At 53.9% G+C, this 113986-nt stretch overlaps 1 protein-coding gene and 1 long non-coding RNA gene across 4 annotated transcripts; both read left to right on the top strand.

Moving 5' to 3' along the window:
- The first annotated feature begins 10259 nt into the window (after positions 1-10259).
- On the top strand, positions 10260-13842 carry LOC147372470 (uncharacterized). Its single transcript, XR_015164877.1, has 3 exons — positions 10260-10361; positions 10452-10542; positions 13640-13842. It is a non-coding gene; the product is annotated as an uncharacterized LOC147372470 (long non-coding RNA).
- A 13375-nt stretch (positions 13843-27217) lies between these two features.
- ELFN2 (extracellular leucine rich repeat and fibronectin type III domain containing 2) lies at positions 27218-99451 on the top strand. Of its 3 annotated transcripts, none has more exons than XM_086404030.1 (4): positions 27218-27662; positions 36366-36513; positions 63317-67960; positions 76425-99451. In XM_086404030.1, exon 4 carries the CDS (start codon positions 76884-76886, stop codon positions 79356-79358), a length of 2475 nt encoding a protein of 824 aa, XP_086260156.1. In that variant the 5' UTR covers positions 27218-27662; positions 36366-36513; positions 63317-67960; positions 76425-76883; the 3' UTR covers positions 79359-99451. The 3 variants fall into 3 exon arrangements, with proteins under 3 accessions (XP_086260156.1, XP_086260157.1, XP_086260158.1); XM_086404031.1 differs by lacking the exon at positions 63317-67960 and adding an exon at positions 38390-38508; XM_086404032.1 differs by lacking the exon at positions 63317-67960.
- Positions 99452-113986: the final 14535 nt, after the last annotated feature.

Raw genomic sequence — 113986 nt, 5'->3', positions numbered from 1 at the left:
GGCTGACCTGGATATGTGCATTTACAACAAGACCAAGATGCTCTGCTCCTAAATTGCTTCTCCTCCTAGGGGTTCTCTGGTGCTAATGGTGGCATTTCAGTCAGTGTCAGAGGGGAGATGGCTTGGGATGTAGGGCGCTTCCTGGTGCTGCCTTGGTGACATGGGACAAATTGAGATTCTTGACCTTGTGTTTGACAAATGAATTGCGTATAATCACCAGTTAGTTTTACCTGTGTAAACCTAAGGAAGAGGAAAAGCTTTGGGTTGCTCCTCCTGGTGCCAGGAGACTCTACACAAGATTAATTATGATCAGAAGCAGCAAGTGTGAAGTCCACTGATGAAATGTTCCAAAACTGGTGAGTAAATTCAGTTTCCCATAACAAACACGTGATAAAGAAAGAGAGTTCTCAGCAGAAACATGTCAACAGTGGCTAATACTTAATATCTCCTCCTACATATCAGGCACCAAGCTCTTCCCAGGTCAGCTCTTGAAACCCTCAAAGCCACCGATTTTATTTTTTGGTTGTGCGGCATGGCATGTGGAATCTTAGTTCCCCAACTAGGGATCGAACCCTGACTCCCTGCATTGGAAGCATGGAGTCTTATCCATTGGACTTCCAGGGTGCCCATTTTAGAGATGAAGAAACTAAGGTACAAAGAGGGTAAAGAATTTGCCTTGAGATCACACAGTTCATGGAGCAGGAATTTGAACCCAGGCTGGCTGGTACCCTTGCCTACTACCCAGCCACAAGGTTATGAGTTGTAGGACAGCCCTATAGGGTGGGCTCAGTGTGGGTTTAATGCTATTCCTTCCTGCATGGTGGTTCAGATGGTAAAGAATCTGAATGCAATGCGGGAGACCTGGGTTCGATCCCTGGGTCAGGAAGATCCACTGGAGTAGGAAATGGCAACCCACTCCAAAATTCTTGCCTGGAGAATTCTGTGGACAGAAGAGCTTGATGGGCTACAGTCCATGGGATCGCAAGGAGTCAGACAAGACTGAGCTACTAACACTTTCTTTCCTCTTGCAGGAGACCCACAAACCTCAGTTTTCACATGGCAAAAACAGGGGAAGACGAGTCTGAAAGAGGCTTTTACCCCACGTGGCTAGTATTCGTTTCGTGTATTTTCTCTTTGTGGTATGCAAATATTCTCCAGCTTTTCCTTTATTTCTGCAACAGGTATGACGTTCAGCCTGGCACCTTGCTGTCTCACCTGTACTTGTGTCAACAGCTCCAGCCGCCTTGATCAGCGTGGAGCACCACTGACAGTGGTTGGTGAGGCCCCCTTCAGTTCAGGCCAAGGCTGATTCACAGCATCTGGGAGCTGGGATTTGAGTGCTGGTGTCTTAGAAAATCTGACAGGAGGCTGGGGGTGCACCTGGAAAATGGGGGTGCAAGAGGTGGAGGTTGCACCGTAAAATCTACCTCATAAGGCCTTTGTGTTTTGGTTAGGGATTGCTTCATATTGCCAATCACAGAGACTGGAAATGACAGTGGCTTATACCAGATTGAGGCTTATCTCTTTTATATAAAGGATGTCAGGAGATAGGCATCCAGGACTGTGGGGGGTGGGGAGGCTCAATTGTGTCTTGAAAGCACCAAGTCCTAATTTCCTCATTTATTTTAACTTAAGAGAAAATTGAGGTATGATTTACATACAGGAAAGGAAATTAAATGCATGGATTCTAAATGTATAGTTTGACGGATATACATATGTGTATCAAACATGCCCAGCATCCCAGAAGGCTCCCTCATGCTGTTCTCTCCCAGTCAGCAACACTTTCTCCCCCAAGGCAATCACTACCTTGACCTCTGTCACTAGAGACTGGTTTTGCCTGTTTTTACCCTTCATTTGAACAGGGTCCTAGAGCATGTTTTCTTGCTTTTGGTCTCTTGGACTTAGTGTAATGCCTGTGAGATTCATCCAAGTCGTGGCACATTTATCAGCAGCCGATTCTTTATTGCTAAGTGATGTTCTATGGTGGGGAAACACACCACCATTTGCTTATTCTCTCACTTGTTGATGGACATTTGTGCTGTTTTCTGTTCACAGTATAATGAATAAAGCTGCAATGAGAATTTATGTCAAGTCTCTGTGTGGACATGTGCTTTCTCTTCTCTTGGGTAAATCCCTTGGAGTGGAATGGCTGGGTAATAGAATGAGTGCAGCCTTGTGAGAAACTGCCGAAGTTTTTCAAACAGGGTGAACCACTGACAGTCCCATTGGCTATGTGGGAGAGTTGATCCTCATCCTTCTGTGCAATATTTGATACTATCAGTCTTTCACATTTTGACCATTCTTTTGGGTGTGGTAGTTTATTGTGGTTTCCTTCTGCATATATCTCTGATAGCTGCTAATGTAGAGTATCTTTTTGTGCATATTGGTCATTTTGATGTTCCCTTTTGTGAACTGCCTCTTCATATCTTTGCCTACTAAAAAAATGATTTTTTTCTTATTGATTTGTAGAAGTTCTTTATATGTGCTGGATACTAGTCCTTTGTCAGATATAGGTATTGAATTATCTTCTCTGCATCTGTGTATTGGCTTTTCTTTCTCTTAATGGTGTCTTTGGCTGAATACAAATTCTTAATTATTACAAAGCCCAATTTACACATTTTTCCTTTATGGTTAATGTTTTTGTGTTATGTTTAAAAACACTTTTCCTCCCCAAGGAGTCTTTCTTTTTAATTTATTTTTTTATTGAAGGATAATTGCTTTACAAAATTTTGTTGTTTTCTGTCAAACCTCAACATGAATCAGCCATAGGCATACATATATCCCCTCCCTTTTGAACCTCCCTCCCATCTCCCTCCCCATCCCACCCCTCTAGGTTGATACAGAGCCCCTGTTTGAGTTTCCTGAGCCATACAGCAAATTCCCATTTGTTATCTATTTTACATATGGTAATGTAAGTTTCCATGTTACTCTTTCCATACACCTTACCCTCTCCTCCCCTCTCCCTATGTCCATAAGTCTATTCTCTATGTCTGCTTCTCCATTGATGCCCTATAAATAAGTTCTTCAGTATCATTCTAGATTCTGTATATATGTGTTAGAATATGATATTTCTCTTTCTCTTTCTGACACATTTCACTCTGTATAATAGGTTCTAAGTTCAACCACCTCATTAGAATGTGTTCCTTTTTAAGGCTGAGTAATATTCCATTGTGTTTATGTACCACAACTTCTTTATCCATTCATCTGTTGATGGATATCTAGGTTGCTTCCATGTTCTAGCTGTTGCAAATAGTGCTGCAGTGAACAGTGGGATACATGTGTCTTTTTCAACTTTGGTTTCCTCAGGGTATATGCCTAGGAGTGGGATTGCTGGGTCATATGGTGGTTTTATTCCTACTTTTTAAAGAAATCTCCATACTGTCTTCCATATGTCTGTATCAATTTACATTCCCACCAACAGTGCAAGAGTGTTCCTTTTCTCCACACCCTGTCCAGCATTTATTGTTTGTAGACTTCTTGATGAGGGCCATTCTGACCAGTGTGAGGTGATATATCATTGTAGTTTTGATTTGCATTTCTCTAAAAATGAGTGATGTTGAGCGTTTTTTCATGTGTTTGTTAGCCACCTGTACGTCTTCTTTGGAGAAATGTCTGTTTAGGTCTTTTCCCCACTTTTTGATTGGGTTGTTTGTTTTTCTGGCATTGAGTTGTATGAGCTGCTTGTATATTTGGAAATTAACCCTTTTTCAGTAGTTTTATTTGCTATTATTTTCTCCCATTCTGAGGGTTGTCTTTTCACCTTTAGTTTCCTTTGCTGAGCAAAAGCTTTTAAGTTTAATCAGGTCCCACTTGTTTACTTTTGTTTTTATTTCCATTACTCTAGGAGGTGGGTCATAGAGGATCTTGCTTTGATTTATGTCATCGAGTGTTCTGCCTATGTTTTCTTCTAAGAGTTTTATAGTTTCTGGTCTTACATTTAGGTCTTTAATCCATTTTAAGTTTACCTTTGTGTATGGTGTTAGGAAGTGTTCTAATTTCATTCTTTTACATGTAGCTGTCCAGTTTTCCCACACCATTATGGAAGAGGCGTCTTTGCCCCATTGTATATTCTTGCCTCCTTTGACAAAAATAAGGTACTCATGGGTGCATGGGTTTATTTCTGGACTTTCTATCTTGTTCCATTTGTCTATATTTCTGTTCTTGTGCCAGAACCATACTGTCTTGATGACTGTAGCTTTGTAGTATAATCTGAAGTCAGGAAGGTTGATTCCTCCAGCTCCATTCTTCTTTCTCAAGAATGCTTTGGCTATTCGGCTTTTCCTCCCCAAGGAGTCTTTTAACACATGACTCCATCTGGCCTCACCCCACCTGCTCTCTGCTCTCTCTGCCTCCCCATCCTCTATTAGAAGTGCCTCCCAGGAGCAAGGGGTGAGGAAGGCAGAGATGGGATGGCAGATCTGTGGGGAAGAGCAGGGTTAAAGCCTCCCTAGAATATGAGATCTGTGTCCCCCACCCCCTTCCTTCCCTGTGCGGATTTGGGTTTATGCTGGGCTGCAAGATTAAAGCCAAAGAGATTAAAAGATTACCTCTGACAGGGAAGGCAAATTCTGCCTCTTTGCTCCTAGAGCCATGAGGGGGAGGGGTGAGAGTGTTACTGGGGTGCAGGTGGGGGGGGGGATGGTAGTGATGGAGCCATCTCCACTACCAGGGCCCTCCCCTTCCTGCTGAGAACTCTGCCTCCTGGAAGGCTGAAGCCTGGGCCACTAGCTCATCTCTCTGAACCTCTGATCCCAAGTTATAAAGGGCATGGGGGGGCTAAGCTGGATACTGAGCACCAACGTAGGCTTTAGTGGTTCCTCAAAGTATAACCCCCAGACCAGGGGTCCCCGCATCAGAAATACAAACTTCAGGCCCCTTCCCACACCTATTGAGGCAGAAACTTGGGGGATGGAGTGGGGAGAGCAATCTATGTTTTAAAAGCCCTCCAGGGGATTCTGATGCGCATGAATATCTGAGCACCAGTGTCTTTAATTATGGTAACAATTGCTAATTTTTAAAGTATTTAACTGTGCTCACCAGTGACTCTTCTAAAGAGTGTGCACCCACTCACTTATGGTGCTATTACTCACCTTACTTTACACATGAGGAACTGAGACGCAGAGAGGTGAAGCATTTGCTCAGGGTCACACAGCTACTAGATGACTGAGCCCAGACTTGGACTCCAGGGGGCTGGCTCTAGAGGCTGAGTCACTAACCACTGCTCGAAACTGTTTTGAATTCCCAGTGCTGTGCATCCTGGCCTTCTCAGAAGCCCACAGCTTTTGTCAGCGGCTCCAGGGAGTGGTGACTCCAAGAGGCTGACTGCTTCCAGGGGCCCCTGGCTTGCAAGGTCCTTTCCCAGCTTCCTCAAGGATCGCTGACCACACGTCTTCCTGCTTCCTTTCCCTGCCTCCTGGGGCAGCTGGGAGGCCCCTTGGCTAAGGCTGAGGGAAGCGGATGCTGAGAGCTGACCTCAGCTGCACAGTAAGCCAGAACCACAGACAGAGACCCGCCGCTCCATGTCTCAGAAATTCATTTATGTCTCAGTTCATTCCCTCATTTCAGTGTTTAGTGATCAGAGCAAAATAGAGGCCAGCAGAAAGCCAGAGGCAGAGAGAAGGAAGGGGGAAGAGGAAACCTGTCGGTTAATTTTCCAATTCTCCCTGCTAGTTCCCTCCGGTCACTAGGGATGCTGAAAAAGCCCAACCCCCGAAGCTGGAAAGTGATCAAGAAACAGTCAAGGCCGAGATGAGGAGGCTGATTTATGGGGCCAGTGCTGGGGAGCGGGAGTGAGGGCACCAGCTGCGGGAGAGAGCAATTCATCACAGCTCCCAGGAAGAGCAGAGGGCCTTCACAGATCTAGCCCCGACTGGGCTCCCTGGCCTCCCCTGCTCTCAGGAGGACGGAACTTATCTTTGGGGCTCCCAGTACCTCTCACTTCTCTCCCCCAGTTCTCCTGGGTCTGTAGTCTCTTTGAACCTTTGAGTTGGGGGTGGGATGGGGAGGGACAAAGAATACAGCCCCAGGCAAGTCCCTTCTCTGAGCTTTAGTTTCCCCATCTGTAAAACCAGAGCCTTAGCCCAGCTGGTCAGCCTTACAGGGAGGCTGTGGAGGAAAAAGGCTATGGCCATGAGTTGCAAAGCCCTGTTCCCACCCAAGAGATGACAAGTGTGAGGTGGGAGTGAGGACCTTGCCTCCTACTGCTGTGGTCCTGGGTTCTTCACGTGGAGGTGTGTGCCGGGCACACAGGGCTGCTGCAGCTGAGGTTCTGTCTGTGCAGGTGCGTCCACCTGTGCATAAACACGGTGTGTCCAAAGCCACAGCCGAGTGTACGGAGCATGCGCGAGTATGCATGTGCGTGTGCAGACATGCATGTGTACGTGTGTGCAGCTGCACCAACACCTGTGAACTCCAGCTCTCGTGTAATCTCTCTACCCCCACCAGCCTGGGAGGACTGCTCTGGAGAGGTGGTGGGGGTGTGTCTGGGTGCTTATTCACGGGCCCCATCCAGCTGGTTATTTATTGATTAATTCTGCTGCCAGCTGATAGATGCCAAGCCTGTGCCAGACGCAGGCCCTGGGCTGATTTACATAATTAAAAACCATCAGTAACAGAGCCGGGCCTCACCCGCCAACTGTTTCCTCTAGCATGACAAGCCGAGCCTCTCTCCTCCCCGCCTCCCTGTCCTCTGCACCCTCCCGGCTCCCTCTCCTTCCAGACCCCCTCACCCTCCTGGCCTGCTCTGTGTCAGTATGCTGGCCTGGGCCCCTCCATGACGTCAGCCGCAGCTCAGTCAGTGATGGAGAGCTCGTAGTGTTCTGGGATTCTCCAGTCACTGACTCTGAGATGCTATTAGTGGACAGTTCTAAGGTTCTTCGATGGAAAGCCTCAGATTATAAGATTCAGCTCTGATCCTCGGAGTTGTGATTTTTCAAGAGTCTATTACTCTGTGTGACAATGGGGAAATGATGTTTGCTCTCGGCAGCTCTGCCTGCGCTCAGGGAGGTGGGGCTGCTCTCTGGAGGGCCTGGCTTTCTGTGGAAGCCACCATGGTGGATGGGGTGGGTCAGGCCCTGCTTTCCAGGAGGGAAGAGCATCATGGCAGAGGGCTGGGGTGGGGGCTGGGCACCACAGGAATCTGTCAGAAGGAAGGAGGACCCAGGGATACCCGAGGAGGGCTGGAGGGAGAAATCCTTGCTGATGTCCTAGGCTCCAAGATGGATTTGGAATATATGAGATCCTGTGGAGTGTGTGACATCGGTCCCTTTGCTGGTGTCACCTTCAGTGTCTTCAGAGAAGACTCTGGCATTGAGAGAGACAGTCTGCAGGGAGGAGTGTGGATTATTCTATTTCCCAGCTGTGTGATCATGAGGAAGCTACTTAGCCTTTCTGAGCTTCAGTTACTGTCTCACCTGTGACATGGGGTTTGTTGTAAGGATTAAGTATTAACTTCTGGGGACTTACCTGGTGATCCAGTTGCTAAGACTCTGTGGTCCCAATGCAGGCAGCCCTGGTGCGATTCCTGGTTGGGAAACTAGATCCCACATGCCTTAGCTAAGAGTTCAAACGTCGCAACTAAAGATCTTGCGTGCCTCAACTATAAGACCTGGCACAGCCAAATAGATAAATAAAATAAGTAAAAAATAATTAACTTCTCTAAAGTGCTTGGAATGCAGTTGGTACCTGCTGAACTCCTAATAACTGGTGGCTATAATTGTGTGGGTCCTTGGGGGAGATGAGTAGGAGGCTGGTCAGATATGGTGAAAGTCCAGACACACAGAGGGGTTGGGTTTTCCCATTTTTGCAGGCCAGCTCCCAGTGGGGCTGGTGCTTGGACAATGTTGATTGAATGAATGAGTGATTCTTCTCTCAGCTCTTCCCAAACACAATGCCAGCCCCAGCCAGCTCTCAGCCAACTTAGGCAGGGTATCTGGGTGCATGGCTTCTCTCAGGTGGGTCCCCAGGACTTGCACTCTCCTCCTCCATCTGTCCCATCTCTGCCTCTTTGGCTCCATTCTCACAGCCCAGCTCTGATCCTCAGCAGTAAGGGCTGCCCCTCCCCCAACCACCTCCAAGATTGGTCATAATTTAAAAAATTGAAATAAAGTATGTTTAAAATTAACAATAGAATGTAAGATGGTGCAGCCACTGTGGGACACAGTTTGGCAGGTCTTCAAAAGTTAAACAGAATTACCATATGATCTAGCAATTCCACTCTTATGTATACACCCAGAGGAATTTTAAAGTACACCCTCTGAAAAAGCAAAAGCTCAAACGCTTGTACCCCAGTGTTCATGGTAACATTTTTCACAATAGTCAAAAGATGGAAACAACCCACATGCTTATCTGCAGATGAATGGATAAATAAAGTACAAAACCTTTGCACTTAGTTGCTTCAGTTATGTCTAACTCTTTGTAACCCAATGGACTGTAGCCTGCCAGGTTCATTTGTCCATGGGATTTTCCCAGCAAGAATACTGGAGTGGGCTGCCATGCCCTCCTCCAGGGGATCTTTTGGACCCAAGGATTGAACACTCATCTTCTGTGTCTCCTGCATTGCAGGTGAATGCCTTACCACTGGGCCACTGGGGAAGCCCACAAAACATATATAAAAGTATAAAAAATATAAGTACATAGAATGGAATATTAGTTAGCCTTAACAAAAGAATAAAATTCTGATACATGCCACCACATGGATGAATCTTGAAGACATTATGCTAAGTGAAGAAAACCAGATGCAAAATGACAGATTTGATTTACATACTTTTTTCAATCAAACTTCCAAATCTGATTCCAGTCAAATTCAATTTTCCATATTATACACTCATGGAAGTGTATGATTCCACTTATTTGAGGTACATAGAATAGTCATATTTGTAGAGACAGGAGAAGAGGTTGTCAGGAGCTGGTGGAGGGAGAAATGAGAAGTTAGTGTTTAATGGGTATAGAGTTCCAGTTTGGAAAGATAAAAATATTCAGGGAATGGATAGCGGTGATGAATGTACTTAATATCATGGAGCATACTTTTTAAAATGGTCAACTTTTTAATGTATATTTTAGCACAATAAAAGGCTTCTTTGCAATTGAGGGAGATGATTCTGTTTGTAATCCTTCTTTTTTATTTTTATTTTTTAATGGCCACCATTGATCCTCCAGGCTCCTCTCCTTGTCCCCAGCACATAACAGGACCCCACTCATCCTTTGCTGAATGGATGAACCGGGCCTCCCATCTGGCCCCACGAAGAGCCTCCTTGATCCGCTACTTGGCCAGGCAGCTGGTTCTCTTTTCTCTCTTTATTTCACCAAAACTGACAGCACATGAGCCAGCCACAGGTTGTTTGGGCTGAGGACCAGTGCCTGGTAGTGATTAGGTGGTTCTGGGCTTTGAGGATTAGACACGGCCCCGAGGTGACCAAGAAGCGATTTCTCACGGCCGCCTCTTTTAGCACCCATCAGAAGAAAAGGCACCACCCTCGAGAGCCGGCAAGTGTGGGAACAAACAGCTTGGCCTGGGCTTTGGTTGCATTTCACACTGGAGAGGATTCCTTCTTGTTCAGCATGAGCTCCTGGATGTGGCTTTTAATATGTTCGTTGCTGTGTCATCAATTTCTCCCCATGAGCAAGTGGAGAAAATCGTCAAGAGCTGGGGCAGAGTCAGGCTCTTGGGGATCAAGAAATATGCCCCACATCGGGTCTTACAAAACCCTGGTATCTTTTATCAAATGTGAACATTGTCACATAGTCCCCAGGTGACAGAGTCAGATTATTCAAGGTGCTGACTGTTTAGCCAGGTCATGTTTTTAAAAGCAAAGGAGTAGTTTTTATTGGCATCATCATGTTGTAGAGAAAGACGTTCAATCTTGCCTCTCATTTTAAAAAACTTGATGAGCACCTTTATCCAACAGTTAGTGTTGCTCAGGTTGTGAAAGCAGAGTTTTGCTCGGCCCATCCCTTTTAACTGCTGCTGTAAAGACATCTGCTCAGTGGCCTTGGTGTGATTATGCTTGCTATTTTCTCCATTTCTCTCAACGCTGAATGAAGATCAGGGGGTACATTGTTGCCTGCCAGCTGCTTGGCGAACAAGTGTGAGGGCTGGCATTCCTGAGCTAGTGCCTCCATCCATGGAGCTGTGTCCTTCCCTGCCACCCATAGGGTAGCTGAGTGTCAGTTCTGATCCCTGTGTCCCTTTCTAGTCCACAAAGTTACTTCGTGACTCACAAAGTTACCAGCAACTTAACCAGCAAAGTTCTCTCTTGCAGCATCAATGCTGAGTGATGAACAGGACCCAAATAAATCACAGAGCACATTTCCCTCATATATGTACAATAATCAGGCTGCAGGTGACAGAAGAAAATCCAACTGTAAGTACTTTAATAAATAAGGTGCATTCCTGGAAATATAGGAAAAAACCACAGCTTTTTATTTTATTACCTGTCTTCCTCATCCCACAGGTAGCTTCACTATCTGGTTTAAGATGGTTGCTCCAGCTCCTGCCACTGCATCTGCATTCCAGCCTATGAGAGGTATAGAAAAACAAGAAAGGTATACATACATCTTTCCTTTTGAGGGCATGAGTGGGAAATTGCACAATTCCTCTCTGTTTTCATTTCATTGGCCAGAATCCAGTCACAGGGCCATTGTCACCCTGCTTATTTAACGTATATGCAGAGTACATCCTGAGAAATGCTGGACTGGATGAAACACAAGCTTGAATCAAGATTGCCAGGAGAAGTATCAATAACCTCAGATATGCAGATGACACCACCCTTATGGCAGAAAGTGAAGAAGAACTAAAGAGCCTCTTGATGAAAGTGAAAGAGGAGAGTGAAAAAGTTGGCTTAAAACTCAACATTCAGAAAACTAAGGTCATGGCATCTGGTCCCATCACTTCATGGCAAACATGGGGAGACAGTGAAAACAGTGACAAATTTTATTTTGGGGGGCTCCAAAATCACTGCACATGGTGACTGCAGCCATGAAATTAAAAGACACTTGCTCCTTGGGAAAAAAGTTATGACCAACCTAGATAGCATATTAAAAAGCAGAGACATTACTTTGCCAAAAAAGGTCCATCTAGTCAAAGCTATGATTTTTCCAGTAGTCATGTATGGATGTGAGAGTTCGACCATAAAGAAAGCTGAGCGCTGAAGAATTGATGCTTTTGAACTGTGGTGTTGTAGAAGACTCTTGAGAGTCCCTTGGACAGCAAGGAGATCCAACCAGTCCATCCTAAAGGAGATCAGTCCTGAATATTCATTGGAAGGACTGATGCTGAAACTGAAACTGCAATACTTTGGCCACCGATGGGAAGAACTGACTCATTGGAAAAGACCCTGATGCTGGGTAAGATTGAAGGCAGGAGGAGAAGGGGACGACAGAGGATGAGATGGTTGGATGGCAACACCGACGCGATGGACATGAGTTTGAGTAGGCTCCTGGAGTTGGTGATGGACAGGGAAGCCTGGTGTGTTGCAGTCCATGGGGTTGCAAGGAGTCAGACATGACTGAGCAACTGAAGTGGTTTATTTAAAAAATGAAGAGACCGCTAGTTGTCCCCCAGTATCCCCTCTCCCCTTCTTCTACAGTACTAGTAGAAGTTTTGCTGAATATGACGTACATAGCTGCCCAGATAAAGACTACATTTCCCAGTTTCAGTTAAGTTCAGAGTCTTCTCCAACACCACAGTTCAAAAGCATCAATTCTTCGGCACTCAGATTTCTTTATAGTCCGGCTCTCACATCCATACATGATTACTGGAAAAACCATACCTTTGACTGCTGCTAAGTCACTTCAGTCATGTCCGACTCTGTGCGACCCCATAGACGGCAGCCCACAGGCTCCCCCGTCCCTGGGATTCTCAAGGCAAGAACACTGGAGTGGGTTGCCATTTCCTTCTCCAATGCATGAAAGTGAAAAGTGAAAGTGAAGTCGCTCAGTCGTTTCTGACTCTTTGCGACCCCACGGACTGCAGCCTACCAGGCTCCTCCATCCATGGGATTTTCCAGGCAAGAGTACTGGAGTGGGGTGCCATTGCCTTCTCCAATACCTTTGACTAGACAGACCTTTGTTGGTAAAGTAATGTCTCTACTTTTTAATATGCCGTCTGGGTTGGTCATAGCTTTTCTTCCAAGGAGCAAGCATCTTAGCTATACACTTTAGTCTACTTACTTTATTTTTTTCGGTTGTACTGTGCAGCATAAAAGATGTTAGTTCCCCAACCAGGGATGGAACCCATGCCCTCCATAGTGGAAGTGTGGAGATTTACAGCTGGACCACCAGGGAAGTCCAGGCAGTCTCTTCATTAATTCAGTGAATAGCATTGAGTGCCCATGGGGATGAAGATGGGGCAGTGAACAAAACAGCAAATATTATGTTTCTTCCGGAGCTCACACTAATGTGTGAGAAGAACAACAAGAGAGGGTTTCAAGGAGGGCATGGTCAGCTGTGCCTAAGGTAGCTGATGGGACAAATCAGAGGTGAGGTAAGGACCTGGTGACCTAGACAAGGAGTGGAGAGGAGGGACAGAGACTGACTGAAGAGGCCTCCTGGAGAGGAACTGAACTGGGGTGAGTAAATACAGACAGTTCTTTGGATATTTTTTTCTTTCTGTAAAACAAAAAAAGAGAGAGAAGTGGGAGTGTGAAGTCAAGACATGTTTTTTAAAGATGGAGAAATACAGTATGTGTGTGGTAGTGGGAATGATCTCAGGGGAAAATGAAAAATGAAGATGAAAGAGAAAGATGCGGGAAATGCTGGAGGAAGATCCTTGAGGAGATGAGAGGGATTGGGATGAGGGCACAATGGAACCTTGGTCTTAGAAAGAGGGACATGGGCGTTGGTGGAGTCTCTTCTGATTACTCCTGAATCCTCAGTGAAAAAAGGAAACAAAGTCAACATGTGACAAGAAGCCTCCAGGAGGGACGAGATGGCTGCCACTGTTGTGTCCAGCATCATGCCAGCATTCCAGGTGGGATGAAAGGGGAAGAAAAGTGAAAGAAAAGAGATATCTTTCCTAGAAACTCACCTGCTGCTTTCTGCTTAGATCTTATTGGTCAGAACTGAATCACATGGCTACCCCTAGCTGCAAGGGAGGCTGGGAAATCAGGACCAGGATTCTCAAGACCAGTTGAGAGGGCACACTGCCTCATCAAATGCAGCCAGAGTTCAGCTAAGAGAAGGAAGGGGGCTTGCCTGTCATGCACTCCCATGCCTGTGCCAAGGTCTGCTGTACCCAGCCCGCCAGGGGTTTGTGCATGTCTAAAGAATGCAGAGGCAGCCACTATGCCTGTGTGATCATTACAAGTCTTCTACATCATTGGCCATTAATTTCATGGACCACAGCTCCCAACTCCAATAGTGTTATTTGATAAAAGATAAAATAATTTTGCCAATAGCTTAACCTGTTTGCTCTGACTTGTCACTCACTGTATGGCTGCCTTTATAAGGGTCCTGGTGATAGAGTGGTTTGTACCTGGCTTTCCTATGGGGCCAGCCACTTTGAATAATGCCTCTGTGCTTCTGGTCTCTACTCTGCCGTTAGTGATGGGAGCCATCAATTTTGTACTGGAAAGCTTTATTTTGTGCTTGTTCTAGAAACACTCCAGTAGTTTCCCAGAGTGATACTATGATTGTTTTCTAGGGAAACAGATGTGAAAATTCCAAAGGCTCCTACCGACCACTAGACAACCTGACAGGAGAGACCCCGAACTGGTTGTAGCTATGACACAGATCCACTGGCAGGCACATGGGATTGTACTTTCTATTTTTACTCTTTTGTCTTTGCTGGTGCAAAAATCATACCTCTTCAAACCAGAGCATTCAAATAAAAAATCCTAGTCACTGATTATGGTTATGCCTTATTCTAAATTATAGAATTTTAAAAATATTTTCATCCCTAGTTTCATGTTTCAACAAACCATTTTCCATGATCAATCCATTTTGTTCTTTGAAGATGTAATACGACACAAACATGTTTGAGAGCTTACTATGTGCCAGGCACTATACTAAGTGCTTTATATAGATTGTGGCAGTTTTAATATATGCTTCCTTTTTTTTTTTTTTTTTTGACACTCTTCCTGTGAAGAGCTGGAATTTACATCCCTTTCCTTTTAATCTGAGCTGGACTTACTGATTCGTTTATCACCAGTACTAGGCAGTGAAAGTAACGCTTTCTGATTTCCAAATTCAGGTGCAAAAATGCCACGCAGTTTCTGCCTGGTTCTCCTGGGACACTTGTTCTAGAGGAAGCCAGGCACCAACTCCCCCGATTCTGCCATGCTAGATGTGCGCACCAGCTCCAGCAGAGCTGCCAGACTCCAGTGGGCACCAGATGCCAGCCATGTGAGTGAGCGATCTTGGCCATCCAGGGCAGCCCAGATGATGTATCAGATGATGGCAGCCGCAGCTAGCATCTGACTGCACCTGCGCGAGAACCCCCAGTGAGAACTGCCCAGCTGAGCCCTTCCAGAATTCCTGACCCACAAAAGTGTGAACAGAATAAAATGGTTGCGTGTGCGGTTTTTTTTTTTTTCACCGCTAGAGATTTTCAGCAGCAATAGTAACCAGAAGATTTTTTCAGATAAAGCAATTGAGCCCCAGAGAGATTAAGCAACTTGCATCCGTTTTCATGGCAAAGATAAGAGATGAGTGCAGGCAGCCTGATTCTAACATTCTGCCTCTTGACAATAAGAGAGGGGAGGAAGCAAAATTAACCAATAAGCAGGAATACACAAAATGTTAAAGTGTGCCAGCCAGGCTACAGCACCTGCAAAAAGTCACAATATTCCACTTCAGAATTGCAAAATGGAAGCGAATGACATTCCTCCAACTTTTCCTCTTACATCCGAAGACTCATAACTGCCCAGGGAGGTCAGGGTTTTGAGACCACACAAGGGAGGTCCAGACCCCTCGATTCTTAGTATCAGGCACGGGAGTGCTGGAGCTTCCTGGCAAAAAATATTAGAGCCATAAAATTAAAGGAAATCAAATTGAACTGTTGGAAGCACCCTGGATTTCATCTCATTCAGTATTCCACCCAGAGCAAAGAAAGGAAAGACCATGGGAGAGCAAAGCTCGATACAGTGGCCTGAGTAGCATCAATAGGAGGCTGATGATTAATGTGCAAGGAACTGTAGAGGAAATATGGCAGGGTCAGATCACAGGGTTAGGATGGTCACTGAGGTCTGGGGACTGGGTCAGCTTCAGGGGCATGTAACTTGTGCAGTCACCCTGCACCCCTTGCCTTAAAGGACCCCACATTTCACTGAATGCTTTGCATTGCTGTCTTGAAAGTCTTAATACTTTTTGAAAAGGGGGTTCTGCCTTTTCATTTTTTATTGGGTCTCACAAATTATAGAGTTTGTCCAGGCTGTGGAGGTCTGACAGCTGGCTCAGGAATGAGCATTTCAGCAGGGAGAGTGGGACAGGCAAAGCCTGGGGGCTAAAAAGCCCAGACTCAGCTTGGGAAGCAGTCACTTGCCCATGACCATAGTCAGGAAGAGGCAGACAAGGAACTGGACCTGGTCTCGTCAGACTCCAAGGCTCAGGGTCATAAACACTTTGCTCTTCTATTTCCTTGGACAGACCTGACACCTGAGCTGCCCTCCTGACTATTCCTACAGTGGTAGTCTTCTCTTCCAGGGAGCCTTCCTGGATTGTCTGGCCCATCATCCTTGCCATTCCCCCCTTCCTTCATCCTTCTTACCTGGCTGAATCTGTGCCAATCGCAACAGGGCTTTGTCTTCCAAGAAGCCTTGGGCCCAGTGCTCTTGCTGCAGACTTCATGTAGATTTCATGGTGCAACCTTTCTCACTTTCCCATTCCTAGAGCTGGGCTAAAACTCCAAAGAACTGATAATGGGAGTCAGGTCTGGTTTGCATTCCTCCCACCACTGACTCTGGCACAGGCAGCTTAGCTTCTCCCAGCCTCAGTTTACCAATTTGTTAAGTGGGTGTAGACCTCACATTAACCACTGGTAATGTACCTCCTCACACACCGCCATATCAAGCACATCAAACCTCTGTGCTCTTCTTCCCTGCCCATGGCCCAGACCAATCATGAGAAAACTTCAGGCACACCTGAATTGAGGGACATCCTCCAAAATACCTGAGTGAAAGTGAAAGTGTCAGTTGCTCAGTTGTATCTGACTCTTTGTGATACCAAGGACCGTACCCACCAGGTTCCTCTGGCCATGGGATTCTCCAGGCAAGAATATTGGATTAGTTTGCCATTCCCCTACTCCAGGGGATTTTCTTGATCCAGGGATTGAACCCGAGTCTCCCGCATTGCATGCAGATTCTTTACCATTTGAGCCCCAAATACCTGAGAAATATCCTTTAATTAAAACTGTCAAGGTTTAGAAAGGGAAGGAAAAAATGAGATGCTGTCATAGGCTAGAGGGGACTAAGGAGAAACATGAATGAATGCAATGTGGGATCCTGGATAGGATCCTGGAACATCAGTGGGAAACCGATTGCAATCTGGAGTTTAGCGCTGGGAAAGATTGAAGGCAGGAGGAGGAGGGGATGACAGAGGACAAGATGGTTGGGTGGAATCACCGACTCAATGGACATGAGTTTGAGCAAGCTCTGGGAGATGGTGAAGCACAGGGAAGGAAGCCTGGTGTGCTGCAGTCCACGGGGTCGCAAAGAGCTGGACACAACTGAGCGACTGAACAACAACAGCAATATATCTGTGCTAATTTCGACAAATGTATTGTGGTGATATGAGATGTTACCATCAGGGGAATTTGTGTGAGGGGTATACAGCTATTCTCTGTGCTATATTTGAAGCTTTTTTTAGAAATCTAAAATTGTTCCAAAATAAGATGTTTATATACATAAGAAGAAAAAAACAAACAAACAACCTTAAGGAACCTGTACTGCTTCTCTTCCTTTGTCTGCTCTGAGTCCCTCCCCCTTTCTTCTGCTGACAGGTCCTCCTCTGGCTACAGGGGTGGGGGCACCTGACCCAGCCTGGGCCATTAATCTGCCCTCATCACCCTGGCCACCGTGATTGGGTCAAGGAGTAAACATGTGACCTACAATGGACCAATCGGAGTCCTCCCCTAAAACTGTGCTGCTTGGAATTGACGACCTTCCCATTCTTGCCATGAATCTGTCAGGCTGTTAGCCTGGGGTCTCCTGGTTGCACTGAATGGAGACTGTGGCTCAGAAGAATTAGTTGCCAAGAGAGAGAGACAGGCAGAGAATGTAGATGGCATTCAAGATGGCCTCCTCCTTCTCACTCTTCCTCGGGGAGGCCTTTCCTGCCCTATCCTCTTAGGAGAGCCGGTATATCCTCCTTTGAGTTTGTCAGTTCAAACTGGGCTCGGGTTGGGTTTGTCACTTGCATCCAATGAGTCCTAACATAACATCCTATCCAGTCGTTGTGGAGATTTGATGGGATTTGTATATAATCTGGCTCATGGCAGTCATCCTGTAAATGGCGAGGGATATTTTTTCTTCTCCAGGGAGTCTGGGGCCTGCTGTGAACTTCGGCCTGTTTGGTTACAGCCCTGACACTTGCCTTGCTCCCCTCCTGCCTTGGGCGTACTGCTTAATACCGGCCCAGCTAATACCACACAACTTCTCACCTCTGGCCCTGCTCCTAGCCTTCTCCTCTTGGTGCTGTGAGCTGAGTTTTTTTCTTTTCTTTTTAAATTTTTGGTTATGCTGGGTCTTCATTGCAATATGTGGGCTCTCTGGTGTGGCATGCAGGTTTAGTTGCCCCACTACATATGAGATCTTAGTTCCCCAACCAGGAATTGAACCCACATCTCCTGCATTGAAAGGCAGATTCTCAACCACTGGATCATCAGAGTTCTTGGGAGCTGAGTTTGAAGCTGAGTTTAGGCTCTGCTCTGGGAAGGGTATCAGGGAGGAGGAAATGGAACTTAACCTCTGGCAGCAAATTTCCTCCTCAGAATTGGACGGGGGAAAATCCTAACACTGGCCTGGCCAGACCGAGTGAAATCAAGGTGAAGCTGGGTGTTTGAAAGCCACAGTTTGTCTAGTACTTGTTCTGAGAATGAACTGGAGGAACTGTGGAGACTGGAGTTCCACAGGCCCCAAGTGAGAGGTGGGCGGGGGAGCAGGAGATGTGAGGGCAGGTTTCAGAGAAACCGCAGGCAGAGCAATCAGAAGGATTTGAGTGAGAAAGGGCAGAAGTCGCTCTTTTATCTCAGGTCTGGGCTGTGGGCCAGGAAGGCAGAGACACCACCAGGGAAATCCAGGGCAGAGTGACTGAGGGCACGCAGCCACCTTGCCCTGGAGCTGGGCTGGGAAGGACCTTGCTCAGCCTGAGGAGGGAGGAGGCAAGTCCTGGCTTGCCGTCCTGAGCCTCAGTTGCCCCTAAGTCCTGTCCTGGCCACTTCATGCCTCTGTGGCTTGTTCCTTCCAGGGGCTCTGCCTGCATGCACCTCCCCACCTGTCGGGCTGACAGAGAGAGCATCTCTCTCTCTCTTTTTTGTTTTGCAGTAATTAAAAAATTTTATGCAGTTTAAAATGGTTACTTTCCATTTACAGTTATTACAAAATATTGGCTTTATTCCCCATGTTGAACACATCCTCGAGCCTCTCTTATTCCCGGTAGTTGTACTTCCCACTCTCACGTCTCTATCACTCCCCCCACCCCCCACTGGTAACCGCTAGGCTGTTGTCTATATCTGTGCATCTGCTTCTTTTGTTATAGTCACTAGTTTGTTGTGTTTTTAAGGTCAGAACATCTTTTCTTTTGTGAAGTTTTCTTTTTGACCACCTCCCCGCCACCTCCGGCCCGGTCTCCAGGAAGTGACTTCACTTGCCTTTCTGTTCCCATGCATTTTCTTTCCCTATCTGCTTACCCTTCCTTCCTTCATCTGTTCACTCAGGCATGAGCTTGATCATTTTATTCAACAAACATTTTTGGAGCGCCAGCTGCATGCCAGATACTGAGCAAACCGAGGTAAATAGCGAGGACCCTGCCCTTGCGTCTGTGGCAGCGACGGGAAGAGAAGGGGCTGGATTTAGGTATATTTTGGAGGCAGAGCTGATAGGAGTTGTCGATGTGTCAGTTCTGCAGGGAGCTCAGGAGGCATCAAGGTGGCATCTGGGTTTGGGGCCTGAGTAACATACATCAGCCATTCTGCACAGAGCTTGGGGAACACACAGTTATCCTAACCCTGACCCACCCTCATACCTGGATTCTAGACTGATAGAACACTGGGTATAAAGGCAAGGTGCTAGGAAGAATGAGCTACATGGAAGCTAAGAGTGGAGCTACTAGCCTAGACTATCCTAAGAAACCTGTAGTCACAGCACTGTTCCATCAGCAGGAAAAACTGGATGAGCTGCAGTGTTGCCTCTTGCTTGCTGTGTGATCTTGGTCAAATCGCTCAGCATCTCTGAGCCACACCAGTAAAACAGGAATAACAACATAAATACCTTGTAAGATTGCTGTCATTTTTCACTGAGACTTTAATTCATGGGGAACACTTGGCATCCGACCTGAAAGAGATAGTAAATGCCTCCATTTCAAGCTATTATTATGATTCTAGGTAGAGTGTGGCCAGGTTGCAGAAAACTCCAGATGCCGGTGTAAGGAGCTGGCACTTTACCCCGTGGAGTCAGAGCCTGGACATTTTTGAGCAGAGGAAGAACACAAGGAAAGCAGCCAGTCAGCGCCTCTCCAGTCCCTGCAGCATCCAGAGCCTTGGAGTCGGCCTCAGGCCAGCGGTGACAGCCCAGCCACAAGGCCAGTGACCTCCAGCTCCCAGAGCCCTCCAGCTGCCCCAGTTCTGGACCCAGGCAGTAGAAGCCAGTTTGACCCCAACCCCCAGCATCCCTCTGGGCAGAGCCAGATAGATGGTTTAATAATGCGGCTGCCTGGCTGACCTCGTGGCCGCTGAGCCAGCTGAGATTCATGCCCTGCACCCCCCCTCATAAGGATGCATGTGTGCTAAGTTGTTTCAGTCATGTCTGACTCTTTGTGACCCTGTGAACTGTAGCCTGCCAGGCTCCTCTGTCTTTGGGGTTCTCCAGGCAAGAATATTGCAGTGCGTTGCAATGCCCACCTCCAGGGGAATCTTCCTGACACAGGGGTTGAACCTGTATCTCTGTGGTTCCTGCATTGCAGATGATTCTTTACCATTGAGCCACCCGGGAAACCCCCACATAAGGATGCTTAGCCCCATATGGCAGACATCCCCATGGTGCAGGGCTCATAGGCCTTTGGCTAGTGGGCAGCAGACAGCAGAAAGTTATACAGAGCCCCAAGCATTCCTACCACCCCCTCCAGCTCTCCCTGGTAGGTCTCAGAGGAAACCTCTGGCTCAGAAGACCGGAGGAGGTGGTCTGGCACAGGGCTGCAGTGCCTGTGAACTATGCCTGTGTTGGAGCGGTCTTCTGAGTCTGACCCTTCACCAGTGGATGGGGCCACTTATAAGGACCCTTCCAAGCACACGTTGTATCTTGTGAGGGCCTGGGCACCCAGGGCACAGAACAGGTCAGACATTGCGGGGTCTGGAAGTCGTTCACATTCTGGTGGAGGCATCTGGTGTCTCAACAGGGGTACTCACATTCCTTCCCTGTCCCAGGGTATGCTCCAGGCCTGCTCTACCAATACTGGCAGGGAGGCAGGCTGGCCAAATTCACCCCCCAGCTCCAAGCCGGGCATGCTATCGGCAGCCCTAATGAGGTTCCCTGGGGCCACTCCTATAACTGGATTTCTGGATCAAAAGGTATCTACCTGGACATTTCAAAATATCCTCCAGGGTCCGGTCTTAGCCTCTGGCCCTCACAGACACCCTCTCATGGGGGCCACACACCAAGCCACCCTTCATTCTTGCCTGGCTTCATCAGGAATTTTATGTACATTCTTCAAGCCCCATTGACTTTGAATTGCCCTTGATTCTTGGAGGATGATAGACCCAGACCTAATCTTATGAAATTAGATCCTCCAGCTCCTTTATCCACACCCCCAGTCCTGTTTTCACTCTTGCTAGTCTGAGTGCAGAACATGGAACCTCCTCAATTTTCCTAAATACAATTGATCTACCTCAAGCCCACTGGCCTGCCAAGACGGCTCCTGACGCTACCTTCCTCCTTGAATTCACACCTGGGTCGTCCCCTCCCACAGTGAACAGGGAAGACCTGTGTACACAATAGGAAATGGCCTAAATGACAGTGTGTACCTTCTGGGGATAGGTCATGTGAGAATGATGGCTTCCTCCCTGTTCTCACTCTGAGGGAAGCAGCTGCCATGCTGTGAGGACACTCGAGCGTCCTACTGAGAGGGCCATGTGACTAGGAACTGAGGCCTCTGGCCAACAGTCGGCACAAACTTGCCAGCCAAATGAATGAACCATCTGGGAAACAGGCCCTCCAGGGCAGTCTTCGGATGAGTGCAGCCCCGGCCAGACACCTTGACTGCAATCTTATGAGAGATCTCAGGCCAGAATCATGCATGCATGCTAACTTGCTTCAGTCGTGTCCAACTCTTTGCTACCGCATGGACTGTAGCCCATCAGGCTCCTCTGTCCATGGGATTCTCCAGGCAAGACTACTGCAGTGGGTTGCCATGTCCTCTTCCAGGGGAATCTTCCCAGGCCAGGGATCTAACTCGAGCCTCCTGTGGCTCCTGCATTGCAGGTGGGTTATTTACCACTGAGCCACCAGGAAGCTGAAGCTGAAATCATTCACTCCCAAATTTCTGACCACAGGAATTGTGAAATAATAGTTATTCTTTTGCTATTTGAACCCACTGAGCTTCGAGGTAATCTGTACCACAGCAACAGATGACATATGATAAGCATGTAGACGTTCCTAAAGGAAGTGGTGGGGAGAGGTGGTAGGGGAGGCCGAAGTTGGGGGAGGGGCTTATATTGCTGAAGTGTGTGGGCTCAGTCCCTTAGTCGTGTCTGACTCTTTGCAACCCTATGGACTGTAGCCTGCCAGGCCCCTCTGTCCATGGGTTTTCCCAGGCAAGAATACTGGAATGAGTTGACTCCTCCAGGGGATCTTCCTGACCCAGGTATTGAACCCCTGTCTCCTGTATTGGCAGGTGGATTCTTAACCACTGAACCCCACCGAGAAGTCCTTATATTGCCAACCTTCCCTCAATTCCCAGCTCCAAATCCTCTCATCCTTTTTATGCCCAGCAATATTTGCTCCCTAACCTCTACCTTCACTTCATGGGAAATAGATGGGGAAACAGTGGAAACAGTGTTAGACTTTATTTTGGGGGGCTCCAAAATCATTGCAGATGGTGACTGCAGCCATGAAATTAAAAGATGCTTACTCCTTGGAAGAAAAGTTATGACCAACCTAGACAGCATATTAAAAAGCAGAGACATTACTTTGCCAACAAAGGTCCATCTAGTCAAGGCTATGGTTTTTCCTGTGGTCATGTATGGATGCGAGAGTTGGACTGTGAAGAAAGCCGAGTGCCAAAGAATTGATGCTTTTGAACTGTGGTGTTGGAGAAGACTCTTGAGAGTCCCTTGGACAGCAAGGAGATCCAACCAGTCCATTCTGAAGGAGATCAGCCCTGGGTGTTCTTTGGAAGGAATGATGCTAAAGCTGAAACTCCAGTACTTTGGCCACCTCATGCGAAGAGTTGACTGATTGGAAAAGACTCTGATGCTGGGAGGGATTGGGGGCAGGAGGAAAAGGGGACTACAGAGGATGAGATGGCTGGATGGCATCACCGACTCGATGGACATGAGTTTGAGTGAACTCTGGGAGATGGTGATGGACAGGGAGGCCTGGCGTGCTGCGATTCATGGGGTCGCAGAGTTGGACATGACTGAATGACTGAACTGAACTGAACTGAACCTCTACCTTTAACCTGGCACACCCTTACCTGTCACAGAGCCCAGCAAAACAAAATGCCCTCAGCTAAGTGGCCCCACTTTCCCAAGAAGACAGCCCACATCTGTCTCTCTATATTCAATCTGGGACGGTTCCATGGTGGACAAGAGGCGGGGGTTTTAGTAGGGGAATTTTCATTATTTGTCCTCTGGATTCTGAATCTCATCACTGGTTCCTGTTCTGAATGATCATAGCCCTTGGTTCTAGCATTGGAAGCACAGCAGAAAATCTGATTTTTGGTCTGGATCCAAAATAGGAATATGACACCCCATACATGGTCAGTGTGTGTGTGTTTCTCTGGAACAATCACTTAACCTAATTTTTTTAGCATCAATTCAAAATGCCATGTAGACTGAATGAAAAAAAAGTTACCTAAGTACAAAGGGTAGATCTTGGTATTCACCTTGAACAGCCCATGAAGCTTTTTTAGCAATTTATGGGCTCTTCACACTCTCACTCCTCTTTTCTCTAAGCCTGCAGAAAGTAAGATCTTCCAGAAACAGGTTCTTATGGTGACGTGGCCAAGGCAGTTGCGGTCATTTGGGTGTGAGCCACATCTGGTCAATTTAGGGCTCTTGCAGGTGGGCTGAGAGGGGCAACTCCCAGGCACTATTGGAAGATCCCAGGGTCTGGGGCCAGGCAGCTGGAAATGCCTGCACCTCATCTGGCACTGAGGCTTCTGGGATGGTTCTGCTGTGGCTGCTTTTCCCGTCCATACATCTCTCTAGTCACAACTCAGTTAGCCCAGCTTGGGGCTGGGGGTGGCACCTTGACCCAAATTCCACCAAGACTATACATGGCAGTGGGGAGAGAGGAACTTGGGAGGCTTGTGGGAAGGGGGAGAGGTGCTGGGTTCCCAAAACAAAAAATCTCTAATGTTCATTTTATGACTTTTTTTTTTTTAAACTTTGTGACTTTTTAATGAGAATCATTTCTGTTAAGGGCCCCCTGCACAGCGCCTGGCTCTGAGTGAGCCCCATACAAGCTAGCTACTATGAGAGAGGTGTCAGCGTGAGAAATAATTTGGGGGAGGACACACATGAGAGTGAATAATAGTAGGATGTGATGTGTGCTGTCATTAAGGCCTGCACAGACAGTTCTGGGAGCCAGTGGAGGAAGAAGTACCTTGGTCAGCTCAGCTCACGGGTGGTCAGGGAAGGCTTCACTGAGGAGGCAGACTTTGAGCAGTACCTGATGACAGACTAGAAGTAGACTGGTGGGGAAGGAATAGGAAAGGAGGAAAATCTTCCAAGTTGAGGGAACAGCATGCTCAAAAGCACAAAAGTGTGGAGAGGTGAGAGATTCATGGTATGTTCTGGAAAGGGCAGGCACTGGTATCTGGGATCCAGAGCATGTGTAGGATGATACGAGATGATGCTGGAAAGGTAAATAAGGGCTTGACTGCTGAGAGTCTTATTTGGGCAAGGCAGGAAGTTTGGGTTTTATTCCTTAGCAGGGAGGGTGTACCATTCATCTCTGTGTCTGCACCCAAGGCAGACATCACCAATCGATCATGACACTGCAAAGGAAGCACCCAGGTAGCTGCTGTCAATCACTCAGCATCATCATGAAAAAAGGAATACACTTCATCTCTGCATGGGCTACTGGAGGGTTGAAATAGGTGGGTGATGAGGGAGGTTGTTGCAGGTGTTCAAGTGAGAGATGGTAAGTCCTAACCTAGGACAAGGACCATGGGGATGGATTTGTTGCTGCCTGCGTTTGTCTCAACCTTACCTGTCCAGCTAGAGATTGCAAGCAGTGGATTCATCTCTACCCCCAGGTCCGGTCAGGGAGCTCAGGGTCGTGCGTGTGTGTGTGTGTGCGTGTGTGTGTTATGTATTAGCTCTGTCTGGGCTCCATTGTAGGGAGAAAGGTGCTGTACTTCTGGACCTGTGCTAACTCACAGGGTTGCCACTAGCCACATATGGCCATTTAAATCTAAATTAATAAAATAAAAATTAAAAATGCAGTTCCTGAGTCCCACTAGCCACAATTTCAAGCACTCAATAGCCACATGTGGTTAGTGGTTACTGTATTGGATGATGCAGATATATAATCTTTCCACCACCATAGAATGTTCTATTGGACGGCACTGGTCTAGAGAAAGCTTAGTTGGGTGTCCAGATCATGTGAACCACCATGACCCTAGTTAGCCTAGGTCAATTCCATCTTCTACCTGGTGGCAGTGACTAAGTTAAGAGTCTGAAAGTCTTGCCAATTTATGTCTGCCTGCTAAGGACAAAGCCTCTGAAGGGAGAATCTTAGAATGGATTCAGAGCTTAAAGTAATTTCAGAGCTAATCCACCAGACTTGGAGGTTCCAAGGGGAAGGGAGTGCCCTCGTAGTAAGTCCCAGCACTGTGCTGGAGACAGGGCTGCTTCTGTTATTCTTATATCACAAAGCAGGAAACTGAGGCTCAGAGGGGCTTCCCAGGTGGCGCTAGTGGTAAAGAACCTGCCTGCCATTGCAGGAGACCTAAGAGACACGAGTTCGATCCCTCGGTGGGGAAGATCCTCTGGAGGACGACAAAGCAACCCGTTTCAGTATTCTTGCCTGGAGAATCCCATGGACAGAGGGGCCTGGTGGGCTACAGTCCATAGGCTCGCACAGTCAGACAACGACCGAAGCCATTTAACACACACGGGGGCACGAGTCTCAGAGAGGGGTGTGACTTGTCCTTTGGCAGAGGACTAGGAAAGTCACGCAAACTGAACCAGAACAGACTGTTTTGCTGCCTTGTATTCCTTGGAATCATTGCTGAGGTTCTTGGGCCGGAGCAGAATTGGTTGACCTCCTCCAGCGCCCGCCTCTGGCAGGCCTCTGCACCGCAGAGCCTCAGCCATAGGGGTAGATTGGGGAGCTTTCTGTTGTTGCTCCCTAGATCCACCAGAGGGCGCAGAGGCTGTTGTGCGTCCGCCTGAGGTGGGCGGTGCGGTGCGCGAGTCGTTCCTTCTAGCAAGGACTCTCGGCTGGGACCCTGCTTCTCGCCCGGCCCTGTGCAGGGCCATATGGTCCATATGGTCCATATGGTCCCTGACCTCTAGGAGAGCTCAGTTTAGAGGGCAGAGACAACGTAATGGCTTGTTTGGGTCTGCAGCAAGGGGCCTTGAAGGGTGGATAGGAGTGTGCCAGCCAGCTTGGAGTGCAGTTGTGGAGGGCAGAAGTGGGACACCCAACAGTTTTGCTCCTACTCAAAGAAACCGTGACCTCGGTGGCCTAATTCTCAGAGCTTGTCTGCCCTCCATGCCTGGACCTGCTTTTCGGTTCTCAGTTGACAAAATAGAGGAATTTCTGAACAGATTCTTTATGCTCTAGTAACACCTAAACTCCGAGGAGTTCCTCGCACACACCAGGTGGTCTCATGCCTCTGTGCCCTTACACATGATGTTCCCGCAGTCTGGGACATCCTCCTCCACCTTCTTCAGTTGACCAGCTCCTACTCATCCGTTGATTCAGCTCAGGCAATGGCTTTTTCCAGAGAGTCTCTTCCATTTCTGGCCCGGATGAGATGCTTCTTCTGGGAGTTCCTGCAGCCCATTTTGCTGTGCACGACTTGAGGGCTGGCATTGGCGCATGCGGCCCCATAAAAGTGATTGAGACGCCTAAGGCCTGTCCCTAGCCGGGCTTCAGCCAGTAGGTTTGCGGGCCCCAGGGGCCAAGGAGGGGGCTGTTTCTTTCTGCACGGGAGGGACATAAGCCAAATCTTCTCACTGGGTGCTTGTGTGCCCAAGTGTGTGTGTGTGTGTGTATGTGTGTAGGGTGGGGGGTTATAGGCCCCTCATGCCAGAGATTCCTCCTGCATCTCCTCCCTCTGTGTTTATGTGGGGGACGGTGGGTGGCTAGGGAGAGGCTAGGGCTCCAAAGCCTTAGGAAGCATCTCTGGGCTGCAGCAGAGCACAATGCGCCCCTGGCCATACTTCGCGAGGGCTGGGGAAAGGTAGTGAGCACCGCTCAGAGTCCTGGTTCAAGGACAGACAGACCTGGAGTCTGGTAGTACTGTCTCTGCTACCAAGCTGGCTTCTAACCTTGGGGGACTCCCTGCACTCCTCAAGCCTCAGTTGTCTTGCCTGTAAAATGGGAACACAGCAGCCACACTCCTCCAGTTGCCAGGGGTTGACCACAGGACTAGAGATCGGGGAGCGGGCTGCTGGGGATGGGGTGTGGGGGCGGTGGGTCCACTGCTGGGGAGGGGGAAGTCCAGGGGCTGCAGGCATCTTCGGGCGGGCGCTGGGGGGCGCCGCGCACCTAGGGCGGCTCGCCCCGCCGTAAGTTTGCCTCCAGCTGTTGAATGCGCCGGGGGCCGGCGGTGGGACCGGGTCCCCGCAGGGTCAGCGGGGCCGGGGGCCAGGGCGTGATCGGGACTTGGTCGTCTGCGGGGCCTCGGCTGGCAGCGGCGGAGCCCGGCGCGGCCCCGGCCCAGCGGGCGTGTGTCTGTGAGCGTGCGTGTGTCCGCGGCGGCATCGAGCCTGGAGAGGGGGCGGGAGGGGTCTCGCTGCGGCGAGGCCTGCGGAGGGCGCGGGCGCGGGCGGCGAGGGCGGCGGACAGCCCGCGGCCGCGGCCCCTGACGCACGCTGCGCTCCAACCCCCTCCCGGGCGCGGGCCCCGGCGGGGCAGAGGCGCGAGGCGGGCGGCGGGGTCTGCGCGCACCCGGCGGCGGCTCGCAGACACACCGGCCGCGCCACAGACACACGCCACGCACCAAGCCCGCCGGGCGCCGAGCGCATCGCCCCGCTCTCGCACTCACTCTCGTGCGCAGGCCCCGCAGCCGCCGCGATCGGAGGCGGTGCTCGGCCAGGAGCCCGGCAGGGGCCGGAGGTGAGTGAATTCCTTCGGATCTGAGAGCCCACGGCCGGCCCAGACGGTGGGAGTGGGCGCTGGGACCGGAGGACACCCGCTCCGCCATGGGGGTGGGGCTTGGAGGAGAACTCAGCCGGGGGAGGTTTAGACGGGGAAAGCCACCCCCGGCACCTCCTGGGTCGCGGGATCCCCTTGAGACGCCCCCCTCCCTCCTCGGGGAGGACCACCCTGTGCAGGGCTGGGGATGGTGGACGGAGGCGGGGTGGGAGGACAAGGAGGACGGTCGGTGAGGTGAGCAGTTTCGGGGGGTGGTGCAGAGGTTTGATGGTGGACGGTCGTGCCAGCCAGTACAACAGCGCGCCTCTCTGCCCCCATCTTTGCCATTCGGGGGCCCTCACACCCCTCTTTCAGGGAGTGGTGCGGGTGTCAAGGAATTCATCTTCTAGCTGGTAAGGGGGAGTTGATTGGTGCGGGATGACAGCTGAGGTGGGGGGGTGGGAGCTAGGGTGGGGCTTTACTCCCCTTCCCCGCAGGAGGGCGATGGTTTGGTAAGAGGACCAGAATTGGGGAGTGGGGGCTCCCAAGGGGTGGGGACCTTTGCGAAGGCTTTGCCCCTTCCTCTGATGGCGCTGGTGTGGGGCAAGCAGGGAGGCAGCAGAAATCGGCAGACTGCAGCTCTGGCAGGGCCAAGGCCAATGCTGGTTTGGTGTGTGTGTGTGTGTGTGTGTGTGTGTGTGTGTGTGTGTTCCAACAACTGGCAGAAGAGGGGGGCAACAAGGGGTGGGTGTGTTGGTTGGTAAGATGATGTGTACACGTGGGAAAGGATGTGTGTTCTGTGTGCGCACACAAGGCTGTGTGCAGGGATGGACTCTGCTCTGTCTGTACACACACACACACACACGCACACACACACACGCACGCACACACACACACACACTCTCTCTGTCCGTGGTCCAGCAGAATATTTGGAGGGGAGAAGGCTGTGTGTTTGTCTATGTGTGCACTGGGGGAGCTTGTGTCCAGGACAGAGGTGGCCAGATTGTGGTGTGTCAGGCATGCCCAAGAAGCGAGATGACTGGGATGGTGGTGCTGACCCTTGCTGGGTTCGGCTCCGGAGAAACGTGGTACGTGGTACTTGAAGGCACTTTCTGCAGCTCTGGGCTCCCTGCTGTGTCCCTTCCACCTGGACCCCTCCCACCCCAGTGCCTGCCTTTGGAGGGCGCTTGGATCCCCTTGCCGAGACACAGGTGTTGGACTGGAGAGTGTGTGTGTGTGTGAGTGTGTGTCTGGGCTGCGGCTGTTGCTGTCAGCAGGCCAGGCTGTCGGAGGAGAGAAGGGGGGAGGAGGGGGTGCTGGCAGCACCTGGAGGGATGTGGTGGAAGCTGCAGGCCCCAGGCTACCAGATTTAGTTACGGAGGAGGGACATTTTCATCTGGAGAGCGGCCTGGGGGGAGAGTATTTGCATGTGTCTATGTGTGTGTGCCTGGCTCACACACCTGTTCTCAGAGCCTATGGGCACCTGTGGGACGTGTCATGTCTAGGCCATCAGCAGGGCATGTGCGTCCACATATATGTGTAAACATGTGTCCGGGGAGAGTAAGGTCTGTGCCTGCACACACACACACACACACAGGTGCTGTCTGTAAATGCCTGTCCTGAGTGAGCTGTGTACACCAGCGGGAACTCTGGGCCATTGAACCCAGGGCAGGAAAGAAGCAGAGTAACTGAAGGGGGGTCTCAGGGAGAAGTGTGTTTGTGTGACGTCAGTGAGGATCTCTGGGTGTGACGTCAGCTCCAGGTTGCCAGTGACGTCACTGGGACAGCGGTGTGAGAGGTCACCCCCAAGGACCAGGATGATGTCAGTGGGCAGGTGAGGGAGGTGTCACCGTAAGGGTATGTGGTTCAACGGGGTCACATCCCTGTGTTTTGAGAGGTGAGAAGGGGAGAGGGGTGGAGCTTTGGAGTGAGCAGTCCTTCCCAAGAAGCCCCATTTCCTGAGTGGATGTGGACCCATTTCCACAAGGCCTGCCCCCCCCCAGTGGCACATCTCTGCTGCCTCCGCCTACCCATGTCCCCTCTCGCCCCTCTGCCTGGGACCCTGCCAGTCCCTTTTCTCCACCCCATCCTAGTCAGGCCTCACAGACCCTCAGATGAGTGTGTTCTGGTGGGTGAACATGTGTGTGTGTGTGTGTGTGTGTGTCAGTGCAGATGACAACAGAAAACAGCCACAGTGAGGGAGCCGGAGACCTTTGGCTCTCACTCCATGTTGCCACTCTGTGTTTTGTGATATCGACATTCTTGTCATCTCTCTGGGCCTCCAGTTCTCATCTGTCACCTGGGAGATGGTTAGGGACTTGAGGGGGGAATTACAGGAGGCAGTGGGCTTCTGGGGGGCCAGATGTCCAGCCCATGGTAGAAGTGAGCCCCATCCCTTGGCCTTCTGTGCCCCCCCGCCCCACCTAGAGCAGCTGTTCCCCTGTTTTGCTTTAAGTCGAACTTTGTCAAGAGCTTTCTTTTCTCTCCTTGGATCCTATGGCAGTCCTGTGAGGCTGGCAGGCCGGCTATTATGTGGCCATTTGACAGATGAGCAAACTGAGGTCCAGAGGGCAAAGTAAGCTATTGTTTCATTCCTTAGTAAGAACTCCCCTGCTGGTGGGTGTGGGGAGACCCCCATTTGATTGGCAGGGCACCTGCATTTAACAGAGGGACAGAGAGCTCTCTGCAGTGGGGCGAGGAGTGGGAAGTGTCAGGGTGAGGAGCCCAAGGCCAAGGAGCTCAGTGGCGGCAGTAGACGCCTCCTGACTCCAGTCCAGTGCCTGCTTGTTCTGGGGCCCCAGGAGATTCCGAGGTGGCCCGACTGATAGGAACGGCTGCATCCAGCGCCAAGCCTTTTGTAGTGGGGTCGGCCTGGGGTGCTCATCGGGGGCTCTGAGACTGCTCCCCAGGCTGGTTCCCTGTCCCCTGAGGTCTGGCAAGGTGCCTGCTGTGGACACAGTCCTCGTTCCAGTGACACCTCTGCTCTGTCCTGGCTGTGTGTGACGCAGGGATCAGCCTCCCTGTCTGTCTCCGAGGTGGCGGCTGCTTGCCTCCGAGGCTTACTGCTGAGCAGGAGAGAGTGGCACCTCCCTGGGCAGTCGGGATGGTACCCATCATAGCTACTCTCACCACTTCAGCTCCAGTGCCCCCAAGCCAGGTCCTCCATCCTGCCACCCCACCCCCATGTCCCCCGCTCCAAAACTGCTGTGACAGCGTGCTGTGCAGACCCAACAGCCAGGAAGCAGATTGCCTTGAACCCCAAGTCTCCTTAACAAGTCAGGCCTCTTTAGGGAAAGCTTTAATAGTCCAGGTTAACTCAATCCTCTGCCTCCTGCTGTCTCAGCCCAATCCCCTATTAAATTTACCTTCTCCTGGCTCAATGAGCACCTGGGGCAGAGGCGCTGTCACTAGTACTGGGGATGGTGTCTGGGAGGGTTGGAATAATAGAATCCCCTCCTCCCCGACACCTCCAGCTCTGCAGACAGCCCCCAGAGAGGCCCTAGAGAGCCCCTGAGGACTGGGGAACCACCTGGGAAAGCTTACACCCGGGGTGCCAGGGAAAGGGCGCTGGCTGCACGGTGCTGCTGACAGCAATAATTATAGTGATAATAATAATGATATTAGCTGATATTCATCGAGCCTGTACTGAGAGCCAGCCCTGGTGGGAAGCTCTTTATAGGCGTACTCGTTTAATCCCACCAAGCCTTCTGCAGTACAGTTGTTATTATTCCTTATTTCCCAGACAAGAAACAGAGAGGTTACTGACCAGCTCTGACCACACAGCAGCAGAACCAGGACTGGAAGACCCATGAGTGTACTCTTTGCATTGTTAACCATTAACTGATGAAGCCTTTTGCTAGGGGACCCGGGGCATCTCTGGGTTCCCCTCTCTCTGAGGGACCTCTCAGGGCCTCACTTTGCTTGTCTGGAAATGGGGGCAGTGACCCTACTGCAGGGAAGCAGTGGGTGTGGCTGCAGGGACAGAAGGGCAGTAAGGCTCCTGGGTCTCAGCCCCTGCGCCCCCTCCCTTTGTATTGATCTGTGACATTCTGGAAGGCAGGCCTTGCTCCCAGATTCTCCCACAGTGCCTAGCACAGTGCTGGCTGCACAGTGGGTGCTCCGTAGGGGCTCCCCTAGGTAATGTAGGGGATGACGCTCTAGGATTATCATCTTCCTCAGGCCTGAGGCTGTCAAAGCCTCAGCTGGGGCCCCCCAGACCACTCCTCCTCCCTCTCCCTGTCTGACTTGTCCAAGAGCAGGAACTCAGGGCCCCCGTTCTGCCTCTTTGTCTCCTTGATGTGTGTCCCGGGAAAGAGAATTCACTTCCAGAAGGTTCTGTCTCTCAATGTAAAGTGGGGGTAGTGGTACTGAATTCCTAACTCGGGTTGGTTACATAAGGGAATGACAAGCATGTAGCATTGTGTCTGGCACATAGTAGGTGTCAATTAGATGATTTCCCTCCCCCTTCCCATCTGTCTCCTTTATTCATTCCTGGTTCCCTGGAATGGGGCTTGGGCTATGTGTGTGTGTGTGTGTGTCCATCCTTCTCTCTTTTCAGCCTGTAGTTTCATTCCCTGAAATGCATAGAAATTGTTTTCTAGAGCCAGGCTGGGATAGCCCGAGGAAGTATGAGAAGAACCCGGGAGCAGCATACCTCCCAGTGGAGTGTATAGAGGGGCTGGGAGGGGAGCAGGGCATGTTTTTGTGGGTGTGTCTCTGTGTGTGTGCGTGCACACTGGTCAGCACCTCTCTTGGGCAAGCAGGGAGCCATTCCCAAGGGTCCTGCCTCAAGGCTGACTCAGTTTCCCTTCTTGGCCTGTCTCTATCACCTCTCTTCCCCTACAGTTCTCCTTGGATGTGGGGGGAGACACAGGCTGTGGGGTCAGCCTGCCTGCCACCCTCTCTTCCCCGCCCTTGTCATTACCTGGAGTGGGTTGGGGGGAGGTCTTCTGTTCCCACAGTGTGTCAGCACCAAACAGGCAGAGACTAGCAGGCCCTCAAAAGGTACATGTTGAACAACTTTCTTTCATCTACCAGCTACTGAGAATGGGCTGATGTATTTTGTATTCAGTTCACACACACATACACATACACACACATACATATTACAAGGATGTCTCGCTCAAGTATAACTGCTGTGTGCCTGGGACTCAGACAGGAACTCCCAGAGATGAGTTCCTGTCCTGAGGAGACACGAGACACCCGGATTGTCTGCCAGGCGCCTGGCATGGGGCCTGCACACAGTAGGGCTTGCTTGACGGGCGGTCCCTGTTAGTCTGTGACCCGGCAGACCGTGGACTGGTGCTGAGCCAGCCTTGGAAGCAGAGCTGGAGAGGTGGTGATGGCTTCCGCTTTGGGCACTGCAGAGTCCCCAGGATTGCACACCCACTACGAGCCAGGCTCAGGGCAAAATACTGTCTATTATCTTGTTTAATTTTGGCTGGAGGATTGTGGAAGAGGTCCAGCTGGCCTCTGGGGTGGGGGCATGCCAGGTGGAGACCATGTGAGCTGAGGCCTGGAGGTAGGAAAGCCCGGAGTGGAATTTGGGACAATGAGTCTGGACATGAAGTTTGGAGATCAACCACACAACAACCTAAATAACCCTAAAATCAGAGCTAAGAAATCCAGCATTATCCTTTCTGTCAGAGAGGATCAGAGTCTGTGGGTACTTATTTAGATGCAGATCCTCAGGCCCTGCTGGCAGAGATTTGAATTCAGTAGGGTTGATGGGGAGCCCAGGAACCTGCATTTTTTAGTGCATTTCCAGAAGATGAATTCACCCTGTTTGTGGGGTGGATGGCAGCTGAGGGGGCTGCTGCCTCTTCCAGGGAATCTTCCGGACTCCTCCCACGACAACCTGGTAGGCATCAAAGCCATATCCGATATCCAAAGGGGGCCTGAACACAGAGAAGCTAGGCGCCCTCCCTTGAGTGACACGACATTAAGACCCAGGCCGATACTGACTAACACTGATTAGTAACCTTCGTGTTCACTGACTGCTGTTCTAAGCCTGCTCAAGGAATCCTTCGTCAAACCCTCAGAACGACCCTCGCTGTTGCACAGAGGAGAGATGGAGGCAGAGTGTGGGTCACGGTTCAAGGCCTCACTGCTGGTAAAGAACTGAAGTGCGGTGGGGTGGGGAGGAAGTGAGGCTGGAGAGGGCCTGCCCCAGCATCTTGGAAGGAGCGATGCCCTCCCGTCTCCCTGCCTTTGGTGCGAGGACGCGGGTGGAGCTGAGCCTGCGGCTGTGCCTGTGAGCAGAGGCCAGAGGCGGGGGTGGAGTGCGGAGCTGAGCAGCCGGGAGGAGGAGGGTGGAGAGCCAGGAAGGCGTCCAGGAGGAGGCGGCGACGCAGAGTCGCGTAGCGGCGGCCCGAGGCTGTTCATCCGGTGGGCACGCTGGCCGAGGCAGATCCGGGGCCTGGCGGGCGGCAGGGTGTCTCCGCCCAGGGGGCGAGTCCCAGGCTGGCCCACGCGGTGTACCCGGGCCTCTTACTGGGCACGTGCGCGGCGGCGGGGCCGGAGCCAGAGCCGGAGGGGCGGGGGAGGAGGACGGAGGAGGCAGGAGAGCCCATACGGCCTCCGCCGCCCCGCCGCCAGCGCGGCAGCCGGGACTCCGCGGGGTCCCATCCCGGCCGCCTGCCGCTCTGCGGAGCCCCAGCCCCGCGCTGCCGGCCCGGCCGCGTTGGCCGGGTTTCCACCTTACTTCCCTGTGCTTAGAATTTGCAGCCGCATCTCCCGGCGCTCGAAGCCAATTTCACGGCCTCTGGGCTCGGCGCGGTGTGCGCGATCATAAACCGGCCCGCGCCCACGGAAACAGGGCCGAGGGGGCGGCCGAAATGAGGACCCGCCGATGCCCCGTGTTTTCGATGGGGTGTGTGGGTCAAGTGGGTGTGGGCCGGATGGGGGGCGCCTCTGTGAACTGCCCTGGGAGAGATGGGCGCGGATGCAGGCGTGGCTATGCGTGTGCAGAGTGGCCCCCCAGAGTGAGCCAGCTTGGGGATGCACGTATGTGTTGGCCTGTGTGTGCCTACAGGGGCCCCTGTGGGCTTGTTTGTTTGGGTGTGCATGGGGTATGGTCCGCAGTGAGCAGGGGCCGATGTGTTTCTGTGAGTGTGTTGACCTGTGTCTGTGCAATGTCTCAGGTATGTTGACACATGTGCCAGTCGCCAAGTTAGGGCAGACGCCCCAGTGTCTGGTTCTGTGGGCAGCTGGGTCCAGTACCTCAGGGTCTGTGTGTACACGTGTCTGAGGGAGAGTGAAATTCTGGGGGGTTGGTTGCTGTCTGGGTGTGCCCCATGGGTGCCAGTGTGTGTGTGAGGTTATAGTGTGTAGCCCATCCCTGCAGGGTGCGTCCCATCCCTGCTGGCCACTGGGTGCAGGGTCAAGTGTGAGCCCGGTAGCTAGAGGGAAGAGCGTCCCTCCGGACCTGGAGCTGGAGCTAGCTGGCTGCTTCCTTAGCTGCTCTGGCTGGGGGTGGTGGATTTGAGGCATCGCGGGGAGGGCGAATGGGAGGGGGGTGGCGGAGTGTGTGTTTCTGTTTCATTGCTGCCGCTGGCTGTCAGCACGCGGTGGGTCTACAATATGTTTGTGAATGGCCGTGTCGAGGGGGCCGAGGTGTGAGCCCCTGCCTGCGGGGGAGGGCCAGGAGGACCATCTGGGCTGATGAGGTGTGGGGCCAGGCAGAGAGGGGCCTCCGCGGGACGGGATGAGTGTATGCATGTGCACGTGTGCGCACAGATGGAGGGCAGATTCGGCATGTCTGTCGGGGGTTTGTGAGTCTCTGCAGGTGGAGGTCAGACAGGTACGTTGCTCTAAGGGTGTGTGAGCAGCGGGGCAGAGACACTACACCTGGCAGAGCATAGGTGGGGGGCCACAGGGGTGGGTGCCAGTCCTCGCAAAGTTCTGAACAAGAGATGTGCTGGGGTAGGGGAGGGGTGCTTGTTCCCTGCAGCAGAGAGGAAGAGGCCCAGCTGTAGAAGGGGGCGGGCCCAGTCAGTGTTGGGGTGACTAAGAAGAGGGCGGTGTGGTTGGAGGGGTGTGCGTGGGTACTGGGCATCAGGTCAGTGTGGGGTGCGTGTGGCCATCCCCACTTGGGTGTGTCTGTGATGGGAAGTGAGGTGTGGGGCTGGGACCATGACTTGGGAGGACCCTCCAGGCTGTGGGCCCAGCTAGGAGTGAAGGACATGGGAAGGGATGAGGTGGGTGGGAATGGGGGCCCTTCAGCTCCCAGAAAATCTCTCCATCTGTTGTTTGCACCTCCTGCCCAGGGGCCATGGAGAGATTGGAAGAAGCCTTGTGGCCCCCACCCCTCCCCTCTTCTCACCCCTGCAACTTGTGGGGTAGGGTTGGGAGTCCCCTTCCTCCGTCTGGGTCTCGAGCCCCTTCCCCTCCCTGTCTCTTGCCCCATCATCTTTCTGTCTCCATCTCTCTGCTCTCATCACCCCATCTCTCTGCCTCCATCTCTCTCCATCTCTGCCTCCATCTCCTTCCACTCCTTCCCTCCCTCTTCTCACACTGATATTCATTTGTGGTATATTCGGTTGCCATGGGAAACCTAAGAAAGAAGTGAGTGTACCCTTCAAGACTTCAGCATTTTTCCCTCCTCCCTCCCTCCTGCTGTCCCCCACTCCTCTCCTCTCCCTCCCTCCCCTTTCTCCCCTTGCCTCCTCCTCCTCCTCCTCACAGAAGGAGAGGACTTGGGTGAAAAGCTGCCGCCGCACCTGAGACTCCACTGCTGCCACCGCCGCTGCTGTTACCGTGGGGACCTGCCTGAGACCAGGCCAGGGACAGAGCTTCACTGGTCAGAGGGGCTCCTTCCACCTGCAGAGATCTGGTAAGAACAGGGTCCTTCTCACGGTGTGTGAGTGTGTAGCTGTGTGTGATCACGGCTCACATGACCTGGCCTTGAAAACCCGTGATGTAGCCCGGCCTCTGCCTCCTGTTCCCTCGCCCCTGCCCCCAGCTGCAGGCACCCCCACTCTGCTCCTCCCCAGCTTCCCTTCCACAGGGCCTGTGAGGCAGCTGGCAGAACGGTGGGTCTTTGAGGGGCTGGGCCAGTCCACTGGGGAGGGTGGGGAGGAAGCCCCTGCTGGCTCAGAGATCCCACTCCTGCCCTGTAGCCCAGCTGAGAGCCTGAGCTGGGCCTGGCTGAGCCCCAGCAGGGCCGGGGACATCTGTACCCCAGCTGGGGGTGGAAGGACTGGCTTCCAGGGGATGGCCTGGGAGATCATGGCCTCTTCTGCCTCGGGTGGGGGCCTTTCCATGTAGACAGGGGAAGACTGAGGGGCTGGGAGTGAGCTGGGAGCAGAGAAGTGCCGGCAGCATCAGAACCAGGCCAGATCCAGTGTCATTGAACTTGTAAGGAGGCAGGAGAGCAGTCTCACACTAGGAGGCCACAGGCAGGGAAGCTGGCAAGAGCTGTCCCAGCTGGGGCTGGTGGCGGCCCTTGAGAGGAGAGAGGCCAAGACTGTCACTGTCACTGTGGCTGTGTTGGTGGTGGCCACGAGGAGGGAGTTGTTGTCCAGGTCGGGTGCTGTGGCAAGGGAGCTGCCTTTGTGGCATTGTGGTCTCCATGGAGAGAGGAGGAGACAGAGGGAGGAGGCTGGCTGTCTGGGCTTGGTGTTGGTGGTTGCTAAGGAGAGGGAGATGTTGTCTCTAAGATGCGGTGGTCCCCATGTGGAGGGGCTGTGGCTGGGCCAGGAGTTGGGGTTCCCCAGGGGAGGGCTGGTGTTGGGTGCTCTGGAAGAGGCTTGTGCAGGGAGGGAGTGGGGGTGGTGGCTGCTCCATGGAGGACCAGAGGAGGGGATGATGTGGGAAGGGCTGCTGCTCTGGTCTTGGTGTTGCTGGCACAGGCTGAAGGAGGGTTCTTTGGGGGCGGGAGTGAGGCACCCTGGGCAGGCCTGAGCTGTGCTCCCCGCTCCCATTGCTCGTCCTGTCTTGTCCAGACCAGACTGCGGCCCCTGCTACACCCCTGGCCTCCCTTCTCCCACGGCCTCCTCTTGCCAGGCCTCCTGCCCACCTCGTGGCCCAGTGCTCCTGCCTCTGCTCCTTGAGCCCTCTCCCTCTTCAGGGCCGCACTCATCCCTCATCTGGACACGTCCTCCCTGTGTGTCCCCAGATGACTTTGCCCCTGTCCTTCGTGTTTGCTGAGCTCTGGGAAGCCCAGCACTGATGCTTGCCTTTGAGGTATCAGAGAGGGGAAGAGACTCGCCCAAGGTCACACAGAACAGATGCCCTGGAACTGGGGTTCATCCTGGGTGCCTGCCTCCCCAAAGGCCCAACTTTTCAGGCCTAACTCCTTCCTCCAGAGCCTCTCCACCCCATTCAGAGTTGTCTCTCTTCCCTCAGTCCCCAGATATTCTCCAGAAGCACACATTCCATTTAAATGTCACTAAGAGGCAACACGAAAGAGCACAGAGTTTAAATCCTGACTCTGTTGCTTATAGCTGTTTGAGTCTGTGGCTCAGTTTCCCCTTCTGTAAGATGGAGATGAGGCATGTGCCTCTCAGGGTTGCTGTCACTTGAGATAACTTCTGGGATGCCCTGGTTCCTGGCATGCAGTAGACTCTGAGAAAGTAGTTGCTACCACCATTATCGTAATGCCTTTAAAGAATGACTTTTGAATGGTTTTCTTACTTGCCTGGGGTGGACAGGGTGACTTCTCACCAGAGATCTGGCTCATTTTGTCCTTCTCTGTGCTCCTTGAGCAGCGGAGGTGCTGACCTGACATCAAGGAAGCAGGAGGCGGGGCCTGGTTGTCAAGTCAGGATGGAAGCTGACTCCCTGTCCGGTGCTCCAGGCTGACTCCCTGTCTGGTGCTCCCTGTCAGGTACTCCCTGCCTGCTCGCTCCAGGGGCCTGGGCGTGCACTTTAGTCATGTGGGCCTTGTACCCCTAGCTGTGCCGGGGTACCGCAGCCCCTTGGCTTCCTCCTCAGGGCCCGGGGTTCTGAGCCAGCTCAGCCACCCCTGGCTGGTGGTACCCTGGAAGTATCAGGGGAAAGCTGTCCTGTTAACCTTCTTGGCACCACCAGAGGACAAGCCAGGCAAGGGACTGAAAAAGATATACAAAGAGGGACATCTGAGGGGTCTGGGAAGTGACCAGCAGGATGTCTTTCCAGTGACAGAGATCTGAGTTCAGATCCTGCCTCTGCCACTGTCTAGGTGGGTGGGCCTGGCAACTTTTCTCTGCCTTTCTGGACCTCAATTTCTTCATCTGTGTAATGGGCATAGTGAGAGTCGTTAGATCACCTTGACTATGTGAGGCAGGGGAATGAAGTTAAAACATACAGGGAAGTGTTTCCTGGAGTGGCAGCTGCTCTTTCTAGAACCTGTCAACCTTCTTCACTTTTCAGGCTGAGTTGGGTAAGAGGGGAGAGAGTGGTCCTGGATGGCCCCAAATAACAGAAGTGGGCCCAACCAGGTACAGACCTCTGTTAGTCACAGGAGACTTTGTAACAGTCAGAGCTGTCTTCGGATGGGGTGGAGGAGGAACCGAGTGCTCTAAGTGCAGTGGGACCACAGAAGACTGGCAGGGGCAAGAGCTGAGGGTTACAAGACCCAGGTTCATATCCTAATGTTGCCCTGTATGGGCTGTGGGATCTCAGGAGCCTCAGTTTCCCCACCTGCAAGATGGGAGGAATAATAATGGAACAAGGGTTCTGTTAAATGAGTTCAGATACGTGGAAGATATCTAGAAGTCCCTTGAATCCGCATGGCATCTCATTTTCCAGAAGCAGAAAGAAAGCAAGGTTCAAGAAGCTTAAAGGGTTCATAGCAGTAATACTGACATCTGCTCTCTACCGATTTTCTGCTGTGTGCCAGGCATTTTCCCACATGCTCCAGGTCTCATTGAATTCCCCAGCCTTTGCACTTGCTGTTCCTTCTACAGGAGTGACTGTTCCTTCTCTGCCCATTGCTGCTCCTCAGGCTTCTGGTGTGGCCATCTCCTGTTCTGGCTCATTGTCTACTCCTCAGGGAGCTCCCCCCACCCCCTACTGCTCTGTTCATTGTTCTGGTTCTTTCTCTCTGTTTCCTTATAACCCCTAATGCAGCTTATGCTATTTTGTTTATTTGCTTGTTTATTATCCTTGGGGCTCCTCCAATGGCTCAGCGATAAAGAATCCTCCTGCAGTGCAGGAGACGCAGGAGATGTGAGTTCAATCCCTGGGTCTGGAAGACCCCCTGAAGGAAGGCATGGCAACCCACTCCAGTATTCTTGCTTGAAAAATCCCATGGATAGAGGAGCCTGGCAGGCTACCGTCCAAAGGGTCACAGAGTCTGATATGACTGAGCTACTGAGCACTTACTATCCACCCTCCTACTGTGGCAGAGTATCAGCTCCATGAAGGTGGGAGCTTTTTCTGTCTTGTTCCCTGCTCTGTCCTTAGGGCCTTGAATGGGGCCTGGCACACAGTAGATGTTCAATCAATACATGATGACAGCATGAATGCGTAACCTGCCGGCTACCCTGGAGGGTCCATCTCATCATCCCCATTTTACACATGAGGAAAGTGGCTCTAGGGAAGGTTGGTAGTTGCCCATGGACACACAACCGAAAGTAGGTGGACGACCTGGCACTTGACCCCAGATTGGGCTGATTCCAGGTCAAGTCCTTTTCCTGCTATACCACACCTCCTTGCTGTGGGGAGCTTTGCATTTTTTAGGCTATAGAGTTTAGACTTTACTCCGAACACAGAGGCAGAATCACAGAAAGGCCTTTAAGTAGGGACGTCTCCTGCCGGAAGGAAAATATTTTAGTAGCAGCCAGAATTGTCAAAAGAAATCAGTTCAGCTGCCTGCTAGCTGTGTGGCCTTAGGCAAATTAATCACTCTGTGTCTCAGTTTACTTGTCCATAAAATGGGGATACTATCTTGGCTGATCTCAGCTGGCTTCTGGGAGGCAGTGGGCTTTGAGCTTTGGTTTGCAGACTTGCCTCCACGGTCCCCTCCCTAGGGTGGGAAAACAGCATCTGCTGAATCACTCCAGTCCCCAGAGGCCCCGTTGCCAGCCCTGAGGGGTTTGAGGTTTTGAGTTCCGAACAGAGGACTTTTTCTGTGTTGGGACAGGCCATTTTCTGCCCTAGCAGCCTGGTCTCTCTGGTCCCACTCCACCCCTACTGCCCTCAGAAAATGAGAGAGAAGATCAGAGAGGAGAGAGGTTTTAATTGAGCACCTACTATGCGCCGGGCCATTCCTGTATGTATCCCCTTTACAGTCGCAGCAGCCTCTGCAGAGCAGGTTTGTTATACGCATTTTCCGAATGCCCAGACTCAGGCTTGGGGAAGTCTTCCAGAGGGCAAGAGCAGGGATTTGAACCTAGGCTCGGAGGCTTCTGTCTCCTCTGTGTTGGAGGAGGGGAGAGAGTGATGAAAGTGTCTGGGGTGGGTCTGCTCTGGGGTTCCCTGGGGAGGGCTGTTGGTATCAGCCCTCCAGGATGGGAGCTTAGAGTGGCCCTGATTCCAGAGGCTGGACCTCAAGGGGTTGTGGATGGGCAGACCGCTCCCACCAACCCAACTCCCCCCCACCGAGTGCTGGCAGCCTCACTCACCCCGAGAATAGATCTAGCCTTGTGTGTGGTTATCCCAGTGTCTCACTCAAGACCCCATTTGTTTGGGGAGGAGAAAGGGGGGTCTGTGGTACCCAACAGAGGTGGGATTCATGGACAAGACAGGGGAGGGGGTAGCCTGCCTGGTACGGGCCAGGCCTGAACGAGTGCCAGGAGGGAGTGAGAGGAGGGGGCGTGGGCATGGTCTGAGGTCCTGCTTGGGGCAGAGCCTTGGGCCGGGGGCTCTGTGGATGGAAGTGCAGAAGGAGGGGTTGGGAGTCTCACTCTCATGACTCCTGGTCTGAAGGAAGGAGAGTGTGGTGGCCCTGTCCTCTGGGAGCCTCAGGTCTTAGGGGAGGTGGGGAGAGGCCAAGCCACCAGGATCCTTGTCTGAGGGAGACACAGCCCCAGTCTGAGGGTGGAAGCACTGTGGGTGTTTCTGGAACCATCTGCTTTCTGAGTGCAGGAAGAGAGGACGGTCCAAATGAGTAGAGTCTCCCTGAATTCTGGGAAGACTTCCTGGAAGAGGCGGTCCCTGAGGACTGAGAAGGGGTTGGATTCAAGGCGGGGCCTACAAGAGGGCCTGTTTTGTGGTTGGAAGCAAGACCTGGTGGGTTAGGTCCTGATTCTGAGTGGTCATGTGTGCCTGAGTCTCAGTTTGCTTGTCTGTGAAATGGGGACATTGCCGGGCTCCTGGAGGGGATGGAATGAAATGGGGCTGGAGGGAGAAGCACAGAGTAGGCCCACAGGGCTGTTGGGAGTTGAGTGAAGAGTTCCAGAAGCTGCCAAAAGCCCATTCCCCCACCTTCTGCCTCCACCCGTGGTCACAGCTCTGCTAACCCAGCTTCGATCTTTGCAGGCATAAGAGGGAGGGCAGAGTCTAGGCTGAGCTCTTAGGTGGAGACAGGGCTCCTTCTTGCCTCTGACTTGCTGTGTGACTCTGCCTGGTCCTTCACTCTTTCTGGACCTCGAGGGTAGAGTTGGGGCCAGCCGAGGACCCTAAGCATCCTAGCAGGAGACAGACCACAGAAAAGGGTTGGCAGAACAGAGCAGGTACCCCAGGCCTTGGTGGCTCAGGGCCCCTGGAGCTCAGCAGAGCCTGGGGGAGCAAGGCCTTTCTTGCATTTGCCAGACACTCTGGGGTTCTGGCCTAGGGACAGCAGATCAGAACAGAGAAACTCCTGGGGCTGTAAAGAGGGGTGACACAGTGGTCCTGCATGTGGGTTCAGGTTTTGGGTCTCCCCCGATTCTCCTCATAAGTGCCTCAGTATTCTCACCTATAGAATGGAAATAAATATAGTAACCACCTCATAAGGTTGATGCTATAAAGTGCTTAGCCCTGTGCCTGGCATACAGTGAGTACTCAATAAATGCTAACTCTGCTTCTTGGGTTTCCTGGGAGCAGGCAGGCAAGGGCTTCACGGCCGTTCCAGCCACAACCTTTCAGGCTGTTGAGGACAGGCGGTGGCTTGTGGAATCCCAAAGCCTGGGATGCCAGGGCAGGAAATGTGGGGGTGTCTGCCACTGTAGCTCCTCCCACTCTCCCCAGTGCCTGCGGAGCAAGATGCTGTGGAAAGAGATAATGAGTTTTGGAGTAGGCAGCATGGGTTCCATCCTGGCTCATTCATCCGCTTGCTGGCTGCCTGACTCTGGGTGGATCATTTTCTGAACCTTAGTGTCTCCATCTGTAAAATGGGATCAAAGGCTTTTATGAGGATTAAAAGGCAGCACCCATCCAGTCCTGTGCCGATGCTGTTGATACCTACTGCCTCCCATCCTCCTCCTCCTCCTCTTCTGCTTACTGATTTGGTGCTGAAGTTGCTGGCAGGTGAGGGGCTTTGGAGATGGAACTTCCATCTTGGTTGAGATGGCATCTGACCCAGAAATTCTGTCCTGGACTCAGGAGGGAGCTTAAGGGAGACCATCTGGGTCTCTAAGGCAGCTGCAGATGCTGAGGGCCCTGGGGACAATGGGGAGGTGGGATTTGATGGGAAATCAGGACCCTAGAACTCTGGAGGTTTCCAACTAGAGGATCTGCACGAACACCTGCATCCAAGGGCAGGCTGATGACCACAGAGGTACTGGCCCAGGGTCACCCTGCCCTGAGTGGCCGGGCTTGAAGGTAGAACGTGGTCTGGCAACTTCTAGCTTGGGCACTTTCATTTTCCACGGCACCTCTGGGTCAGGCTGAAATGGCTGCAGGTGGAACAGGGTCACCCAGGGCCTGGGCTGAGCTTTCTTAGCTTGGCCTCTGTCTCCTCTGTCAGCATCTGCCCACCGTCTGGCCTGCACCAACCCCCAACAGCCTGACCTTCCCTGTCTGTTTGGGGCAGCCTTCGTATCCTTCCCTCAGCCACCTGAGAGAGATGGATGCACTAGAGCCGGGCGTGCGTGGGTGTGAGCACATGCACCCGGAGTGTTTTCGTGTGTTTGCAATGTGTTGGAGTGTGTACATGTAAAAGGGCACGTGAGTGTGTGCACCCTCTTTCTAACTAGGGGCCTGACACGTGCTCTGGGACAGCTGCTGCCCCCACATCACTGGGGGCCTTGCCCATATTTCTGGGTACCTATAGATACTTGAACACCAGCGTTTTGCCCATGGGGTTCGACTTGCTGTCTCTACTCAGGAGGCCGTGACTGCGCGCTCCAGGCATCTCCCCTCGGGCACAGCGGGACCCATCCCGATCCACCTTGGCCTGGGGTCCCCTCACACGGCTGTCCATGTTATGGGTGACTGGGTCAATTACAGTTTTTCCACTTTCAGTAATAGTGCATGACTTCAAATCCTCACCTCTCTCACCCAGCCGGCTGCCCTGTGACAGCCGGCTTCCCTATGCCCTCGTTTGTGAGGGTCTGCTGCCAGGGCTGAGTGTGGCTGGCTGTGCTCCACTGTGGGCTGAGGGTTTTAGGCAGGACCCCCATTCTGAATGGGTTTCCTTCCTGCAGGGCCCACCAGAGCCTGGGGAGCAGTGGGGTGTAGGGGTCCCAAGCCAGGAAGTCCCTGGCTGTCCCTAGAGCAGGATGCCCAGATCAAGATGGCTGTAGCCGTGCTGGGGACCAAGCCACCCCTTGCCATCCCCACCTGCTGGGTCCCAGGACCAAGGGAAGCTGCTTTATGACCTGGCTGCCCAGGTCCCCTGAGTAGTCACAAGAGTGCCTGAAGCCTTCTGGAGCTGGGGGAAGGGCAGGTGGGTGAGTCCCAGCCCCCAGGAGGAGGAGATTCAGGAGGTGGGTACAGGGTCTAGAGGCTTGACCCCCAGGCTGCACTCTCACCCCCAGGGACCTGAGTCTGGTCAGTCCCAGAACTTCTTTGTTCTCTTGACTGAGCTGGAGACACCTCAGTGCTGTCAGGAGACAGCTGGGCCCAGGGTTTGAGTGTTGGCTGTACCCCGACCCTCAGTGGGAACCAATTCTCAGGCTGCCCGTGGAATCAAAGCGAGTCATTTATACCTTTTATTTAACAATATCCATATAACATTTGGAGCTTCCCAGGTAGCATTAGTGGTAAATAACTCGTTTGCAGGTTCTTATGCAGGAGACAGAAGAGAAGCAGGTTTGATCCCTGGGTTGGGAAAATCCCCTGGAGGAGGATATGGCAACCCACCCCAGTATTCTTGCCTCAGAAATCTCCTTGACAGAGGGGCTTGGTGGGCTACAGTCCATGGGACTGCAAAGAGTCGGACAGGACTGAGTGAGCACACAGACACACGTATAACATTTACCTTGTGCAGGCACTGTTTGAAGAACTTTATAAAAATTAAAATCTCACAACAATCCAGCAAAATACCATTATCCCCATTTTACAAATGGGGAAATCAAGGCCCCAAGAGGTTAAGGATTCTGCCTATGGTCACACAGGGAGTCAGTGGTGCGACTGGGATTTGAGCCTGGGCCATCTGGCTTCCGGGGCTGTCCCAACCGCTTTGCTGTGTTGCATGCCCTCGGTAGTCTGTAGAGGGCAGTGATTGAACTGGCTCCTAGGCCAGCCTGGTCCCCTGGTCTGAGCATTGACAGTGGTCCAGGAAGGTGGTCTTGGCACCCAGTAGTTGTGGCAGCTTGGAATCAGGCCAGATTTGAGTGTCTGGTGTATCATTTACTGAGTAAGGCACTTGCCCTAGCCGAGCCTCAGTTGCCCCATATGTAAAACAGGGTAACAGTATCTACTTGGCAGGGCTGTTAGAATTTGGTGCAATGCGGTGTGGGGGGTACTCAGCACGTGGTGGCAGCTGTGATGGCGCCTTGACAGGCTGAGAGGGAGGTAGCTTAAGGGGTGCCCTGTGCCAGGAGAGGGGAGTGTGTGCCCTTGGGAGCCTGGGATTAGGAGAGGATGGGTCTGAGGGGATGGACCGCCAGTCCCTGTCATCACTGGGGGCACCTCCCACCTGGTGCAGCCAGCCCGCGGGGGCTGGGACACACACAGACACACCCACCGTGGAGACACAATGGAGCGTCCTCTCCTGTGAGGGCTGGGGTGAACCCTGGACACCCTCTGGTCCTGCTCCCTCGTTGTTGCAAGTGGGAAACTGAGGCCCAGAACAGAGAAGGGATTTGTACTGGGACCCACAGACAGTTCAGATTATCTGAAGTCATTGCTGAGCAGGGCCTTTTCTAAGGAATGCAGCAGCAACCCTTCCTACAGTAGCCCTGTCTTGGCCACACTGGTTCACCTTCTGCAGGGTCTATGCTCTGTAGGGGATTTTTCTCCAGCCTGCACTCTGTGGCTCTTCCCGGCTCGTCCACCACAACGGGAGCCCTGAGCACAGGGACCTTGTAGGTCTGTTCACAGCTGAGCCTGTATCCCTAGCACAGCGGTGCATACGCAGTAGATGCTCAGTAAGCAATGGTTGAGGAATAAGCGACCTTAGGAGTGATCCCTCCAGCACTGTCTCCTGGGAGAGTCTGAATTTCAGCGGGCGGCGGAGAGTTGCCCAGGGCCAAGCTGGTAACTGCAGCCAGGCCTCCTGGCTCCCATCCTGAGCCCTCTGTGCATTCGTAAACAGATGCAACACACACACACACACACACACACACACACTCCAAAATGCACACATACTCTATGCCATGATTCAAAAGCTTCACGCTGATCATTGCTCAATTTTCTAGCTTTTCAGCTTTAAAGTGTCCATCTGTCCATCTCTCTGCCAAGGCCGTGGGCTGGACACCTACTGAGGCACCTGCTCTGGGGCCTCCCCCACAGCCTGAGGCTGTCCCAGGAAGGGGCAGGGGTCCTGGAAGGGGGCCCTGGGAGGGTGTGATCTGTCCAAGTCACAACCCCCGCCCAAGGTACATTCCCTGCTGTGAACCCAGTGAATTCTCTGGGTCCCCTTCTTCCAACCCCACCTTGAAGGCCCACTTGCCCAAGTCTTCTTGTCCCTGCACCCCAACACTGAGCTGTCTTAGGCTTTGGGGGAAGGGGTGTCATTCCTGGGGACCAGACTCCCCCTCTGCCTCCCCCAGGAAGTCTGCCCTAATGCCCGGGAGGATGGTAATTAGTATGAGGCAGGCTGATTAGCTCAGAAATTAAGTCTTTGTTTTCTTCACTCCCCAGTTTCCCTAATTGAGCAGATGCAGAGCGGGGGAGGGGGAGGGACTGCGGGGTTGGTCACGGGGCTGGGTGGGAGCACGCGTGGCTATGTTCTTGCTGCAGGGGTGGCAGGGGTGGGGGTGGGTGTGGCTGGCGGGCACGGTGGACTGGGGTGGCCTGGTGGAGGAATGCCAGGGCAGGTGTGCCTGTGGGTGGGTGCCCAGGCTGCAACCCCCTGGTGGTTGCATGGCCCTGGGAGGGCATCACACCTGGGACCCCCTCTGTCAGAGTTCGTCTATATTCATTCCTTCCTTCAGGTCTTCACATCCAAAAATTAATCATAACTGCTGCTTTTATTGAGCACCTACTGAGTACATTCCCTCGGCTAGATGCCTTTTGTGTATTTCCTTGCTCTATCCTCAGATGACTGTGCAGGTAGGGGACCCTCATTTCTTCAGGCTCAGAATCTAAGGCTCAGGGAGGTGAGGTGACTAATCTAAGGTCACACAGCTCGGAGCAGCCAGGGCAGGGTTCATAGCCAGGCGGTCTCATGTGGCCCTGCCCTGGGCTGGGGGAGAGAGGATCCTCTGACCAGTTGGTGGCTGGTCCAGGTCCTGGACACTATGGTGGGTGAGGCCTTTGTCCTTCTCAGTTAGATGGGGGCCAGTCCATCTACCTTCTTGGGTTGTGGGGAAGAGCAGTAACAGCAGCTGTATTGATGACAACTAAGCTAAGTCGCTTCAGTCGTGTCCGACTCTGTGTGATCCCATAGATGGCAACCCACCAGGCTCCCCCATCCCTGGGATTCTCCAGGCAAGAACACTGGAGTGGGTTGCCATTTCCTTCTCCAATGCAGGAAAGTGAAAAAGTGAAAGTGAAGTCACTCAGTCCTGTCCAACTCTTCGCGACCCCATGGACTGCAGCCTACCAGGCTCCTCCATCCATGGGAGTTTCCAGGCAAGAGTACTGGAATAGGGAGCAATTGCCTTCTCCGATTGATGACAACTAAGTGATGATTTATGTAGTGCTTTCTGGGTGCCAGGCAGGTGACAAATGCTTTACATGTTTTCACATTCCATGCTCACAGTGATCCCAGGAACCATGGCAGACACCCTAATTACCCTATTTCACAGTCTCAAAAGCCAAAGTCCAGGGAGGCGAGGGGCCTCTCCTGGTCCCAGTTAGTAAGTAGGGGACCCAGGATTTAGCCAGGTGCCATCTGACTCCAGGCCCTTCCTCCTTGATTGTGGCTGTGTGTGATCTAAAATCCCTGTTAGGTGCCCTGTGCCTGGCAGGTGCTCAGCAAAGGTCAGTGGTCTCTACCCTCCCTGAAAGGGCTGGTTCCTAGAGAGCCTGTGTCTCTGGGGCTCAGCCTAAGGGTCCAGGGCGATGGCCCTCCTCATAATATCCTATGGGGTAGGTATTACTTTTATTTCCATTTTACAGATGGGGAAGTTGAGGCTCAGAGAGGTGAAATGACTTGCCCAGGCTCTCACAGATGGTGAGGTGAAGGGTCTGGGATTTGAACCTGGTTAGTCTGGGTCCTGGTGCAGCCGTGTGGCAGGCTCCCAAGCATGAGTGTCAGCTCCCACCTGTGTCCATCCCTGAGGGCTGATCCTGCCTGCCTGGTCTCTGGGCGATCCCTCTGCTTCCCTGGTGCCTCTTAACAGCCGTGTACAGGGGATGCCCAGGTCTCATCCTTCTCTGTGCCCTGCCTCTGGCTGTTGGGCAATGGATGTGGCTACCTGCTGACTGGACATGTCTTTTGGGGTGTCCCTCTGGCCCCCAAAGCTCAGCTTGTCCGATGCAGGCTCTTCCTCTCTCCTCCTGCCTTCTGGCCCGTTAGCTCCTTCTCTGAAGTTCCCTATTCCAGTGTGGGCATTGCCAGCATTCAGCCAGCCACTTCAGCTAGCCACCTGGACCTGGAAGTCGTCTCTGAACTTCACCCCTGGCCTCCCAGCCTGTCGGTCACCAAGTCCTGCGCTCCGATTATCCCATTGCCTGTCCTCCCTGCTACCTTTATCTGCATTGAGTCACCATCATGAGTCTAGACTATCACAGCAGCCTCCTCAAAGGCCAACTCTCATTTTCCCCAATTCATCCTGCACTCTTCTGTTGGCCTGGGCTCTCTAGCATGTCACTGGTTTCCTGTTGTCCTGGGCTTAAGTCTAGGTTCCTTAGCCTAGCTTTTGAGACCTGCTGGACTTGGCGCAGCCACAGGGCTCCTGCCTCTGGGCTCCCTCTCCCTCTCCTATCTTGTCTCCTGGCTTCATTCCAGTTTCTCAGAAGTGCTACTGGGTAGCACTTCCTACAAACTGGGTAAGCAATTTGATGGCCAGGATCACCCTCAGAAGAACATTCTCTCCCCTGCACTGGGGACATCCTTCTAATTCTAAGAGCCCTTTGCAGGGAGCAGTGTTGCCCATTTTGCAGATGGGGAAGCTGAGACTCAGAAAGCTAAGCTGGCATCTGAACCCACGTCTCTTGCTGTGGAGCCTGTGTTCTCCCCAATCTGTGTCCGTGTGTGTGTGCACGTGTGTGCATACAGCAGGCACTGCTGTCTGCCCTATGAGCCAGCTGTGTTTGGGCTAGGATGAGCGCTACCTCCCTGGGAGGAGGTCTGAGATTGTCTCTGGAGGCCGGAACCTGTCTCTTCCTGTTGGGGGTGGAGATGCTATATGTGAGCGTTGTGGGGGTGTTAGCCCCTACTAGCTCCCGAGACCACAGCCTCCCAGCTCCTCCCACTTCTCTCCCCTTCCTTCAAAATAAACACCCGCGAGCCCAAACCACCCATCCAGCCAAGGCACAGATGGAACCAGAGTTGGAATTAATTAGTTCTGTTGCCAAGGTAACTGGGATCCAGTCTTCTCTCTCCGGCCTGCCCCTACCTCCTAGGCCCCGCCCCTGGCTCTCTCGGCCCCGCCCCTCAAGGCCCTGGCCCCACCCTCTTCCCCAGCAGCAGCTGGTGGCCTTGTGCCCTTGGAGACTCGAGGAGGGAGAGGATAGGTGTATCGAAGAGCTGGGTTCACGTCCCCACTCGGTCACTCTTGGCTTGGTGGGAGCTTGGGCAAGGTCCTGAATCACTGGGAACCACGCTATGACTCGACCTACCTGGGGAAGGGTACCCTGGAATGGATTTGAGAGACTGGTAAGAAAGGAAGAATGAAAGTGGTCTGAACTGGTGATACCATTGAGACTAGCAGTGGGCATGTGGACTGCAGCAGCAGGTGTCCAGGGTCGGGAGCTGTTAGAGCTACAGCTGGCAGCAGCTATGGGACCCCCTACCCTGGCCACAGGTTCTGACTCAGCTCTGCCTCCTCCATCCCAACCTTCCTGGCATCCTCTAAGCCTGCATCTTGCTGACCGGACACCAACAGCCAGGGGTGTGTTCTCCATCTTTTCTCTGTTGGTCTGTCCACCAGTCTACTCTGCACTGTCTCTTCGTGGGTGACCCTGAGCAAGTTATTTAGCTTCTCTGTGCTTCCACTTGTCTGGAAAATGGGCATAACAGCATCCACCTAGTGAGTATGAAAAGCCCCCAGCATGGTATTAATACCACGCTGTGCTAACCACTTGTTGCTTCTGTGCCTCTGCTGGCTGTGGGCCAGGGGGTGCCCTGTGAGAGGGGTTGTGAGGAACACAGGGGACAGTGGTCCCACCTTCTTCTTGGGGAAGTTGAGGATGGTGATCACGGCCACACTGTTGAGTTATTGAGGCTCCCAGCCTTACCTCTCTGCTCTCTAGGACAGGCTCACTGTGTCCCGTCACACTGCAGATGGGAAAATCAAGGCCAGCAGGGGTAGGGGACAGGGGAGGCAGTTGTAGCTGGTGCCTCAGGGGCTGTCCCTTTCAGTGTTGGCCCTGCTTCCTGGATCTTGCTAGTTGATGCTGGCTGGAGGGTGGGACAAGCCAGGTCTTCAAAAGCCAGGGCTTGAGTCTCCCTCATTGTGACCATAGGGAATGTTCTTCTCCTGCCTGGGTCTCAGTTTTCTCTTCTGCGAAATGGGAGCTTATGGGGCTGTAGCTGGTGGTAACTGATTGGAGCTGGCTGGAGCCATGGCTATTTAGGCTTTGTGCCAGCAGAAGGGGGCCAGTGTGGGCAAAAGAGGTGCACTTCCGTTCCTGGAAGTGCCCAGGAACTTAGATGTTATAGAGGGGACCTGGGAAGAAAGGGCAGCTTTGGCACCCAGGCCCCATCTTTTGGAGGCCCCTGTGCTGGGTTCTGCTAGGCTTGCCATCGTCTGGCTAATAGGCCATTTGCTCTTCCAGGGAAGCCACCAGGGAGGTGGCTCTTAAACTGGCATGGTGAGGCAGTGGCTCTGGAAAGAAAACAGGCCAGGACTGGAGAGGGAACTCTCCTTGGTTCCACAGCCCCTCCCTCAGGGACTGTGGGTAAGTCCCTGCCCATCCGTGAGCCTGTTTCCTCATCTGTGAGTTGGGCCTAATGATGCAATCAATGACCCACTGGAAAAGCTTTTGAGAGGCATAAACTAGGGGTAGCTAACTCAGATGCCCACGGGGGCTTCGTCACAAAATGTGAGCATCCGGGCCGAGGAAGGCAGTAGGGTGTGGTGGGGCCTATGGTAAAGGCTCTGCCTCATAGCATCAAACCCAGATTTGCATCAGCTCTGAGTCCACCAACAAAACCTATCCATGGGCAGCCAGCTGGCCCAGAAGGCAAACTCTACAGATGGATTAACTGGAAGGGAGCTATTTAACTCTTCTTTACATAATAACAAGGTCTGACATTTATTGAGGGCTTGTTCTGCGCCTGGAGCAGACTCAGCACTTCACTAGGATTACCATGTTTGATCCTCACACTGACCCAGAGGCCAGCTGAGGGCAAGCGTGCTTCCTACTTGGTAACTGAGCCAGTTAAACCAGAGAGGTTGAGTCAGAGCCCAAGATCACACAGCTGTGGTGGAGAGAGCAGGGCCCATTCCCGGGACTTGGGTTTCCTATCTGGGGGGCAGAATGGGGGAGGGGGAAGGACAGACCCACTTGGCAGGGAAAGCCCCAAAGATGTGGTTTTTCGTTTCTGTTGGAGAGGAGGCTGGGAGAAGGAAGAAAAACAAAATTAAACAAACGCAGGGTGTTGTGGAGCTGAGGAAGAATAACTTATTTTTTATGAGCTTGTTAGCATTTGTGAAGTTAAGTAAGTAGAAATTTATGCCATTCATTTGCATGCATTCAAGGAAGGGCTCCCTGGGCCCAGTGTGGTACCTGGACCCTCACCAGCCCCGAGGGCAGCTGCCCCTCAGCTCACAGGAAGCAGCTGTTTTCTGGGATTTCTTCAGATCCGTTTCCTGATGGCCCCTGTGTGCCTGGCACCAACAGCTGTGGCTGGAAGCAGCTGACCTGGATGCCATCAGAGTGGCGTGTCCCTTGGTTCAGAGGTTGAATGTTCTAAACATGGTTTCTAGTCTCTCCAGGGGCTTCAGAAGGTGCAGGAGGCCCAGAGACCACCAGCTTGGCTGCCCAAGAGCTGGGGGACCTGAGACATGTGGTTTCAGTTCTCTGGGCCTCAATTTTTCTCACCTGTAAAATGGGGACAGTAGTAGTAGTACATGTTCATCTGAGATGATATTGGCTTGAGGGGCTGGCCTGCCTGTATTCCTAGTTAACCTGGCTGTTTGGGTCCCTTTCTTTCTGGTGGAGCAGGATGATCTGAGAACTCCTGTATTCCTAGTTAACCTGGCTGTTTAGGTCCCTTTCTTTCTGGTGGAGCAGGATGATCTGAGAACTGGCAGACCCCTTTTCTAGGAGGCCTTCCTGGAACCCCTACTGGGCCTCAGCCACTTCGTCTTGAAGCCCCATGGCTCTCTGACCTTCTCCCTGAGATGCCTGGTCTCCTGCACTCCTGCCTTTGAGCTGTGAATGTCCGCAGGGCAGAACCACTGTGTCCAGAGCACTGGGAGGCCCTGCTCCTGGCCCAGGGCTTGAGAAATGGTACTAAATGAATGAGTCTGTGAAGTACCTAACCTCAGCCTCGTTTTCACTGCTTTGGAATGAATAGTCCCTCCCAGGTGTGTAGTGACGTGTGGTTTTACAACACTTTCAGGTGCTGCTGTCATTTGATCTCCACCTTTGATCCCCACATCCCTTGTGCTCCCCTCACCCCCCAGCCTTGGAGAAGGGAGGTCAAGGACTGCAATGAGGAAACAGGCCCAGGCAGCAGCGTCAGGATTTGAGTCCAGCACTCATTCATTTGTTTTTGTTGCTGGGAAAGATTGAGGGCAGGAGGAGAAGGGCATGACAGAAGATGAGATGGTTGGATGGCATCACTGACTCAATGAACATGAGTTTGAGCAAGCTTCGGGAGTTGGTGATGGATAGGGAAGCCTGGAGTGCTGCAGTCCTTGGGGTCGCAGAGAGTCAGACACGACTGAGCGATTAAACAACCAGAGTTTGTTTATTTGGCTGAGTCAGGTCTTAGTTGCAAAACGTGGGATCTTCGTTGTGATGCACAGACTCTCTCGTTGTGGCGTGTGGGCTCCAGGGCGCATGGGCTTCAGGCTTTAGTAGTTGCTGTGCATGGATTTAGTTGCTTGTGGACATGTGGATCTTGTTCCCTGACCAGGGATCGAAACCCAGGCCCCTGAATCACAAGGCAAATTCTTAACCACTGGACCACCAGGGAAGTCCCTCATTTATTTGTTCATGGAAACTTTTGAACTCCTGCTCTGTGCTGGGTATTGGGGATCTTGGGAAGAGTAAGCCATGTCCTGCCCTTCAGAGGCTTAGAGGCTGCACTCAAAAAACAGGCGCAATGAGGGTCGAGGGTTAGGAAGCTGCAAACTCTCATTATTTCATTCACCCAGAGGAGCAAGGTGGCCTTCCCTGGGGCTGGAGCACACGAGTGAGGAGAGAGGTGAAGACAGGAAGTCAGGGAGGGCTGTGGAGGTTCTTCAGGCCTGATGGGAGTCAGTAGGCAGGTGGGGGTGGCGGTAGGGAGGAAGGTGAGGGCCACAGGAGTAGTTCATGTGAGCCATTGGAGGCTGGTGGAGGTGGGGAGAAGTGGGTGGATTTACATTGGTCATGGTTGGCTAATGGAACTTGTTCCCTCTGCCTCCGGGAGCTCAAGGGGGAAGCAGCATGTTTATTCGGCAGACAGTTCTCCAGCGTCTGGTGTGGGCTGAGCATCGTACAGGGCTCTGGGGAATTGGGGGATGAATGAGAACAGTCCCTGCCATTAGGAATCCCACAGCCAAGTGGAAGGCAGATGAGGCTGACTGATGCCTGGGTGGGCTGGAGGACTTCCTGTGGGAGGTGGCTTTGAGTCTGAGGAGTAGCAGGCAGGAGGTGGGAGTGGGACATGCCAGGTTGTGGCCATTTCAAGGGGAAAGGCCAAAAGGTGTTGGGTGAGAAGGGTAAGAAGCTCCCACGTGAGGACTTTGGAGTGGGAAAGGAGGGTGCGGGAGTCTCGGCAGGCCCTGTGAGCCCCAGGCAGGCCAGAGGAGTCCAGAATGTGTAGTCTTCCCCAAGAGGGAGCCCGCCACTGGCTTTGAGAAACAGTATTGCGGATGATGCAGATCAGGACGGAAGGAGTGGGAAGAGCTGAGGAGTTGGGGAGGGGAGTTCCAAGGTGCTCTTCTGGGGTCAGGCTGAGGAGTGGGAGGCTGGTGTGGTAGAGGGGGGCTCAAGGGAGAGTCCCAAGTAGGAGTCAGGCAGGTTGTGGTGGAGGCACGTGTGCACAGGCATGTGTGTGTACAGGCATGTGTGTGCACAGGCATGCGTGTGCACAGGCATGTGTGTGTAGGTGTGTGTGTGTGCAGGCATGTGTGTGTGCAGGCGTGGGTGTGGGAGGCACGTGTGCATAGGTATGTGTGTGCACAAGCATGTGTGTGGGAGGCACGTGTGCATAGGCATGTTTGTGCACAGGCATGTATGTGTGGAGGCATTTGTGTGCAGAGTGGGGTGCCGTTTCTCTGGATAGTAGCCTCATTGCAGGAGGGGTGCTGGAGGGCAGAGTTGCAGAGATGGGACCAAGCCCGATCTTAACTGTGGCGATAAGGGCCTGGGAGGCCCCAGAGGCTTCCGAGCAGAGAGGTGCTCCATGAACCTGCCTATGCTTCAAGAAGTTTCTTCAGGCAGCTGTGCAGGGACTGGGCAGAGGCAGGGTCTTCGAGGTGTCTGTTTGCCGTCCAGGGAACTTTAGCAGGTGGCGATAGAGAGGACAGAGGGTGGTGGAGCTCAGGAAAGGCTCAGGGGAGAAGTGGTGTTTGATCCAGGCCACTGAGGGCGAGAGGGTTCGCTCTGTGAAGGTGGAAGGAGGACCCAGCAGGTGGTTCCAGTGGAGATGGGAGAGGCCAGCTTATTCTGGATGTCTTTGAAGGATTAAAGGGAAGGTCTGAGCTGGAAAGGAATATCATTAGTGAGGACCCATCCCATGCTGATCATTCTCTGCCCAGCGCTGCATGCCCAGCTCCACACTTATAGCTGCAAGGCTTTGGAAAGATCCTTTGTGCCTTCATTTTGTTGTCTGTAAAATGGGGATATTGTAAGAATTTGCCTCTTGTGGGGCCACTTGAGGGAGTTAACCTACCTGTAGCCCAGCCTGGGAGATTCTCTGTAGTTATTGGCTGTGGTCATTTCTGTCTCCTTTAGCACTCAGGGCAGGCCTGCAGGGCAGCCTCCCATCCTCAGGGACAGATGAGGAATCGGCTCAGAGAAGCTGTTCAGGCTCCCTGAGACCACACAGCTGGCAGGGGTGTGTCTGAATTCAGCAAGTGTCTGAATTGAGGGTGTGCAGGACCCCAGTCTTAGCGCTCTGTCCTCAGTGCCTGTGGCCTCCTGGAATGCCTGGACTCGGGGTGAACAAGTCCCCTCCTTTGATTTTGAAAGCTACAGGATCTAGTGCAAGGAGAGTGGGCAGGAGTCTGGTGGGCAGGTTCGAATCCCTGGCTTGGCCCTCACTGGCCATGAGGCTCCAGATTAGCTGCTTGCCCTTGGTCAGAGCCTCAGTCTCCTCATCTGTAAACAGAAGCCCTGCGTGCCCAGATAAGAGCTGCTGGGTCTTCTTCAAGGTCAGCTACGTCAGCCCCCTGGCCCAGGTGAGGCTCCCAGCAGGGGCTCTGTCCACCTTCTCCCCATTCCTCTGTTCCTCTGTCCCTGCCTGACCATGCTGCCCCAAGCAGGCTGGGACCACGGTGGACACGGGAGCTGTAGCACTGGTTGAGGCCTGAGTGGTCATAATAATAATGTTAAGGAGCTGGGAGGCCATGTTGTCATCAGTAGTAAAAGCAGGTCCACTCAGCGAGTGGGGAGGTGGGCAGGTGGATAGAGACAGAGGCCAGCTGGGAAGGACATGCCTGGGGGCCATGTAGTTCTTGTGCTTTTTCAGTTCCCATGCCCCACTTCCTCCATGCCAGGCCCCTTGATGGCACTGAAGGGACACGCTGTGTTGCCTTGGCTCTCAGGAAGGGAAATGGCGACTGTCCGGGGGGATACCACTTGGAGCTTGTGAGCCCAGGGATGCTGTGGAATGGTGAGGCCAGGCTTAGGGTTCAGGGCAGGCTTCCTGGAGGAGGTGGTGCCTGACCTGAAGCTGGTAGGGGTTCACAGTACTGGGGGCAAGTGGCAGGGACAGGAAAGGGCCTTTGTCAGTCAGGGAGCTGGGCCAGGAAAGTGAGTAGGGGCTGGGGCAGGAGGTGAGGAAGGTATGGATTCCCCTCATGGAAGCTTCACATGCCAGGAAGGAACTTGGCCCCTGTCCTCGGGGCTGCAGGGAACTCCCAGAAAGATTCTGAGGAAGAGAGACAGTGTCAGGGCTGCCCTGTGCAAGACTCCCCCTGGCTGCCATGAGGGAGGGGCTGGAGAAAAACGGGGCCATGATGGGCAAGGGGGCGAGTGATGATGGCGGCAGGCCCTGGTGAGGTGGGGAGCAGAGGACACATGGGGGAGATGTTTCAAGGATGAAGCTGGTGGCTGGTCTCACTATTCTTTTCTGGCAGGGGCAGGAGGAGTTTGTGATGGTGGGATCTGTGGTCTGAGCAGGCAGGCAGGGTGGTGGTGACCTTGACCAAGAGGAAACGTGTGCAGAAGTGGCTTGGGTGAAAAGATGACCTGGGCTGAGCCTGGGGCCTTTCAGGGCACCTGGGGAGACATCCGACAAGCTAAAGTCTAGGATCTGGGGGACCAAAGGCATACCTGAGGTCACCCTAGAGTGGGGGGCACACATAGGTGGGTGGAGACAGAGCCTGGAGGGGCAGCAGCCTTTGGGGAGCTGAGGCAGGAAGCAGGGGCCTGAAGGAGAAAGGATGTGGCTGCCAGTCTTGGGCAAGACTCTCACCCACTCTGGACTCAGTTCCCTCACCTGTTACATGTCAGGAGCCCAGATGTGCTGAGGGGGCTGCCAGCTCTGACCTTCTCTCAAGTACCCCAGAGGGCCTGAAAGTGGATGAGGGAGGTGACCGGGGTCAGGGGGGTTCCCCACACACAGTAGTTTTGATACAGGGCCCTGGAAATGATGCACTAACAGTTTGGCCAGAATTACTGAGCATCTTTTGTGTGCCAAACCCCCAAGTTGCAGCCTGGGGCAGAAAGGGGACCTGTCTATGGTCCCCACCCTCAGCACTCACAGTGGGAGTACAGTGAGGAAGTACCCAGAAATCCACTGATGTTACCCCACTTTTAGCAACTCCAATCTGTGAAAATTCAGATTCTCTCTTAAGAGAAATTAGAGGCTGGTTTGCTTCCTGGAGGTTCAGATGGTAAAGCATCTGACTACAATGCAGAAGACCCGGGTTTGATCCCTGGGTTGGGAAGATCCCCTGGAGAAAGGAATGGCAAACCTACTCCAGTATCCTTGCCTGCAGAATAACATAGAGAAGCCTGGTGGGCTACAGTCCGTGGGGTCACAGAGTTGGACATGACTGAGCGACTAACACTTTCTCTATTGTACAAATGGAAATAGAAAACCATAATGGAAAACCCTGAATGAACATTTTGGCCAACCCAATAACCCGCAGGAGGGTTTTCTTAAATAGCCAAGATCCCAGGGCCTGAGTGCTGGTTCTCCTCTTGCCCGAATTCCCTCCTGGCCAGAGATTTCCTTGCCCATCTTTGTTTCCTCTGCCCTAGTCCAGCCCCGCAGCAGGGGCTCATTAGCTGTGGACTGTCTAGTTGGCAGGGTGCAGTCCCTTCTGGGGATGCCTGGCCCCCTTGGGTCCTGGGCGGCAGGTCTTCAGACCTGCCAAGGCCCCCAGTTAACCATCATCTTCTCTTCTGTCCTCCTGTTGGCTTCATGTTGCTCTTGATGACAGCAGGCAGGCACCTGAACCCTGTTGCTCCCAAACCCTGAATGAGACCCCTGCCCCTTCCCACCCAGGGTCCCTCACCCCCTGGTGATCCCCTGTGGACCAGAGACTTGTTTTGCCAGTCTGGGGCCTAGTGTGTTGTAGGCTTTAGGTGTGGGGATCATATACTGCTGGTGAAGGGCTCCTGGTCGGCCTGTTACCCTCTTCCAGATGATGGATCCGGGGGCTCAAAAGGAAGGACGTGGCTCCAGTCCTTGCTGCCATGGAGCTGGGGCTGGTGAGGGAGCCACAATGGAGATGCTTCTCACCCAGGGCAGCCCTGGCAGCAGAGGCCTGGGGAGACTTGAGCAGAGCTGGGAGGACAGACTAGCTCCACGGCTACAGCTCGGTGTATTGTCCCAGACTATTTCACCTCTTCACTGTGTGCCCTTGGATGAGTGGCTTCACTGCTCTGGGCCTGTTTCTTTATCTCTCAAATGAGTGGAATAATTGTGTCCATCTCCCAGGGCTATGGAGAGGCTTGAATGAGTTAATGTAAAACCTCACTGAGGTCTGGCATGTAGTTAGTGCTCGGTGCCTGGAGCCCAGGCAGTAAGGCTTGGTCCCAGCCCCACCACTGACTAGTGGCGACGTGGGAGCCCACTTTATCTTTCTGAACCTCTCACTTGAGAAATAGGTCCGATGACCTTTACCTTGTCACCCTGTTGACAAAGTAACAGGGGGACTGTGTAACTGGGGGCTGTGTCTGCATGCAGATGAAGAATGGCAAGGCCTTCACAGGGTCTGCTGGGTTCCTTGTTGGCACAATGCAGCCCTGTGGGTTTGCTCTCTGGACTTGACAGAGGCATTGGTTCAGGCCACAGCACTGCCAGACTGACTGTGCCAGGGGCTGGAGCTGCAGTGGAGAACACCCTGTGCTCGATGGCTGGGCGATGTGGGAGGGACAGATGCCATCAGGGGGTCAGACAAGAGCCAGGAGAGTCTCCATGGGAGAGGAGAGAGCTGCCTTGATGGAGGATGCAGGAGAGGGGTCTGGAGTGGGTGGTTGGGCCAGGCCTCATAGGGCCTTGACCTTCAGAAGGACTTCTAGCTTCAGCCTGGAGCCAAAGAAGATTCTAGAAGGGCTTTAAGAGAGGAGTCCTCAGCGGGTACACAATAAACAGGCTATTTTGAGAGGCTCTCTGGCATCTGAGCTAAGGGTTTAGGGGAGGCACCCAGGGGACACCTGGAGTTGCTAGGAGCCAGTGCTCCCTTCCTGACAAGGGCCATCAGTGACTTGAACACTCAGGTGTGTGGCCTGGGCAGGTGTCAGGATGGATTGGCGATGAGGGATGAGGCAGGCGGTGGAGTCAGGTGTGATTCAGATAATGCGGCCGAGGCACAGAGAGGTTTGGTAATGGGCCCATAGTCACACAGCCAGAGAATGAAGCCTCGGGCCCAGCACCGGTATGAGGCGGCAGCCTGGCCCTTCTGCTGTTGGCAGCCCAGCAGCCCTGTGAGCAGCCCCACACAGAGCTGCCCGAGGAGCGGAGCGGGAGGGCAGTGGAGCCAGCAGGGGTGACATAGGGAGCAGCATCCTCACGCTTTGTTCATGGGCTCTGCTCTGTGCCAGACATAAGGGGATCGATCAGGGAGTGGGGGCCCATTCTGTGTTGCCTGAAACCCCCCATTAGGTAGGGTCGGTGTACAGAGGACCCAGTCAGGAAAGGATGGAGCCAGGGCAGGGTGCTGACCGAGGGTCCCACCTCCAACCGAAGTGTGTGATGGTGATGAGCTGGGGATCCCAAGTGAGATGGGGAAATGGCCTTGACCTCACTGGGCTTGGTTTCCCCATCTGTAAAGTGGACGTGGTTCTGAGAAGGCTGAGACAGTGCAGGACTTTGCCTAAGGCCTGGGGCCTGGTATGTGCTCAGGAAATGCTGGGCGCACTTGTGATTATTATTGTTGTCATCATCGTTGTTGTTGTGTGGCAGACGGAGTCCACCCTTGCTGGCCACGGGAGGCAGTTGGCCTCTGTGATCTGGGATATGTTCTGGTCTGCCAAGCCAGCTTAGCTCAGGATACATGATGCTGGCTGCAAAGCCCAGGCTCAGGCCCAGATGTGAATGGAGGCCACTGGTGGGAGAGGATCAGGAAAACAGCAGGGACAACTGGCTCCTGTTTTATGGAGAACAAAGGGTCGTGTGAGCCCAGGAAAGCCTTGTAAGTGCAGGAAAGGGTTGAAGGAGCCTGCGGAAGGATGGGACAGGGCCAGTCTCGACAAGCCCAGGCAGTGTTTAGAGACTGTCCTTTGCCTCATTTTATCAGGTAAACATTCGGGAGGCCCAGAGAAGGTGAGGGCCTGGCTCAAGGTCACACAGCAGCTGGTGCAGACCTACTAGCTTGGGGGCCTGGGCGCTGCCCCACTCTGTGAAGGACGGATGTGATCATTTATCAGAGGAGTTTAATAATGAATGAAGTCGAAGTATCTTTAATGCAGGCAGCAGGCCCGAAGTAATAAGGGGCCCTGTATTAATTCGTAAGTTAATGAATATGCAGGTGTGTCTGAATGATTAATGGGGCTCCCGAAGGCCTCAGAGAAGGGTGCGTGAGCTGCTGCTGATGGAAATATGAATATTGCATACATCTGGGAAGTTGGATAAACCAGGGAACAGGTGGGCATTAATGAACTGGAGGACTCTAGTGGCCCCAAAGGGCTGAATATACAGATACTTGAAAGCAGATATACAGGGTCATGGCTAAGTGCTCTCATTTCTTGCTGTGTGATCTTGAGAAAGTCACATCACTTCTCTGAACCTCCATGTCCTCATCTGCAGAATGGGCATAAAAATAGTAAATGATCCCTACGATCCTTGGGATGAAATTCATGACAACCCCTTAGCACCAGAGGTAGGCGTAGTGCGGGCATCTGATAGAAACTGTCATAGCCTTGTTAGTAAGAAGAGCAGAGGAGTGGTTGAGGAAGGAAAGTATAACAGTAGTGATTAAATTCCCTTCAATATCACTAGCACTTTACAGTTTGTAAGGGGGTTGATCTTTCCTCTGTGGCTTACCAGGTGGCACTAGTGGTAAAGAACCTGCTTTCTAATGCAGGAAATACAAGAGATGAGGGTTCGATCCCTGGGTCGGGAAGATCCCCTGGAGGAGGGCATGGCAATTCACTCCAGTATTCTTGCCTGGAGAATCCCATGGACAGAGGAGCCTGGCAGGTACAGTTTACAGGGTCGCAAAGAGTCGGAGACGACTGAAGTGACTGATCGTCCACGCATGCTCTTTCCTCTGCTCCTTGAAGCAGCTGCGTGGGGCAGAGGAGATGGCTCTTGGGAAAGCTGAGGCTCAAAGAGGGCTGGTCCCTGCCCGAGTCACCCAGTCGGCAGAGGCAGATTCAGGCCCGGGCCCAGGTCTGCACCCCGTGCTGGTGAATTTCAGAGGGGATGGAGGTGGAACCGCCAGTCAGCAGGAGAGTCCCACTGAGGTACTGACCAAGAAGGGCCTGGGGGTGGGGAATCCTACACCCTCTCCCAGAGCCCCGGTTTTTCTGTCTGTGGTATGAGGGTCTATCTGCCACCCAGAGCTGTTTTGAGGCTTTGGCGAGAAGATGGGATACTGCACCCTCACCTGTACTCAGCGTTTCAAGGAGTCTCAGACCTGCAAACATTACCCCTCTGATGCCTGAAGCAGCTGTACCTGGAATTTATATGTACCAGCCTATCTTATATCTGGGGAGCTGCGGGTCCTGCGCCATTCTTGTAGCTTTGAGGTCCTTGGGCACATCCCCTAGCCTCTTTCAGTCTCAGTTTCTCCATCCTTCAAGTGGGCAAATTGTGTATTAATTGTGTGGGCTCCTTCCTGCTCCCCCACCCCGCCCCTGCCATGCCATGGCCTTGTATATGGGCGCCCTTTCTTTTAAGCTCCAAGACATTTTTTCATTCTTCGGTCCTTTTGTGAATATTAATGGAGTGCTTCCTGGTGCCGGGTTGGGCTCTGGGTTTACAACAGGAGCGAGATTGCCCTCCCCATCCTTGGCCTTGACGAGGTACTGGTCCGGACACACGCAGGTGTGAATCTAGTGTCAGGTGATGCAGTCTGGGATGGGGCACGGAGCCTGAGGTCGGCCTCTGCACTGCCGTGCTTGTTTGTCTTGCTGTCTTCCTCACTGGAGCATCTACCTGAGGCCGTGCCTTTTGGCAATGAATCCTCGGCTCCCCCAGCAGGAGATCCTCAGAGAATGGCTGTTGGAATGAATGAGAAAGTGAAGGAGTGAATGGCTGGCATCCTAGGCCCCTTTCCCTGCCTCTCCCGGGCTCCAGGCCAGGGAGCAGAGGCCCAGCCAAGCCCTCCCTTGGTTGTCCCAGGTAGACCAGGGCAGCCTCTCTTGCATCCTTTTTAATTCCTCCTGGGACTCTAGCCTGGGCCCTGAGGTCCCCCTGCCAGCCTGACTGGGTCAGGGAACTCTAGGTTGTTGGATAAAGAACCTGTCATGATCGTGTTGTAGCCTGCTCTTGACAGATAGGGAACGGAGGCCCAAGGAGGAGGGGGCCAGGGTTCGAGCCCCTGCTGGGCTGCTCCATGGGCTTGGCCCTGCAATACCTGGCCTGGCCAAGTATTTATAGTCTCTGCTGATCTATATTAACATCAGGGCCTGCCCAGGCCTTTGCAGCCTCTGGATCTGAAAGGCTTTAAACCTTCACAGCCATGGGGCTCATGCTGGGCCCTGTGCCTGGAGTTCTTTCTTCAGCCCAGGCCTGGGCTCCAGCCACCTTTTGGTGGGTTCAGCGTCTTTGGGTTTTTTTTTTGTTTTTTTTTATGCCTTGCTTTCCTCCCTTCTCTGCAGGGAGACTGTGTGTACAGCATGGGATCAAGCACGCGGGCTGTGCGGCCTGAGGGGAGAAGCCTCCCCGCCTCCCTGAGCCTCAGTCTCCTCGTCTGTAGAATGGGCCATCATTTCCACCTGACTTGATATTTCAGGCACTGAGGGCTCAGTGTGAGCGGGAGTCACTGTTTACCCTCCTCACATCTCTTCTGGTCCTCATCACAAGCCGTCCTCACAGCCCCTAGGGACTGGAGTGTCCTCTCCAATGGCCAGAGGAGGCCACTGAGGCTCCAGGGGCGGTATGACTTGTCAGGGCTGTGCTGCCTGTTGGAGCAGAATTTCAGACTCCTCTAAGTCTGAATGTTCCAGCTTCCCAGACCCTCTCCTTTCCAGGGCCCTCGGGGTCCTTGGGGCAGGCTGCCCTCCCACCCCACCAGCTTGGTTCCCACCCCCGTCGCCATGGGAACGGCTCCACTAACTCTATGCTTCTCTTACAGAGCAGAGACGACTGGCCGCCCTGAGCGCAATTCAATTCAACAGACATTTACTGAGTGCCTACTATGCGCCAGGCCTTAGGCTAGGCACTGGGGTGGGGGCGCAGAGAGGAAGATGGAGTCCCATCCTCAGGTAGCTCTGAGCTGGGGGGTGAGGAGAAGACAAGCAAGGTCTGAACAAGGACATCTCAGCTCCAGGAGAGAAGCTGCCTGTAGGCTTGGTAGCAGCAGATACCTGGGTACAAGCACATCCCTGGAGAGCTGCTGTCCCTTGCCTGTGCCTCAGTTTCCCCATCTGTAAAACAAATGGTGGGGTGGGGTGGGGTAAGACAATCTCTAGGATCCTTCCAGGAGTCCATGAAGGTGGAATCAGGGCATGGGGGAAGGCACGATAGGGAGGCCCACACCCTTCCTGTGGAGAAGAAATCTCTGAAGGCTTCCTGGAGGAGGAGGCACAAGGCCTGGGCTGCAAGGGGGTAGGGAGGGTGGAAATGGTACCCCAGGGTCAGGAAGAACATGAGCTAAGGCCCAGGGGACACGCAGATGGGAATCCCTGTAACTGTAGGTTGAGAAGGGATGTTGTGGGGTATGAAGTTAGAGAGGGAGGGGGGGACCCAAGGCTTCATGTTGGGGTTTGAGCTCTGTTCTGTGGGCTGTTGAGGACGGAGGTCAGGAACAGTGGCCCTGCCTTGTGCTGCCCCCTTCACCTGCCCTCTCTCCTGGGTACACTTGACCATCATGTTCCTGTAGAACCTGTGACCACGGTGGTGCCTGCATGTGCTGGACACATTACACATCAGTTCCCATGGCAACCCCATAAAGTGGGCATTACTGGGCCCCATTCACAGACAAAGACACTGAGGCTGAGAGAGGGAAGTTTTTGCCCAAGGTCATGATCTGACCCTCAGTTTTCCCATGCTTCTTCCACTAGCTCTCACTTTTTTTGGTGGGGGGGGTGCATCTCTGTCCTGTGTGACACCAGCCATCCTAGGAACCCCCAAGCTCATAGAAGTACCTGTCAAGGGCAGTGCAGTTGGGTTTGGAGGTTGGAGATGGGTGAACCCTCAGATGTTAGCAGGGCTGGCTCTCTCCAAGACCTGAGCTTCTGTCCCCAGAGACATCCTCTGAGATGGGAGTGAGGCAGGGCTCCTTCCCACTTTACAGATGAGCAGACTGAGGCCCTGGGAGTCCAAGGTCCATGCAGTGACAACATGGGCAGGGAGTCCCATCTTATCACCCAGCTGAGGCTGGAGGGAGGTTCAAATCCCCTGAGATCTGTGCAGAAGCTGACCCCCACAGTTCTCCCTCCACCCCCAGGGAGTGGGAAAGACTGGCATTAGAATCACAGACCTGGGTTCAAATCCTGGTTTTGTCTTGCACAAACAGTGTGATCTTGAGCAAGTTATTACTCTGAGCCTCAGTTTTTATATCTATAAAGGGAGATAGCAGGCTTCTTTCATTCAGTCATCAATACATGTTTATTCAGAACCTACTGGGTGTCCGGTGTTGGCCTTTAGTGGAGAATCAGACCCTTCCTCGGAGAACTCAGCTCAGGAGTCACAGCAGCGGTTTTCATTCTGGTTGTGATGGAAGAAGCCCAGAGTGCTGTGGGAACCCACAGGAGGGACCCCAGCCAGACAATTTTGATTGGTGGAGGGAAGCAGGAGGGCAGGAGAGGAAGGCAGGAAACCAGCTCCCCAAGACCCCAGAGGCTGAGCTTCAGATGATCCTTGTTGGAAATTTCCCAGATTAGTAAGGGAGCCGGTGAAGGTTTTTGAGCAAGGGAGCACCATGCTCCGATGTACATTTTAGAATGCTCCTCCTCTACTGGGTGGAGGGGGTGCTAAGAGTGGAGTCAGGGAGACCCTTGAGCATGCAGATTGAGAGATTCACCTTGGGTGAGGAAGGAGACTGCAGCAGGACAGGAGCAGTGGGAGGGCATATGCCAAGACCACCCAGGTGTGGGCACGTGGGGATGCTCCTGCCTGGCTCAGGGGCAGGGGAGAGAAGCAGTGGAGGGGGAGTGGGCGGGCAGTGGGAGGCAAGTCCAGTCATGGATGAGGACAGGCGGAGTGTCACGTGCCAGGGAGGGGTCCAGAAGGCAGTGGGAGGGGGATGGTGGTTGGAACCAAGCTGCCAGCAGAAGCCTTGGGAGGGGTAGAGATGCTGGGCAGTAGGAGTGGGAAAGTAGGTTTGGGAAGATCAGAGAGTGGGGACCAGGACTTCAGGGAAGGTCCCTGCAAAGTAGCCCAAGGAAGGAGTGGCCTGGCAGGTAGGACGAATCCCCCGGTGTAGGGACTTAGGTCTGCCCGGGAGATGACAGAAGTCACATGTGTCAGGCAATCTGCCCAGCGCCAGGAGCATGGAGGGGCCCTGGAGGGTCAGTTCCCACCTGGCTGTCACCAGAAAGCAGAACTGTAGTCTGTCCCCCACTGCCATCCCGAGGAGGAGGGGGCCACCAAGGAGGAGGAGGTGTTTGGGAAGGAGGGAAAGGGGAAGAAATATTTGCATGCGTAACAAGGCTGAAGCGAGGGAGAGAGAAAGAGGGAGCAGGGGATGAAAAGAAATTACCATACGCCGGGATCTTGTTATTCAACCCAATTTTCAAAGGACCACAGCTGTCGCACTGAGATAATCCGTTAATTATAACAGCCATTGTGCTTTGGCAATGGGAGAGAAACCGAGGCTGGGGAGCAGGCTAAAGGCAGGGGTGGGAGCAGGTCTCTGAAGGGGCAGGAACAGGAAGGAAGGCAGACACTGTCCAGGGCCAGGCCTCATCCCTTCCTCGCTGCCACTGCTGCAGCGATGGGTGACAGGGACCCTGTTTGTGCCAGGCACCATGCCACACCTGTGAGCCAGGCCATCATACACATTCTAGAGGTAGCTGTGAGCACTTACTATGTGCCAGACCTGCTCTGAAGCTTTGTTCTCCCACCCTCTGAGGTCGTGCCCTTCTAGTCCCATTTTACAGAAGAGGAGACTGAGACTCAGAGGAAAGAAATAGCTTGCCTGGGCCACGCTCTTCGTTCAGTGGCAGGGCCAGGATTTGAGTTGAAGATGGCCTGTCCTTCTAGGAGAACACTAAGGAGGGCCGGTCTCCATGGGTTGGCCACGCAGACTTGGTGGACACGTGTCCTGGGCTGTGGTTTCTGTGCAGCCGGCAGTCCATGGGGTGGCCCTCCCCTGGGCACTTCCGGGGCTCCTCCTGCCCAAACAGAGCTTCCTTGTTCTCTGGTGCCACAGCTGCAGGCCCCTGCAAGCTGTACCCCCCCACCCCTGCAGAGAAGCCAGTCTCAGGGCTAGGAGAGGGACCCCATGCGACCACCTGGTTCAGGATTGTGATAGACTGTCACCCTGGAACGCGCCTGGCCCTGGCTGGCTATGGGCCCATGTGGTGGCCTGGGAGAGGCCATGGGGAGGGTGGGCAGGAGTCCCAGGTAAGCAGAGCAAGGGGAACCTAAGCTCTGGGGGAGGGGCAGGAGCAAGGGGCCATTCTAGAAGCCCCAGAGCCCTTTGCAGCAGTACCCGCTCTGGGCTGTGGCTTGGGCAGCCAAGGCTTTATGCCTCCTGGTGTTCACAGCAGCCTTGGTGGGAGCCTCAGCCCATCCTGGCTGGCAACGTTTTATGGACTAGGAATCGTATTTGGGAGCCCATTACTCCCAAACCCCAGCAGAAGCCCCCAACTGGACCTAGCAAACCGAGCAGCGTTGTTGAAGAGCCAGGGACCCCGTGGGGAGACAGGCAGGTCAAGGGGCTGTGTGGGGGTGCTCTCCTGGTTTGGGGTCCCCACTCTGGTGGGCCTGCTTGGAGGCGAGCAAGGGTTGTGGATGGGTCAGGGCAGTCCTGTACCATCAGTGACACAGAGGCCAAGTAGACTTTTAGGATCAAGGAACTACATAACTCTTGAGCCCCAGATTCGTAATCAGAGACCTGCCATCCCCACAAAAAGATCTATGCCTTCAGAATGTCCCAGAGCTACAGAACCAGGGAGGCTCATGCCATCTGCCCTGTCTCCGCAGAGATGTAGAAGGTGGGCAGCCAGTTCTTCCAGGTTTTCCAGTCATTCCAGAAGTGGGGATTTTAAAAATAAAATCTCCCAAGTTATCAACATTGGCATGTAATTAAAAATTTTTTAAAAAAGCCATTGTCCAGATGAAACAGGAACTCATAGTATGGCTTGACCCAGAGCCTGGTGCCATGGAGGGTCAAAGCCATTCTGTAGCAGTTGTGAAACCTCAGTTTCCTCCTCTGTAAAGTGGGAATAATAACAGCATGACTCATGAGGTTGTGCAGAGGTTTAAGTGAGTTCACATGAGAAGTGCTAGGCCTACCCATGTCAGCCCAGGACTCTGTTTTCATTTTGCCCCCGGGGCTGCGCTGTCTGCCACCCGGAGCCTCCGCTTCTCCCCGTGGGCTCCAGCCGTGCCAGTCTGCCCTGGGGCAGCCCTGAGGGTGTTGGAAAGCAGGGAAATATTCACCCCTTGGGGCCCTGGAGAGGGAGCAGAGCCGGGAGGGTGGGCCTAGCCAGCGCCTGGTACATAGTAGGTGCTCCATAAATGTTTATTGAATGAATGAATGGAGGCCATGCAGGCAGAGGCAGCCGTGCGTGCGCAGGCACTGGTGAAAGAGCGGGTCCAGTGGAGACTGGTGAGTAGTGCCCGGGGCTGCAGCTGAGCGGGGCCTGGGGTGTGCCGGAGCCAAGGCCAAGGGGCCAGCAGGGAGCAGATGGGGGAGGCAGAGGACAGGTGTGGGGGGAGGCAGGGGCCAGGTGAGCGGCAGAGACCATGTGGGAAGGCAGGGCCAGGTGGGGGAGGGCAGGGGCCAGGTGCGGGTGAGGGGCAAGGTGGGGAGGCAAGGGTCAGGTGGGGGAAAGCAGGGGTCAGTTGGGGAGTCACAGATGGAGGAGGCAGTCCCTTGAATGGCCTGGGGGATTCTGGGAAAGCCAGAGATGACTCCTGCAGTGGGACTAGGAGACAGACTTTTAATACAGGTCATTCTTGGCTGTGAGCAGGAGGGTCACATGCTCTACACAGTCGTCCTGGGGGTGGCTGGGGTGGCTGGTGTGTTGCTTAGGGTCGGCGGGTGGGTACCAGGGAGTGGGCCATGTGAAGAGTTGCCCACAGAACCAGTGTCAGGGCCTCTCCTACCAGGCTGCTGGGTGGTTTCCCAAAAGCCCTTCCATCCTCCTGCCTACCTCCTTTCACAGAGGTCTGGACCCAGCACTGGTGCCAACAACAGATCTGACACCCCTGGGAGCAGGGGAAGCCCAGGCCCCAGTGGGGTTCTTGGGAGATGACCCAGTGAGCAGTCACAGAGGGCTGGGGGTGGCCCCAACAAACCAGAGAGACACAAGCACTCAGCTGTTATCCCTATAAACAGATGAGGAAACTGAGGCCCAGAGGGGTACGGCGCTGACCTGCCCAAGGTGACACAGAGAGCCTGCCCTCTGAGTGTCACAACAGCACGTGGCACAGCAAACTAGCCCAGCCCCCTTCTCTGGCCGAGGTTACTCCTCTTGGAGATGGGTGCACGTGCATCAAGGCCTTGCCAACCCAATTAACCCCGTAACTGTTGCTGTTGATATGGCCGTGTTCTTACTAAGCTCTTTTGGGTAAGTGGGAAACCTGGTGAAGGTAGAGCAAGTCTGTCTGCAATAACACACATCACAGGCACACAGTGGGTGTGCAGTGACGCTGTGTGGGTGTGGAAGAGCGTGGCCGAGCGTGTGGCTGGTTGGACAGCGTGCCCTCCCGACCCCAGGGCTGAGCTGCGGGCCTGTTCTCTGATTCCCTGTGACGTGGATGCAGCCGGCACACCCTGCTCACCTGGCGTACTAGGGCACGGAGCCGGGAGCGGGTGCCACGGTGTCAGGGGCAGGAGCCAGCTCCCCCGAGATGTGGAGCAGCTGGCACGGAGGCCTGAGACTAACAAGACATGATTGAATGGGAGTGGACGGAAACCCGGCACCTCGGGTGAAACCAAAACAGATACTTCCCGGAGCTGCCTGACAGCGTTCTGAGGGCATGGGGGCAAACTTGCAGGACGTGCGAGGGGGCCTGGGGGTTTGGTTGGCATCTCGGACAAGGTGGGGACACACTGCTGTGCGTGTTCATGCTGCTCTAACGAGCATGGAGCCGAAGCGAGTGAGGCAGAGGGTCCCTTGGTGCCTGTCACCACTCCAACCATGTTGGTGCTGTGGCTCAGCTCTAGGTGACACCTTTTAGGAGGGACCTTGACAGCAAGCATGACCCAGCACGGCTGGACCCGAGGGTATGGGACTTGACACCATGGAGTAGGAAGAGCAGTAGAGGACTTGAGGCCGTTTAGGCTGGATATGTGGATGGCAGAAGCATGAGATAATAGTTGAACAAATACCAGAAGGACCTCTGAGGAGGGCTCTTGGCCACAGTGGCTACAGATGGGCTGTGCCTGGCCAGTGGCAGGCTGGGACCAATGAGCAGACAGAGGTACAGCAGCTAGGTCTGGCTTTGTAATATAAAGAAACCTCTAACAGTCAGAGCTGTTCAAGAAGGGAGTCAGTAGCCTCAGATGGGTGCTGAGATCCCTGTCCCTGGAGGTATTTAAGTCAGGGGAAGTCATATCTGTAGGGTTCCTGGGAAGTCTGGTAATTCTAAGAGCTCAGGCCAGTTCAAGTTCCTGGCTATGTGGTCTAGGGCAGATGATGGCACCTCTCTGAGCCTGTTTCCTCATCTGAGAGATAGGAGGCATCAGCAGGGCCATGAGGCTAAAGAGAAGGCTCAGCACATTTCTTGCACACCATGAACACCTCATCAGTAGTGGAACCCCTCCCGCTGATGGTTCAAGTCCTGACTCAGTGGAGTCAGGGACTCCAGGATCTCCTTCTGTCCCTCGTCCCTGTCCCTAGCCCTGATCTGTCACTCCACACATCATGTTCTGGCACCTACTAAATGTCTGACCCTGTTCCAGGCATGGAGGTTACAGTTTCGAACAAGGTAAAGCCTCCTTTGATTTTATGATGGGGGCGGGGAGGGAATGATTAGGAGCTAAATGGTGTCTGGTATTGTTGAGGGCTCTGAAGGGACCAGAGCAAGTGAATCATCTCAGAATTGGTATCAGGGAGGGCAAGGTTGAGGGGAGCAGTTGAGCAGAGACCTGAATGAAGTGAGGTAGTGGGTTGTGTGGATATTGGGGGAAGGGCATGCCAAGCAGAGAGAGTAGCATGTGCAAAGGCCCTGAGGTGGGCATGTGCCTGGGAATACTGGAGGAGCATAGGCCTGGAGGCCTGGACTAAGTACTTCCTGATGAATGGATATGTAGAATTCTCTCTTGGTTTATGGATGGTCCACTCTTACATGCTTTCCTGGTAGGGAGGGAGGTGTCTACTCAAGGGGCAGGAAACCCACAAGATGGCCTACATGTCCAGTCCCTGTGATGGACCCAGCTCTTTGGAGGAAGCTGGGGAAGGAGGGGGCCTTGGTGTTTCATCTGTTAGATGAAGCCAACAGCATCAACCATGCAGGGCTAATACGAGATTCAAGGAATGTGAAATATCAGATGCAGATGAGTCTGTTTAGCTGTGTCGCTCTTATGGGAAAGGGACTAAAGCCCGGAGAGGTTAATTAACGTGCCCTTTGTCACACAGCACAGCATTCACTCTCAGGACCCTTTGCCTCCCACATCCATGCTTTTTATTTTCCTGTCTGTCCTGCAGCTGGGGCTCTTTGTACCTGAAATCCTGATGGTTCATTTACCAGACAGTAGTTCAGGGGCGAAGGTATAATTATCCCATTTCACAGGTGAGGAAGCAAGGCCCAGAGCAGCCTGCCCAAGGAGCCCTGGTGAGGTGGAGGCAGTGACAAGACTCAGTATCTAGTTCCCAGGGGGTGGCAGGCTTTGTCCTTGAGGGCAGAGCGGTGGCAGCCGACCTCTAGGACCCCTAGTTTGGTGCTATGCTTCCAGCAGAGGTGAGGTGGCCACCTGCCCCTCAAGTTCTGGCTGGACCCCAGGGGTCCTCGGTTCTCCTAATCCTGGGTAATGGCATTGACACGGACAGTGTCAGTGGCACCTCAGGGAGCCTTGGCCAGCCAGCTCAGGGAGAAGCCCGTGCCAGGGCTGATCAGCTGCTGCAAATGAGATTTTCCTGGCTAAGCCTCACGTCCCGCTCCTGGGAGGTCGAACACGCACGGCATCTCCCCCATCCACTCCCGGGACCCTACCAACATCCATGAGGATGTGACGTTATGGGCAGGAGCTATGCATTCGCCAGGAGAGAGTGTGTCTGTCTCCACTGAGTCCTAGGGTTTTGTTGGGAGCCCTGGGGACTGGGAGACACTCACCTTGCCACACAGGTGGAAAAACTGTGGTCTGGAGAGGACCCAAGGTCTCGGAGTCAGCGGCCCCACCTCTTGCCTTCTGGCCTCTGCCCACCCCCATTCCCCACCCAAGCCGCCCTGAGCCTGGGGACACACAGGCCTTTACCCTGTTCATCCTCTCACCCAGCCCAAGCAGGAGGAGTGGCCCAATGACTCCCTGACCCTCCCAGCCCCACAGCCTGGGGTGGAGAGGTCAAGGCTCCCCTCTGACTGGGGAGCTTGGTGGTCAGCCTGAAGTGAAAGGGTCTGGGGAGATGTGACCAAGGGCTTCAGGGAGCCTGAGTCCAGGGGAACCCTGATGGGCTTGTGAGGAAATAAGAAGAGCCTCATGAAGGATGGTAGCTAACATTCTCTGAGGCTACCTGCTCTGCACCAGGCAGCGTGCTTGCCCTGCAGCCCTGCAGGGAGGGATCGTTCAAACCCACTTCCCAGGCAGAGAAACTCTCCCGTGCCCGGTGTCCTGGGGCAGCTGGGGGGCGGGGCCCAGGTCTGGGGAGTAAGCTCCCAGAGAGGATTTGAGGTTGGCGTATCAGGGTCTGTTACTGCAGCCCTGGGTCTTAAGCGGACCTGCTACCAGCCAGATGTGCCCTCCCCAGTCCTGGCCTCAGCTTCCCCTCTGACAGTGACTGGGGTTGAGCAGAGCCAGGATGCCTCTTCCCGGCTGCTCAGAGGCTCTAGGATCCTGAGTCCATGGAGGGGTCTTGAATCCTGGCCACTGGAGGAGGAGGGCACAAGATCCAACAGGGACGACCGGCGGCTTGAGGGTGGGTGCTGAGCCCTGGAGAGAGGGGAGGGCCCTGCCCAGAGTGACTTGGATGTTCTGAGGCCGTGCCCAGCTCTGAACAAAGACCCCTGGCCCCTCTTCAATTCCTCTCAGACCCTCATGGGCTTGCCGACTCTTCGTTCTGTGCAGGGGTGTCCACGTGGGAGTGGACATCATGCAGTGTGTAGCCTGCTAGACTGGGGTCCCCAGGATCCCTCGATGGCATGCTGCCCCCCAATTTTGCCATGTTCCATCTCTGTGGTGGCAGGAGAGAGAGACCCTCGAAGAGATGCTGGTCTGCCCCCCTCTCTGGCCAGAGTTCACTCAATACCCCACACCTATGGGAGTGGGGTGAGGGTGGGACATTAGGGGAGGGGTCCAGGTCAGCTGGGAGCACTACTCTTTGCCGCACAAGCCCTGGCGCCCGGCCACTGGCCCACAGTTGGCTTCCCATGGTGGCCATACCCTCACAGGTTTTGCACCGGTTGCGTCCTGGGCAGTAAACACCTCTGCTTCCAACAGCCGCTTCCGGCCGCTCCCCACCCCCCTCCCGGGCTGGTCACAGACAGCATCTTGGTGGCTTCAGTGCTCATCTGTCTCCCTGGCCCCTGGGTGGGTGGGAGGAGTGGGCAGCTGGACTGTGTGCCCTCCCTCGAACCCCCCACATTTGTCATCACGCCGTGCTTCTCTGCCGATCGATTCCTCCGTCTCCCATGGTCCCTCTCCATTTATCTCTATTCCTCTGTCTCTCCCTGCTCAGCTGGCTCCAGATTCTGGCTTCTCCCTCCTCCTCAGCTCTCGCCTCTGGGCTGCAGCTCCTCACTTCCTCTCTCTCTCACCAGCCCCTGGCGTGTGGGGCAGGGTGGGGGGAGGCGGATAGGGCCCTGGTTCCTCCCACTAGTGTCTGGGCTGGGGCATCACTCCTGTGGGAGCAGGGGGAGGCCCGGCCCCCAGAACCGTCAGCCCGAGGCCTGACAGCACAGCAGCCGGCACACCCCTCCCCACACCTCGAGTGGGTGTGCAGCCGGGCGGGGGGCCAAGTGCTGCTGTCAGCGCCTTAGCGGCCTTGCCGTCCCCCCTCCCTGGCTGCGTCAGGCCTCGACGGGTGGTGGGCAGGCAGCCCAGGGACAGGGACAGGCAGTTGACGCACATGGGACGATGGGACAGGGTAATGGGGAGCCTCCTCCCCACTCTGAGTCATGGGGGAGGGAGGGGGGAGCTGGACACCAGGAGGAGCAGGAGAGAGGGCGGGGTCACCTTGAGGGCCAAGGTGGGCAGAACTCAGAGGGGCTAGGCTAGGGGCACAGGTGCCACTGTACACCTTGGACTGTTTGGGAAGGGAGGAGGCAGGGCAGGGCTAGTGAGCCCCCAACCCCGCTCCGGCCCTCCCTCAAGCCTGGGCCCCTTCGCCTACTCCACTCCCCTCCCCTTTGCCTCTTCCCACACCCTCAGCTTGGCCTGGGATTTCCAAGAGTCTGGCCAGCTTTGCCTGCCTGCTAGCTGCTAGGTCTGCCTGAGTGGGTTCCACTTTGAGCAACTCAGATCTGAGGGTGGGAGGTGGGGCCTGATGCGGCTAAAGTCGCGCATGTGCATACATACACATTCATGTGGGACACATGCTTATTAACATGTCAGCATACAGGCAGGCACCTGCCTGCATTTCCATGAGATGCCCCACGTGCATCCCTTCCCACCCCTCCACTCACAGATAGCCCCTTCTTACTCTGCCGTTCACTCCTGTAGCTGGCCAGGCGGGCACATGACCCGTGCACACAGGCATGCGTGTGCACACGCTGGCCTGCACACACGTCTACTCATACACGCCAGCACAGCTGGTGCGCTGAGCCAGTGCACACCTGCACATCACCTGCATACAAATGCGGTCCCCAGACGTTCCCAGCCGGCAGAGGCACAGACGGAGGGTCCTCTGACAGGACAGACCTGGCAAGTCAGCCTCCTCCGGTTCAACCTCCCTGCCTGGCGGGGAGGGGCACTGAGGCCCCAGCGGGTAGGACTGGCCTGAGGCCCCCTGGGAGCCAGCTGCCACGTCAGAAGGGAGCCTAGGTCTCCTGACTCCAGCCCTGAGAATGTGCTTGGCAGAGCCAAGGACAAAAATGCTCTCTGCTGCCTGGGGACCCCATCTTGACCTGCAGCCTCGCAGCCTCGTGGTTACCTACTCCCCTGCCCCCATCCGGCCTCAGCCTGAGCTGGCCCAGGGACCGGTCGGTGTGGGGGCAGGGAGGGGTGGGCGGTGCAGGGGGGGCGTCAAGGAGGTGTGAGGCTGACCCCCTGTGGCAACCGTGATAATCACAGCCTCTGATGCTGCATCAGCCTTCCATCTGAGGGGACATCTGGATGCCCTGTTCATTTGCCACCTCAATGAAAACTGCCTGCCTGTGCTGCTCTGGGGACTTCTCTCCCTCTCCACTTCCCTTTCCTCAGTTCCAGCCCTCTGGGGCTCAGGGCTGTAAATTGGTTTTGCTTTTAACTGCAAAGGTTTCACACTTTTTCTTAAAGCGCTCTCTTGCCTGGAGTTTTTCGGGAGAAGGAGCGGGAGGCAGAGGTGGCCCTTTTGAACAGTCTTTGGCTCCCTTGATCCAAACATGGGTTTCTCTGGCTTAATCTTCATATCCCTGGCCAGTGCCCAGGACGGAGGGAGGGAGGGCCGAGTTGTTCCCACAGCCAGGAAAGCACTGGGTGTGAGAGACTGATCTGGGTGACGGGCCGTGTCTGGCTTGCTAGGAGACCAGGGCAAGTCCCCCCTAGATTGAAATTCACGAAATTGAGGGTCTGCAGGCCGAGAGCCCTGCACAGCCTCCCCTGACCCCCTGCAAGTCAAGCATGAGCAACATGGCTCACTTTACTTCTCCCCCTATCAGAGGCCCGGCAGGGGCCTGGTCCGCACTTTACAGATGTGGAGACTAGACTCAGAGACGGTGCAGTCCATCTAACTAATGGGGCAGGGTGGATGGGGCTCCAGGCCCGAATGCTGCTGGCTCAGGAGCCTTGATCCTGGCCGTGACCCAGGCTGCAGTATGTGACTCTGGGCAGGTCACTGCCCCTCTCTGGGCCTCTAACTCTCCAGCCACTGAGGAGATGCCTGGGCATTCCCGATGACTCTGACTTCTGCCTGAGGCACCCTTGTGGGATCAGGGTTGGGGGTGCCCCCTACTGGAAAGCACTTTGAGGAGGGGCTATTGGGAGTGTGTCTGGGTTCCCAGACTCACCCTCTCTTTCCTTCGGCTCTGCTTTTGCAGTAAGAAGAGTTCATCTCCTGCCCTCCCACTGCGGGAGACCCCAGCCGCTGTGCACCTCCTGCCTGGGGGGCTCACAACCATGTTGCTCTGCTCCCCCTCCCCCATGGAAGCCGAGACAAGGGAATTATTTTTGGAACAAGAGCAGTTACACAACAAATGAATTATTTATCTTTGGGCATGGAGGAGAGGAGGCATTTTGCTGGGCTCCTTAATTCTTTTCTGGATTGGAGGGTGGCTGCCTGGATACGTGGCCATGTGTGTACAGGCCTGTTGTCGTACACAAGACTGTAGGTGTGCTTGTGAGTGTGTGTGTGTGTGGTTGTGCGCACCTGTCTATGTGAGCTTGCTATGCAGTTCTGATTCACATGGGGGCATGTGGGTCTTTGTGCCGGCAGGTGGACGAGTGTGGACGTGAGGATGCTGATGCGTGTATGTGTATCTGCCCCTGCCCTGTTAAGTCTCCAGTCTCCTTTCTTTGTCTACTGGCTTCAGACACTGTCCCCTCCCCCCTCCCTCTTGTTTCTTTGATCTCCTTCCTCCCAGGTCCTCTGGCCCCCTCCTCCCCCTCTTGCCCCCCTGCCACCTCCCTTCTTTTATGTAACAGGGACCCAGAGTGCTGCTGGCACAGGACGCCCTGGGAGGGGGTGGGAGTGGGGCTGGGGGCCTGTGCTGGAGCTTAGAGGGCTGCCCTGAGCCTTCACACTGATCTGTCACCCCCTCTCGGTGCTGCCTTTCAGGAACCAGGTGACAGACGCGCCTCTTCCTTCCTGTCCCCATCTTTCGTGCTCCCCTCTCAGAGTCCCAGTCTCCAGCCTCCTGTGGGAGTCGTCTGAAATTCTGAGCCCCGAGCCCCAGGAGGAAGAGGAAGAGGCAGAGGAAGTCAAGCCCCGAGAACCTGGGCATCTTCCTGGCAGGAAAAGAACACCTCGGGGAAGCAGGCTGTGGGGCCTGCAGCCCCCCTGGCCTTGGTCTGGCTCTGGTGCCCGGCGACTGTGGGTAGCACCCCAGAAGGCCCCCTGACAGTTGGCACTGGCCGTGCCCACCTCACCTGGGGCCCCCGAGCTGGGGGTCCCCCAAAAGATGGTGGCAGCCCCAGGGAGGACTGTGCTGCTGGCCCCAACCTCTGGCCACTAGGTCCCCCGGCGCCCCGGCCCCCCACCCTGAGCCAGGCCTGAGAGGGGGCCGTGGCTGGAGCCATGCTGCGCCTGGGGCTGTGCGCGGCCGCGCTGCTGTGTGTGTGCCGGCCGGGAACCGTGCGCGCGGACTGCTGGCTCATCGAGGGCGACAAGGGGTACGTGTGGCTGGCCATCTGCAGCCAGAACCAGCCACCCTACGAGACCATCCCACAGCACATCAACAGCACTGTGCATGACCTGCGGCTCAACGAGAACAAACTCAAGGCCGTGCTCTACTCCTCGCTTAACCGCTTCGGGAACCTCACCGACCTCAACCTCACCAAGAACGAGATCTCCTACATCGAGGACGGCGCATTCCTGGGCCAGTCGAGCCTGCAGGTGCTGCAGCTGGGCTACAACAAGCTCAGCAACCTGACCGAGGGCATGCTGCGGGGCATGGGCCGCCTGCAGTTCCTCTTCGTGCAGCACAACCTCATCGAGGTGGTGACGCCCGCCGCCTTCTCCGAGTGCCCGAGCCTCATCAGCATTGACCTGTCCTCCAACCGCCTCAGCCGTCTCGACGGCGCCACCTTCGCCAGCCTGGCCAGCCTCATGGTGTGCGAGCTGGCCGGCAACCCCTTCAACTGCGAGTGCGACCTCTTCGGCTTCCTGGCCTGGCTCGTGGTCTTCAACAATGTAACCAAGAACTATGACCGCCTGCAGTGCGAGTCGCCACGTGAGTTCGCTGGCTACCCACTGCTGGTGCCCCGGCCCTACCACAGCCTCAACGCCATCACCGTGCTCCAGGCCAAGTGCCGAAATGGCTCGCTGCCCGCCCGGCCTGCAAGCCACCCCACGCCCTACTCCACCGACACCCAGAGGGAGCCTGACGAGAACTCAGGCTTCAGCCCCGACGAGATCTTGTCAGTGGAGCCGCCAGCCTCGTCCACCACGGACGCGTCAGCGGGGCCGGCCATCAAGCTGCACCAGGTCACCTTCACCTCGGCCACCCTGGTGGTCATCATCCCGCACCCGTACAGCAAGATGTACGTGCTGGTCCAGTACAACAACAGCTACTTCTCCGACGTCATGACCCTCAAGAACAAGAAGGAGATCGTGACGCTGGACAAGCTGCGGGCGCACACCGAGTACACCTTCTGCGTGACCTCACTGCGAAACAGCCGCCGCTTCAATCACACCTGCCTGACCTTCACCACCAGGGACCCAGTGCCCGGCGACCTGGCACCCAGCACCTCCACCACCACCCACTACATCATGACCATCCTGGGCTGTCTCTTCGGCATGGTCATCGTGCTGGGAGCCGTCTACTACTGCCTGCGCAAGCGACGCATGCAGGAGGAGAAGCAGAAGTCGGTCAAGGTCAAGAAAACCATCCTGGAGATGCGCTATGGGGCGGACGTGGACGCCGGCTCCGTTGTCCACGCCACCCAGAAGCTGGGCGAGCCCCCTGTGCTGCCCGTGTCCCGAATGTCTTCCATCCCCTCCATGATCGGGGAGAAGCTGCCCACCACCTCCAAGGGGCTGGAGGCTGGGTTGGACACGCCAAAGGTGGCCACCAAGGGCAACTATATCGAGGTACGCACGGGCACGGGCAGCGAGGGCCTGGCGCGGCCGGAGGATGACCTCCCTGAGCTGGAGAACGGCCAGGGCTCGGCTGCTGAGATCTCCACCATCGCCAAGGAGGTGGACAAGGTCAACCAGATCATTAACAATTGCATCGATGCCCTCAAGCTGGACTCGGCCTCTTTCCTGGGGAGTGGCAGTGGTGGCGGGGACCCTGAGATGGCCTTCGAGTGCCAGTCCCTCCCTGCGGCCTCCACCACCTCCTCCACCGCCACCCCTGTTCCTGGCGTGCTGGAGCGGCCCAGCTTCCTCTCTCCCCCCTATAAGGAGGGCTCTCATCACCCGCTGCAGCGCCAGCTGAGCGCCGATGCCGCCGTGGCTCGTAAGACCTGCAGCGTCTCCTCCAGCGGCTCCATCAAGAGCGCCAAGGTCTTCAGCCTGGATGTGCCGGATCATCCGGCCACTCCGGGGCTGGCCAAGGGCGACTCCAAGTACATCGAGAAGGGCAGCCCCCTCAACAGCCCGCTGGACCGGCTCCCATTGGTGCCGGCCAGCAGCAGCGGGAGTAGCGGTGGTGGTGGCGGCGCCGTCCACCACCTGGAGGTGAAGCCCGCCTACCACTGCAGCGAGCACCGGCACAGCTTCCCGGCCCTGTACTACGAGGAGGGCACCGACAGCCTGAGCCAGCGCGTGTCCTTCCTCAAGCCGCTGACCCGCACCAAGCGGGACTCCACCTACTCGCAGCTCTCCCCCAGACACTACTACTCAGGTTACTCCTCCAGCCCTGAGTACTCCTCCGAGAGCACGCACAAGATCTGGGAACGCTTCCGGCCCTACAAGAAGCACCACCGGGAGGAGGTGTACATGGCCGCCGGCCACGCCCTGCGCAAGAAGGTCCAGTTCGCCAAGGACGAGGACCTGCATGACATCCTCGATTACTGGAAGGGGGTCTCGGCCCAGCAGAAGCTGTGACCCTCTCCCCACCCCCGACCCTGGTGAGGTTGGAGGGGGAGGGCCAGGGGCACGCGGGGAAGGGCCGGGGCGGCCGGGCGGGGCGCGCTGGGGGCCGAGGAGTGGACGCACACGCACACCCGCACGCACGCACCCACGCACACACGTGACCACCACCTGACTGTGAACAACCACCACCCGACAATAACGGACAGGAAAACAAAGACATGTTCTCCTTAAAGTTTACACACTGATACCGAAACCAGTCGTCTTTACTGTGCTGCCCAGGGACTCTGCTGGGGTGTGCGGGCTCGGTTGGGGGCGGAGGGGAGGGGGGAGGGGCAGACGAGGAAGCCAGAGGAGGGTGTGGGGTCTGGGGCTCTGGGACTAGGGACAGGTTTGGGGGTAAAGGAGCCTGGGGTGGAGATGGACCCAAGCTCCCCTGGGGCAGGGAGTGGGTCCCCCAAATGGGGGACAGGTTACTGGGAGACTTAGTAGCATATGGACATTGGGCATCGTTTTCTCCCTTTATGGATAGGGAGACCGAGGCCCAGAGGAAGGGCGTCACGTGGCAGGTGAGAGGCAGTCTCCCAGTTTCCCAGCCCAGTGTTGTCCCCCACTCCCCCAGTGGCTCTTCTGGGGCCCTCACCCTCTGTCCATCCGCTATCTGTTCCAGAGCTGTGGTCTCCTGGAGCTGAGGGTCAGGCAGGTGCTTTTCCTTTCTAGAAAGGCTCATGGCCACGCCCCCAGAGTATGGAACTCCTCATGGGCGGCTGTGGGGGGGTCTCTGCCCACTGATGCCAGCACCCAGGAGAAGTGGGAGGTCCTGGTCGTAGGGGAGGTGCAGGCATGGGACGGTCCACCAGCCCCCTTCAAGTGTCTTCCAAGTAGCCTGGGAGCTGTCGACGGGGTCTGAGGAGAGCGGCTGGGCCAGCGGCCTCCGCATCTCAGGTGCAGGCCTCTACACCCCGGCCCCCAGCCTCTCTGGGCCTCCAAGACCCCTACTCATCCCAGAAGGGCAGGGGTGAACTGTGATACCTGAGAGCAGCCGGGGGGGGGGGGGGTGGAGTCCAGTGGGGGCCTTCCTGACTCTGCCCCTACGTCCTGGCGTCCCACCTGCCAGACCCCTGCTGTGGGCTCTCCAGGCAGCATCTCAGCCTGCCCAGAGGAAGGAGGGCCTTCTGGGGTTTTTCCACTCACACCCTCTTGGCTACCTATCCCCACCTTACCCACTGGTCTGAGAGGCCCCCATGTTTTCATGGAAATGGCCGCTCCTCCCATGCTGACACCCACCCAACATCGAACAAAGCACAAATGGTGAGCACCCCCCCACACCCCTACTGGGAAGGAGCAGGCTGGGTTCCTGGGGCCCCTCCCCCTCCCTGGCCTGCCTCTGTCACCATGGCAACCCAGAGCCTGGCAGTTGGGACCGTTTGGGCTTCTGGGGGTTCTCTCTCAGTCAGTGTGGGTGGCAGAGGGCGGTGAGGGAAGGCAGGGCCAGATGGGGTGGCTGCCTTTCTCAAGAGCTGGGGGCTTCCTGGGGTCAGCTCTAAGGGACGGATCTGGGGTCCTGAGACTGTCTTGGAGACTGTCTTGAACACTGACAGGGTGCTGAGGGGTGGGAGTCAGCGCCCCTGCACCTGTGGAAGGGAGGTTGGCCAGTGGGGAGTGAGATGACTCTAGCTTTGCCCACCTGCCCATGTGCCCCTTGGCGCCCCACCCACCTCAGGAGTGGAAGGAGCCCACTGGGCTCTCCTCACACTCCTGGTTGTGGCCTGTCACTCAGTTGGGTTCTTGAGTTTTGGGGGTGTGACTGTGGGGTGAGGGTGGATGCTGGATGGGACCTATACTGTGGAGGGGATTCTGACCAGGAAAGCTAGCGCCATTCCCTGGGTGGTAGGCTCCAGCGACCTTCCTGGGGGAGGACAGTGGAGGGGAATGGGGCCTTAGGGCTCAACTGAGCCCCACTTGGGGGACAGACCAAGCCTGGGGCTCACTTTTGGGGTGACATTTGCAAAGAAAGGACTGTTCTCCTGGGGAAGTGGAGGGGAGAGGGCCAGCATGGACATGCAGAGCAGACCTCTCCCAACTCCCCAAAACCTGCCCCCAACCTCTCCTCACACTGGATTGATGAAACAGAAAAGCAAGCAGAGAAGCCAGTGATGTGAGAAAGCAGATTCCCTGTTATATTTGCATGACGATTTTACTGTATTTTTCTGAGCAAACATCTGTCGTGTATGTGCCAGTTTGTCCAGACTCCCTGGCCCTCCCTCCCTCCCCGCCGCGCTCCCATTCCCACATTCCCTCTGTTGTGATCTGACAAGCAGCTCTTGAAACCCAGGGAGGGGCCCGCTGTGCAAAAGACCCAAAACAGGTGCCACCAAAAACACCCACCGCCCTCCTACCCACCTCCTGTTTTTCTGGACATCAGGGCCAGCCCACAAGTGCCCCCTCCCCTCCTCCCATCAGCCTCTTCCTGGCCAGGGAAGGGCAGCCCCAGGGAAGGGCACCTGGGGGGACTGCTCCTCTGTCCCACTTGCTCCCATTTTGCAGATGAAGAAGTGGGAGCTCCCCAAAAGGAAGGGGTCTGGTGATTTGCCTGCCGGGAGAGTCAGTCACATTGCTGAGTACAGGAGGCCGAGCTTGGGGTGGCTCTACAAGGGGGGAGCTTGAGGCCCTGAGGGAAGAACCCATAGGGGGAGCCCCTCCCTTGAGGTTGGCCTAGGGACAGCACTGCCCATGGGGAGGAATCCTGCAGCAGGAGCCAGAGCTCCCCTCAATTCCCCTTCATTCTTGGCTGAAGATGACCTATAAAAACCTCAGATAGGCTGACTTTGGGGGGCTTCAGAGGATAGGTCCCCATCTTAACCGCAAGGGTCTTCCACTCCAGGAGCTGAACCCACATTCACAGCCCAGGGCATACAGGTCTATGAAGCAGAATAAGATGACCTCCTGGGTGCCCAGGCCAGGCCAAAGCTCTGGGGAGTGGGGCACACACTGTTGCTCACCCCAGAGGCTTTCCTGCATCTATGTCCTGTGTCCTGTTCAGGACAAAATATTCACAAAAGACTGGTGAACATTTACGTCCAGGAATCTGGCTGGCCGGGGTCCTGTGTTTGTAATGGTGATGAGCACGGTGGACCCCGGTGCCATGGCCTGGGCAGGCCAGGAGGGCATGAAACCAAGAGAGAAGGGAAGGGGGTGGGGGTCTCCTGGGGAGGAAGGGGACAGGGGGGCCTAGTGGAGTGGGGTTGCTGCACCCTGGACCTTCTGGAGGCTGGCTGGCCTCTTTGAATAAACCTTCACAGGAGCTTCCTTCCTTGGCACCTGTTCCCGGGAAGGGACACCCATGGTCTCCTGGAGAATGCAGTAGGGACCGTGACCCTTCTGTTGGAGCTAATGGCCTTCCAGAAGTGAAAAGTCGGGGTCTGGCAGGAAGAAAGCTTAGTCTGGGGTGGCCACCTCCTCGGGGGTCCCAGGCTTGTCTCCTCTCCATAGGAGGGGCCTGTGTTGGCCCCCCAGAGGCTCCTCACCCCTGACCCCTCCTAGGGGACAGAGCAGGAGGACGGTGGTGGCCTGTGTCCAGGCTGGGAAGGGACTGTCTGCGGCGGGGGCGGGGGGTGGGGGTTGGAGTAGAAAGACCCACCTGGGGAGAGGAGGTCTGCAGAATCCCAGAGAGGCAGGGAGAAGAGTCTGAGCCTGGTCGAAGGGCTCTGAGGTTCCTAGCGAGGAGTCGCCCACCTGCACCCCTCCTGTCCTGGACATGTTAACAGATGGGGAAGCAGAAGCACAGGGAGGGGGAAGGAAAGAAATCTTCTAGGGTCTCAAAACATACTAAGGCCAGGAAAGGGGCCAGACATGGGGGACAAGAGTGACAGGTCCCGGCTTATAAGGGGCTTACATGCAGTGAAGGGACAGCCACAAAATGCACAGAGAAGCAAAAATCGGGAGAATAGAGTGGGGAGGGGCCAGGGGAACCCTCAGGGCAGGGGAGCCAAGCTCTGAACGACAGAGCCAGAGGACTAGCCCGCTAGCCAGGGGAGGATGACATGGGAGGGGGGAGAAGTAAGGTTGTTAGGAGGGGCTGGACTCCCCCACGTACCTCCTCCGGTGACCTCCACTACTCTGGCCCTTCCCTGCAAAGACCCCAGGGTTCAGCAGCATCCCACCACATTCCTGAGGAGGGAGTTGGGGCCTTCTTTCTGAGGTGTTGGGATGGGTGGTCAGGCATGAGGAAGCCTGGGGGTGTGAGAGCCCCACAGGGCTTAAGGGGCTCCCCGAAGCTTACCCGCCAGGCCAGAGTGAAGGTTGGGGCTTACCTGAGGGCAGTGCTGGTCTCCTCTCTGCCGAGACCGCTGCTTCACAGCCACCTCGGTCCTAGGAGCTGCCGTGCTCCTCGTCTGTCCTCCCACCCTTAGGACAGAACCGGTGTTAGACTCCTTGTTCTCATGCCTGCCACCGAGTCCCCCATTAAGTTCCATCACTGCTGCTGAGAAGTAGGGAGAGAAAGGGGGTGGAATGGGGTGGTCTTGAGAGGGTCTGGTCAGCCTCTCCTTCCTTTACCTGCCCCTTGCCAAACAAGCACAGGGCTGGGCAGGGCCGAGGGGGGTCCACTCTTGTCCCCTGGCTTCCTCCACCCCCACCCCTCAACCCTGGCCCTGGAGCCACCAGCCCATCCATCCTGTCCCACGGCTTGGCACCTGGTTTGGGTCGTGCAGAGCTGGGCTCCTGGCCCCGGGCTACGAACCTGTGAACCCCAGCTGTGTGTGGACCTTTCTTCCCGTGGCGGGGCCTGAACTCTCCTTTTCTTCTTTTTGGGGTGGGGGGAGGGGTAACTTCATTTATTTTCTCTTCCCTATATCTGCCTCTCCCTCTTCCCTATTTCCTGTTTTAAACTGAATGGCACGAAATTGTTTTCCTCAACTCGGAGATTCCTGTATGGAGAGAATCAATTTCTATATTTGCAATAAATTTCTTATTTAAAACAACAGGACCAAGGTCTTTGTTGAATGTCGACCCCTCCCTCTGCAAGTTGGGATCCCAGCGCCTCCAGTTTCTGGTAGCCAGTTCCCATCTCCCTTTCTCACCAGAGCCTCACACGCAGGGTTAAGGAAGGGGGCCTATCAAATGGGCAAGTCTTCGCCCATGGTCAAGGGAAAAAGAAGTGTGTCCCCCAGACAGCGCATGGGCCAGCTGGGAACTAAGGGTCACTTTCCCTGCCCCAATCCTAGCCAGCTGGGGGCCGCATGGTGTCATCCCGCTAGAAACGTGGGAGCCCACTGCCATGTGCCCCCACTCCCCTGCCTGGTGTCCTGGCCTCCATTATCACTGGATCTAGACTGCAGAGGTGGAGGAGCATTGGGCATCACTTCAGTCTCAGCTGATTGCCGGGGGTTACGCACTGTAGTGAGTGGCCAAGGACCCCACTTTCTCATAGGCCTGCCTCTAACAGCTCTCTGTCCTTAGAGGGTTGGGATGGTGGGAGTACCCTTTCTCCTGGCCAAGGTTGCCGAGGTCAACTTCCAGGCTGCCTGCCTCTTCCAGCCGTCTGCTACCCTTTTCTCCACAGCTCTGAACCACCCCTGCTCCTTCTCAGGAATCAAGAGATACACCTTTTCTCTCTGGACAGGCATGGAGCTCAGGATTCATCCAGTGACGTCAGGCTGAGCTGCCAAAGCTTGGATGGGGAAGGGCGAGTTGGGGAGCCTGGACCCCAGCTCCAAGCCCCAGCCTCCCTGTCTCCCCAGTAGACAGAGCCCCTCCACCTCTCTTCCCAGACCTCTGCTCTCCAACTGCTGCAACGCCCTGCCTCTGGGCAGCCCCTGGATTCAGCCTGGATTGCTGTAAGGGAGTTTGGTCTCCCTGACTGAGCTCTTCCCCATGAGTGAGGCCACACTCAGACATTCGGCAGCCCCACCTGGGGTCCGTGTTCTCTGTGGCCCCCCTGGCTCCTGGCCCATGGGCCTTTCCTGAAGCCTTTTGCCTCCCTGGGAGTTGGTATGGATTGGGGGGAGGGGCTCCCCGGAAAGACCCAGGCTGGAGTCCCAGCTTGTATCCTGTCCCCTCCAAGCTGCCCTCAAGCACCCTCTGTGCTGTTGTCCCAAGGTGGTCACAGCCCAGGCCGTGGTCTCCCTCTGCTCGTCAGCTCTTCTCAAGCAGCTGTGTCCTGCTTCCCTGGTAACTTGCCCCCTGGGTGGAGGGGGAGGGAGACAGGTATGTGGGGAAGGGTTCAGAAGAGCAGGTGCTGGAATCTCACAGGCTCTGTCATTTCAGGCCTGCAGGTGGGACTGGCCTAGGGTCCCCCAGCCCAGCCCAGCTACCTTCTTTTGACACTCTGTCTTGGTTTCTCTTCATCAGCATGGGCCTTTTCTCTTGGAAAATTCTTATTATTCCTGAAAAAACAAAGATGTGACTAAGTGTGGACATGTGTGTAGGGGGAGCAGGGTCCAGGTCAGGTCAGATCCTCCCCCTTGTGGCTGCCCCAGCTCCCCCACCCCCCTGAGTGCTACCACACCATGAGGGTTAGGGAGTTTACAGTTACTGGGCGTTTGGAACGTGTCCTCAAAGAGTTTTGCCTTTGGGTACAGAAAGGCTCGCTCCTTTGTTACTTGGATTCCAAAATGAACTATTTACAAAGTTAGATTCAAAGACTCATGGTCTTTCATTTCAATGCAAAAGTTACTCTATGAATAAATCTAGTCAATTTGAACATTCATTTTTAAGGGGACTTTGGGTTAATTTAGGTCCTGCGTACACATGTAATTAAGTAAATGTCCTTAACTCTCCCAAAACTATATCAGGAAATTTAATATATCTGATTTCCTTTTTCAATACTTCATTTATGTGAAGAATCTTGTATCCTGCTAAGTTTCCGCTTACTCCTAGCTTGACTCTGGGTTCTTGTCACGTCCCAAGCTTCTTATCACACTAGTGGTATTTCCAGGAAAATCACAATTCTGAACTAATTCCTTATTTTCAAATCATTGATTTGAATGTCAAGGACACTGGTGCTTTAACATTTAACAGAGCAGACAAACATCAAAAATACCCGGAACACTAAATATCCCAGATCACTCAACACAAATGTTTATTAATTAGGCAAATGTGACATGTTTATTTGGTACCTACTTCTAATTCCTTCTGGGGTGAGGCGGTATTCATCCAGTAAGGAAATAAATGCCTTGTGGGCAATTTTGGGTAAAACCTTGCTGGCTGGGGCTCCCGAGGACTTGAGGCTTCGGGTGGGGTTGGGGTGCTATAGAAAGAGCCCAAGGCCAGGAGGCACCCCACTTTTACACTTTCTGTGTCATTCCCTCCAAATTGGGGTTCTTCCAAACCAGTGCCCGTGGGCCTAGCTGCAGGTGACATGGCTCTTCTGTCTTCTCCAGAAAGTCTGTCAACCCCCCCATGTCCTCTCAACCTTGACCCTGTCTAGCTCAGGACCGCTTCCTCCTTCTCCACATTCACAAACACACCCCCTATATACAAGAGCCCCCACTACCCGAGCTCTGCCGGGGCTTGGTTTGAAGGTGTTCACAGTTCCAAGTTTATTCTGTGACCCCTCACAGCTGCCAGCCAGGGAACTTCTGTTTAGTCACTTAGTTCAATTCCCCTCCCCCGGGCTCCCACTTTGCCTTCACAACAACAAAAAGCTCTTTCTCCCGAAATACCCTCAAATTGAGCCCTATGGGGCTTCCCTGGTTCTCAGAGGCAGCCCCAGGTTTGTGACTCCCAGACCCCTGCTTCTCCCAGGTTGCTGCCTCCTGCCTCTGCCTTGGGGGGTTGAGGTTTCTGTAGGACCCAAGGGCCACCTCCTTTAGGCCTGGCAGGACCCCTGACCTAGGCGCCCTAGCTTACCTTGTCTCCCTACTCGCTGCCAATGGTCTGCGGCCCCTTTTCTCCACAGCTCTGAACCAACTCTGCTCCTTCTCAGGGGTCAAGAGATGCACCTTGTCTCTCTGGACAGGCACAGAACTTGGGCTTCATCCAGTGACCTCAGGCTCAGCTGCCAAAGCTTGGATTGGGAAGGGTTAGTCGGGGAGCCTGAAGCCCAGCTCCAAGCCCCAGCCTCCCTGTCTCCCCAGTAGACAGAGCCGCTCCCCCTCTCTTCCCAGACCTCTGCTCTCCAACTGCTGCAACCCCCTGCCTCTGGGCAGCCCCTGGATTCAGCCTGGGTGGCTATAAGGGAACTTGGCCTCGCTGACTCTGAGCTCTTGCTCAGGAGTGAGGCCACGCACACGTATATTCAGTAGCCCCACCGAGGGTCAGTGTTTCCTGTGGCCCTCCTGGCTCCTGGCCCGTGGACCTTTCCTGTGGACTTTTGCCTCCCTGGGAGTTGGTGTGGATTGGGGAGGCGAGGTTAGGAAGGACTCCCCAGAAAGACCCAGGCTGGAGGTGTGGATTGGGGAGGCGAGGTTAGGAAGGACTCCCCAGAAAGACCCAGGCTGGAGTCCCAGCTTGTATCCTGTCTCCTCCAAGCTGCCCTCAAGCACCCTCTGTGCTGCTGTCCCAAGGTGACCACAGCCTGGTCCCAGTCACCCTGTTTACTGACTTCCCAAGCAGCTGTGAAAAGTGATAAAGGGAAACCTCACTAAAATGGACATGGGAGACCAGAAGGGAGAATGCTCAGGCATGTACCATTAGCTATCAATACTGATCCCAACAGAAAGAGATAGACCCTGCTTTTCCGGCAGGAGGTGACACTACCTTAGCACTGCCAGCAGGAGGAAGATTTTCTGCTGGCTTGAAAGTGAAAGTGAAAGTGAAGTCGCTTAGTCGTGCCTGACTCTTTGCGACCCCATGGACAGTAGCCTGTATCAAGCTCCTCTGTCCATGGGATTTTCTAGGCAAGAGTACTGGAGTGGATTGCCGTTTCCTTCTCCAGGGAATTTTCTTAACCCAGGTATTGAAGCCAGATCTTCATCATAGACAGACGCTTTGCCATCTGAGCCACCAAGGAAGTCCCTGGCTTGGCAACAGCTAAGTGTCACATCTCAGCCAGAGTAAAGCAGTTTTCCTCCAGTGGACTTTTTGTTTATAACCGCCCCTACTAGGTCCCCTTCTCTATAAGAGTTTCCTCTCCTTCACTTTCTTGGGATTTACAAGTATTTCACCAGAGTCCCCAAGTTGCAATTCTTGGCTGCTCCCACATAAATCCATTTTGCTGGTAGAATAACTGGCTGTTTTATTATTTTAGGTTAATATAGCCCATGTCTTGTTTCCTAAGGGAAGGTTCGCTATGAACTTGCACCATGGGAGGAGGAGGAGAAGGAGCAGGCTTGTGGGGCTGGGGGTGGTCTGAGGAGCAGGTGTTAGAATCTCACAAGCTCTATCTGCTCAGGCCTGCAGCTGGGGTTGCTCAGAGGTCCCCAAGCCTCGGTCAGTTTCAGGGTGCCCTGCCCAGCTGCCTTCCCCCTTGCCCTCCCCTGCTGTCATTGTGAGGATGGGGGAGGGGGTGTGTGTGTCTACAAACCTATCCTCCAGGAAGGACTTGGAATAAAGTCCTCAGGAAAAGAGGCTCTTAGAAGGATCATGTACACATGGTAAGGCCAGCAGCTAGGACCTGGATCTGTGCTTCTCTTAGGCCCCAACACTTCCAGGACTTTCTTTCAACCTGAGAATTACCTTTCCAGGTCACATGAAGTCTTCCTTTTGAGGGAAGGTAGAGGGGGTGGGACATGGGGAGGTGGGCTGCCTTCCAGGCCTAAATGCAGCCCATGCTTATGCCTTGCTCGTCTCTTTGGGCCTGCACCCCCCCAACTGGTCCCTCTACTCCTCACAGCCTCTTCCTCCCAACTGGGTGCCTCAGGGAGCTGCAGGGACCCACACACTCTACTCCTAGGTGAGTTGAGCCAAGTGCATGTCCCAAAGCCAGATCTCCCCAAACTGCAGTAAGGAGGGCCTGGCAGTGGACCCAAGGCACCCACTGTTGAGGAAGGAGAAGGGACTGCATAGAAAATATCCTTCTCATCCTGGGGGACCCCAAAGGTCCTCATCCAGGGACCTCAGGCTCCTTTGCACTACTGTTTGCTGCTGGGCCACCAGCCCTTCTTCCAGACCCTTGCCATCCTGTTGGGACTAGAAACGCCTTCTTTCAGGAAGGTGTCTAGATTTTGCCCATCAGCAGTAATAGTGACAATTGGAGGGTATAGCCAGCTTTCAGCTTATTCCCAGGAGGGAGGCACCAGTGTCCTGTGACAGGTTCCAGGCATCTCCTTCTATCTCTGCCTTGAGTGCTTGGAGTATCTGGGGGACCCATAGGCTTCTTCCTTCAGGCCAAGGCAAGGTCAGCCTCCAGGCTTCATTGGACCTCTGCTTGCACATGACCCCTCTTACTTGCACTGTCTCCTGTTGCCCGACCACAACAGTCTGTGGGCCCTTTCTCCATGGTTCTGAACCACCCCTGCTCATTCTCAGGGATCAAGAGATGGAACTTGTCTCTCTGGACAGGCATGGAGCTCAGGCTTCATCCAGTGACCTCAGGCTAAGTTGCCAAACTTGGATAGGGAAGGGGAAGTGGAGGAGCCTGAAGCCCAGCTCCAAGCCCCAGTCTCTCTGTCTCCCCTGTAGGCAGAGCTGTAACAGGAGGGAAAGGGGCAAGGCACAACTTTTGAAAGAATAACGTAGCCCAAGGACACAACATAAACTGATTAGAATCAAATGGGACCAAGATGGCAGACAAGACTAGACCCTGATCCTGAATCAGCAAGAGAAATGACACACCCAGAGGTGCCATGACAGCTCCAAGGCACTATTAAAAGATCAAGGACTGGGAGGCGGCCCAAATCCAGGAAATCTCTGCCCCTTCCCCAGAATAGTTGGAATAGTCCTCCAACTCATTAGCATATGAAAATACCTAGCCTATAAAAACTAACCATGCCACAGTTCACAGCCGCTGCATTCGCCCTCTGTGATGGCCCACACTCTGTATGTGGAGTGTGCTTCTCTCTGTTTCTGAATAAATCCACTTCTTACCTATCACTTTGTCTCTTACTGAATTCTTTCTGTGATGAGATATCAAGAACCCGAGCTTCATTAGGTCCTCAGGTATTGTGGGTTCTGGCTGGGTTTGAGTCCCAGCTACCTGGGCTCAAGTCCCAAGCAGGGTTTTGGCTGGGTTTGAGTCCCAGTCATGTGGTTCAAGTCCCAAGCAGGGTTTTGACTGGGTTCGAGTCTCAATCTGTGGTAAATGGTTTCAGAGCCCCTCCCCCTCTCTTCCCAGACCTCTGCTCTCCAACTGCTGCAACTCCCTGCCTCTGGGCAGCTCCTGGATTCAGCCTGGATTGCTGTAAGGGGATTTGGCCTCCCTGACTCTGAGCTCTTCCCCATGAGTGAGGCCACACTCAGACATTCGGCAGCCCCACCTGGGGTCCGTGTTCTCTGTGGCCCCCCTGGCTCCTGGCCCATGGGCCTTTCCTGAAGCCTTTTGCCTCCCTGGGAGTTGGTATGGATTGGGGGGAGGGGCTCCCCGGAAAGACCCAGGCTGGAGTCCCAGCTTGTATCCTGTCCCCTCCAAGCTGCCCTCAAGCACCCTCTGTGCTGTTGTCCCAAGGTGGTCACAGCCCAGGCCGTGGTCTCCCTCTGCTCGTCAGCTCTTCTCAAGCAGCTGTGTCCTGCTTCCCTGGTAACTTGCCCCCTGGGTGGAGGGGGAGGGAGACAGGTGTGTGGGAGAGGGTTCAGAAGAACAGGTGGAATCTCACAGGCTCTGTCATTTCAGGCCTGCAGGTGGGACTGGCCTAGGGTCCCCCAGCCCGGCTCTGGCTCAGGGCCACCTGTTCCAGTTGCCTTTCCCTTGCCATTCATGAGGTCTCTTTATGCCATAGCTGTGAGGATGGGGGTCTGCTAACCCCTTCTTCCAGGAAAGCCCTCAAATTCTGCTCCCTAACAGTAGGCTATTTAAGATGGTCTCACAGCAGCTGAGGTATTTTCCTCATTATTTTCTAGACTGTGAGGTTGGAGAATCCAGTTCTGGGTCTGGACTCTCTTGGCCCCAACTCATCCCGCTTCCCTGACTCAGTTCAGTTCAGTCACTCAGTCGTGTCTTACTCTTTGCAACCTCATGGACTGCAGCATGCCAGGGTTCCCTGTCCATCACCAACTCCTGGAGCTTGCTCAAACTCATATCCATCGAGTTGGTGATGCCATCCAACCATCTCATCCTCTGACATCCCCTTCTCCTCCCGCCTTCAATCTTTCCCAGCCATCAGAGTCTTTTCCAATGAGTCAAGTCTTTGCATCAGGTAACCAAAGTATTGGTGCTTCAACTTCAGTATCAGTCCTTCCAGTGAATATTCAGGACTCATTTCCTTTAGAATTGACTAGTTTGATCTTGCAAGAGACTGAGCCAGACTTGCCTGTGAGTGTCCAGGAGTCTCCAGTGGAGGTGTGGGTCGACAGTGGCCTGCCACAGGGTCAGGGACACTGAATACAACAGTCCTGGGAGCCCTGGCATGCTGGCATAAATCCTTTTGAAGGAAGTCGCCATTATCACCATTACCCCTATGGGAGGGAACACTACCCCACCCAACAACAGAAAATTGGATTAAAGATTAACTGAGCCCCACCCATCAGAGCAAGACCCAGATACCTGAACAGCCAGTCCCTCCCATCAGGAAGCTTCCACAAGCCTCTTATCCTTATCCTTCAGAGGGCAGACAGAATGAAAACCACAATCACAGAAAACTAGCCAAACTGATCACATGAACCACAGCCTTGTCTGACTCAATGAAACTATGAGCCATGCTGTGCAGGACCACCCAAGACGATTGGGTAATGGTGGAGAGTTCTGACAAAATATGGTCCACTGGAGAAGGGAATGGCAAATCACTTCACCATTCTTGCCTTGAGAACCCCATGAACTGTATGAAAGGCTTGCCTGATTACAGGTCCCAATTTGTCACTTCTCAGCCTCTGCATTTGTAGTCTCGCTCAGGGTGAGCACTCAGCCCCCAGGAGCCACCTTCTCAGGGCTCTTTACCTGCAAGAAAGATACAGGTCAGATGTGACAGTTCTGGGCACACTCATTGTTCGTCCTTCCCCCTCCTATGGGTCACCCACTCTCTGTTCCTAGCCCTGCTCTCATTTTTGCCATCTTGGGAACTCAGCTACTGTCTCCTTCCATGGGTCCTTAGCTCTCAGAGTGTCTTCCCCCTTCACACTTGTCTTTGGCCCCGAGACATCCTGATGTGTGAGCCAAGGTGGCAGGGTCTCTGATGCTGCCACCCTCATCAGCAGTTAACTCAGGGCTTACTCCCTCCCCACTGTCTCACTGGTGCCCGAAGGGGTCTGTGACTGGGTCTCCACTGTCCACCCTCCACATGAGGCCCAAGGCTGCCTCTCTGCCTGGCCTAGGTCCCCATTTTCCTCCCGTAGGCCTGGGTTGCCAGGCCTATCTGTCCTCTCTCCACAATGCCAAGTCTATCACATCCATTCCTGCCCAGCTCCCATGGGAATTGGAAGCACCACCCCAAATCTCCTTTCTTGGACTGAAATACCTCCCCCCATGACATCCCTGACAGCCTGTCTTGGGTCGTCATGGTTCTTGCCAAACTAAGCAAGATCACATGTGAGGGAGTCACAGTGACAGAGGTGAAGACCTGGAAGTTGTAGCCTCTGAAAGTCCTTGTCCTCAGTATTCTTGCCTGCCTTTTTCCTGACCTCCTCCTCCAGCAACCACCCCTCCGCATCAGAATCTATAATGGCCCAGGAGGTAAAACCCACTCATCCATTCTTTCTTCTAGTCAATACAAAAACCATTTCTGGTCCCTGTCCGTATTAGCGAGACACAACAGCTATGAATTTGGCCTGGACTCTGTTGAAGACAACAGAATTTTCTATAACCAGTTGAAACGGAGAAGAGTTAATGAGAGGGGGACCAAGAGCTGTAGAGAATTATCGGGCGAGCTGAAGACCCAGACTCGAGCTTGTGCTTTCTGGATTGACTTTCTAAGTAACAGTGCAGACCTGGGTCACCTAGGAGGCAGCTGCCCCTTGGTCCATTAGCAGGATCCAGGCTGCTGGTGCCAGGACAACAGTGGCCCAGTGGATACTGGGCCATGGAAGCTGACGATGGGCTGAAGGTTCCTCTGCTAAGGCAGGGGATGGTCACCGAAGTATACCCTCTGGTTCATTGCCTCCTTCCACATCTCTGCAAAGAGCCCCTGATCTGCAGAACCGAATCTTCCCGACACTCAGCTTCAAGAGCGTCTTACTTGGGCCAGTTTTTAGCTTTCTGGCCTCTATAGTGCCTGGAGGTACGCTGTAGGGCAATGGGCCAATCCCGCCTGTCCACTGTACAAACCAAGTTAAATCGAATTCCCATAGCAACTCTGGGAAGTAGATGCTTTAGCTCCGCTTTACATTTGGGAAATGGAACAGGGTCAGAAATAGAAATTCCCCTGAGCTGGCACGGCTTATCAGGGGCAGCCTGGGAAGGAACCCCACCCCACTTGACTCCTAAGCTTCGCTCATTCCTTTAGATAGCTTCATCCAGACATTCCCTCAGGACAGCGCTCAAAGGCCCGAGGCCCAGTTAGGACACTGCAGGACATCTCAATCTGTAGGCCAACAGAGAGCAGAGGAAGGCCAGCTTCAGGCCTAGGACCTGTGGCCATCCTGAGCCTCGGACTGAGGTAAGATGTCCTAAGCACTATCAGACCCTGCATTCTGATTCTTTCTATTAGAATTCTGGTTACTTCTAATATATCTATGCAAATTCCTCATTTCAAGATGAGATGAATGAAGTCCAGAAAATAGGGGATGGGGGAGAAAAACTTCCCAGTCATAAGGAGTATGGTATGACCTGGGAGGATGGAGGTCAGGCCTCACACTATTTCAACTAGGCCCCAGACAAGGGAAGGGAAGGAGGCAGATGTGACTAGCATCAATAGGGGACCTGCCTTGGGCCACACACATCAGAGGGCCTGCTTTGACCTGCCTCCAGCACCCTGTTCCTCCCTGCAGGGCAGTGAGTCTACAGGGCCAACATGTGCATGCCCAAGGTCTCCCTATTCTAGATCCTGCTTGAAATAACCTGGGATGCCGGGGTCATCTGTCCAGTTGGTCTTAGGCCTGCTTCCACAGTCTGTCTGCTCAGGGTGAGCACGTCTCCACGTGGGCACAAGAGATGGCCAAGGGGTAGCTGTGAGTGGGAAGTGTGGACACAGTCTAGATGTATGGGTTGGGGGGTTGCTATTTGCATGCATGTGAGACCCCTTAAGTTGTAAGAAAGCACTGGGAAGAGAAGAGAAGGGGTTGTGGTGGGCCAGAAAATGGGGGCTTGGTTTCCCAGAGCCACCACACTCAAGGCATCCAAGGATTTGAAATTCACATCTTCCTAGGTCATTATGAAGGTATATTTGTCAAAGCAGGAGGATGTGCTAATGATTTCTAAGCTTGATTTATAACTTAAATATTTAGACCTACAGTATCTGAGCTTCCCTTTGTATTCTTGCCCAGGCCTTACTAGCACTTGGAGAGGGGTTCAGCTTGGGGGAGCTTAGGGTGCCCTAAGTGAAGGGTGGGAGGAGGAGCCTACTGTTTGGAAAAAAAGGCTCAATAAATGGTGTTGGATGAGTAAATGGTTTTGCTTTTTTATGTCTGGGCAGGAGCAGGATGGGCTTGGAAGCCAGTCATAGGAGAGGGAGTGACACTGCAAAGGGGAGGAAAGAGGAGTGGATATGGCCTGGCTTGGGCACAAGGGTTAGGAGGCTGGACTCTTGTCTCCTGGAGGAGTGAGAGGATGAAGGAACTGGTTTCTGAGGGAAGAGAGGTGACATGGATCAGATGAAGTCAGAAAGGCCATTTGCATTTGGGGTGTGTCCTTCCTTTGCCTTGCTGAGTAAATCGCCAATTTCTTCTTCCCTCTTCTGCTGCTCAGCGGAATCCCCAGCCCAGATGGTTTTCCTAGTTTCTTACTCTGAGGGTCAACCCACGAGCCTATGTGCTAGGTGGAGCCCTGGCCCTGGCTGGTGTATGCAGTGGAGAAAGCTCAAGGAGACACGGCCTCTGGTTCCTGGGAGCTGAGAGATGCTGAGGCAGAACAAGGGCCTCCGGGGGTGGGGAATGGGGGCGTGGGGGTGAGACTGGGGGCAAGGGCCAGGCATGGGAGCTGCCGGATGTTACCACCCCTTAACTACTTGTAAAGTTCTTCAGGTGAGGCATGAATGCTGGGCTGTAACCCTAGTAGACAAGGGGGCCTTGTGTGGCTCAGTCTCTGAAGTGAACACTATTCCAAACAGCCTAGCCTCCCCGTCAAACAACGATAAAAGAGGAATGCTGCTCTTTGCTCTCTTGAAGTACATCTAGATTGCAGTTAGGATTCATGGCAATTCTTCTCAGAAAATCCTTCTTTATTCTGCTCATTTGTCTCCTGCCCAGACTTGTTCCAGCACCCCATCCTTCCACTTCTCTGGTGTTGCTGCTGTCAACTCTGATCCTAGCAACCCCAGGTTTGGGCCATGGGTCCCCCTTGCCCGGCCACTTCTAGCCTAAGGACTGTTCTGGCTTTAGGACCTGAGCATAGAAGCCCCGCTACCAATGCAATCCATTCCTGATAGTCAGTCCCTGAGCTGTCACTGGGCCAGGCCTGCCACGGGCTGCTTTGGGGGGTGGGAAGGAGAGTGGTCCATGGCTCCTGCCCTGGAGGACCTCACTGTGTATCGGCATTGTGCTCAGCTATTTAAACCTCACAGTAGCACCATGAGGTAGGCATTAGGTTGTTAAATCTTTGCAGTATGTCTGTGAGATTAAATGTGTTTCTTATCCCCAGTGTACAGACCAGGGGAGTGAGGCTCAACAGATGTTGATTAACACAGGCAAGGCCAGATTCCCCCAGATCATGTCCCTGCCCCAGACCTGGCTGCCTCTCAATAGCCATCAATAGATGATATGTCCCAGGCCAGTCTAGAGCCAATCGCTGGACTGACTGCCAGGGATGGCTCTGATACGAGAAGGAGTATGGTGGCTGGATGGCGAACCTTAGAGTGCTTCCCCAACTGCAGAACCTCAGTTTCCACCTCTGTGAAATAAAGCTATAGCTGCATCCACCTCCCAGGCTGTAGGGAGGTGTTGAAGACCTGAGAGCCGAGGAGCAGTGCTACCAGGGCCTGGCCCAGGGAGGCTGCCAAGAATGTTAGCTGAATGGAAGAGGGTGTGACAGAGTGGCCAACACAGCAGCGGGAGCACATGCTTTGTCCAAAAGAAACAGACCCCGGGGCCAGAGGCATGCGGGGGCAGCTCTAAACCAGAAGAGGGAAAGGAAGAGAATCTCAGAGTGGGATGAAAGAAAAGGGGAACGAGCAGGGTGTGGGGAGGCCTCAGTGTGGGCTCTGGGGGAGGCCTGGGCCCTGGCAGGGCAGAGCCTATAGGGTTAATGGTTAATGTTGAACCTTGTACCACCCAGTCCTCTCTGAAGCCCAAACCTGCAAATTACCTCAATTTCTCCCTCTCCTTCCCTACTTGCATTTGCTTAGGTCCAGAGGTCCTACAGATGGTATCTTCAAGGCGTCTGAAGTCCATCCTCTCTAGTACACCTTAATCTTGGCCTGTCTGTCTGTCTCTTGGATTCCTACAATGGTTAGAGAAAGGTGTGGGCTCACGAAAACATCCCTTCGTTGACTCCCTCCTGAACACACTTTCTGAAGTCCCAAGGCTTCAAATACCATCCATATGTTGATGACTCTCAGCTACATATCCGACCCAGACATCCCCAACAGCCCCCAAAACAATCTGCTTCCTACGTAAATGGCACCACTCAGCTGCTCAAGCCAGCACCATGGGTCCTCTTTACTGAGCTTTCCCCCTCATTCCCCAGGTCTGAGGCTGCAGCACATCCTACTGACCTGACTCTGAAAACCCACCTCGAATCTGACACCATGTATGCATTCTCCCTGTAGTCCAAGCACAGCATCCTTCACCTGGGCACTGCAGCAGCCTCCTAACTGGCCTCCCTGCCTTGGGTGCAGGCCCCAGTCTGTTTCTTTGAAACAGGCACAGGGATCATGATGGGCATGCATCTGGTTGTGCCCCTCATCTGTCTAAATAATCTCATTGCCTCCATCAGCCAGGCTGAGAAGACCCTTCACCCAGTCATGCCTCTGGACCTTTGAACCCGCTGTTCTCTCTGCTGGAGATTTCCCCCTGAACCTCCATTTCTTCCCTTTACCTTCCCTAAAAGAATCGTCCTTAGGTTCAGGAGAACTTTCCCCACCTACACTCAGTACTGGACATGGCCCTGCCCCTAGCTCCAGGCAAATGTGGATTGGCCTGGGCAATCATGGTGGCCCTACCACCGCTCCCCCCACTTGCCAGTGATTGGTTTAGGAATGGCCACATGACCCATTTCCTACCAAGGGAAGGAAACCTACTGGTGGGCTTTGAGAGGGGAAGGATTTTCTGTGTTCTCCTGGATGCCCTTGTTGTATGTAATTGGGATGCAGATACTGGAACCATTTCAGCCTTGTGGCCACAAAGCCCTTCTCTATGAGCACAGTTGACACACCAGGAAGGCCAAATGGAAAGAGAATATTTGAAGAAATGGACCTGAGGACCCTTATTTGAAGAATGGACCTGAGGACTGCATTGGGTCTGTCTGCCTCTGCCTTCTCATGTGAGATGATGTCTCTTTAGCTGGAACTTGACTTGAATAGGGATTTTGTGTCACTTGTAGCCATATGCAGATACACACCATCAACATGTCACTCCTACCTGTGGAGGGCGTGGTAGATTTGGGCTCAGAGTCAATTCACAGAGTGACAGCTGCTTCTAGGGTTGATGCAGCTGTGGGCCACATTAATAGAAACACAGGGTCCAGGCCAAGGGAGGTGAGGGTTCCCTACTCTTCTGTATTGCCCAGACCCCACCTAGAGAAGCTGTGGTCAATTCCAGGAGGGAGGTTGACCCAATGGAGCCCCTCTGAGAACAATACCATTTGGAAGGTTTGGGAATCCTGTCAGACAATGGACATGTAAGAAAATGGGGGTTTTAGCCTGACAAAGGGAAGGCTCTGTGGGTGACCTCATTAATCTCTTCAAGATGTGTGTGGGGGGCGGCTGAATGGAGGAGAGACCAGCCACATTTGCGCTACAGACCACCAAGAGGAAGAGAATGACAGCATAAAGAAGTTTGCTAACAATTTAGGGCAAACTCAAACTTGCTGGGCATTGTTCTCACCTCAGGAACTTAGTAAAACCACAGGCCCAGTTCCTGTCTTTCAGTGAGTCCCAGACTGAGTTCTTAGCACTACAGCAGCTTGTGATACACACCAGCACTGGGCAACCCCTGCCTTGGGAAGGAAGTCAACATTTGCAGGGCACCTGAGATGAGTCAGGTGCTGAGCTGGGTCCACCACTGTGTCTTCCATTTGATTGGGACACAAATCCTTAGAGTCAAGCATTGTTGTTACAGTCATGAGTTCCCCACAAGAAGCATCATTAAAAATGAGAATAACTAATGCAATAGAAATGGAGACTATGAAAAGATAATTCTGAGGTGAAGAAGTGAAAAGGGGAAGAGCTCTTACACATTCACAGTGAGATACACAAAGACTCACAGTGAGACACACAAAGGTTTCTTTGTGTACTCCTCCAGTGTGGCAGAGATCACAGGCTGTTCTCCAATTTACCTTCCCTTCTTCCATAGGAGCAGAGCCCTTGATTTTTGGCTAGGCACATGGTCATCTAGAATAAAGACATAGTCTCCCATCTAGGTGAGGCCATGTGCCCAAGTTCTGGCCAATGAGAAGTAGCAGATTCCAGGAATCTTCTGAAAAGACAACTGGTAAGTGCTTTTTGTCTTTATCCCTTCTTCCTGTGACTGGAAGACAGGACTTGATGGTTGGAGCACCAGCAGCTATACTGGACTGAGAAGAGATCTTGGGAACAGAGATCATACACAGGGAAGTGATAAGAGAAGGAGCCTGAGTGATTGACACTGTGGAGTAGAGCCACCATGCCAGTTCTCAACTATCAGCCTCAAGATTTTACTTGAGCAACACATTTCTGGCTTAGGTCTCTGTTACTTGTACCCATGCCTAATCCTAACTGATAAAATGACAATAAACTGTTACTTTTCACTTATGATATTGATAAGAATTAAAAGATGATTATATCATTGGAGACAGTGTAGCCTTGTGGTTAATGTCGCACCTGGGTTGGACTCCTGCCTTGGATTTACCAGCTATGGCAATCTGGATGAATTGTGTAATCTCTGTGTCCCATGACCTTTTCAGGTTCCTTACCTGAAACAAATGATTGTTTTAAAACACACACACACACACACACACAGTATTAGTGAATATTGTGGGAAATAAATTCTTAGAAAAGGCACTAATGCGCCTGCCCTTAAAATTCCTACTTAGCTATCACATCTGCTGCTGACTGGGTCAGAGGTGGTGTGAAATGTAGAGAGCCATTCCAGAAGGCTCTTGGTTGCATCTATTAAAACTTTGCTCTAACGGAGCAATTCTGCCTCTAGGAAGCAGAAATCCTAGGGGCCAGATATGTTCCAGATTTTAAGAAGGTAATTTGGTGCTTATGCCACATTCTTCATCACTCTTCCACAGGGTCTGGAGGTGTCTCACACTGGGGTCTTCAGTTCCACTTCTGATTTCAGCCTCGTGCGCACAGGTCCCACCTCAGGTGTGGCTGGGAAGTTCCGGAGAGTGGAAGCTCCTTGGGGTAACCCTCGGCTAGGGCCCAGGGGCAGGTGGGTAAGTGCCTAGTAGACTCCATCTTTCACGCGAATACTCCAGGCTACTCATGAAGTCCCAGAGGATTGACCGCTCCTCTGCAGCTACCTCGACAATGACCCTTGTTTTGGCTTCTCCCTCTCCCTATCTTACTCTCCCCAGTCCCTAATTCCTGCTTCCTGGCATCACCTTCCAAATAAACCACCAGCACCCAAGTCCTGTCTCTGGCTCTGCTTTTAGGGAGCCCAGCCCAGAATAATCCCTTAATGAAACACTTTTTAATATTTCTTCAGCAAACTGCATACATATTCACAGTAAGTGAGATACACAAAGACTTGAAATAGCCTCACATCGATTTGGGTCAGGTTTGCTGCCATCTAGGTAAAGAGAAGGTCTTCTGAGCACCAGAATATTATGGCTCTGAATAAGGGCCCGGCCTGTACTTGCCTGGTACACAGAGGTGCACCCTCTCATGCTTGGTTAAGTCAGTGTGAGTGGGGAACGTCTTGGTGCCATGGACTGCTCCCAGAAGTCCCCAAGGACACAACAGTGACCAGGATGTTGAGGGTTGCCATCAAGGAGCTGACATCTAAGCAGGAGGAGACAATCGACAAATACAGGTAGGTAAACAAGGTAATTTGACCTCTGGTAAGATAGCATATTCAAAAGCAGAGACATTACTTTGCCAACAAAGGTCTGTCTAGTCAAGGCTATGGTTTTTCCAGTGGTCATGTATGGATGTGAGAGTTGGACTGTGAAGAAAGCTGAGCACCGAAGAACCGATGCTTTTGAACTGTGGTGTTGGAGAAGACTCTTGAGAGTCTCTTGGACTGCAAGGAGATCCAACCAGTCCATTCTGAAAGAGATCAGCCCTGGGTGTTCTTTGGAAGGAATGATGCTAAAGCTGAAACTCCAGTACTTTGGCCACCTCATGCAAAGAGTTGACTCATTGGAAAAGACTCTGATGCTGGGAGGGATTGGGGGCAGGAGAAAAAGGGGACGACAGAGGATGAGATGGCTGGATGGCATCACTGACTCGGTGGATGTGAATCTGAGTGAACTCCGGGAGTTGGTGATGGACAGGGAGGCCTGGCATGCTGCAATTCATGGGGTTGCAAAGAGTCAGACACGCCTGAGTGACTGAACTAACTGAACTGAACACTGGGGAAAGAGGTCCCAGAGTGATTATAGGTGATGGGGTGCTCAGGGGTGGCCCATCTCTGGAGATTTCTGAGCAGGGAGGGGACAAGGAGAAGGAGTCCCTGACACACGATTTGGCTAAGGGGAAGAGCAGTTTTAATTTCTTGAGACAGGGTGGAGTTTTCCCTGTTTGAAGAAGAGCAAGGATGCCAAATGGGTAGGCACATGATCCTGCCAGCAGGGCAAGGGGAAGAGCCCTAGTTAAGGCTTTCTAGCTTCCAACAACAGAGGGAGGAACTGAGGGGCTTCCAGCAGGGAGCACCATGATCTGATTTGGAAGAGCCCTCTGCATGTTGCTCGTGAGTGGATGGGAGTTAGTGGCAACAGTGCAAACTCAGAATCGGCAGAGTGGTGTCTGCTGCCCACCAGCACCCATGCCCGTCTTGTCTTAATAACAGTGCCTAACCTGGGCCCTCCCGCCTCCAGCAACTGCTTCAGGGAACACAAGCCCCACCACCACCACCACGACCACCACCACCACCACGGGTGCTCTTGATTGGCCTAAGGATGACATATCCTCTGTCAGTGATAGGTCAAGAGTGTGCATGTGACCAACCCCACCCAGTGAAACATCAGGGAAAGCAGCCGGGACTCTGCTGTGGGGTCTACCAACACAGCCAGCTTGGCAGTGATATCTGCTACACCACTGAGATGGGGGTGAGCCCAACTAGGGAAGAGGCTGCTTCCTGCATCCTGGAACCCAAAGCTCACTCCAGGCTTCCTGTTGTGCAGAAATGGGTATATGCTTGTGGTCGACGCGAGATTGAGCAGGGGTTTCTGTTACTTGCAGCAGGAAACCTTCGATGGACAAGCAAAATGCCTGTCAGAAGGGAAGTCTTAGCAAATCAGGGCACGTTGGTATTGTGGAACATGGCAGAGCCACTGCAAAGAAGAGTAGGATCCTCGTGTCTAGAAAGGGAACCAGCCACAGGAGATAATTTTGGTTCTCAATCAGGAATTATTTTCTCCCCAGGTAGGTTGCCAGACTGAGTAAATAAAAATACAGAATAAATATATATCTCAGATAAACAATGGATACTTTTTTAAAATAAAGTCCCGGGGAGTACATTATTAACTGAATATCTGTATTTTATCTGGCGACCCTGCCTTCAGGACTTTGGCAATGTCTGGAGACATTTCTGGTTATCGTGACTGACAGGAGGGCACTAGTAAGTAGAGGCCAAGGATGCTCGCAGACATCGCACAATGCACAGGACGGCCCTCCCAACAAAGCATGTACCAGCCTAAAATGTCAATAGTGCCAAACCTGAGGATCCCTGTTATAAAATGAGAAACAACTCAGTAAGCTACACTGGAATCCCATTGGTGTTAAAATTCGAATTAAGCTACATGATTGCATAGAAAAATTTATGGAGGTCACACTCCATGGGCTTCTCTGATAGCTCAGTTGGTAAAGAATCTGTCTGCAATGCAGGAGCCCCCGGCTTGATTCTTAGGTCAGGAAGATCGCCTAGAGAAGGGATAAACTACCCATTTCTCCAATATTTTTGAGCTTCCCTTGTGGCTCAGTTGGTAAAGAATCCGCCTGCAATGCAGGAGACCTAGGTTCGATCCCTCAGTTGGGGAGATCTCCTGGAGAAGGGAATTCTCCAAGCTATTCTGGCTTGGAGAATTCCATGGACTGTATAGTTCACAGGGTCTCAAAGAGTTGGAGATGACTAAGCGACTTTCACTTTCTTTCACACTCCAAAGCCATGTGGGATAGGGGGTGAATATACTCCTCACTCTAAATCCTTCTGCAGTGTTTTGTTATTTTTTTTAAAGTTAATAAATTTGAAGTTAAAGTTAATATATATATATGTACCCACAAAGTACCCAGATGAAAATGATGAATTTTTCACAAAGTGAGCACACCCATAACACAGGGACCCCAGACAAGACAAAATGACCAGCATCCCTTGAGGCTGCTTGTGTCGCCTTCTAGTCTCTCACTGCCCTACAAGGATGATGCCTCTCCTGGATGCTAACCTGTTTTGAACATCGTATAAATGGAATCACGCAGTATGTATATATGTATATATGCATTTAGGGCTTCCCAGGTGGTGCTAGTGATAAAGAATCCGTCTATCAATGCAGGAGATGCAAGAAACTCAGGTTCGATCCCTGGGTCCAGAAGATTCCCTAGAGAAGGAAATGGCAACCCACTCAGGTATTCTTGGTTGGAAGGTTCCATGGACAGAGGTGCCTGGTGGGCTACAGTCCATGGGGTCGCAAAGAAACAGACATGACTGACTAACGCTGAGTGTAGTAGTAGTTTGTTCCTCTTCCTGTGAGATACGCTGCAGTTTATTCCTTCCACTGTGGACAGACACTTGGGTGGCTTCTGTCTGGCACTGTGATGAATGAAGCTGGTATGAACATTCATTCACCCTTCTTTTGGTGGCATCTGTACTCCCTCCTGGTGGATGTGTACCTGGGTCTGGATCATTCCACCACAGGGTGTGTGTATGATCAGTTTGGGGGCTTCCCCGGTGGCTCAGCAGTAAAGAATCTGCCTGCAATGCAGGAGATGCAGGAGACTCTGGTTTGATCCCTGTGTCAGGAAGATCCCCTGGAGGAGGAAATGGCAACCCATCCCAATATTCTTGCCTGAGAAATCCCATGGACAGAGGAGCCTGGTGGGCTATATAGTCCATGGGGTCGAAAAAGCGTCTGACATTACTGAGCGCACATGCACCCATGCTCAGTTTTACTGCTGCTGCTACTGCTGCTAAGGCCCTTCAGTCGTGTCCGACTCTGTGCAACCCCATAGACGGTAGCCCACCAGGCTCCCCTGTCCCTGGGATTCTCCAGGCAAGAACACTGGAGTGGGTTGCCGTTTCCTTCTCCAATGCATGAAAAGTGAGAAGTGAAAGTGAAGTAGCTCAGTCGAGTCCGATTCTTAGTGACCCCATGGACTGTAGCTCACCAAGCTCCTCCGTCCATGGGATTTTCCAGGCAAGAGTACTGGAGTGGGGTGCCATTGAGCAAAGAGCTGCCAAAATGCTCGCACCAATTTACACATTCCCCAATTATACATGAAGGTTCTGATTGCGACACCCATATCCTTACCAACCCTTGATACAGTCTAGCAATTTCATTTCGATCCCTCTCCTGGGTGTGCGAATTGTTAATCACTGTGAGTTTAAGTTGCATTTCCCTGAGTAAATAAAGTTGAGTGCTTTTTAAGTATCTTTATTGACCTTCTGAATATCCTCTGTTGTGAAATGCCTGCTCAAGTCACTTGTCCATTTTTCTGTTAGGTTATCTCCTTTTCTCCAGTTGATTTGTAATAGAGTCTTATTGGTAAGTATCTTTTCCCAAGGAGTGTCTTGTCTTTTCTTTCACAGTGCTGCATCCTTTTCTGGACAACACCCAGGCTCAGGTAATAGAAGGGAGATTGCTGAAAACCGGCTCAAGGCTGAGAAGGTAATGGACACTCTTTGCATTATATAATACAGTACAGGATAAAGAACACCCTCAGCCAGAGGTTGGTCTTTGCAGTGTAAAAGGTCTGGTTGCTTTTTAAAGAAGTAGGTGCCATTATTGGAGTGGACCCCATGAGGGCTCTGCTCTTCCCCTCCCCTTGAGGACCTCAGTGCCCGCGCCTTCTCCTCCGCCCCATTCCCCACCAGAACAGTTGCAGGACTGGATAAAGCTAAGAAGGACAGGAAAGCCCATGTGGAAGGCTGGAGGCAAGAGGAGGCAGGATTTCAGTGAGACAGGGAATGAAAAAGAACCGAGGTATGGGTATGGAGTGGAAGGAAAAGGAAGGTGAAATGGGGAGGGTCCTGGGAAAGCACTTCCTGCTGTCATAGGTGGAACAAGTTCAGCGGACCTCGCCCTGTGGACCTCCCTCTGTTCTCCAGAACCACTTCTCTCCTTGCTGCCGCTGTGCCTGTGCCACCAACATCTCTTGCCTGCATCTCTGCAACATCCCTTTAAACTGGCCTCCTGGCTTCTATTCTTCCCACCCTACCCTCAACAACCGGTTCTGTGCCAGCCACCAGAATATGAAGATCTTTTACAGGAACAATAGAACACATTTCTCTTGTGCTTAAAAGCTCTACTGGGTGTTTGTTGTGCTTAGAATGCATCGCCAGCAACTTCCAGGATCTACCAGGCAAGATGCGATCCAGCGGGGACAGTGTCTCTGACCCCTTGTGCTCCAGCCACGCTGGCTGCTGGTCCTCAGACAACCACATGTTCCAGCCTCAGGGCATCTGTACTTTCAGTCCCTCCATCCAGAATGATGCGCCCCAAACCCTGTCATGTTGGCTTCTTGTCATTCCAGCCCCATCTCCGTGTCACCTCCCCCGAGGTGTCTTCCCAGAGTCCTTGAATCTGGCCTTGTCCCGAAGCAGTATCCTGTCCCTCTGTTTTCTTTCTTTCCTAATGCTGGTCTCTCTGAAATGATCTACTGTAGCATTTACCCGTTTGTAGACTGTGAGAAAAGAGGACTTGTCTGTCAGGTTCCTTGCTGTGCCCAGAGCCCCAGCATGCTCCTGGCACACAGTAGGAGCTTGACACTGATTCCCCCTCAAAGATTCCTGGAGTCTGGACTGATGGGAGAGCGTGTGGGTCCTGTGTATCCTCTACCAGCTGATGGAATGTGCATTGTGTGGAAAAGAGTCTTCTTGTTGGGGATTCTTGTTACCTGGGTAATTAGAAAATAATTTAAAAAATAATATCAGTTATAAAAGAAAACTATTGATCTGGGTGAACCATCAGTGTCCTCAGCCCTGGCCAACTGACACCTACAAGGTCTGAGGGACTAGAGCGGAGCTGGACCCTTGAGACTGGGGTTGGCTTTGGATGGGAGTAGGTGGGGGCCAGGGAGAGTGCGTCTTCCATTCCACTCAGAGGCGCTCTCTTGGACTGCCTGGGAGGAGGCGGAGATGGGGCTTGGGTTACCTAAATGCCTGCTGGCCCTGGGTGACTGCCAGCTCAGAGTTGGGAAGTCCAAGGAACCCAGGAGGAGCAAAAACACTGTCTGTTCAGGGGCCAGGCAGGAGCAAAGACGAGTGAGGTGACCACAGAGACAGAGGGAGTGAGAGGGTTTGTGAGGATCAGAAACTCTGTGCCTAGTCCCAAACCATTCATGTGCTGTGTGTGCTTAATTGCTCAGTCGACTAAGTCGACCATGGGGTTGACTCTTTGTGACCCTGTGGACTGTATCCCGCCAGGCTCCTCTGTCCATGGAGATTGTCCAGGCAAGAATACTAGAGTGAGTTGCTGTGCCTTTTTCCAGGGGATCTTCCCAACCCAGGAATCGAACCCAGGTCTCCCGCATGCAGGCGGATTCTTTACCATCTGAACCACCAGGGAAGCCCAAACCATTCATAATAAAAACAAAAGCACAAAATGAGGCCAGCCATGAGAGCAGGTATGGAGCCTGTTGCTTCGGAGGAAAAATTGAAAGACCTAGAAGCCACATAGCCTGAGCTGGAAGGGCTCTAAGGTGGAACCTCATTTTACAGATGGGCAAACTGAGGCCCAGAGAGGGGGACTGGCCAGGATGGGGTCTCTGGACTGTCAGCCCAGCACTGTTTCCTCTGAGCTGTGAATTCCACTGGCAGCCAGAGCTGGGGGAGGGGATGGCCGAGCAAGGGGAGGGGGTGGTTTGCTCCCTTTTGGGGAAGTGAGAGGAGCCAGTGGTCTGGGAGGAGGGGGAGCAGCAGAGGGGGAGAGGCGAGGGTCGGGGGAGGGCAGGGCTGGGGGCATTGCGATTCCAGACAGCTCCCGACACCCAATTTTCCAGCTGGGTGCCCTGGTCTGCTCTCGGAGCATCCTGCCAGAGCCGGTCTAATTGACAGGGAGAGAAGAGGCTGCTGAGGGGCGGGGGTGGGAGAGGATGGTGTGGGGGGGCGGTGGTGGTGAGGAGGAGAGGGACAGAATTGGGGTAGAGAGAGAGGGGAGGTGGGAAAGAAGAGAAGGGGTGTGGAGGTGAGTGGGAGACAGGGGAGACGTGTAGGAAGGAGGGCAGAGGAAGCAGCCGACCCCTCGGGACAGGCAGGTGGACATTGACACTGGTGGCTGCCGGGGAGGAGAGTTTGGCAGGATGATGCAGCTGGAAGGGAGGCAAGAAATGCCACCTCCTGGTTTAAGGGAGGAGGAAACCTGCCCAAAGAGGAGAAATGAGTTACCCGGGGTCACACAGCCACTGGAGCGGGAGTGCAGAAGGCAGGATGAAAAGAGTCCTGGTCTCCTGGTTTCCTGCCTCTCGGGCTGCAGGAGGGAGAGAGAATCCTAAGGGGAAGGAAGGGGGCTTCCGGGGCCATTGGAGGTGAGAGGGGACTGTCTCAGGGGTCAAGTAGCCCCTGGCACATGGGAAATTGCTGGGCACTGGCGCCTGCCCCCTGCGTAGAGCAGGCTGATTGGCATTTCTGACTCTGGGCTGGTGACTGGGGTGGGCGCCAGAGCTGCGCCCTCCATCCCCCACGATGCTGATTGGGGTAATTAGAGCTAATAACAGGACTGTGAGCTCTGTTATCACACACGCTCAGCCCTTCTGGGGTGCCATCCGAGGGAAGGAAGGCAGATGGGCCCAGAGAGAGACCTGAAGTGCGGAGGGGGAGGGCAACAAGGAGGCGAGGAGCGGCACAGTAGGGGACCTGGGTCTGCTTCAAAATGCTCCTCAGTGTGGGCAGAGCTGGGGGCTCTCTTTCAGCCCCTTGAATCCCAGGACCCTCAGGGGCTTCTTCCTACAGAGGGAGGAGTGGGTGCCAGGGGAGTCATGGTGTGTGTCTAAGATGGAGTTGAGGCTGGAGCTGGGGAGAGGGGGGAAGCCCTCCACACCACCATCCCCGTCCCCTGCCCTCCCCCAGACCCCGCATGCTTCTCAGGAACCTCCAAACATCCTTGAGCAGAAATAGACCGGTCCGTCAAACTGGGGCAGGTGCAGGGAATCTGGGCCAGCGGCCTGGCTGGTCCCTAGGGCCATGCCTTGTGTGCTGGCACCTCTCTACTGCCCGCCCCACTGGGGGAGTCCAGGGCAGGGCTCCCTGTCCATCCACCGGTCAGGGCCTGCCCCTCACAAACCACAGCTCCTGGCTCCACCCACCACAAGGCCCAAAGAGACAAAGTAACTCATCTCCAATCCCACAAGCTCCGAGGTGGGGCTGGGGGCCTATACCCGGACCTCCTTAATGGTCAGGGCTTGGTCTTTTCGAGGCCATCACACTGCTGTCGGGGAGCCAGAGACCCAGGGCTGCCCGCCGGAGTCATCCACCCAGCCCAGGCCAATGCCTGGCACACAGGCACACAGTAGGTGCTCAACAGATATCTGGGCGACTTCTCTGGCAGCGAAGTGGTTAAGAATCCACCTGCCAATTCAGGGGACACAGGTTGGATCCCTGGTCCAGCAAGATTCCACATGCCATGGAGCAGCTAAGCCCGTGCATCACAACTACTGAGTCTGCGCAGTAGAGCCCACCATCTGCAGCTCATGAAGCCTGTGCACCTAGAGCCCGTGCTGTGCAACACCTGAGACAAGAAGCCTGTGCACCTCAACGTAGAGTAGTCCCTGCTCGCTGCAACTAGAGAAAGCCTAGCAGCAACAAAGACCTGGTGCAACTCAGAATAAATTAAGAAAAAAACAGATACTTAGGGACTGACTGATGGTGTAAAGCCCTCAGCATGTAGGAAATGCACAACAAAAGGGAAGTAAGCCAGTGGGTAAATATATAAGAGGTGTGGACACCATGAGTCCCAGGAACAAGGCGGATCACCCCCGATCACTTCATGTCCCACCAAGTGGCCGGGATCCTCCCCATCTCCAGTGTGGCCTCACCTCCCAAAGGGTCTGACTTTGCATCCCCTCCCTGTCCCCACCCCAGGTGCCCTTGGCTGATGGGCGAACCTGGGGCTGCAGGCAGAAGGAGGGCCTAGGGAAGGTCACTGAGTGTCGCTCCCTGGGGCAACCTGTCCTTAATGAAAGACGCCCAGAGGATGGGCTGGGACTCTCCAGGAATGTTCCTGCCTCTTCTATCAGGGCACTTGTGCTCATCTGTGCCCCCCTCTTGTTTCCTGAAGCCCTTCATCCCTTCCACCCTCAAAACAGGGCCCTATGTCTATCACCCCCAGGATCCCCCTCTCTCTGCACGGTGTCCCCAGGGGCTATCCACCTCAAGGGATGGCCCCTGCTTCACACGTGTGAGTGTGTACGTGTGTGTATATGGGGGGTGGGAGTGATCTGGGAAACCTCTATGAGTCCTCTGAGCCTGGCAGCAGCCACAAAAGGAGAGGGTTTGGCGTCCCAGGGAAGAGACCCAGGACCCAAGGTGGGAGAGGCCCTGACAGCCAGCATTCAGCTCAGCATGAGAGGGTCCTCAACCTTCATAGGAGCTGGGAGGAAGCCAGTAGGAGTGAGCTCCCCAGGCCTGGCAGGGGAAGTAGGGGGTGGGCGGTGGTGCTAGTACAGGCCCAATGGCCCTAGGCAAGGATATTGTGAAGGGAGTTTGAATATCAGAGGAGTTGGACTAGATGAAATTTAGGGTTTCTCCTGGTCCCAGGTTTAAGGAATTTGGGGGTCCCTGGCCTTAGAGTATCAGATATTACACCTTTCCAGACACAATGCATCTTCAGACAGAAACCTTTGAAATCTTCCAGATGCAAAAGAATGGGATGATAACGTAGATTGGAGGCCCAGTGACGTGTGTGTGTGTGTGTGTGTGTGTGTGTGTGTACTGCCACCTACCAGCTGTGCAACCTTGGGTGAACCCCTCAGCCTCTCTGAGCTCTGTGTTCATCCACAACATGGAGGCCACAGTCGCAGACACAGAAACTGCCTGGTCGGTCAGGGTCTGCCGAGGGAGGTGTGATATTGAGAGCACGTGTGCTTCAGTGCCAGAAGGTGAGGGTTTTTATGCCCATGGATGTGGTTGTGATCTTTGTTCAGTCAGGTAATAGGGAGCCCATGAATGTTAATGAATGAGGTGGTGATGTCCGATTTTGCATACCTGCAGCTTCAGATCTGGAATGAACCTCTGGAAGAGGTAAGGAAGCCAGTCCATCCCAGAAATAACAACAGTGAGGTTGGTCCCAGAGCAGAATGCTCTGAAGTGCTGCGGGATGGAGGTGGTCCAACCATGACCCTCCCTGCCCTGCTGAGGGGTTTGCAGGGAGGTGACTGGGGCTCCCTGAGTGTGGATGCAGGCAGTTCACCGAGTGTGGATCGTGTGTATGTGTGCATATGCATGCATGTTTGTGTGTTGCGTGTGTGACTGTGTGTAGTTTATATGTGTGCTAATGTGCACATGTGCGTGTCCAGTATCCATGCCCTCCCACGCACACCTTTTTTCTGCTGTCCCGGAGAACTGGGCACACAGGCTCCACTGTCTCTGGCCAAGAGAGGGGAATTCTTTATTTCCGTGGCCTTCCATGGTGATTAAGGGTCCGAACTTCTCCTCAACCATCATTTCTTCAAAATGAAAAACCCAATTGCATCTCCAAGCAGCTTGGAAATCGATTTGTCTCAAAATGAACTTTTGGAGAAGCAATTCCAAAGAGAAATAAGAGGAAGAAGGTGGGGAGGCCACAGCGTCAAAGCCATCACCAGGGCCTCCACAGGCAGGGGGTGGTGAGGGGGCTTTGGCCCCAGGTTATCTGGGTTATCTCCCTGCCCTTGAGACCTCAGGCAAGTTGCTCTGCCTCTGGGAGCCTGAGTTCCATGTGTGTAAAATGGATGCCTGAATGCCAACGGCATACAGTAGGTACTCAGCAAACCCTGAGGCACACACCCGTCCCCCATGAAAGGCGGTCCCGGGACTTGGCTGTGGCTCTCCGAGATGCAAAGGTGCCAGGACACTCTGGACCCTTGGCTGGGTTGCTTGTTCCTCCCCAGCCTCAGCCGGGACAACCTCAGCTCCTCCAGCTCCTCCATTCAACCCTTTGCAAGCGGCCTGGTTGGAAGGGTCCATGTCATGCTCAGGTCTGAAGTCTTCTGGGGGTGGAAATGGGTTTCAACAACAAACCCAGAAATAACGGTGGCCGCCATGTTTTCATTTCACCCTCATATAAATTCTCGTCCATGTTATCATTCTGTTTTAATGACAAAGAAACTGTGGCTTGTGGAGTTTTGTGAGAGGGTAGTGGAGAGGATTCAGGTGAGAACAGTGAGAATAGGTGACAAGTGCTTAGCGCTGCACCTAGGATCAGTACGGGGGGTCAAAGCCATGGGTGGGGGGGCTCGTACCATGGACAGTCACAGGAGAGTCCAGGGATGACCCCTCATGGGGGACAGGTGTGTGCCTCAGGGTTTGCTGACTACCTACTGTGTGCCGTTGGCATTTATGAATCCATTTCACACACAAGGAACTCAGACTTGGAGAAAAGGAGCAACTTGCCTGAGGTCTCATAGACAGGGAGAGAACCCAGATCATCTGGGTCTAAAGCTGTACACCACCCAGGGTCACCATGGAGAGCATGGGAAGGGCTTCCTGGAGGAGGTGACTTATAAGGCTGTTGGGGAGGGAAGAGCAGAGAGGGTGTTCCTGGCAGAGGAAACTTCACAGTGACAGGCGAGGAGGGTGGGGAAAGTGGGGATGACTAGGAAGAGGCTCACAGTCTGGATGGGGCACAGGCAGGGACAGGTCCGCTGAAGCCCTGTGAATGGCAGTGGGGGTTGCTGAGGTGGAGGGGGGCCCAGAGCGCTGGGGAGAGGCACCCGGGCCAGGTCCTGAGAGGGGAGTGGTGCTCAGTGGGAAGAGAAGGGACACCTTGGAGGGTGAGCGTCTGGCAGAGCTCATGGAGGTGGGGGCAGGTGATGACGGCTTGCTGACTGAACACTTACTCGGCGCTAGGTGCCCCATAACCTGATGAGGTGAGTGCCATGCCTGCCCGCTTTACAGGTGAGGAAACTGAGGCCCAGAGAAGTGAAGGCAGAGCTAAGAAGTGGCCAAGCTGGGCATTGCACATAGGTTTGACCCCCACTGCCCCCTGTTGTGCTGCTGGAGAGAGTGGCAGGGTAGGGAGGGCAGGGTACCCACTGGCCGAGGGGACCAGTGTGGGCAGGGAGAGGAGAAAGAGACCAGTGTGAAGGCTATGCTAAGGAGTTTGGGCCTCCCCTAGAGGCTGGGTGCTTGGGAGTCTTCAGGAAAGGAGCCGGGGTGGCAATATGGCCAGGGCCTCTGTCACATTATCACCTCCCCAGTCACCAGCAGAGGCGGTGTGGGGAGGACCAGGAGACGAAGGCAGCCTGTTAGGTGGCCGCAGAGGTGGGCTCTGAGGCAGAATTTTCTAGTGTGTGACCAGGCCATGTCTCTCCCAGGGCTCTGTCTGCCTGGCCCCTGAGAATGGGGAGTGCCAGGGGCCTCTGTGGTGGGATTAGAGCTCCCGGGTGTGTGTGTGTGTGTGTGTGTGTATGCATGTGTGTGTGTGTGTGTGCACTGCTGGTGGTGGTGGAGGTAGGTGTGGACATGGGATAGGGGGCCCAGGGCAGGATGGTGTCTGTCACTAGGAGTTGGGAGAGGGTGGTCGGCCTGAGGCAGGAGATAGATGGACCCCAGGTTGTGCAGAGTTCGTCCCCTGTGGACAGATTCTCCAAAGTAGCAGGAGGGATGAGAAGCTGAACCTTTCCCTGATAAGAGACAGAAGACCATATTTTCCTCACTCTTGAAGTCAAGGAGACCTTCCCAACTACACATGTGCAGAAAGGCTCCTTGGAGGTCAAAAGGGAGGGGGCGTCACCTCATAGCAAGTGATGCCAACCTACCCAAAAGCCTCTTCATTAGAACCCATCTTGGCTAAGAGATGTCCACACACCCATGGGAGGACCCTGAGATGTACCGATACAGACTCAGAGCCAGGCCAAGCAAGATGACTTGCCAAAGGAAACAAGAAATGCCCCATGTAAGCGATTCAAACCACCATGAGGGCGTGTGACTCTCTCTCTGAGCCCACCCAGGTGTCTATGCACATGTACCCTTTCTCCTCCTAATAAACACTACTTGCTTCACTACTTTCCATCTCCATGTGAAAATTCATTTCTACACAGCTGACAGGCCAAGGCCTAGTGGCTAGGATTGAGCACTCTCAGTGTCATGGCCTGACTTCAGTCTCTGGTGGGAACCTAAATCCTGCTTCAAGCCGCTTCAGGCCAAGATCACTGAGGTCAGGCCCTGAGGGCTGGGCAGTGCGGGGTGGCTGGTGTCACTTCAGCGTAGGAGCCCAATGTGGCTCTCAGAGCCTCCAGGTTCAATTGGGCTACCAGATAGGTGGGCGACCAGTGCTCAGCCTCTCCACCTTTAGAGACCTCCCCACTGCTCTGCCCACCCCTCTGTTTGGGGAGCCCAGGGATCAGAGGCCTGAGGCGGGGGGACTAGAGGAGAATGGGATGGCTAGGGGGCAGAGGGTTGGGGACATCTGGAAGGGTCTGGAGAGGGCTGAGGGGCTGGAAGGGTCTGAGGATGAGGATCTAGAAAGGGTGGGGGCTGCAGAGCTGGAGGGGTCTTGGAGTTTGGGAAGGGGCTAGGGGCTGGCTGGAGGAGACTGGGAACTGACAGAGTCAGGGGCCTGGAGGGGTCTGGGGACTTGGAAGGGGGATGATGAGAGCAGAAGAAGGTTGGACTCGGGCTGGAGATGGGAGGCTGAGTGGGTGGCAACCACGGAAATTTCTGAACCGAGATCCTAAGTGCCAACCAGGCTACTCTCCGCTGTGCTCCCGCCCTCCCTGCCTGGCAGCTGGGGTTTTGATCATCTTCACAGCGCTGAGCGGCGGGAGCACTGGGAGGGGGCAAGGCGGGTGAGCAGCCAGAAGGGAAGC

Source organism: Bos grunniens, chromosome 5, assembly GCF_055505025.1.
Source record: "Bos grunniens cultivar Pamir isolate PY7600 chromosome 5, Bosgru_T2T1.0, whole genome shotgun sequence".
Taxonomy (NCBI): domain Eukaryota; kingdom Metazoa; phylum Chordata; class Mammalia; order Artiodactyla; family Bovidae; genus Bos; species Bos grunniens.
This window is presented reverse-complemented; position numbering and strand designations above follow the sequence as displayed.

Bases quoted from the DNA above. Each gene is read 5' to 3' on its own strand.
- ELFN2 (XM_086404032.1), top strand. From the start codon at position 76,884: ATGCTGCGCCTGGGGCTGTGCGCGGCCGCGCTGCTGTGTGTGTGCCGG.